At 39.8% G+C, this 117,231-nt stretch overlaps 1 protein-coding gene across 5 annotated transcripts; it reads left to right on the top strand.

Annotated features, from left to right (window-relative positions):
• Positions 1 to 594: 594 nt before the first annotated feature.
• On the top strand, positions 595 to 115,602 carry MYO1B (myosin IB). 5 transcript variants are annotated; one of them, XM_054208472.1, is made up of 31 exons: positions 595 to 713; positions 17,291 to 17,431; positions 33,129 to 33,244; positions 53,238 to 53,332; positions 56,461 to 56,565; positions 59,532 to 59,578; positions 62,232 to 62,295; positions 71,262 to 71,360; positions 71,715 to 71,818; positions 72,697 to 72,844; positions 73,121 to 73,239; positions 74,016 to 74,102; positions 74,426 to 74,491; positions 85,690 to 85,794; positions 87,288 to 87,350; positions 88,178 to 88,378; positions 90,448 to 90,674; positions 90,857 to 91,057; positions 92,306 to 92,399; positions 92,889 to 93,038; positions 95,221 to 95,289; positions 96,178 to 96,264; positions 96,554 to 96,640; positions 99,337 to 99,423; positions 102,584 to 102,658; positions 103,060 to 103,194; positions 104,101 to 104,207; positions 107,088 to 107,220; positions 108,785 to 108,937; positions 109,860 to 109,987; positions 112,590 to 115,602. In XM_054208472.1, the coding sequence occupies exons 2-31, from the start codon at positions 17,297 to 17,299 to the stop codon at positions 112,711 to 112,713; spliced, it is 3,411 nt and encodes a 1,136-aa protein (XP_054064447.1). In that variant the 5' UTR covers positions 595 to 713; positions 17,291 to 17,296; the 3' UTR covers positions 112,714 to 115,602. The 5 variants fall into 5 exon arrangements, with proteins under 5 accessions (XP_054064447.1, XP_054064446.1, XP_054064448.1 ...); XM_054208471.1 differs by having other exon boundaries at positions 602 to 736; XM_054208473.1 differs by lacking the exon at positions 96,554 to 96,640 and having other exon boundaries at positions 602 to 736.
• The last annotated feature ends 1,629 nt before the right edge of the window (positions 115,603 to 117,231 follow it).

Raw genomic sequence — 117,231 nt, 5'->3', positions numbered from 1 at the left:
ATAAGGTATGTATTGTCAAAGCTCGCCATAAATAGTTTTGGGTGCTTACATTTAAAATGCTGGTATGGTTTGAGGAGGTGCCGAAAACCTTATTGCAGAAATCCAGTCGGGGGATGTTGGGTTTCATGCTAAAATAGGTCAGTTTCTCTTGATTAGTTTTCAAAGGCTAAAGGTGAACTATATAGGAAAAAAATAAAATTAATTCTAGGGAATAACTGGAGAACTGCAGATGGTTTACAGGTCTGAGGCACACAAGTCACAGCAAACGGGACGGGTGAAACACACGCTCACACCCCCTTTGCATCACAGGGGGGAGCCCAGGTGAGGAGGACTCCGGCTCGGCGCACCTGCCCTTGCTCGGCCCCTGCGGGGGCTGATCCGGGGGGACCTGCCATTGCACAGGCTGGGAAAGGGGGGGCTGGATGCAGCTGGAGCCGGGCAGCGGCGGAGCTCCGGGGCGGGCCGGGCAGCCCCCTGCCCGAGGACCGGTGCCCACCGGGCGGCGCTGCGAGGCCGGGGCGGGCGGGCGCTGCCGGGGGCCGGCGGGCGGTGGCGCCTCCGCCCCTGGCGGGCGGGGAGGGGCCGGGGCCGGGGCTGGGGCTGAGCCCGCTCCGCTCCGCCGCGGCTTCGGCAGGGCAGCGTCCGCCGCCGGCTCCGGGCGGGAGGCGTCGGGGCTGCCGCGGGACGGCGGGCAGCGCCCTTCGGCGGCAGAGGTACGGCTCGCCCCCCGGCAGAGGTACGGCTTTCCCTACCCCGGCATCCCCGCTGCCCGCACGGGCCGGCCCCGGACCCCTTTGTTGTGCGGGACCGGGGGCTGCGGGGCATGGAGCTCTGCGCCCCGGCGGGGCTCCGGCACGGACAGCCTGGCGGGACGGGACCCGACCCGCCGCGGGGATGGGGTCGGGGCCGCTGCTGGAGAGGCTGGGGGTAGGGGGCGGCTCGGCGCCGGGTCCTTTGCGAGGAGGGGGCGGCGGTGCCGGGGGCCGAGCACGGGAACCCCGGGCGTCCTTTGCCGGGGCAAAACTGCGGCTTTGGGACGATTTACGGGGGTTGTGGCTTTCGTTAGCATCTAGTGGATGGTTGTGGGCTTTAGGCAGCTTAAATTTAGGCGTGAATGCTGGTGTGCACACACGCAGAGATGGTCCGGATCTTACCCTTTAAAATAAGAACGTGTGTGTGCTTTTTCTGGAAAGAGACCGTGGCATCTGTTTCTTCTTGTCTAAAATAATTACCGTGTGTGCGTGGCTTCGCTTAATTCAAAAGAGCGGGCTCGGGGAAGGGGAAGGGGAAGGACCGTGGGAAGAGTGTCGGTAACTGGGAGCAGGATGATGAATTCTGCCGTCGGGTAACTTTTGGAGATAGGCTTGAGGAAGGGCTTTCCAGGGCAGGGTCGTTGTCCCAAAGAGCTTGCTCGAGGGGACAGCTTGGTGTAGCCTCCCAACTAAGACTGACTGCGCCTACGGAGGCCGAGACAGTGGTGATTCTGTGTAGGACATCTGCTGCCGCTGTGTTTCGGGAAGGGCATCCCTTTGTTCCTCGCAGTCGCCAGATTTCCCCCCGCACAAAACAATGGTCATCCCAGCAGGGCCTGCAGGGAGAGGGGCTGGTGGGACGGTCACGAAGTGCATAGGTGCAGCGCTCGCTTGTCTTCCCCATGGTACCCATGTGCTTGTATGTCCATGCGCATGCATGCTATTTGCGTTTTCAAGTAATTTAAACCTTTGCAATTTCAGATGATGTCATTAGGTCAATTGCCATGTATTTAATCAGGACCACTGTTTTAAGGGACAAATGTAACAGTAACGAAATCAAAGCTAACTACTCTTAAAATGTATGTTGGAGAAACTATTTAAAATAGATCCAGATCAGGAATTACCAGTGGAAAATATAAAGGTCAGGTAAAATGGCTGACTTTGCAATATTTTTGTAGAATCATGAGTTTTCTGTATCCGTCTGTCCTATTGTTAATTGTGAATTAAGGCTGGCAACAAGCTGTCCATCCTTCCCTGGATGAATCATCACTTTGTCAAGCCCTGTGTCAAAAACAAGGCTTTCCCCAAAAGCGCACAGTGTTAGGGAACAGAAATAGTCTGACCCATCTGTTAAAGTAGAGTTCAGGGCTTGGCCGCTTTTAAACATATTAAAGGTAATGACGTTCTTCTCTTCATGTGTTTTTATTTCCAGTTGTCCCAGGCCCAGGTTTAAGAAAGTCTTTAATTTAGTGCTTAATGCAACATGCTGCCTCTGGCTTGATTCTGTGTGAAAGTCTAATAGCTGTAGTGGTCCCGTTATTTCCAGAGTAACATACAGTGGTCACCGCTCATGTCGGTGTTTACCATCATGTGGCGATTACTGGCGTATTAGGTTACCACAAGTTCCCTCTTGTCCTTAGGAAAGAAGATGTTTCAGAAAACACCTATGTGGTGTTCGGTGGCGTATTTGATGGACATCTTAAAAGCTTCTGGCTCCATATGGGTACCACAAACAGATTGAGTGCTCCGCAAGGCAAAGGTGAAAGAACTGATGAAAGCGTGTTAGATCACAGAAACTTGCCTTTTTTTCTTTCCTTTTTTTTCTAAGAGACCTTGTTAAATCACGTCTGTGGGGAGGAACTCCACGAGGAAACGATGCCAGGGGATGGTAGTTTAATTTAGCTATGTGTGTTAGCCCTTTCAAATGTTGTGCAAGACTTGATGTAATTCCCTTTAGAAGGGCAAGCGTACCTTGCAAGCCTACTAGTACTTCTAGTAGGGGGAAGGGAAAATAAAAGTCTGGCAAATCAGAGGAGGAAGTGGGAGAGAGAAATTGGAAACATAAGCAAAGCCATTAATTTTTCCCACTGTGCGCTCTTAAGAAACTGCTGGCAATATACTGAAGATACTCTGCCTCATGGAAGTGTCATGGACTTTCTTCACATGATCCTCTGAGATCATCCGGTTTCTCTGAGCTCTGTGGGAACAGAAATTCCTCGTGTTGGAGCCTGATCTCATCTTCCTTCAGCAGCAGTAATAGCAGTGGCTTGGGAATTGGAGAGGAAGGTGAAGAAAGCACAAGTGGGATGGTTTGGAGAACAGCTTAGTGCTCGTGCAGGCCAATCTGGACACTCAGCATTTCCTCCTTTTGCTTGCCCTGGGTGGTCAGAGCTGGGACAAACGCTAACGTACCCACCAAAGTTAAGTGCTCTGTCGGTGTGCTAAGCTTTTTTAGCGCAGCTCACGTGTCAGACCATCCTATAAATCTTACCTTATATTTCATTCATCCTTTTTGTTGTGCTAATGAAGAACAAACTGAAATGGAAAATGGTGACTTGAGTGATCGTATGCGTCAAGCTTAGGGAATTTCCTGAGCTTGATGAAAGGCAAAAATAAAGGCTTTTTTTTTTTTTTCCCCCCACTAATAGCTATGTATTTAGTCTTAAATTATCAGAGCCTTCTTGCTTTGAAATAAAAGGTACCTAAGTAGCTTCTCATGTTTGTTGGGGGACTACTGGCAAAAAATTTAGGAAGGCTGCAGTAGTGATGACCAGCCCTTGAGTCTGTAACCTGATCCACAGCTTTTTCTCTTCAACTGGGAAAGGAAGTAACAGCTCCTATTACACCCTTATGTAACCTCTCCATTTATATCCTCCAAAAAGGAAACCAGAGCTTGATTTCTGATGTATAAACTAACATCAAGGCATGCTTTGTCGTAAAGAAGCAGTAAAGAATAACATTAATTTTCTTTTGTTTTGTAGTTCCTAGAATGAAAACAAAACAAAAAAAAAAAAGAAAGGAAAAGTAAAGATTTTTGTTTTGTGCTGGTGGAAAAGGTTGCAACTCTTTATCATGTGCTGTGAAGTAGCTATTAAAGAGAATACTGGAACTGCAACAAGGATCTTTTTGTCAGTCTTTTGTGGTGGGTATGAGTATTAATCTCAAAATATTCACCCTTTACGATTGTGCTCCATTTTGTTTGTAGATGGTGAAAGCTTTGCTCTTTTGGATTTTATGACTCCAGATTTTGGTATCTGAACCCAGTGTGGAGACCAGGATCTCCTCTATTTTGCTGTTGGACTTAAGCTCTGTCTTGGGGGAGAGTAATGGGGAAGAGAAAGGTGGGGTTCTCAAAACCTTTCCATGTGCTTTCACATATCTAAAAACATACGAAAGATGAATAGTAGGTGTTTCTTCCTTTGAATAGGAGAAGTGCCTCTGCTCACTGAGCAAATAAAGGAGGTCTTTCTGTAGCTCTGCCTGGGCTTCCCAGCATCCATACTTCAGTAGTGACATTGACTCTTTTCCACTGTTCCTCACCATTTTTGCCTTTGGCGTCCTGCCAAGCTGTTTTTCCTCTAAGCAAGTGGCCTCTCCTTCTTTACTTACCTCTTATACCTGTCCTCCATCCTCCTGAAGCCACTGGCATATCGTGCTTGTTGCAGTCGTATCCTGTATCTGGGAGATGGGCAACTGTGAGATGTGTGACGTGATCCTCAGGGACCAGCCCAGCCTGTGACAGACTCTTCTTTCAGCAGAGCTGGAGTGTGTTTTTGTGGTATGCATGGCCATTTTCAGCAACTCCTGCCATTTTTGATCCTTTGCTCGGTGTTTGAAGAAACTTGTAAAACCCAGCAGTTTATCTCACCTTTTGCTTACCTTTGTTTAAGTAACTGTATAATCTTTGGTGTTGCCTGCAGACTCAAGGTTTTAGACTAATTTGTCATCCAGCTGCAGGGCTAGAACCATCCAAATTGTCTTTTTGCATGTGAAGAGCTAGTGGTATAGCTTTTGGAGAAAGCCATGCAGACACTTGATCTTCTTCTCTCCCAACTCCTTGTTGCTGGGAAATTTCCCATAAGGTATCAGCAAATAAAATTGTGTCCGTTTCTTGATTTTAATTCCGCTAGCAAAGTCACTGTGGTGATGAAAGTGTTTTCGATAGCAGAGACTGAACTTTCAAAATAAGGTTTTAGAGGTGAAGAAGACATATGAAGTCCCCTTCTCAGATGCAAACTGATTGGGGAATCATTCTGTCCAGGCAGTATAGCTGTAGTAGTGGACCCCAGAGGGAAGAGCAGCATCCTTTCTCTCCAGTGGAAAACATATACACACGCTTGTACACACACACTAATGCTCAAGCCTTTGGGATGAAAGCAATCAAGAGGTGGCCTCTAGCCTAAGCAGCCAGACTTAACATTTCAGCAAACAAGCTGAAGGCCCAAGATAAGGAATCCAAATATCCAGAGTTCCAAGGAGCGAGGGTGAGAAACACTTACTGTCACAAAGATTTTCTCCTTTGCAGGGGTGGGGAGTGGGTGTATCTTGGGCTTTAGGTAATTGCTTTGTCCCTGACTTTGTGCAGTGCTGCCTCTGAATTGCTTTGATGTGGGTGTACTAATTATGTTCGTAAACTTTGCCTTGTTCTCCCTCTCTTGTAGAGGCAGACGTCCTTATGAGGGTTTTATATTGGTAGAAGTCCTTACGCTGTTGGGCAAGGGGACCATGAAAAACAAAGATAGCAGGAAGAAAGAAAAGCTGTATACGAAGGAGGAAAAGGAGGACATGATTTTGAGGAATTGGTGCTGAGTAACAGAAGGGTTGGTGGGTACTGCACTATCAGAATTGCTTGCTGTAGATTTCTTTATTTTCTAAATACAGGCAACAAGGAGAGACTAACTTTTCCCTGCTGTCAGCAGAAAGCAGTTTTTAAAAGTTTGCAACCACAGCCTGGTCAGCATTGGTACAAGTTTCCTGGGCCCACAAATATGCTCTGTATGTGGGCTCTCTGGCTTTTCTCTGTCTGCTCCTTTTTCTGTAATTTTCCATAATGTTCATAGTTTTTGTGCTTTAAAGCGCTACTGGGGGTACTTTGAATTAGAAATAAGAATAATTTAAACGGCAGGACTTCCTACAATGGAAATAAAACCAGGTACAGACCAGCCACATCCTGAAATGTTTCTACCCTTTTATATGCATTTTCTTTGTGGAGTCTCTTCTTCCTTGTGTCTGCAAGAGCACACTTGTGTTCGGATATCTTTGTAAAGGCTTGACCTTAAGGTAACCATTTCTTGTGCACAGTAGAGCATATGTAATGTCCCGATACTGTGCTTTAAATTTTCCACTGACCTTTGAAAAACCTGCATCTCAGAAATGAAACAAGGAAACTACTGAATGTTGAGTTCTGTATCTTGGGAAATCACGATCAAAGGAAGTTGCACCTACTCTCTGTATTTTAACGCCTTTGTGTTAAAACAGTTTGTAGGACAGTTAATGGTGTTTATTTAGATTAAAGAGGTATCCTTAAAGTCCTTTATTGCCTAAAGACTCTTTGGATGGCACTGTAATGGGTTAGTTCTGCTTTTGAAGAGAGCGAAGTTGGTACTAATCCTCTCCATTGTTCCTCTGTGGAAGCAAATAAGCAGCTTAGCAGAGGTACTGGCGATGCTGACTGAGAGATGAAGAGGTGCCATTTTTTCTGGGACTCCAGGGACCAGTTAACCGTCGGTCAAGTAGCTTTGCTAGAGCTTCTTGCTTTAGGGCGGAGAAAAAAGCTTTTGCTAGTGGGGGATCTTGCTCAGATGTGAAAGACGGAATACCTGGGATGTCTAACTTGTGGCAGGAATACCACCTGCTCTCCCTTCTCATCAGGAGCGGCTTGGAGAGGTCAGAAGGAAGATGGTAGGGGTTGAGAGGCAGATCATTTTTGGGAGTAGTTAAACCTACAAGCTAAGCAAGTTAAACCTTACAGTTAAACCACTAAGTAACTGGTTACTTGGTGTCTGGAGACCCTTTCTAGTTTTCACCTGTGAGAGTAGGTCTGTGACTGATGGAGCGGTCGAGCTCAGTCGCACAGGGTAAGCTGGGGAAGTGCTGATTCCAGGTGAAGCTTTGGAGAAGGAAAGAGAGTAGTGAAGAGGGTGAAAACGAATCCCCCTCTCTTGGAAGAAATGCTTCTGATTGTGGAGAGGAAATATTGCTGCCACAACATACCAGGAATCCTCTGTACAGCCTTGGTTAACCCCACTCGGCAAAGATGGGCTCAAATAGCAGTTGGAGCAGAAAAGGGCTACTGGGATGGGGGGATGGAGAAGCTGCTGAGAGGAAAATAAGCAATCCTGGTTATTTATTCAGAATGAGGACCGTGAGAAGATCCTCTCTAAATGTTTTCCAGGAGGGAGAAAACACATTTAAATTTAAAACCAAAACAAAAAACCCTATAGCATTAGCCCAAGCAAAAAGTGGATGTTAGGCAACTGTGAATAAATTTAGTGTAGAAATTAGGCCCACTGTAGGAACTGTCACTCCTGAAAGATTAGAAGGCTGAAAAATCACGCTCTGGAGGAGTGCAGTGTAGGAGTCATGATTGTATGATACAGTGGTTTTGGCGCTGGTGTCGAACATGCAGAACAGATACAGCTACCATTGCCATTGTTCCATTCTCAGGCTGTCAGGGGTTTAAAAGGGCTCTGGAGATTACCTTCACTGATCAAAGAGTTCCACGCTGTGTTAAAACAAAGTTCACTCTGGGAGAAACCCTGGAAAACCCTTTTGGCAAACAAGGGTAGAGCTGGAGCTCCTTGTATCTTGTAAACGATTTCTGCCACAGGGGAAGCTTGCGTGTATCCCATGTGAATAGATCTTTCTGCTTCCCAAAACTGCCAGATGATGGTTCTTGCTGAGACAAAGTGGGGCAAAGCGCAGTACCTGTGGGTATCTGTGAGATCGGCTCTTTTCCTTGTGTTGGAGGGAAGTGCTTTCTATTGATATTTTAGGAAGGTGTCCCTCTCTAAATCTGCAAAGTGTTACATTTCATTTGGAAATGCCTTTTATCATGCCGGATGTTAATAAGAACACTGTTTGCTGGCTTCTGACTTCACGGACATCTGGACAAGGGTGATTGCTGTGTGTTGAAATGCAGCTTCTTGAACTTCTCCCGTGGTCTGAGAGATCTCTTATCAAGAGATACACAGGAATAGCTGGAGATACCTTGATTTAAAAATTGATGACTTTTAACCTGTGATTTCAAGTGTCCTACTGAAAATGACTGTTGAGCATGAAAATGACAAAACTGTGGATCTAGTTCAACACTTGAGACAAGCAAACATGTCTAACAGTACACATAATTTATCTAAGCCTCTTCTGCTGTTAAAAAGATGCTTTTTAGCATGTGTTTGGACAAATACTGGTTCCTCTTCCTCCATCACTTGCATCCAATTTATTTTTTTTTATTTTCTCCTCCCCGCTTTTCATTAAAAACAGCAGTGTTTTGCTGAAGAGAAACATGTGCAGAATAGACAGTGATGGCAAATTGTAGGGTGAAACCTTGCACCACTGTGTTACCTTGGCAGCTAGTCCTGGGAGAAATGGGACTAATCGAGTCTGACTTCCCGCAGGTTTTTCTCTTGTGACGGATTGACTTGCAAAGAAGCAATAATTTCCATTTGAAGCTTTTCTGCGGCTAGGGAATTTTGCGAGGCCGTTCTTCTGCAGTGGCTCTGTCGTACTTAATAAAGTGTTTGTTCTCCTTGCAGCTTGTGTCTCTGATGGGTCGCTTATGCTCAGATCTCCTCTCCTGCCTGCTTTTACAAACGCATGGAAAAATAGCTATTCTGTTGTCTTTTACTCCTCTGTCCTTTGAATGAAATTCAGTATTAGGCATGTATGAGAGGGTGGATACATAGACCAAGACACATACAGCTAGCATGATTTGTCTTATTTTTATAAAATACTAGACTAAAAACATGCCAAATATTATTTATAAATATTACAAGGAGCACATCAGGTGGGGTTTCCAGGGGGGGAAATTGCAACAGGCAAGAATAAGATCTCTGGGGTGGTGTTCAGGTGACTTCTTTTCCTCCTGTTTCAAATGGAAAAGGAAAGTGAATGGTGTGGAAATAACAGTGCTTTCAGCCATGCAAATTTTAGCTTTACCCAGACTTTTACCGTTTGGAAGAGAATATGAGTGGCTGGGACCTTGCTCTGTGGGTAACTCTGGGTACGATGGTGTCTCCCAGCCGCTCTAGGAGTTACACTCAGTGATTGTGGGTGGTTTGGTGGTGGGTAGATAGGGGCACCAACACCTCCTCTGGGGCCTGGATTTCCCGAAGCTCCTGATTAGCCTTGTGTTAGTCCTTGTCCAGTTTTAAGTGGTTCAGTGACTGCTGTGATGATTTTCTGTGGCTGCTTTTCCTTCTGCTGTTGGCAGCTGAGTGAAACTGCGGTGTTACCTGTTCTGTTCTTTCACATTCTGCATATCTTCAAGGCTTATCACCAACTGCCTAACAGGCAGTGCACCCAAGCATTTGAGGAGAAGATTAGTGTGTACTTTGGTATATCAACCCTGTACTATTAAGACATCTCTTAATACCCACCTTAGTGACGTGCTATAAATTGGTATTTACCCCAGTCGGCTCACCGCGAGCAGATCTTTTTTGCCTGTATCAGGGATGGTGTGGTTCAGATGCCGACTGGAGGAGAGCAAAGCTCGCTCTGCCTGTGCAGCTGCGTGCAAGGGAGAGTACAAACCCTATTCCAATAAAAGTACAAGTGAAAGGACTAGATTACAGTGGATTGCTGGATCGCTCCCAAAGGAGTGAAACCTCAGTTGAAAGAAACGTTCTGACTTTATGAGGGATGGTTATTTTTAAGTAGTATTTTATAAGGATGTGCTACCGGTGAATCTTTTGAACGCAGGTTTTGGTGTGCTAGCAAGCTACTGGTGTGTCACAGACAACAAAGAAAGAAGATCCCCCAAAACAAATAAGTGCTACCTTGGTTTTGGTTTTCATGCCCCTGTTCTGCAACAGCTATGCAAACATAACCTTTGGATTGGGCAGAATCCCAAAAAATTGGCAGAAACTTTAAGCGGCAGCTTGAAAGATAGAGATGATCAGTTTAAAAGGGCACCCCTGCTTAGTGGAGTTCAGACATCCAGTAGTAAAAGCTAAATTTTGTGGATTATTTTTTTAATAGAATGAAGGTATTTTCTTTCTGTTCATGTTCTGTACTGACAACTTTTAAAAAATCATGTTGTCTGAAGAACACTGTCAATCTGAAATCTAGTCTTTGGTTTAGGGGAAGAAGGCAGGACCTTTGCCAATTTTCAGGTTTGCAGTCACATTTTGCTCCTTATTTTGAAAAATATTCAAGAGAATCTTAGCAATGTATGTGCCAAAAAGAGACCTCCTTTATTCTTGAATATTTCATCCCCTTCTGTAGATGTGGACCTGGAATGATTATAAAACTCTGTGGTTAGGCAATGACTAAGAAAAGCCTAAATGTAAAAAACCGCCATGGATCCAGTTTCTGCTGAAGTCAGTGGGAATTTAACCAGAATTTTGGACTGCAAACAGTCTTGTTAGTGAAGACCTATTTCCAGATGCATTATGCATTGAAAATACCCTAGATGTTCTCCCTGTCAAACAGAACTAATCAAACAAACAAAAAAAAAAAAAAATAAAAGAAAAGATCAGGCTCCAGAGCAACCTTTTATGGAAAAGGCTACTCCACACCTATAATCTTTGAAACCTGTCAATATAATCCAAAACGTAAAGGAACTTTTGCAGGGTAAAAAACGGAGCATCAAACATCTTTTGATCATTTTAAGAGTGTGTTTTAGCAGGTGCTAAAGAAGGGTGCCTTACCAATTTTGGAGGACCAAATGTTTTTCCCAAAACCTAGCGTGACTGTATGACTTAGGAAATAGATCAACCCCTGAGTGCAATTACCGGTGGCAGTTACTGTGTTGTGGTTGCAAAATAATTATTAGAAGTAATTTGAAAACCTGTACTGCTGGGAGTATAAAGTCGAAATAGTAGAATAGATATACCCCATGGTCTCTTACAGCAGGTAATAGCCATGCTAATGTTATTCAAACTAGTATGCAAAAGTAACAGAAAGTAGCTTTAGAGAAATGCAAACACAGCCCCCCACTCCTTCCCCCAGGTACATTAACTAGTCTTTTATTAGCCTTCTGCATACATGGCTCAGGTTATTTTGGTTTTGTGGTGAGGTACTGTGCACCTTTTACATGGTACAAGTGTTGTGCGTGGCCTTGTGACAAAGGATGTGAACAGAGGTACAAAAGAGGCATCGCTCTCATTTGTGGGGGATTGATAGCAACTAATTACTGCTTAATGTAGATTGTGACCAAGCTGATGTAAAAATAAAAAAAAAACAAACCACCCCAAACCCTCAATTAAACAAAAAACCCCAACAATACCCCCCACAACAAACACCTCCAGCAGCAACAACCAAACCTCTCCCCTCCACACTTAGAAAGGACCCGAATCCTGTTAATGAAGAAAGTTTCAGCCACTGTTTGTGTCAGTAGGAGATGATGTCCCAGTGAACATTTTGTACATGTCCTAATGAAGTCTAATTATTATGCTGTCAGTTTTTCTAAACTGCAATTAAGCCTCCATTGTTAGACTACGAAAAGATGATATTGCTTCATGTGGTTACAGCTGTTTGTTCAGCAGTACTTTAAATGTCCTGTTTCTTTCTTGAGAATTGCCCAATCTTCAGCTAAATGCGCGGCGTTTGGTAGCAGGAGCCAGTGGAGCATTCATTCCTCCTATGGAATTCTGCTGGGCAAATCTTCGGTCATCTAAATTGCAGTCACTGGCATGCAACTCTGTCGTAATCCGATGTTGCTAAAGAGCCATTCCCATTTAGCTGATGCTGATTGCAAACATTGCTGGAGTCCTAATACAAATATACCCTGTAACGCTGCATTTTACTTTTGTAATTTACCTGAGCTGTTTGTTGTTAACTACTCAAGGAGTCTGGTACACATGCATAATGTTCAATGCCTACAGAAAATAAAGAGAAGTTGCACAGGGCTTTCAAATAGTAGCTTTTGCTTGGTAGGTAAGATGTGAGAAACGTTAGCTAATTCAAAAGCTCCAGATGATAAACTTTTTCAGTTTGGAAAATGCTGATTTGTTCAGTAGGACTGTGGGAGGAAAAGGAATTCAGAAGATATTCAGACATTGGTCAAGCCAAAAGGAAAGACGGAGAGTCAGAGGGAGCATTTTAGTTCTTTAAGAGTGCTTTTACTGCTGGTGTGACACCTATTAACATTCCTGCCTGCAATTGACCTGTCAGGCTTCTCAAGTCCATTTTCTTGCAGGAAGAAATTGTGGGCTGCAACATCGCGCTGTTTTCCTCGTGCTCTTTTCTTCAGCATGTTGATGGTTGACAGAGCAACATCTGTGAGCGGTCACAGCTGGGCAGGAGGGTGCAGGTGTGCCTAGCAGACAGCGGACAGGCAGCACATAGGAAACGCTGGCTGTGCTGCTCCCCTCTAGCATCCAGAGACTAAAAAAGTTAGGGCGTCTGGAGGGAAAGCGAAGATTTTTCTTTGGATGACATAAACGTTTTTTCATACACGCTGATGTCGGGAAATCTAGCCTTGAGTGAAAAGGGCACTATAACATTTCATCTGCGGAGTCTGCCTCAGTTTCCCTGGTGAACCAGCACAAGGTGTTTCCCATGAATTTACGCCTTCTGAGCATCAATAAGAGGCCAGTGATATGTAGGGTTTGTTGGGCAGCAGAACAGAATGAACTTAAATCCTGCCTCTTTCCAAACTGGTGCTTGTCATGAGTAGTACAGGTGGCTGTAGTCCCTTTTGGTTTCGTTTTTTTCAGGTAATGACACTGCTGTTTGCAGCAGTGGCCTGTCAGCGTCCCTGCTCTGTGTGGGCTGATTGCTCCCTGACAGAGGAAAAAATGGAATGAGTGGGCAAGCGTGATTACAGCCTGACGGGGGCTCAGGATCGGACCTGGAACATGAAATCAGTTTAAACTCCGATATTGAATTACTGGTGTGGCAGGTTGTCCCTGTTAACTCTTATAAAAGAAAAAGGTGGTTATTTTCTACATGAGTTGGTGGTATTGAAACCAAAGGCGCTTTTTTTTTTTTTTTTTTTTTTTTTTTTTAAATAGTCAGAGCTTGAAGCATATGCGAGTACATCTGTTGGGTCAGTTTTGATGGTAGGGAAGTTGTCCTTTTGCTACATTGCCACAAAAGAAGACAAACAAGCCCACCGCTGCAGGCAGTGATAATTCCAGTGCAGCAAACGTGTGCTAATGACTGCACATCTGTAGGAAGCTGCTGGCAACTGCTGCTGTCTTACTGTATGAGGGCGATGTGGAAAACCTTGGACAATTCCGTAACACGCTGTATGCCAATAATGGGGTATTACTTCATTTCCCCTTAGAGAATGTGCGAACTTAATTGTACAAGGCTTTGGGGGTTTTGCCTATTCTCTGTATCATCTTCTATTTATAGTTTTCATTAGCTATTGTTTCACATTGGCGGATGATAAGACTGCGGTGACTGCGGAATAGTGTGATTTTTAATTTGCCATCTTTGCGGCCAACAGGGACAAAAAGTTTTTAGATTCAGCCGGCCTAGCTGGATGGCAATCCCAGGCATTGCAAGTAGCAGATACAACAGTCTGTGTTTTAAAAGGCTACGTGTAATGTGGGAGCCTGCAGATAAGTGTTTTACAGATGTAGTGTGCCCAGCGCTTCTCCTCCCGAGCATGTTGTCCAACATAAAAGAGGTTGAGCTGTGAAGGATTACTCTGAATGTTCTTTCTTATTTTTCTGAGAATGGAAACATATTGGAAGTGTACTCACTCTGTTGAATTAAGGCCTAGATATGAGACCAAAGTGAGGAAGAACGGATTTGACAAATGACTAGAGAAAACGGAGGTGTTCTGAAATGCTGCCAATGTTTGCTTTAGGCATAAGAAAGGTAAATTTGGGATAAGGCTCAAGTGCTAAGGGGGCGTGGGGGAGACATCAGGGAATGTGTGAAGAAGAATCTGATTTGCAGACTGCAACCGTTAGAAGAATTTTGGGGTTTTTTTTCTGAGCTAATTCATTGCTGTATTAAAATTCTAATAATTTGCAGCTGTAATCTTTATACAATACTGTAGTTATTCTTAATGTCAACACAATCGTATTTTACAGTCACAAAAACAAATGTATTAGGTAAATTGAGAGAGTCCCACTTACATTTTTAGGTTGCTTTTTATTGAGTTTCCAGTTTGAAGTATAGCCTCACTTCAGTACCTCCATACATCATCTCCTGCCCAGCCATCTCCATTTGACAATAACTAGAAGTGTGCTTGTTTTAGAGGACACAACCCATTCTGGTTCTTTCCTCTAACCTAATTTCCTGTTTGCTGGTGCTCTCTCACCAGCGCAGCTGTGGTTTCAATCATTAGTGGTCTCTCAGCCACTGGGAGCGTGTTTTGGTCCTGTCCCTCTCATAGTTCTGGTTCTTGAAAATGGCTCTTGAGAAACGTTCATCTTTTTAAAGGTGCATGAGTACATATATAGGTAGAAGCCACTTCCTTTTATGTACCGTTCTCCAAATTGTGGTGAGCACGCTGTCACCAGCACTGATGGGAAAAGATTTCCAGTGGCAAGGTGGTTTTGAATATGTGGCAAATACAAATACTTGGACATGGATTCGGATGGAGTTTCTGAGCTTAGTGATGTATTGCTAAATATCTTGATGGAAGTTTAGTCTTGCAGTGTAGCAGGGGTTTGATTTATTTATTTATTTATTTTCCCTGTGTAGTGTGCTGATTTTTGAGTTGTTTTTTTTTTAAAGCTACTTTTATAATTGGTATTTGGTATTTCAAAAACACCGAATGTATTAATCTTCTATTTAATTCTACTAGTAGATTAAATTTCATCATTGTTTAAATTAAATCCAAATGTTTAATGTATGTTTAAACGTTGTTGGCTTTTCTTAACCATGTTTTCTTTCCCACTTGTTACATCAGATAGCCAACCAAATTATCCCACAAGCTTGCCGGATTTTTCTTTGTTGTTACCTAAACCAGGGCAGGGATTAGAATTGGATTCTACCGAAGTGGGGGACAAACAACACTGGTATGGCAGGCTATTCTTGAATCATACATCAGTGTATGAGGTAATCTTTAAGGAATACTTTGCAAAGGCTAAACTGTTGCAAATGATTTTGAGAATTCAGTGTTAAACAAGATGTCTAGGAATATTGACCAATTTTTTCGTCACCTATGTTTCTAATATTTTCTAGCTCTCAAGTTAATGGAAGTATTTTAACCTATAGTATGATGTTAAACTATTGTGGGGGGAAAAAACCAAGCTGAAAGTTAACCTTTAACCATAAAACCGAACTGTTCAAATATATTGATAAATAAACATTTGTATACAGCTTTCAGATCCAGCTTTTAGTAGTAGATATGGTGTCTTTGCGTACCTCTTCTGCAAAATGTGCCTCTGAGCTTGGGAATACATGAATGTTCTTGATGGGTTTGGCTGCTCTTGGTCTTGAAATTCCCGAGCAGTGATGCATGAAGTGTGGTAGGTGGTATGTAATTTCACAATGGTAGGGGAGGTATACGACTTAGAACTTAAAATTTAGGTTGAAATTGCCCATATTAGGATTTTTATGTTGGATTTTTTTTTTTTTTGGCTACAAACCCAATATTTAATAAGTTCCATACTTGAGAAAGGCTTTTTTTTCAGCCTTCAAAAATTATTTGAGTATTAACTGATGTATGAGAAGTAATTAGGTCATTGAAACAAGACTGGTAGTTTAAAGAATTTGTCTTAATGGGATACAGAAGTTGAAGTGATACCTCTGAAAAGATTTTGTGAATGCTTAAAATTTTTTTGATGATTCAGAGAGGTGAACTTTTAAGAATTAAAGTATCTTTCTCTAACAAAAATATTTTTCCAGTGTTTTTGTTTAAAATAAATGCTCTCTGTTTGTTTAGCAGAGTTGACAGCTTTGGTTGGTTACCATAGTTCAGCACTGGTTTTGCATTTCCACGTGAATGTCTAGTAATTCCCAGGCTTGGTTCAGGTTTTGGGGATCTTGTTGTATTACTTCTGTTCCTGCCTGTGGAGATGTGCTTCTCTTCGTTGAATTTGGAAAAACATCAGACATGGCTTATGTTGTGATCTAATATGCCTCAAATGTCACTCATGGCTCAAAAATCAAATAACGTGTAGTAACACAGTGGCTGTGCACAGAAGCAAGAGATAAAAGGCTTCGCTTGTTTTACATTAGTTATCTGATGGATAGCTACTACAGCAAGTTAACGGTGATTGTATAAGCTAATAGCTGTTCAAAGATGTTTTGAAAAAACGAGAAAAAATTAACTTAAAATATGCTGCAGAGATAGGGGGAGCAAGGACAGCTTGATAGCATTTCATAGCTGAGAGGTTACAGCTGACTGGCGGAGTTCGGCTGTTGTTTGGTGTAGCTGTAGCTGTGCAGTAGTTGATTCTTGGGTTGTGTTGTCAGCAAAGTTGTTCTCTCACCTCTGGTTCCCCGTTTGCTGGCTGCCACTGCCAATACGTTCATTTTTCAGTCTTGTGAAAACCGAAAGCAGTAACTGTGCACCTGGAGCTCTTGAGGAGCTTGGTTAATCTTGTGTGGTGTTTGGATTGTGAGGATAAAAGGCTGGGAGGATCAAATAGGTGTCATGTTTTGGCCTGACCTTGACTTTGTCTGAATTACTTTGTTTATCAGACTTGGTTACTTTGTTTGATCCTGGTCCCCTGTTTAAGCCTGGCTTCTGCCTTTTGCCACCCCAGTTACACAGATGCAGAGTCTCTGCTTGTCAGATGGATTGGTGCTGCCCTACAGAAATGGTCTCTTAAGCAATAAAATTAGAAATAAATTCAAATAAGTCTGGTTAGGAAATGAAGTAATTTGGTAGCCTCGTGTGACCAAGAGCAGTGCTGTAGTGGAATATAGTACAGGGTATATGAATTAAGATAAAATAGTGTGGGTTTTGTCTCTGCATGAGTTCACTTAGTTGGTTTCTATTTAGATATTGATGGGGTTGGAGAAATGCAAGTAAGGGTGAGAAAGAAATTCAGACAAATGTAAACCTTAATTTGATACGCTGGAGATGTTGATGACGCTTTTGATAAAACTTGGGTTTTCATTCACTTGAACACTGTGGTGAAGTCATCCAAAAAATCTGGATGTGGTGCCCACTGGAATCTTCATTCATGTTTCTTGGAGTTTCATATTTAATGTATAGTGGACCAGAAGGCATTGTTGACCGCTAGGACTTATTTTTTTTGGAATTATATGGACTACTTGTGTAGATAGAATGACTTTGAGAATGTTTCTTGGAAAAATATTTTAAAGCAGTGTCATTCAAGCGTGTTTAACTTGTATTCCTTAAGTAGTGTTACTGGATAATGCCTGTGAATAATTAGAATAACTCTGAGCTAACTTTGCTCTTTGTTTTATTTTTTTTTCCCTCATTTCTCTCTTTGCAGGAGAAAATGGCCAAAATGGAGGTCAAGACGTCGCTTTTAGACAACATGATAGGGGTGGGAGATATGGTTCTTTTAGAGCCACTCAATGAAGATTCGTTCATCAATAATCTGAAAAAGCGCTTTGATCACAATGAAGTATATGTGAGTATATGTTAACAAATAACATCCTATGGGGAGCTATGTTGTCATTCTTAAAATATGTGTTTATTTATACGGATACACACAGACTGAATGCCTGAACATAATCTATTGTATTAGGGATATTTTAAACCTTACTTGTGCTGTAGTCTTTCCTGTCCTGCATTGTTTGCATTTGATCTTTTCCATCTGGGATATTTTTCCTTTTTCTTTTTCCCTGTTGCACAATGTGGTGGACCTCTGATTTTTATAAAAAACAGTTCCAGAACTGATGATGACAATAACTTTGATACTCCTGTTGTCAGAGGACATTGCAGTTATAAATAATTCACTTCCAGGGAAGGCACTTCCAGGATGTTAGAGCAGGTTGACGCAGAAACAGTATATGCTTGGAATATGCTAGGGATAGCTTAAATGTTGCCTGGTATCTTTGATTTGCAAAAAAGTTATGTTTATTAGAATGCTTGGCTCTTAAGCTAGAAACAATGAGCTTGGATATATGTGGAAGTAATCAAAATCTTCAGGCATATTAATCTCGTGAGTGATGATCAATAGGAGAGATGTTGTGAACTGACAGTTGAAACACAGGCTTGGAATGAAGAGGCAAATAGTGATTCCAGTTAAGCCTTTCATTTCCTGCTTCATCTCTCTTTGTTCCATTTTTGTTAAAACGTGCACAGTATTGTATCTGTTGTACTGCAGAGGTTGTGTGAACTTAATGATTTGTAGAGAGTTTCCAAGACTGCTGGTGAAAGATAAGTTTTTTAAGAGTAAAGCTGAAATATGTAAGCCAAAGTTATAGCTGTGATCTGCAAGCAGTTGTGTCTGCAGTTTATTACAATCAAATAGATGTGTTCTGTACTTAATTATAACTTAGCCTCCCTCCCCCTTTTTTATTTTTAGTGTGACTATATTTCTCCTTCTTGCTAAGCATTTGAACCTTCATGGTTTCATTGTACTTCTTCCTCTCCATTCTCCAGTATGGAAATATCTGTGTTATTTTTGTTTGCTTCTTCTGTCCCTTAGTTATAGTCTGTGCTTTTATACCTCTGCTATTCATTGTCTGCCACATCTTTCTTCTGGAGTCATTTTCCTACTCAACTGTGCCTGTTCCCTTTTCTGTAGGCATTAGCTTGGTAATACAGAGTTGCAGCTATCTGCTATCGTATCACCTCCACCCACTTGCTCCTTATGTTTGGAGCAGAACGGACCAGAAAAATAAAGGAAGATGAGGAGTCTCAGTTTCCATTAAAACCTTTGTTGGAGAAGAAAACCAAAACGATCTGTGTTTGTAAAAACATTTCTTCCACAATGGTCAAAAAAATCTTCCTGATACCTTTGAGAGTTACATTTCCAAAAATCTGTGTCTTAAATTTTCCCTGTTCTTCGAAGATGTAGTCCATTCCCTCTTGATAACCCTTAGACATTGATACAGGCAGGAAGATATCAGACTCCTCTTTGCTGCTCTTTCATCCTGCTTCTGGCAAGTCCTCCATATTCAACAGCTGCAGTGGCTGCCTCTCGTGGGATTCAGAGTTTTGTTTTTCAGTCCGTGGCTTGTATAATTAACCTGTCTCACATCAGTTTTAAGGTTAACTTTATATTCCTTATACCTACAGTAAAAGTGGGTGATTCTGAATCATCTCATTCCACTTTAGCTCAAGAAAATGTGAAGGAGAAGAGAAGGAAAGGGAGCTATTTGCCTAGAGTTTTAAGATGACAATACTACCTTGCCCAATTTTGGGGTCATATTTGAAAGTTTTATTTAAAGCATTTTATTTAAAGCATTAAAGATAGAAACCTATTCTGTGAGGGTACCCTAGACTATGCAGCCTCTTAAGAAGGATTGCTAAAAGTCATGTGGGAGTGAATTTGATAAGATTTTTTTTTTAATGTAAACTACTGTGGATTGCAAAGTATTTAATTGCATGTTTCTACTTAACTTAGACTGGATAGCTTTTTCTTGAAAGAAATCAGTTTGAATGACAAGTGGGTAATCTGTTTTATTTTTATGTGCTATGACGTGCTAGCTGACAACCATGTTCAAATGCGCGGTTCTTCGAGACAGGGACAGGGAAGCATGTGTTTCCCCCAGTTTCTGATTCGGTTGGGCCTGGCACTGATGTGCAATGTAATTAGCTGTATTATTTGGCAGGTGATACAAGGTGTCGCTTTTCTCTAGCAATGTAAGATCCTTTGCCTTGCAGGTGGAAAAGCCTAATACTTAAACATGCTCTGTAGAGAAGTATGAACTGCTGCCAAAACCAAAGGAGGTTTTTTTTTTTTTTTGGTCCGTCCCCTCCACCCCCTAATCATTCCCTTGTAGTTTGTTGCACTATCATTTACCCTTTTTATCTCTGGATTTGTTTGATCGTGTGATTATTTTTTTAAGGTCTTAGAAGTACTGTTTGTGAGTCCACACCGTGAAGGCAAAATGTTCCAGATCTTTGCAAGTATTAAAACTTTCGCTGCATCAGTGATGGAAAGAGTAGATGTTTACATCTGTGCTACATGCTGCTAACAAGTATACAAGTTAGTTAGTTTGCGATGCTGCATGATTTTATTTACTAAATCACTCTGAGGAATAATTTCTCCTTTCCCTATCCGTTGAGTTCTGCTACCCTGCAAATTTCACGCTAATGTTGCCTATTTTAGAAAACTTTTAAAACAGTAACAGTTGGAACCGTGCTCATAGTAACAACCACGTTAATTTTCAAGTGCAGACTCTTTTCTCCCTTCTCCTTATTGCCACCCACTCTCTTCTCCCCAGACCTCACTCATGAAAACTACACTTTACATTTCTGTTTTTAGACTTAGATGAGCACAATGAAGCCTTTGTGTAATCTGGAAGTAATGTTTGTTTTACCATGTAAAATCTGTAGTTTGCATGCGATCCCTGGGGAGACCAAATTGGACTATTAAAGAGCTACTGTTGATGCCTAACAAAGACTGCAGATTTCTTCAGCTCTAACAAGCTTCACAAGTTGACCACTCAGGATCCTTTCAGGGGACAATAGAATCACAGAATCATAGAAATGCCTAGGTTGGAAGGGACCTTTCAGATCATCTAGTCCAAACATCAACCTAACTCTGACAAAAACCATTGCTAAACCATATCTCTAAGCACTGTGTCTACCTGTCTTTTAAATACCTCCAGGGATGGTGCCTCAACCACTTCCCTGGGCAGCCTGTTCCAGTGCTTGATAACCCTTTCAGTGTAAACATTTTTCCTAATATCCAGTCTGAACCTCCCCTGGTGCAACTTGAGGCCGTTTCCTCTCGTCCTATGTCCCGTTACTTGGGAGAAGAGACCGACACCCACCTCTCTACAACCTCCTTTCAGGTAGTTGTAGAGAGTGATAAGGTCTCCCCTCAGCCTCCTTTTCTCCAGGCTAAACAATCCCAGTTCCCTCAGCCGCTCCTCGTAAGACTTGTTCTTCAGATCCCTCATCAGCTTTGTTTCCCTTCTCTGGACCCGCTCCAGCACCTCAGTGTCTGTCTTGTAGTGAGGGGCCCAAAACTGGACACAGTACTTGAAGTGGGGCTCGCCAGTGCCGAGTACAGGGGGACGATCACTTCCCTAGTCCTGCTGGACACACTGTTCCTGAAACAGGCCAGGATGCTATTGGCCTTCTTGGCCACCTGGGCACACTGCTGGCTCGTATTCAGCCACCAGTTGACCAACACCCCCAGGTCCTTTTCTGCCAGGCAGCTCTCCAGCTGCTCTTCCCCAAGCCTGTAACGCTGCATGGGGTTGCTGTTGACCCAAGTGCAGGACCCGGCACTTGGCCTTGTTGAACCTCATACCAATGGCCTCAGCCCATCGATCCAGACTGTTCAGATCCCTCTGCAGAGCCTTCCTACCCTCAGGCAGGTCGACACTCCCACCCAACTTGGTGTCATCTGCAAACTGACTGAGGGTGCGCTCAATCCCCTCATCCAGATCATTGATAAAGATATTAAAGAGAACTGTCCCCAGTACTGAGCCCTGGGGGACAACACTTGTAATCAGCCACCAACTGGATTTAACTGCATTCACCACCACTCTCTGGACCTGGCCCTCCAGACAGTTTTTAACGCACCGTAGAGTACTCCCATCCAAGCCATGGGCAGCCAGTTTCTCCAGGAGGATGCTGTGTGAAACTGTATCAAAGGCTAAAGACTCTAAAGTCCAGGTAAACAACACCCACAGCCTTTCCCTCATCCACCAAGAGGGTCACCTTGTCATGGAAAGAGATCAGGTTTGTCACAGTTGTGGGGTTAAGTTCAGCCCTGATGTCAGTTCTCCATTGGAAGCACTACTAAAAGTTGTGTCCAAGTTTAAAAAACTAAGTCAAACTGAAGCCATGTGAACGGATTGAAATGTTTCTACAGCAGTAAACCAGGGCTTACTCAACATCAGCTTCTAAGCAGTTTTCTGTAGACTCACGGTTGTGTCTGTGCTACATATGTTAGTTTTAAAATGGAGTTGTAGTTATAACGTTCGAAAGGATTTGTTGTGAGGAATGAGAACTGTAACATTGATAGCTTTGAAAACGCTGTAAAATTGGCCAGATGTTGCATAATTGTGTTAGCCAGCCTGGATAGGTAAACCAACGAAGGGGGCTTATAAGAAAGATGGAGACAAACTTTTTAGTTGGGCCTGTTGAGATAGGACAAGGCGTAATGGTTTTAAGATAAAAGGGTAGATTTGGACTAGATATAAGGAAGAAATTATTTACGATGTGGGTGGTGAAACACTGGAACAGGCTGCCCAGAGGGGTGGTAGATGCCCCATTCCTGGAAATGTTCAAGGTCAGGTTGGATGGTGCTCTGAGCAACCTGATCTAGTTGAAGATGTCCCTGCTCATTGCAGTGGGGGTGGACTAGATGACCTTTAAAGGTGTCTTCCAACCCAAACTACTCTATAGTTCTATGAAATGCAAGAGTCAGATTGAGCCATCAGTGAGCAGTACCAAATCTCTCCCTGTAGCTAAAGATGACAAGATAAATGGGCTCATTCCACTGGAAGAGAATACAATTTTTGTCTTTTCTAGTGCCTTTCACAGTAGGTATGTTTGATGCTGAATGTTTGATGTTGGACATGGTAGCGCAGCTCCATTTACCCCTTTGAAATTCCAAATCTTCTTCATAAGAGCTCCCCTTTCAAGAGCATTCAGATCTGGATCCCCTGACTGTCCTCTTGTACCATCCTGGGCATGGGCGCTGTACAGCCCGTCAAGAAAATTAGCTAAGTTTCATATCATGGTGCAAACAGGGCAATAAGAGTACTCCTAACAGTTAGAGAACAGAGTACAGCTTGATTACCTGTTGTTCAATTTTATGTGTATTTGTTGGAAAGTCTAATGAACTTGGGTGTTAGGTTGCATACCAGAGCGCAAAGCTGGAGGCTGTGCCTATAAAAATAAGCATGAAGGCTGGTGGAGCTGGAGTTAGGCCAAATATTCTACTAAAGGCCATCAGATTCTGCAGTAATCTCATGCTGAGTGGCTTTGCGGGGGGAAGGGCTCATTGGGTAACACGCATGTGTTAATTGGAAATGGGAATCTTGGAGTTTAGTCATGTCTGGAAACATCTGGGGTACGTCTGACCAAGAAAAACCTCCTTAAAAAGCTGTACTTGTTTATTATATTATTTTTGCAACTCTTAAACTTTTTATTGATAAAATTTGCATCGCTTTTTTGCAAAAGTTTTTTCTGTATATATCAGTAACAAAAGCCTGTGAGACTTTAACTTTACAGAGTAAGCGTGGCTCATGGGCAATGCAGTTAGCAAGTAGCGAAACCACAATGTTGATTATTTGAAGGTTCCAGGGAGCAGTTTGTGTGGTTAAAATGTATGACCTAGAGACCGCATGAAAAACTTCAAATACATTCATAAAATTCAGTTTGTATGTGACTGGTGAATTTTGACTCATTCTGTTGAACTCCTTCCCTGAATTTTTTATTTTGATTTACTTTTTTTTTTTAAGTTGGTTGAAATATGCTCAGCCAATCCAGCTCAGCAATTATTTTTCCTTTGTGTTTTGGGATGCCGACAAATGGGCAGGGGAGCATCTGTCTATATGTGTATTTACAGTGATTGATGAACGGTAGAGATGTGGGATAAATTGTAGTGTACGTATTGGTCTGAGGCTTATTTTTGTACTGGGTTTGCCGCTTTGTGAAGCGTATGGAAGCAGCAGGGGAGGTGTGAGGAGTCTGGAGGGGAGTGGAGCTGCGTAGGCTCACGGGAGTCAGCCTTTAGAGGCCAGACACAGCTTTATTCTGCTGCCCTGCACATTTTTCCCTGCAGTTATGTTGTTTCTTGAAGTCTTCCCAAATTTGCAGAGGTCAACGTTTTGTTCCTTACAACAAAATGTTTGTTTGTTTTTTGTTCTTCCAACAAAACAGAATCTTTCTCTGATGTCAGTGTTTAATTTGTATTTTCTGTGCGTGGAGTTTGTGGGCTGCCTTGGGCAGGAACAACCTTATGGTACTGAACACATGTTGTTTTATCACTGCAATATTAAATATTTGGCATTCCAGTATAAGAACTTAGTGTTAGCTGTTTGAGGTAGCATCCTTGTGGCTGCCTTCTGGTGGCGTGGCTATTGCGGTGTGCTTGTTTCACAGCCTGAGCCGCTTCCTGTTGATCTCTATTGTTTTGATGTTTTAGGGGTAGCCTTTTTGTTTCTGACTTGACTATAATCTACGATGCCTGTCTATAGTATTGACTATAGAGTTATGTGAATGAGACCTATTGTCTTGGTCTGCATCGGACTAGTGTGACCATCCCTCTATATAACTCTGTTGTGATGACCAAAGTTTTGTGGTATTAGGATACGTGAATGCCGCTTGCTGGGAAAATCTTCATTGTAATATAATTGAGTGATTGTTGAAGTTCAATCTTATTCTCAACTTTATTACCTTCTGAAGTCAGCGTGATCATGGTTGTTTTTAGTATGTTGTTCTTGAGGCCCGATGGCGTCCTTTGTTGGGTTTTGAAGAGGCTTGTTATCCCCTGTGGTTTAGGGTACGTCCTAGCTGCGTGCACGCCTGCCGGCAACAGGTCTGTGCCCTTGCTGCTCCTGTAGCAACACACAGAAGAGTCTGTCCCCCTGCCAGACCCGGCTCTGCTCTCCTGTACCTCGACGTATTTACTTGTGTTTATTCAACGAGTCCAGCCTGGACTGCTCGTCCTCCTTTGGGAGTTTGAGGAGAAGCAGGTGTGGTGACTGTCATTTCTTAAAGGCAGGATGGTTTGAGAGCCGGAGCAGAGCAGCCATCCATCCGCCCATGATGGGAGCCCAGGGGACCTGAGTTTCCTCAGATCTCTTTCTCTTCCTCCCTCGGGAGATGCCTGCGTCGGTTTGAGCGATTTTCCCATCAGTGCCTCAACAGTTTCCCTCTTTGAGGGAAGCTACTGAGTTGTAGTAATAATATTGTTGCAGCTGCCACAGGCTAGGACCTTGAAGCCTGCTGCTTCTCCTTCAGATGTGAAGAAGGGCTTGTGTGCCCAAGGCACATCTTTTCCCGTGATAGCTTGTGGTCTAAGAAGGAAGTGCTCTGCCTCCCTGTAAATCTTGCTTTGCTTGTTACCTAGATAGAAATCCTGTTGGTCCTCTGGCCCTTTGCATCGGCTCACTCTGGTAAAACAAACTTTATAACTTGCCCGGAGTCAGGAGTAAAGATTTTTACAGCTAGCAGGTTAGTTGCTTTTTACCTTGAAGTGCTTTGTGGGAGGAGAGTTACTTATCTCAAGGCAGTGCTTTGTTTCCTTTCCATTTTGTACAGCTCCCATGATGCTGAGCATAGCCTTTGAGGTACTTGTTTCTAGGGCTGTATGCAATATCTGCATAAAGGAGTAAGAAAACATTAATAAGGATCACAGAAAATTATATGCCTGTTGTGGGCTGTGTGTAGGGGTCTTCTCCTTCCCTACACACTCTTTCTTTTTTTGCCTCTGATGTGACACTTTGAAAAAAGAGAGGAGGTGGTGTAAGAAATGCCTCCTGTAGGGCCCCAGGGACTGTTACAGTGTTGGCTCTGCCCCAGAATGCTGTATATTTCTTCACTAACGTGATGATGACATTTTGGGCATTTACTAGTGATTTCAGTGCACGTTATATGAAATAAAAGCACAAAAGGAAGGTTAATGAAATATTGGCAAATAACAGAAATAGAGGCAAAAGCGTCCAAGTACTGTAAAAACATGGTTTTCACCCTGAAGAACATAGGTTAGCCTCATCTGCAGCATGGCAGGAGGCATCCTCCCCCCTCCTCCTCGTTTGATTCATACAGAAATAATGAAACATTTTGGAATGAGTGCTCTCGCTAAGGTTTTCACCAGTGGTTTCTTGTCGCAGGCACTATCCAATCTCCAGCTACTGGTTGCTTACGAAAACAAGTCTTGATTTTTTCAAAAGTGAGCAAGCACTGATGTTCTGGGGTATTTAAATGCTCTCCTTAAAATTTCTCATATCTGGGTTGACTTCCTCATCACCTACTTCACAGGTTTTGTCTGTAATTGCATCCTGCGCAGGAATTCTCTTTGTTTGTATAAAAACATCCCAATGTAGTCAGAGAGGAGGAGATGATTTCTCTGGTTTGTTAATAATAACATTAGAGTCTGTCATAACGATCATGAGGTTAGCAGCAATATTCACTGAGCATTGGAGAGATTTCTATGCCCTCGAGAAACTCAGAAGAGAAACCTGATAGTCTGTACACATGCATCCCCTTTTGAGTACTGGCTTCGACTTGCCGCGTGGGTGTCTTTCTCTGGCTCCGCTCTTACTTCAGGGCTCTGATCTAAACCAGGTTGCAGTACGATGAAGGGCTTGATCCTGGGCAGTGCGGGTTACCCACAGCTCGTTCAGACTGCTGCTGTTTGCACAGTGACTCGCAGGATCAAGCCTATATTGAAGAATATTTTAGCAGTATTGTTATCCCTTTTGACATAGGTTGCCTGTGCCACGGTTGTTTGATTTAGGTTATAGATGTGTGCCTCTGCCTTTGTGTTACCTGTTTGAGCTTTGTTTCTTGAGTCATTATATCAACCATCAACCTATTTGGTACATGATTGTGATACATAGTAATGCTGTCTAATTTTGTTTCCCCTAGCAATAAGATGGTTTTGCTTGAACTGTGGATGCTGTTGCCTCAGTTTCTTCTTTTGCTTGATTTCCACCCCCCCCACCCCCCCAATTAGCCATCCTGTGCTCTTCTACATAGTTTTCTTAAGTCCTTACTGTCCTGTTCAGGTTTTACAAGGCTGCCTATCATGATTAATAACTGCATTAAGCACATATAATAGCTTACAGGATTGGGGTTTTTTCTATTACAACTTTGTCCACTATATTTCTGGGGCTAAAACGCTGTGTCCGAGAGGGTGGTGTTGAGCAAGAGAGTTTTAATCATCATGGAGAATAGTCTGTGTTTGTTCAGAAATCCAGTATTCTATTTCTTCGCTCATACAAACATAATTAGAAAGGACTCCATCCAAACTGCAGTGAAAAATAGTATCAAGGGGGAGAGGTTCCTCCATGTGTGTGTGTATATATATGTGTATGTGTATATACATATATATATATATGGAGAGACAGAGAAAGACTGCCTAGGAGAGTCTCGTTTATATTTTCAGTTTACTACAGACTATCTTTTGGTAAAGCAGGTTTTTAGCATTGGCTTCCCTTCCACTGAGGGAGGTGGAAACAGGCTTTCTTATCTGTAGCAACTCACTGATTATTGTGACCTCTTCAGAGCTGTTCAGGAACTTTGTAGAGATGGTATATTTACTGGGAAATATTAATGAGAGGAGTCGAAGCACAGAAGTTTCTTTTGCTAAGGATTAGTGCCCTGTGATGCTGTGCGAGTCCAGCCCTTAGTGGATATGGGAAAATACTCACAGATGCTCCTGTTGGCGGAAACTTTGTTAGTTCCTGTTCTTTCCACTTGATCGTTGCTCTTTGGGATCCTGGGGTTGTGTTGTGCCTGCGTGGCTGCCTGCAGATGGTACCCGGAGGCTCAGCTCATGCACCCAGCTCAGTGAGGCACGGGGAGTGTTAGCCCAGCATTGGCTCAATGCAAAGTGCAGCTGCATAGCTTGGATTGCAGGTAGAGTTTATTTTGTATGTGCTGTCATGAAACAGTGCAGGCAAACCCTGGAGTGTTACAGGATGAAATCCCAGTTTGTTTGTTCGTTTGTTTGTGTTTTTCAAGTACCCGGCCCATCCCTCTCCACCAAACAATACAAACACCTAGGTTGCTATATTCAGTAATAGAGTAAATCAGAGCCCCAGAAATAGTAATGGTCTAAGGTGGTTTTGCTTTTAGTCTCAATGCTACTCTTTTCCTTATTCTTTTCAAACGCAGCCTCTTGCAACTTTGTGAGCGTTTCCAACCTGGAAAAACACAATGGACCAGAAGCAGGGTGCATTTAGCTATTTTATTGTGGCCAACCACAATGAAAAACAAATTTGAGCACACAGCATGCTTGTTCAAATAATAGGTGATATTTTAATAAGGTTCTGATCTAGTTGCTAATGTTTATTAAAATGAGAAGCTTCATTGTGGAGTAACGTTGCAGTGTTAAATTTGCCAGGTTCTGTTTGAGTTTGAGACAGTTCAGAAAACTGAGAACATGTACGTACAGGCTTCCTTTGCGTCTGCCATCTCTTTGGCCTCAGCTATTCTGAGCATGCAGCGGCACACGTGCTTATGAGCTGGCATGATCCAGAACCACAGTAGTTCAGGCAAATACAAATGAAAATGGGTATTACATTAGAAGTGTACTTCTGCGTATGTCACATTAAAAAACACCACAAACACAAAACACAGCCCTCCCCCTTGCAAAAAACCCAGTGCTGCTCAGACCTTCGTTCTGGATTTGTTCCGATAAAATCTAGTCACGCTTCTCTTTGATCTTACTTTAATATCTCTCATTTCAATGTGTTGTTTTAGTGGTGTGATCTGACACTGTTCAAAGTCATAGGAACCCAGTACACTTGAGCATAATCAATACTAAAGAAATGTGCATTATGCATATCTGGAGTATTAAAATTGGTCAGAATAAATGGAAGAATCAGTATCCACACTAGCAATCTTATTTTACTAGAATTTCTTTGTTTTCTATTTCTGTGCTCGAGCGTTTAATAAATAAGTAAACAGAGGAACCTTATCGGGCCCTGGGAATTTAGTACACTTGCAGGGTACATTAGCAGTTGGGCCTTTTACAGCAGGAGTGACTTGTTGCAGCAGCAATTTTTCTGGACTGTTACAGGCTGCCATGGGTAAGGAGCAGTGGGTCTGTTTTTAAGAGCTGGCAAAAGTGATGTAGAGTACGCTTCCAGAAGGTTTGCAGTAAATCTGTGTAGGCGCTTAATGGTTTAAACTCTGCAGAAGGTTCCTTTGCCAGAGGATGCCGCAGATCGAGAAAAGCTTTTAAAGACACGAAGCAGGTTGTTACGTTAGCCCCAGCTCTGCAGCTCCTGTGCTGCAGCCTCAACTGCTGTCAATAATGTTTCCTGGCTTCTGCAGCTGCAATCTCCTCTCTTCTGGGCCCTTGGGGTATTGCAAGACTAACTTTGTGAGGAGGAAAAATAGCTTTATTAATATACTGAATCCCACGGTGTGAAATATTCTCCCTTAAGCTCTACTCGTGGTCTTCTAAAAGCTCCCCTTTTTGAGCTGGCCTGTACGGCCTCTTCCCTGTGTATGAGACTTCACCACAGTGCTTGTGTGTCCTGACTGCGGAGGTGTGTTGGGACCTTCTGCCAGGCTCTCTAAGGTTTTTGCAACCTCTCCGCTGAAAAGGTCCACAGGGATTTCAGGCAGCTTGCCAGTTTCTAGCATAGCTTTCCCCAGCCCTTGGCTGAGAAGAGGCTGCTGCCTGTGGTTTCTTCTGAGCAACGGGAGCCTCACATCATCTTGCTATTTCAGGCTTCTTCTTAAGCCAGTCTTAAAGCTTGGTTTAGGCACAGAAGGTCTTGCAGGGTGCATATAAGCTTGAAGTAGCACTAATATCTTGCCCCAAGTGATTATGTTGGCTTTCAGTCCTAAGGGGAGAAAATCAGGCATCTAAGTGTCTTGGTCATTGCATCTCCAGCACTGCTTAGAAGTGATGTGTAATAAATACTATCAGTTTTTCCGTTTGAATTGTGATTTAGAATTTTCTTCTTGCTTGGGGTGTTAAACAGGCATGAGTTGTATGCATTTTTTTGATGGAGAACGCAGAATGCGTTGTCACTTGGCCTGGTAGAAATTTGAATGTTCTCTTCCGCATATGAAATGTTAGCCCATTACAGTGTTGCCGTGATGCGTGACAGATGCACTGATAAACAAGTAAGTGCCCTTTTGGTCTGGGTTCTGGATGAACGCGCCAAGGAGGCAGAATTTGCCTTTGTGAGTTATTGCAATAAAGTAGAAATTTGGAGGAAGGAGTATTATCAAGAGTCTCTAGTTAGCAAAACTTGAGTAGACAACAGATCTTGTCCAAACTTGCAAAACAAGACCATGTCAAAGCAAGAAAGAAATCAGATCTCCTAACTGCATTCTGTGCATTCATTATCATGAGGCCATTCCTCTAGGGTTTCATTTTTTTTCCTTAAACACGGAAAATGAAGGATCTCTTCAGTCCCTGGGGTGTCACAGTATGGTCTCCCACTATTCTTGGGTGTTCCGCTTTCAGCTCTGGAATGTTTCTGTGCTTGTCGCTTGCTCAAGGATTTAAGCCATTTATTTTGTTTGTTTATAATAGAGTTCTGGTGGGAAGGCAGATGTTATGTGGGAAAGCTATTTTCCGGATCTGTTTATCCCTGTTACATGGAATCTCAGAAACCATCAGTAGCAAGTAGCTATTAGGCATCAGCTTTGAGATATTGGCATTTTTTAGAAGAGGAAATGTATTAGCTCTTATAAGCAGCTTTGCAGCAAGACCAACGATTTTTGGCATGCTTTGGCTCAGTGTTTAAAATGGACATGAGTATGTCTTTGTTTCTATATAATCATTTGACCTTTTGAAATATTGGTATTTTAGGAAATGGTCTGTATTCGTTCATGTCTGACAATAAACAGCTGACTTGAATTCCCAAAATACATCATCTAAGCAATACTTAGCTATGAAGAGATGCTTCTAAATACATCTCATTTGAATTCAAAATTAAAAATCAAAGTTTTCACTTTCACTCATCTTTGTTTACCTTGGCGTCTCAGGATACTTCAAGGAACTTAGCAATTAAATTGTATGCTGTCATGGTAGCAGAATAGCTGAAAAGGGCAAGTCTTCGAGTTTCAAAGAATTCCTGTTTCAAAATATAATCTTCAAGATCTGGCCTTCATCTTTCTTCTGCTGATACTTCCCGGCACTGATTTCACAACAGGCTGAGTTCACAAATTCTTAAGATTTAGCAGGAAACAAGTTAACGTATTAATGTTTTATCAGGAAGGAGTCCTAACTGGGGTATGCATGCACTTGTGAAGACTAGAAAGCTTCTTAGTCTTGGGCATCTGTTATTCTTGCCAAGAATCCGTAGGGTTGCAAATTGCCAAAGCCACATGTACTGAGAGAGCAAAGTAAACACTGTAGAAAGGCAATTTTTGCATTTTCTTCTTGTTCAGCCAAAGAGATTGGACATAGATGGAAAACACTTTCCTCCTTAGGAGGAGGATGACCACAAAACTAGAACATTTTTTTTATTATTATTTGAAGAAAATATATATAAGCACGTACTGCAGCATGTGTTTGAAAGAAGAAAAATCCTAATCATTTGGGGATTTTTTCAACAGTCTGTATCTGAATGCCTTTGGGGGCGCTTCCCTTCCAGGTTGCGGCGTGAGGCAGGTTGGAGTTGTCCCTCCTTCTAGTTGCAGCCTGGCTGCCAAGGTGCGCCAGGCACGTTCACGCTCACTACCCCTGCAACACTCTGCCTGGGCTCTTGGTGTGAAACCAGCCCGTTTCCTAGGGCATTCGGTCTGTTCTGGCTTCGATGCAGAGAGGGAAATGTTTTGCAGAAGGTTTCTGGCCAGTTCCAAAGGAGAGGAGAAAGTATGCGTTATTGAGAAATAGTAAGTCTTGAGCCCAATTAGTGAAGTATTGCATTTCATCGTAGCCGCAGTTGTACAGCAAGTTGTCAGCAGCGGCTACTTCTATTTCATCCTGTGGGTAGTAAACACTGCAAGGATAAACTACGAGTCTCTGGAAGCCTCATACTACTTGTTTTATCACTGCAGTCTATTTTCTTCAACTCTATTTTAAATGGGACAGAAAATGCCATGTGAGTTCATAGCTTGCCTATACATATACATGCTGTGGAAGATGGGAAATATTGCTCTCCTAGCTTTCTGCTTAGGACCAAATTTATTTAGTATTTAGCAGAAAATTGCTTTAGATGTGAAAGATGGGGAAGGGTTGCAGCACTTAGTATTGTTAATTTGTGACTGCAGCTCTGGAGGTAATTTGGTGTTCTGTTGAACCTGTTGGTGAGTAACTCGGGCTCCTTGTGCCTCTGTTCCCATTAAAAATGCATATTGTAGCACTCCTCTGTAAGAAAAATTGTGGGGATAAATCCAAATAGTGATTCAGAGGTGCTAAGGTGTTACGGGGAAGGAGCCATTGAAAATCATACATCTATGTAAAAAAACATTGTTTTTCTTCAGTAGTTACTAGCAAGTGTAATCCAAATAACAGGAACCTGTGGCTTTTGTGTACACCCTTCGTACCTCCCAGGGAGTCCCTGGTTATTGGAAGACCGTGTTTCACCAGGTGTTATTTATTTATTTCATGGTTGTGGAAAAGAGATACCAAACACTGGGGGTTTAATGAATCTTTGATCGGTATCTGCAGGCAGGGTGGGATGGGGTTGTGGCATTTCTTGCCACTCGGGTGTATTTGAGTGCAGCCCTTGCAACGGGGGGGAGGTGTACAGAGCTGCGGGGCATCCAGCAGTAGGCTTGATGAAGGCTGGTTAATTGTGTTATGTGCCGACATGGCAATCAGGGTGTACGGTGTCAGTCTTTATTCAGCTTGCTAGTGAACGGGACCTAACACAGTAAAACAACGTATTACTCCGTCTGCTTTCCAAGGGTAATGGCAAGTATTTTTAGAATCTGGAAATAAAAATTATGCTTCACGTCTGCTGAGGAAGCACAGCAGGACTTCGACTGACTTGAATCCTGACAGTAAATCACTCCATTGATAGAAACCTGTCAGAGGCTATTAGTCTTCAGGCTTATTCCCTGGGAAGCTCTTCTGTGCCCGAGGCTTTGAAGAGACGATGTGAAGCTCCCCCTCAGGTGAGGGAGCCCAGTCCTGCTCTGGCTTTGCCTTTACATGGTTTTCTACGAGTGCACAAGGGCTGTAGCAAAGCTCGTGTGACATTTGCCATGCAGATGGAGTCGGTTCTTTGTGAACATCTGTGTTCTTTTCCCTTTCCCTCCCCCAACTGAATTAGTCACAGAAATATTGTACGATTGGGCTTTCTTTGCAAAAACATTCATAAGAGGCTTTCGGTTATGTAGAAATAGAAACTTGGTACCCAACAGTGATTGTTGAGAGAGATCTAAAAGGTGTTTCAGAGTGTATGTACATATTTATCCATTGCTACAGTTAGGCTTTTTGTTTGTTTTTTGCATAAGTATTAAATGGGCGGATAATATATAAGCAGGAAAGGTACGTTAAAGAGAAAAATCCATGATATTTTTTTTTTATTTTCTTTCAACAGACATACATTGGCAGTGTGGTGATATCAATAAACCCTTACAGATCTTTACCCATTTATACTCCAGAGAAAGTGGAAGAATACAGAAACCGAAACTTTTATGAACTCAGTCCTCACATGTAAGTATCGTGAAGAAGTTTTAGTTTTCATTCTGTCCTGGAACAGATGGTACCAGCTGTGTCTGTCATCAAAAGTCTGTGTTGATTAAAGCAAAAAAAAACCCCAAATCACACCACCACTCCTCCAAAATGAATTTTTATTAATTCATCCTTATTTTAAAGAGAAGTCAAGATGAGTTACTCTTTCTGTTTCATGTATTTAGATCCTGGTATGTGAATTTCAGAACATTTTCCTGTGATTGTTAGCAGTAGCCTTTATTACTGCATTGGAAAGCAAGTAGTCTGTTTTCGAGGAAATCTGTTTCTTTCGAAGTCCAGATTGCCTTGTGAAAGCCTCTAGGTGTTAAAAATTTTTGGGTCATATAGTGTTAATTTTGATATCTGAAACTCTTAATTTCTCTTTACACAATTCAAAAAATGAAAAAAACCCACCATGATGAATGCAGAAACATATTGGATATGTCTGAATGGTAACTGTAGGAAAATAAACCTTGGTCTCCTCTGTGCTGGGTGAAAATGAGCCTGTTCTAAAAGGGCAGAGTACCACAAATATAGAATGCAAATTTTAAGGCTAAAATATATAGCATATATACAGACATATAATATTGCAAAATATGATTTGCATGTGATGTAAATTCCAAGTCTACATTTAGGAATAGAAGGCTGGGAAGTAGGTATAATCTCTTATTCTGACTTTGATTCACCTTCTGTAATTCCTCTACAAGGGTCCGTATTGCCAATAAGTCAAAGGCCTTGCCTTGTAGTTATAGAGAACTGACACAACGCCCATTATTTGGGCCTGGTCAGAATTATTGGGAGTAATGGAACGTGGTTAAGCCCTGTCCATAATAGGACAGGACTTTAGTCACAGGTGTAGGTGGTATGGCTGAAAATGAGGTATCTTGTCTTCCGGGTCTGTATGTTGTGGTAATCATTCTATCTTGGTAGACATCATAGTGGTGAGCTTAAAGACAGCTAGTCCTCTTCCCCGCATGATGCTGGGATAGCGGATGTTCCCAGTGTGTTGTGAGGTTGCCATCTGACTTTGCAGTCACATACTCAGGAGACTGACTTGAGTGATCAGTGATCAGATGAGTGTCTAAACATGGCCATAAATCTATGCATCTTCCTTCAGTGTTAGCTTTTAGGTTAAAAGGAAATTATGTATGGAAAGAGTTCTGGAATTTATTTTGTTCTGATTAATTTTTTGCCCTCATGCTTCATCTGTAACTACGCCAGATATGTTGGCTGAAATGCAAATAGCCAATTAATCAGATGAAATAAGCTTCCCATAGTTCTTGGCCCTCTTGGATCTGAACTCTGGCTATGTTCAGGTTTTCTTTCTTCACAGTTTTGTTTAGCAAGCACAATTGCTTGCTAAATTAGCACAGTTGCTTTCTAAAAGAACTTTCTGCTCTGCTAACTTTGTTCAGCTGTATAAAATTTACTGTCATATGATGGAAGATTTTAAAAATAAAATCTGGGAGTTACAGTTTGACATTCTGAAAGTCAGTACTATGTGCTTGGTTACATGTTGAATCAAGTACACAGTAATATATTGATCTCTGCATTTTTCCCATCTCTCTTGAGGGATGTTTTTCCAGAATAGAAACGGTCAACAGTCATTCTTGTGTGTATTATGAGGGTCTTTACTTGGTAGAAAAATGTTTCGTAAACATCATTCATCACTAATGACAATAATTTTATGGTCAGGCTGCCGTCTCAAAGCAAGAACTTCTGGAGTCCAAACACTAGAAATCCACTTTAAGAGCAGTAGTTTGAAGTGAGGAAATGTAGAATTTTAACTATGTCAGGAGATCTCGACTGTGTGATAGTAATAGATTTTCCTTGCAAGTTTGGATAGAATGCCAAGTCATTAAAAGTGTAAGGCTAATTTGTCTTGGACAGATACGTCTCTCCAGAAATTTGCTTTATTTGGTATTGCTTCTGTAGGAAAATTTTGTCTTCTGACAACATCTCTTTGAAACTACAGGACTATGAAATAATCTTTGTTATGTTGCTTTTTTGTTTGGTTGGTTTGGGTTTGGTTTTTGTTTGTTTCTTTTTTGTTTTGTTTTGTTTTTTTACAGATACAATGTTTTCTTTTCAAAGTGTAGAAATATAAAATGATCTTACTTTATGGTGACCTTGCGTCCCTTCCCACCTGTCTGTAGGTGCTTATGAGAACTGCAGAATCAAGGGAGACACTTGTCTCTGCTAAAGTTGGTAAACTTCTCACTGTCTTTAAAAGATGCTTTTAAAATATTGTAGGTGTCTAAAATAAGGGCTATGTAGGCTGTCTTACGCCATCTCTGACAAGCCTAAACAACTTTTCATCCCCTTTAATATAGAGTGCCTTGTGCTGTAGCCTAAGGATTGATGCCAGTCCACTTGCTCACTCTATGAACATAGAGCTGGTACTTGAATGCTGCCTCATAGACCATGAGGTGAGCTTCCAGGTTGACCATATGGTCCTGCTGCAGCCCAGCCTAGACTGATCACCAACGGGGTGCTTGCCTACCACGCTGGTCAGTACAGGCCAGGAACTGGGTTTGGGACAGAGCCGGCATCCTCCCAGTCTTGGAGCTTGCAGCTAATGCTAGGGTTGACTGATCTTGGGAGTAGGAGGCCATGGTTAAAAGCAGGGTTCAGGCATGTCTGAGGATGTTGCTACAATTCCACAGAGACCTTGCAATCTTCAAGCTTTTTTTTTTTTTTTTTTTTTTCCAGCTCAGGAACTTTAATGAAGAGATGCTGTGAGACCAAATTGCAATTTGTGGTATTCTGACGTGGGGTAAAAAAACCCCACATTGATTTGTGGAGATGTACATATTTTTCTTTGATGTGTAAATCTCCATTAAGCCATGGCCTTTTCAGAAGAATTGATTGTGGGTAAGCCCACCGTGCCATTTAAGTATGCTTTGGGAAAAGGCTTTTGGTTCCTATTGCATAATCCTGAGCAAAGCAAAACTCTTGACTGTTTATAAGGAAATTAATGCATATGACCTAGAAAGTATGTCTAGAAATAAAACGATATATAGTGTGTTTATTTCAGCATCTCCTTTGTACAAATAATCAATCTAATTTTGTTACTAGTGCTAGCTAGAAAAATGCAAAGAATTTATTGCAGAAAATTTCTAGCAGCAATTTGGTTTGAGATTCCTACAGAAACCAAGTCTGTGTGGCACCAAAACTCTTCTGTCAGAAACAAACATGCTGTTACCTGTTAACATGGTAGCTCATATTCTCCAAGGTCTGTCGTTTTGGAGAGAACCTTCAGGTTTGGGAATCACAGGTTTTAAGTGTCAGTGTCTCTGGAGCAGGCTGCCATGGGACACTCCCAGAGCTCTGGCTGCGTGTGGGAGCTCCTGGGAAACAAGGAATCTGACCATGTTTTGCTTATTTTCCGGTAGTTTCATATGACCTTCTGTCTATGCTTGAGGTGTGTGCAAGCATTTGTATGCGATGGATTGGTATAGGGGGGATGTGCTTGAGAATGCCAGCAGAGAGTCCCAGTAAAATAGCAGGCTTGGTGAGCAAATGAAAACAGAAGGAAAAAGGGAGAAAAGTATATAATGACATGAAGGGAATCCATACCTAGGGATTTTTTTCCATATATGGTCACTGAAGGAAACACAGACTCACGGGAGTGAAAATCTGTCCACATGTTTTCTTAGCCCTAGTCTGAAAGGCGAGGGAGTAAACGCCTAGTTATCTGCTCTACGTTTCATCAACCTTAAGAGCGTCTGCGAGAGTGACTGAGGCTTTCAGTGACGCTAGTTAATACTTAATTGCAGGCTTTGGGCATTGTTTTTTTTTTTTTAGTTATTTTTTTAAAATGTTCTTTGGAAACTACAGAGTAAGGCCACGGACACATTTTGAATGGGCAGCTAAACTGAATTTCTGGAAGAAAGTTTCTGGTCAGGTTATTTTGGATAGTGTTATACCTCATAAAATTTGATCAAAGAGATTTTTATTTTAATAGTCCATTCCTCTCTAAATATACCACTGTTGTTGTGGCACCATGTAATAAAGTGTTACTTTTCTAGGCCTTCTGAATGCTTATTTTCATAGTCTATGGCTATTTGCATAGCTGTAATAGGAAGTTTACCAAGCTTTTAAATTGTTTTTTGTTTTTGTTTTTTTTTTTTCAAAGTTTTGTTAATCTTGCTGGTTTTGTCTTTATCTGCAAGGCAGGATCAAACTTGCCTCTGACTTGACAGGGCGGAGTATGACATTTCAGTGTTCAGTTTGCTGCTTGATTTGTGCAGTCCTTACACTTCTGTTCTGCTCTTTTAGTTGATGTAATTACTATTTCAGTCGATGTAATTGCTGTTTTGCTTACCTTGTGGGTAACCTAGACACACGAGAGAACCAAGCTGCCTGTCTTGGTAATTTACATTGACTTCTACAAGGGACAAGGGCATCTGCTGGCATCTTCAAAGTGAACGCATTAGGAAATAAATAGCTTGTAGTATCACATATTTGTAACCATCATGCTGTATCACTTTCCTACCAGTAACAGATTTGCTTTAAGGGGGACTGCAGAGTGGGTGCTTTCTTGCTTTTCCTATCTTAACATCGGCTCCTGGCAGCTCTCTGTCTCTGGGAGGTAGCATGGCATGTGACTCTTTGCTCCCCTTCATGTTCTGAAAAGCCTTACCTGCTCGCTCTAGAAGAATCACAGATTATTTTAAGTTGAGGGACAAAATTGAAAGTGGCAACAGTATGCCTAACGGCAAGCTACAAGCAAATAGGAGTTCAGAGTCAACGTGCATTTTTTTTAAGCTATGCACTGAATTATTTACGGTGCATAATTGGGAGAGCAGGAAAATATCTGGAGAAGGCTTTTATCTATTGAATTCCACTTAGGCTGTTTTGCTGTTTATTCTGTTTACTTGTTAATAGCTCTTTTAAGTCAAGTATTTCTGAAAAGATAATAGTTTTGCCTTATAAGCTTTTGAATTCAGAGAGACTTAAACTCCTGCAGGCAACTCGTGAAAACCAGCTTGTCTTTATATGGGATATAAACACAAAGATACCAACCTTATGCCTATTAAAATACAAGAATGAGGAACTTATTAATGTTTCCAATTTCAATGATCATCATATTAATAATTATTGGGACATATTGGGATATTCTGTGAATATCTGCAATTACTCTGACAATAGATAAAATTTGCTGTTTCCTTCTCAAGTTTTGAGACAATGTAAACAGTGAATATAGAAGCTATATTTTTGCTTCTGGCTTTTTTTGCTGGTATTCCAGGATTGCATGTCTTCCGAAACACCAAGGTTACAGTAACTCTCTTTCCTCCTGGATTTAAAGCAAAAATTTTTGTCTAAAGGGCACGAGAAAGTCCCAGCTGTGAGTGGTAGTTTTTGCCTATATGTAAAACTCACCTTTTCCCCATAGGTAGTGGAGCTTTAAGATACAAAGTCGCTATCTTTATTTGTTGAAGAAGGAGATGGTGGGGTGAGAGCCTGTGCCACAGTTCAGTGTCCTTCATTGCCCCAGTTTATTTTAGCATTTCCTTTTCAGTTTGCCCTTTCCTCATCCTTTCCTTTTGTTTTGAGGGGGGGTTTGGGTGTTTTGGGTGTGTGTGGGGTTTTTTTGGTTGTTTGGGTTTTTTTGTTCTTTTTTTTTTTAATTTCCCCCCTATGGTTTTGTTCACCTTGCAGCAGTATCCCCTTTTTACAGACCTTTTGTCCTTTTTCCTAATAATTCCTGACTTCTCCAGAGACTCAGCCTTTGGACTTGTTCATGTGGCTCAGCAGAGTGCCTCTTTCAGGAGAGATTTATAGTCGAGGGAAGATGATCACTTCAGAGGTTAGTTGGCAAAATTAACCCCTGGGCAGAGAGGGAGCATCTATGGCTGACAGAAATCATAAATAGCAATTAGAGAGGACTGCCAGTATCTAATTGTTAAACCCATGCTAGGAATGAGTTGAAAGAAGAAAGGGAGGGAAAAAAACCTACAGAGAATATTGAAGTCTTATTTTGGAAGGGGTCAGGCTTATTACTTTCTTAACCTCTACAGTGAGGCAGTACTGGATGTGGTGTATCTGTGAATGTAAATTCCTCAAGTGCATAGATGAAAAGGGGATGAAGCATCACACTTGCTTCAAGAGTCAGAAGGACTTAATGCCTGAGAAGAGCTGCCTCTTTTGCAGGCTGCTGATGTACACCCATGGGATGCTCAGTTTCCTAAATTTTACACTTGGTAGGAGACCTCAGAAGCCCTTCTGGGGAAACAGAGTTTTGTGGAAGGTGGTTGTGATGTGGCCATATTGAAATGGTCCTCCGATTCTCTGAAGAGTGTTTTGGAAGTGATTTGAGAACTAGGGTTAGGGTGTAAAGCCAGGTTTCTCTTGCATGCGATAATAAATTTAGCTTTTTCCTGAAATTTGAGCAGGGCTATTTCAGTTGGTTTGGATAGCACATAATGCAGCCATGTCACCCCAGTGCCACAGAGGTGAATATAGTCTTATTGACAAGAACAGTAGTTGCTTGTTTCTGCCGGTATTAGATTGCATGAAAATTTGTAATATTGTGTAATAATACAGGAACTGATTTATAGCAGGACATGCCGTTGTAAGGAGGCTCAAAAAATGCACCCAACATCCAAGAAGGGGAAACAGCCTGCAAAAAGCTGTGTATAGATGAATGTTGGGCTTTATTTTAATTTTTTAAATGGTCTGGAGTGACATTTAGACTGGATTCCAAAGTTCAGTGGAATGAGCCTTTCCATTGGTCCTCTGAGTAGCGCTTCCTAAATTAAGAAATGAAAAGGCCCTTGAAATTCTTTTTGTATGGCACTGGTGCTGTCATTCTTCTGTCAGTGTCTAGGACACAGGATTTCCAACATGAAAGCGTACGATGCTGTGTGTGGCCGCAGAGCCGTAGCACGGGTGGGGTGGAGCTGCCAGAGCTGCCTGCACATGGACTCGCCCAGACATCAGACGGTCCGGCAGTGTGGAGTCCAGGTGGATTTTTGTGCTGTTGTGGCATTTAAACACTTCCTAGGCCAGGAAGGAGTATGTATAGATTATAGGGGATATAAAAAGCATCAAGACAAAACTGTCTCCCAAAATACCCCAAGAGGCAGAGAGGACTCTGCCTCTGGTCTCGCCCTCCATCTTCTCTGTGTCTCAGAACTCTCAGAAGCTACAGCAGCATATGCTGCTGTGACAAAATTATTCAAAAGCACCAGATCCACTGGCTCACGAACAATTTTGGTCTCCATAGCCATACCAGTTGGCAGTACTGTCAGTCACAGCTCCTGAAGCCCTGCTGCCAGAGGCTTCTCTCTCTGGCCAGGACCCACCTGGCTCCAGTAGAGCCTGCTCATTCATCAGTTGCTCGTTTGGAGAGCCATGTGTGGTCCTAGCCAACATTCACGTGTCCAGTGGGCTTTTCGAAGAAGCTTGCAAAAAAAAGCAATTGTGTACCTTTAAAGGATAGTGAGTTTGTAAGGGAAACACTTAACTCAAGATCTGTTCCAGATGCTTCTGTAACTCTATAATTGTCGTCATGGTGTACAAAGGAAAATAATCTTGGGGCATCCTTCATGAATTAACTGCTGGCTTAGAGCCTCAAGAAAATAACTTTGTTTTCAGAACTGTTTTCAAATATTTACTCATACCTCTGTACACAGCATACTTTCACATTTGACTTCAGTCATGTCAGGGATAGAGAGTCAAATGTTTTTAGTTGTCTGTGACAATCTCTTTCTCTTCTTTTTTTGCATGTGAGTGTATTTGTTATAGTTGTGTTTATTTGTAAGCCAAAAAAAAAAATTTGGGGTTTGGCTAGATTGTTAGAGCAAAAATAATTTTTAAAAAAGGTAAAAAAAAAAAAAAAAAAAGCCTTAATATATGTTGAATGGTTGGAGATGTGTGTTAATGCTTCAGGAGTCTAAACTAATGGTAACTTTTTTGCTGGATCGCATTTCTCTCGTTTTCCTGGAAGTCAAATGGTCTGGCTAGTATTCACATTATGACATTGATATTTTTAGGACATAAAATGCTGAGATTTTTTTAAAATTAATTCACATTGTTGCATAAAGCAGAATCTCTAATTCACACAAAAGGTGTGGGAATCCCTTCAGTATGACTGAATGTTGTGAATGAAGTGGGCACTTAATAAAGGAAAGGACCTGCAGTAATTTTTCGGTTTTGTAATGCAGCTCTCCACATTTGTCAGTACGTAACCGCTCTTTGTCTGTTCTCAACATTTCAAATAGTTCTCCTTCTAGCTCTTCATTTGTACGCCTAGGCCAGAACTAAGACTAGCCTTTTTTGTGCTGCTTAACAAAATGAAGTTCTTCCGATTAGAAAATTGACTGATGCTATGGTAGGACTTGGAAATAAAGGAAGCATTTTTGAACACTTCATGCGGCTTTAAATGTAACTTGAGGTTTAAAAAAGGATTCGATATTTTCATTTTTCTTTTCATTAGAATTTTGAGACTTTTTGCACGCTGAAAAGAATGAGAACTACTTAAACGGAGTTACTGCTACGGTTCAATTCTTAAATGCAGACTGAAGTGAGGGCAGGTAGAGACCCTGTCAGAAATGAGAGAAATTGCATTGTGTGCATTGTGTGTACATGGACCAGAATTTTCATTATGCCTTTCCTGAATTGGCAGCATGGTACTCTCTTAAGATCTGGGATTTCAAATTGCAATTAAGAACAGCTGTCGTCCTTTCATTGGAAGTGTCTCATTGTGTTTAATGGTTGCCTTTTTTTTTTTTTTTCCTTTTAAGCAATTTATAACATGCCAGAAAATGCCCATCTGCTATGCTAGGAGCCTTTGTCATGAGTTTAGATACAGTGTAAACAAGGCTAATGTTTAAAGCCTTAAAGAAACTTCAGTAAAATTCCAGCTTTTGTACCACCTTTAGAGGCAGAATGTTTTCCATTCTATCACTTTTTATTGGCAACAGGCTCCAGTTTCTTCAACTCTGGTACATTATGGTTAATATAATTTGGGTTATTAAAGATAAACTTTTTCATGTTATAAATCAGGAAATACACAGTCTTAATATTTACTGTCTAGCACACAGAATAATCTACTTTTGAATAGATAAGAGAGCTGGGACTGGGGTTTAACAAACAAAGGTCTGAACTACAAAGACAGCTTAATTGTGGTCATTTCAGTAAATTAGTTCAAATTTGCACTTTTCTTATATACACAGTTTTCTTTTATATACTACAAAAATGATTTTTAATTGCTAAACCTTTTGGAATTCAAATTGTAACTGGTCATAATTGCTCCAAGGTGATTCTTAGAGAGGATGTACCCATAGGACAAAAAAGATGCGTGCAGTTGACATCCTCCTTGAGCATCAGCAGACCAACCAAGGACGCGGCTGTTGAAACATGCCCCTGGAAATAGTCTCCATGGGCTGGACTGAAGCCTGGTGTTGAGCAATTTGAAGAAGGCTTTTAATTTCTTGCTGTGACCAGTCATCCCACACACAAATTTGAGCAAATGCCATTTTATAGACTGAACAGACTTGTTAGCTTGGTGTTGTACCTGAGCTAACAAGCTCTCAGAAGCTCAGATAAGCTTTAGTGCCTGCTTTGTCCAGGGATTAATGAGTGGTGCTTTTTTTGAAAGAGAGCTGGGAGGTAAAAAAGAAGTTGCGTAGGCTTTTCAACTTCCTGACGAACTCCTTTGTTTGTTAAGAGTACTTAAGAGTTACGTGCAAAATTAAAAAATTCAGTAACTCCTCCAAGTAAAGTAGCACCATACCTATGTAATTACACGGTGTTGGTGTTGCCCATCAGGCGTTTTCTGGATCACTGAATTACTTTTATTTGTGATTTTGTCACTGTTGTCTCTGGTAAACTTGAGGGCAGGTGTGTGCTAGCTTTTGCGTTATAGAGCCTGAATTTCAAAGCTAATAAATAGCAGCTTACTCCGGCTTGCAAATAGCTATGAGGATGTGATTAATACTCCGATTTCTCCAATACTGTGGTGTGAATTTGGCGGAGTGCTCAGCATTTTTTTGTGTTGCCTTCCAGTGCAGTCTATTGCACTAACAGATGGCTGACGTTTCTTTACCCATCTCACCAGGCAGAGCTATGAGGTCACTCCGGGACGCATCTTTTTATGTGAGCCACTCTGTCTCTTAGGTGCGTGCAGCATCCTGGAGCTCAGTTGTGCTACAGTATGCTGTTGTCCTGGGAGGTGGGACCTTTGAAAGCATGTCCCTTTCTATGAAGCGAGTATGTGAAGCTGGGCACCTCACTTCACTGTTCATCCTCCCCTGAGTACTGGAACACATTTAATTACTTTAGAATAAAGGAATAAGTTTATTTTTCATTCTTCAGTTTGCAGAGTAGAGTGAGCTTCTCTACGACAGGATTGTTACTGTTGCGCTAAAATTATTTCCAGTGAGAGAAGTCCCTGCATGAGCACACGTAGCAATGCATGCTTATTGTGGAAGCCAAACCTTGACTTGCAGTATCTCTGCCCTTACAGCATCAGGAGGAAATTCTGACTTCAGGGTGATGCTTCTTAAAGCTGCAAATAAAATTGGTGTTTTCTTTTTGCGAAGCAGGAGAACGTTTGTTGAGGCGGTAACATGGAACACTGCCTGTTTGCTAAACATTTTTCCATGTGAAATCGTAAGAGCAGCACGCCCCTCTCCTCTGCCTCAGGAAAACCCCGCAAGCCGTACAGCCCTATTGTGGTTTCATTTGCGAGATCAAGAAGTCGCTGGCATTTTTACATGGAGCGTCTCTGCTCTGCTGCTGGATTTGGACGAGCTCAAACTATGAGGCCCAAAGATACATCCTATTTGAAGAAAAAAATTAAAAAAGAAAAGGAAAAAAGTGACTAACAGTAAATTCTCATCTGTACAGGAAAAGCCAGGTTATAATGATCATTATTCCTCTAATAGGATTATTGTCTTCTAAGTATTTCACCTGTATTCTGGGCCTGTTTTTTTCTGAAATAGCTATGGATAATTGTAAGGACCTGTGTTTAGCCGTGATCAGTGTTTTAAAAATGAGGAATAATTGTTTCTCGGTATTTTATTTTGATGTAATAAGTATTATGCTTAGCCACCTAAGTCAAGATGAATTACCTTTTTATTGGAGGAGTTTACTTTTAGTGTGCTGTTCACACAGTGCAGCAGCCTACTCAAAGCATGGCTTGTTCTGCAGAAAAAGATTTCTTTTATTTAAAATTTGGTCGAAGCTGACATGAACTGAACACATGTGCTTGACCAGCAAACTTCCCTAATTTTCAGACACATGGTGTATTAGGTACAGAAACTAATTCAATTTTCTGTAAAATATTGAGAGTCCAGATATTTCAGCGCAGAAAGGGAATGATTGTTTTCCCTTGCTCCCCCTTTTCCTCCCTGTCCCACCAGTCCTTCATTTCCAAATACGTGCAAGAGTTCAGAGGTGCAATTCAAATCTGCTAGTATGTAGATGAAATAGTAAACTGGAATTTTAAAAAAATGGTGTGTCCTTTAAACTGTGACAGAAGCCAAGCAAGGAGAATCAGTTTACATCTCTGTTTTCCTTACTGTCCCGTTCAGCTGTCTGACCCCTTGCTACTCCATTTGAACTGGGGAACGCGTTTGTTAATGGGCTAAATCCTAATTTTTACAAGCCCGACCTCAGAAAAGCTTCAGAAAGTCCATGGAGAACTGTTGAGTCTCTCGCCACCGGCACGCCTGGCGTGCCATGAAACTGCTGCCCTTGCAGGTGGCTGCAGGCTCGTTTGGTGCAGTCAGGATGTGGCAGGTCAAGGAAGAGTATGGAGCTTCTGACTCACGATATGGCTACCAAAAAGGTTCAGCGTATACTTCTGCAGTAAAACCACCGAGTGTAAGGAGTTGGCTGGCTTAGGCAGTCGTTAAATCAAGCATGCAAGTGCTGATTTATCTTAGGAAATAAACTACATCTAATTAAATATGGTTTTAATAAAACAATGGAAAACACTTCCTGTACTTCCCTTCAAAGATATCATAGCCCAGTAAAATTATTGTAAACAGAAATGCCTTTTCCCCCAAAAAACTTAAAATCCTTGCAGTGCATGGTAGAGCAGGCTCATTTGCTGTAGGTCAGCAGAGGCCCAGCTGTGTCATCCTGTGTGATCGTGTAGGAGCTGGTTGGCTGCCTTGGTGACACAGCCCGGCGTGTGGGGTGGGAGACTGTTTGGGTTACAAACTCAGCTGGTTAGTGCTGTGCCTTGGAAAGGGGAGTTATTCCTTCATGCTAGACCCATGGCCTGAGTACGGATGAGGAGCTGATGGTTACGTGGCATCCAGCTGGCTGATTTAATTTCAAGGAATGGCACTAGTCACGGGGGAATCCAAGCCAAGCTGCTCTTCTGAAAAGCTTGGAGATACTTGCTTCCCTCCCCCCGGCCTTGGCTTATCATAGAATCACAGAATCATAGGGTTGGAAGGGACCTCTGGAGATCATCTAGTCCAACCCCCTGCCAGAGCAGGGTCACCTAGAGCAGGTTGCACAGGAACGCGTCCAGGCGGGTTTGGAATGTCTCCAGAGATGGAGACTCTGCCACCTCTCTGGGCAGCCTGTGCCAGTGCTCTGCCACCCTCAAAGTAAAGAAGTTCCTCCTCATGTTTAGGTGGAACTTCCTATGTTCACGTTTGTGCCCGTTACCTCTTGTCCTGTCCCTGGGCACCACTGAAAAGAGCCTGGCCCCATCCTCCTGACATGCACCCTTTAAGTATTTATAAGTGTTGATAAGGTCCCCCCTCAGCTGTCTTTTTTCCAGACTGAAGAGACCCAAATCCCTCAGCCTTTCTTCATGTATTTATTATGTATATATTCACTTCAACTGATAACAGGAACCTGCTCCAAGTAAGAGTTCACTATTTCAATTCCCTCCTTTAGGCGAACTAAGTCACAAGTTATACCTGTTGTTTGGCTGCAGCTGAAGGTGTTTATATTGTGTACAGCCGGCACCGGTCCACATTAATTCAATTTGGTATGCCCTAGTGGGTTTTCCATGGTTAACGTGTTACCAGGGCAGGAGACTGACCTGTCGACTTGGTTACCTGCAGCACCAAAGCTCTGCCCGCTGCTCCTCTCTGCCACCATATTACATTACTTTAGAGGACCCAACCTTGGACTCATGCCCTGGTCACTCTCCTGACCATCTGCTGCGCATGTTTCACTGCTAGCTTACACTACTGAGCTGTTGAATGTGATGTGGACACACTGGGGTTGATAGTGTTTCCTAAAATTTAGAGGAAGTCTATTTTGCAGTCTGGATTAGAAAGTGGCACCATCATCCTCAGCTTCAGAGATCCTGGTTTTCCACCAGTTGAAGGGAAGTAATGCAACAGCTGGGTCATAGGCTCCTGGTAAAAGGCGTTTCTTGTTTTCCATCATACTGAAGTGCATCTCTAAAGAGATGCCTTAGATGTTGTTGAAACAGAAGATCATAGGCTGCAGTTTTGGCTTTTGTGTACAGTGCTGGGGAAAGACCACTATTGGTTTTCAAATTATTACATTTTTTTGGACTGTCAGTCAGTAAAAAGGAAGTGATCAAAACTGATAAAGCCTCCCAGTTGCTTGGAGGGGAAATGTGTGCCACCCTGTAAGAGAGAAAAGGGTCGGGGACAGACTGGGCTGTAGTGAACTGTGAGGTTGTGCAGGCACAGTATTTGGGGAAGAAGCTTTGGTTGGACCTCTCTGTAGGGAGGTTTTTGAGGCAAAGTCATAAAATTGTTTTGGTTGGAAGAGACCTTTAAGATCATCAAGTCCAACCATTAACCTGGCACTGCCAAGTCCACCACTAAACCATGTCCCTCAGCACCACGTCTACATGCCTTTTAAGTACCTCCAGGGATGGTGACTCAACCACTTCCCTCGGCAGCCTCCTCCAATGCTTGACAACCCTTTCAGTGAATAAATTTTTCCTAATATCCAATCTAAACCTCCCCTGGTGCAACTTGAGGCCATCTGAAATCTGTTTCATCCTGAGAAGGACAAAATTATCAGAAAGAACATTTTCTTCTTTTTGTCCAGACCTCAGAATAGTGGCCTGAATCATTTTTTCTGCTAAACCTGCAGTATGTGTACGAGCATCGGAGGGTATATTATATTCCCAGTCTACTGGAACAGAAAATAAGTCTCTCTGGCTTAATACTAGCCTGTGTTTTAAAGTGTTTTACTCTTGAAAATCAAGAGTGGCTTTGTCTGTCCTCTTACCCCCTCCCTTCCCCTCTCTCCCTTCCATAAATTACAGCTGCTTCTTACAAATCAGATTGGGGTGATTTACACAGCTTTGGGCTTTATTCTGCATCTAATAACATCACAGTTGCTAATGTGAATTAACAAAGTGGGGAAGCATATGCAGGAGGTACCCTTCTGCTGTGTATAATAGCCACATAGTATTGTTGATAAATCAAGTTTCTGTGCTCACCAGGAAAATAAAATTGGAGAATATGAATAGGAGAAAAGGCTTTCCGTCTGTCTTAGCACACCTCTTTATCCTGGTGTTTAAACTTGTTTTATTTTTTTCCTGATTGGCATTTTTCAAAGAGCAGCTGCTTGCCTGTGAAGGTCTATCGTAGCCGAAGCTCCATCAATTTAGCTGTTACTTTATTCACTCCAGTGGCAGGCTAATCAACCTTTTCTTTTCAAGTGTGTCAAAGTGCTGAACATGAGACAGTTTGTAATTATGGAAAATGGGAGTACATTTTTTATCCTTAGGGCAATTAGATTAAATGATTCTGCACTATGAGCTAATACTATAAATAATATCTTACGGTTGTTTTTCCTGAATGGTGAATTTTCCACTGAGCTTCAATGGGCGGGGGGAACATATATAGCAAATAGTGATGATTTACAACGTAAAACCTCGAAGCGCTTTATAAAATGTGTTTCCACTGTTCCTAGCTCAAGTTATTAGGAATTTTTATACCCAAACAAACTGTCATTCTGATGTTTTCCCACTGCATGCTGTGAAAGGAGGAAATAATTTGTTTGCTGTTACCTTGTTACTGAGCACTTCTGCGCATTCACAAGGAGAAGGAACTTAAATGATGCTCTTAATTAAACCAGGAAAAAAAATAATATAAATTACATTTTATGTAAAATTTACATTAACAATGTATGTACAATTTACATCTTACTGTTCTTTTTAGTCTAGCATGGTATATAATCTTTGATAAGCATTGACTTCCAGTATCCTGCCAGTGTGTTTAGACACAGTTGAGCAGAAGTAAAGGGGTACCAGGGCCCCGCTTCATAAGGAATTGGAACGGTTAAGAAGAGAGGTTTTCTTAATTTCCTTTGGAAGTAGAAAATGAGTTGTCAGTTGCAAGCCAAGATCAAGCAAAAGATGTTTTAGAATGGGGACCAAGACTCAGTCAGTCTCAGTGACTGTGAAGCCAGTGAAGATGGGATGAAGGGAATTGACTCTATCAGTGCATGAGAAAAGCAATTGGAGGGAGTTTAAGATCATGCTAACTAATTACTGTTAATTGAGAATGCTAAGGGAAACGAGAGGACGAATTAAAATGATGGTGGAAAGAAGTACCGATAGCGGCAAATACCGGTCCTCGTGATTTTGTCTTAAAGGAAAAAGATGGTAGAAGAGGCGCTCCCGCGAACTGAATTTTTGACAATAAGAGCAAGGTTTTTACCCCTGGTGAAATTGTGGGTGCAATTTTGAGCATTGAAATGATGCGCTACCAGTTGATGCTGGTTTCGGGGTGAGTGGGAGGGAACGTTCCTCCTGTCTCTCCTTGACCCCAGTGTTTTGTTAGAGCATGGAGATGCTGTTGTGCTGCTGAACACTGCCAGAGCCCTTTGGAAATCCCCCTTGGAGGCATATTTGCTGTTTCCCTTTGTTAGAATTTTTGGGTGAGGGCTTTGTGACAGGTCTGGCCATCTGGAGCTATGCTGCTGAAAAAGCCGTGCTATAAAAAAGCAGAGCCTTCTTACTGAGCTAGGTGTGGGTGGCGTTTCAATTTCAAATTGCTTCTATAGTTAAATCTTAGCTAAAAGAGAACTCCAGTAAATATTTCTGTGTTTGTTGTGGAGAATGTCGTATTCTTTCATGAAAACCTAAAAATCAAAGGAGAGCTTATTACAAGGTATGGTAAATGACACTGCTGACAGACTCACCAGCTAATTCAAAACATATGGTTTATAACTGCTTTTTAAACTACAAACTATTCTAAAATTTTACTTGGGCTCTGTAATTGTGAGGTGGCTCAAAGAGTGGTATGTGGTTTAAACCTATAGTTGCAAATGTTGACTTTACAGGGCTGTGTCTCTTAAAGTTGCTAAAAGGAAAAGAATAGAAGGAGTCTTTGTGATCTACAGATCATCAAAATGTGCTAAACTAAAATGACCTTAAAAGAAATTATTTTATATGTTTGTAACAAAGGAGGAATAGCATGAAATTATATTTTTGGATCAAACAGAGTTTGAACCAAAAGACTTGAGTTTGTTTGGATTTGTTTTGTTTTGTTGTGTTGTGGTTTTTTTTAATTATTGCAAAGATAGAAGGCAATAATAGATAGGAAGAGCTGTGAGGTGTAATGGTGTGCCATGAAAGTCGACATGACGAATAGATCTATGTCTGTCTTTTAGATAAAGATCTTTGTTCAGGCTCTGACATAAATGTGTCTAATGCTGTTTGTGCAATGCCAGAAAGACAAAGAAATCTTAGTTATTTAAATAGTCTCTTGGTTATGCCTCCTCTGATCGAATTGTTGGAGCAGTGGTTGAAACGTCAGAGGTAGATTTTAGAATACTTCTACTAGGTGACTTTTGATAAGTAAATATGCAGAACTTCTTCTGAAATGAGTTGACTAATTTTTTCTTTTGTCTGCAGTAGATAGTATTTGCTATACTTGTGAAGTATTAGGCTTTGCTGGATTGTGTGGATTGGGGAAAAAGATAATGTATGTCAAGTGTCTCTGACTGGATCGGAATAAACCAGAACTGGATTAAATCCTACTTTCTTCTCCAACTTCAGAGGTCTCATTGCAGTATCAGACTTTCAGTTTCTCTGTGAAGGGGGAAAAAAAAAGTGTGATTTGGTGTTTTTAACTATGCAGTGCAGTCAGAGTTAATAAATACATCAAGCAGTAAAATGTATTTTGACAGGGGCTGTTGTGAAACTGAAATTCAGGGTATTAGAAAAGATGAATGGTTACTAAGCTGATTAACTCGTAATTCAGTATATCAACAGAGAGAATACTTTCCCTGTACTTGATGCTGACTTCATTTTCTGGCGTGAAACTACTGCCAAGAAAGTTGTTTCAACAGTGAAATACTAGTTGATGGTTGAGATTGTTTGAAGGACAGCAGGCACAGAATGAGCCGTCCAGTTTGTTAGTTTGAAAAGCATCTCAGAGTCTTATCTTCCTGATGAAAGACAGTTTCCTGAATCAAACCCATGGAAACCACGGCATTAGCATTAACGTTCTCTCACACGGCCCATGAATGGTCAGTGCAGTTTTATTTCCTTTCTCTTCATCCTAGTGCTTTTTTTTTTTTTTTCCTTGCAAAAAGGAATGTAATGTGTGCTGGAATAAGCTTTTCTGAGTGCCGCATGTTGTACTCTTCAATTTACAAGTATATCTGCAGCAGTGTTCAACAAATATTATTCATTTCCTAAATATGTCCTGTAAGAGAGTCTGTTAAAGTGTTATTGCTACTGTAGTTTGGATTCCGGACAGCAAAGTGGATGCCAGAAATTGTGTCATGGTCTCTCAGCAGCAGAAGAATATTTTTTTTTTTTATGCTAGTGCTCCAGCATGTTGGCCACATCACAAATTGACTTTGTTGTAATGCTAAAAACATTACAGCCTGCTACTTTCTCGTAAACACATTTTCACCTCCAGTTGAACTACTGAGTTCAAATGCTTCAATCACCATAGCAGTATTAAGTTTTGAGAGATCAGTCTTAATTTGGGTTCAATGGCATATGTATCAAAAGGAGTTAATGGCTTCTGATCATGGTTGTTAAGTGGATCGCCCAACCATCTGTGCAGAGAGAAGAATTGCAATTTAGTGCCTTAGACAATGTAAGTTGGTGAGAAAAGCAGAGAGATGGAGCCCTGGGTTGGTCATGCAACTAGACAGGCAGATGTGCTGCAGGAGAGAAGGGGACAGGAGAGGGACACAAAGTGGGGGGAATCAATGACATGAGCGTCATTGGCAGGAACTAGAGAGGGAGGGGAAAGTGTGATTATTTAGTAGCAAAGGAGCCGTAAAGTATTTAATTTCCAACTTTTTTAGAATACGACTCGCTTGGTATGTTGGTCTCTTGCAGGGTGGCTGAACTTCTAACACGATGCAAGCATACAAATAAACAAAACCCAAATAAGTAAATATGAGATGAATCTAACACTGATGAGGGATGAGGAAGTATAAACAGTGTTGCATGTGATGGTAAATCAGGGAGAACAGGACATGCTCTCCATCAACTTTTTTATGGAGAGAAGCCAGGAAGAACTGCTTGAGCCAAGGGACAGTGTTAGGAACAAGTATGAACTAATTTGAATATATGTAGGTTTAATATTTGAAGCTTTCAAGCTGCAGCAATAGGAGCCTCTAGAAGAGGCTCTGTGTGGCTCTCATTACTTGCATTGTGTTGTCCATGCTACCCCTAACCACTATCATGACAAAGAGCTTCCTTATCTAACAGGGGCTGTGGTGGCCTGTGAAAGCACTGTAGGGCTACGTTAGTCAAAACAAATACTTGATCTGTTTGTAGTTATCAGCTGAACGCAAAGCTCCGTAACTGTTGTAGAATAAAGAATCAAGTTTCCAAAAGGTGCACTGAACCTGCAACGATTATGTATTTTATGTTGACCTAAGAGTTCCTTTCTATTTTTCCTATGTTGTTTACTGTAAATAATAAGCAATATCTACTTTTAAGTACATAAAAACACTGAATATTTTACTAGGTGCAGTAATTTAAAAATGCTCTTGTTCTGTTGTATGGATGTTTATTTCATGTAAAGAAGTGCTGTGTTTGGCTGTCAGATTTTTTCTTTAAGTTGTGTAATGCAAGTGTGCCTTTTTATTTGGATTTTGCTTTTACGTCCTTTTTCAGATACTACTTGCTTAAGTTTTTCCAAGTGGTTTTAATGCTCATTTTCCAGAGTCCTTTTTTCCATGAACTGAAAAATGTAGTTGAACCAAAATCAGTATTACTCTGTCTCAAAATTACTACTAAAGAAAACTAAATATAAGTAACACATCTGCATTTCTCCAAAATATGTGTTGCTGCATAGCGACAGAGCACATCCGGACTCACATTGCAGCCCAGCAATTTCAGGGTCATGATGTTCTGAGCTCCATGGAAAGACATTTTTGCTATAGGAAAGCATTTGATTCCTACTATATTCTTTAATTTCACAACATGACATCACCCTTACTGAGTTAGGAGCACACTTATTGGGAAACACTTCTGCATATTTATTCAAAAGTCCAGCAATACCTGAATGCTTAAAATGCTTAATATTTTATAACGTCATGAGATTTCTTCATATTTTTCAGAGTAGAAATTGCAGCTTACGGTATTCTTAGTGCTCAGAATTCTGTTGTTTTCTTTTTCTTAAATGTCTTCAGACAGAACACGTCCTGTTGATGCATTGACATTTTGTTCAATGAAGAATATGATGTTTTGTTCAATGAAGAAAGCAACCTATGTTTCCCTTAATTTTTGTCCATTTGTTTTGAGCTTGCTATCTTTAGGAAAACTTGGAGGTTATGCTTGTTTGTTCCTGGAGAAACTCTAAATACGCCACTGAGAAAAAGTATCTATTTTGCTTCCGTGGGTCTTTATATTCTGAAAAATGAATGCTTCACAACTTACAGAACATTAGCACTTGGGATCTTTGTGGGGTTTTTTTTTGGTTTGGTGTTTTGTTTTGGTTTTCCCTGCCTGCATATGAAGGACAGGTTGTAGTTATTGTTGGTATCTTTTTATCTAATTCTCAATCGACTCTTTCTTACTTTGCAGCTTTGCTCTGTCAGATGAAGCATACAGATCTTTAAGGGACCAGGACAAAGACCAATGCATCCTTATTACAGGAGAGAGTGGAGCTGGAAAAACAGGTAATAAGCAGTTTTGATCTTATTCAAAAATATTTAGAGTTATTCAGTCTTGCAAAGAGATGCTAGAGTCTGTAAGAGTTGAGAGATATCGCTATCTTTCTGTGTCTAGCAATTGCAGAAAATGCTGTCACACTTGTTGCTGTAGGTATGAACTTCCATAAAGTAGTATTTTTTTCAGATTGTCACCATGATGCAGTCGTATCGCGTGTTAATACAGTATCCTCATCAGTATGCAAAGTCATACTAAAGTAACGCTGGTTTGTGGTAGAGTATTGCAAGGACTGGAAAACTTTTAGGCTCTCCCTGTGGGAAACGTGAAGAGGGAGAAAACTGACTGCTCTTGGTCTTCTAGTCTGGGAGGCAACCCTTTGATGCTTTTGCACGTCTTTTAATAAATTTAAACTGGATTATGCTATTTATCCAAGAAAAATAAATAATAGTAGCTGATTACTTTGGAATTTTCATCAGTCTTTTGCATGCTGTGCTCAGCTGCAATTCTAAGATTGGCTTGTGTACCAGAACACTGTGTTTCTCAGGCGAAGCTGAAATTGCCTTGAAAATGGCTGCTAAGTTTTAAACTGGAATGGTAGAAATCAAGTGAGGATTGTACAACTGCAGAACATTTTAGCTAGACCTTAAAAAATAAAGAAGCCTGTTATTTCAGAAAATAACCAATTTAAAACTGAGGTGACTTGCAGAAGAGGCGGTGGGTAGGAATGCATACATCTGTTTCTATGTAGTTAAGAGATTTTTCCTTTGAATCTGAGAAAATGTGCAGCTTTGTATGCTTATATTGAGCAAGACTTAAAGTGGGTAACAAGAAGTTGCTTTCAAAACCTGTTGTGAAAATGTAAAGTGTAGGCTTCACCTTTGTTTTCCTTTGTCTGATTAGTGGCATCCATTTGAGAGGTCTTGGAATCTTGGAATATAATGCTTTTTTTCAGTTCTATGATGTGAAAATGCACGAGTGTTCAGTAAAAGTGTATATTAAAACAATCAAGTTCTTATTAATATGATTGTTAGAGATTATGTCCAGGAGTTCAGACTTTAGAGAGGAGTTCTGTACTGGTATTGTTTAATCTCTTGATTTCCTTCAAGAACTGTGAGTTATCAAGCACCTCATACAACCAAGGTCCACCTTTCATTCATTTATTTATTCAGTTGAAAGGTGTAGCAGTGGTTGAGTTTCTGAACTTCTCTATTTGTAGAGAATATTCTAGTAGATTTATATTTGTATAGAGATTTTGACTGTTCTGTAATTTTCGTAGCCATATGGAACATAATAGGAATTATTCCTTCTTTATAAAGGTACGTACAGAATAATACAGGTTTTGAAATTCAAGTGAATAATCGACTTGGAATCTGTGCTATTCTCTCTTTAACATTTGGTGTAACTACTGTTGCTGAAATGGGGCTATTAGCCAAGAAGTCAGGTTTTCACTGCAAAAAAAAAAAAGGCGGGGGGGGGGGGGGATGGGGAGGAAGTTCCTGGAGTGGAGGAAACAAACTTGTTAGTACAGGTCCTAGGTAACTCTGTTTTAGATTTTTGGTAGCCAGAATATTTGGCTGGAAGAATTGAAACTAAACTGTCATCAGTTGTTGGGGTTTTTTTCTTTATTTACAATTTTGTTTTTCTTTCACTGCCTGTTTATATTGCTAATTGATAGTAACATTGTGCAAGAAAACACGCTACGTTACCAGAATGAGTGGTGTGTTTAAATCTTTTTAGATACTAAGGTGATGATTCCTTTCCCAGTGTCTTTATTGGACCAAACAGAGTTCCTAACAAAAGAAAGGGCCTTTATTTTCTCTCAGTGATGTTCAAAGCCTATCTTGAAGTCATTGTGTGGTGTCTTACTGCATATTATTTTATAATAGCTTATTTGCTGCTTCAGTGCTTTCTTCTCTCAGCGACTGAGTAGCTCTACTTAAAGATGTTGGCTGTTTTAAGAAATATTTCAACTCAAATAATTTGGTAATTCCAAGCTCTGAAGGGAAGGGATTCTTAAAAATGAAAGCTGGGTTTGAGGCACAATTAAAGGAGATTGGAGGCCTTATGGACACACCTGTAGTTCTTGCTCCTTGCTTGCTTCCTGGGGTGCAGGTTTGCTCAGTTTTCTCTACAGTATGGGGATAGTAATTTAATACTAGCAAACAAATTTGATTAAATAGGAAAGAATCAAAATTCAGGGTATAATTTCTTGTTTGTCAGTTCTTTTCCTGAAATGAAACCCTTAAATTTGTGACAGATCTCTGAAGAACAAGCAACGGGGTTTTTATGACTACTGTCTTGAGCTGATAGGGATTCCAGCTGTTAGTGATTACATTGTATATCAGCTGATATTGCCTCAAATTTCACTATCTTGCATCATACCGAACATCACAGGCTCTGTTTATAAACAGAATCCTTTTTTTCAGCTGCTCTTCGTCCTGACCAGCCAAACCATAAGGGTTGAATGGATTATTAAATATTTGTTTCTCTCTGTATATGGGTGATTGACACTCATATGAACCCAGCTTTGAGAGTTCAAAAATTGTTCCAGACTTTAAGTTTGTACCTTCAAATTAGTTTCCTTATTTAAATGAATGCTTCACTTTCTCTATTTGTTATACTTTGAAACAGACTGCATAATGTTATGGGATGTTGCAGTTATTCATTTACTTGTACTTTAGAGTTGTAATTACGTATGTATAGTGTTGTATGTTTACACTTGTGTTATTGTGTATCTGCTGATATAAAGCAATTGAATTTTGCATCTTGAAGCTGCTTGGGCTTGGTTTTTTTTAGGTTAGATTAAAACATTTCCAACGTGTCAGCTAGGGATAATGTTCTTTCCTTACTGAATACCTCTCTTACTGAGGCTAAACGCAAAACTGGCAGGTAACGTCACTGGTGGCTTCTTCAGCTTGGGAAGGCTCTAGGTATTTAAGTCAAGAGGGCTGCTGATGTAATGGCACGAGTATCAGAGCAGGATATGCTCCTTCCTCATTTCCAGATGGTACAACAGTGTAGAAGACAACTGAAATGAAACGTGCTTACAGTTCCTGTCTGGCATGGTGAAAACGTGATGGAGATCGAGCCTATTTGCCAATACTTATCACTGTTTTATTTTGCTCTCCCCTGACAGAGGCAAGCAAACTTGTCATGTCGTATGTAGCTGCTGTGTGTGGAAAAGGGGCAGAGGTTAATCAAGTCAAAGAACAACTTTTGCAGTCAAATCCAGTTCTTGAAGGTAAGAATCTCATTCATAGAGCATTTATGAGCATATTACCTCCGTGTGTATCAGCATCCCTGCTGAGCTGGTTTGGAAAACTGTATCTGCTGTTGTTTCATTGTTAATTGGTGTCCGAAGCTGTAGGAGATGCTTTCTGTGAAGACAGCTACAAGATTTTATTCGGTTACAGAGAGGTTTTCTTGAGAAGAAAACTGTTTCCCTCATGAAGGGAGAGCTTAGGAAGTTAGGTCATATTTCCCAGACTCCTTCTGCTGCTCTCTGAGGGCATACCCTTTCTTAACCCTGCCTTCATGATGCTTGGCTGTATCAAAAGCCTTAACTTCAGTCCCTCTGATTCATTTCCTTCCAAATTATATTATTATAGTCTCTAGTAAACAAACAAGCTCTGTAAAGCATTATTTTTCTTTTAGAAAAAAAAGGGTGAAGAAATGTGTCTTAGAAAAAACTAAGCCAATCCATATGCATGCCTGTTGTTCCCTGAGACTTATTGTTCCCTACATCTGGTGACTCTCTTGGCCCGTCTTCCTGACAACTGCCTTTCCTGCTCTCCCATGAAAGACTTCTTTTTTTTTTTTTTTTTTTTTTTAATTAGTCATTTTAATTTAAAGACATTGGCTGCCAGAAACAGGATCTTCATTTTTCCTGGAGATAGGATATATGATCCCCAAAGCTTGCAGTTTTGTCCCATTGTCTAATAATTGCCTTCAGAAGTGCCTTGGTTAGCGTTGACTTATTTAGGTCTATTGTGTTGATTCCTGGCTCAGTCTTTCCCACAGTTCTTTTAAGCTATTGTGGTGCTGAGACAAATCCTCACGGCTCTTGTACAATAATTTTGCATTTGGCCAGATGATATGCAGGGTTTGTAAGACTGTTGAGTGTCAACATCTTATTTATTGCCTAGCTATCTTATACATATAAGCGGTAATTTGGAGTCTATAGGGAGCAAGCGTTCTACAAGTGAGAACGGGGCGTTGTGGGGGGGAATAAAAAAAAGGAAAGGGAATGAAAAAGTGGGCTGACAGCAGTGGTGAACTGGATGGGTAAAATGTGGTCATTGACTGTACAAAAAACCCCCAGAATTGTAAGCAAAGACTTGTAAAGAAAGGATGAAATGTTAAAATTTAAGAATAACAAAAAGGTTGGATAGGCCTTTCTTTGATCAGATATGTTCCACTGAAAGCTGAGTGGGGGGATTGCAATCTTCCATTGTTTGGGATTCACAGAGAAGAGCTGTGTTGCTTTTATCACCGTCCTGGAAGGCAGATTTCAGGTGTAAACTGTATGCAAAGTACGGAGCTTTTTCTTGCCAAAGCTGGATTGTTCCCCAGGGACTGACAAACGTATTGAATTTCTTGTTGGTTTCTGAATCTTTCTTTTAATGCAAGAGAAATAGACTAAGCTTGCAGAAGAGTGCCTTATCGTTTTAAGGTATTATTTGTTCTACTCGGTGTGCTGGTAACTGCCTAATTAGCTTGCTGGAAGGTGGGACACTGGATTATTCCATGAGACTGCTGCTCAAGCCTGGCTGCGCATATACGTTTTAGATGGAAATTAAACATTTGTGGTTAGATTTATTTTTCTTTGGTTATGTAGCTCTGTTTCAGTTGAGCTGCAGTGCAAGAAAATGACATAAATGTTACATATGCATAGTTTATCTTGTGGGATTTTTTTTTTTAACTACAGTTGCTACTGTAAATTAATTTTTTGAAACAATGAACTTAAAGGAAAACTGCGGAATGTGTCTCATGCTTTATAATGAAACGTTTGTGCTTGGTTCTGTGCAGTTATAAATGACTCTACTGTTCAGCACTGTGTTTAAGAAAATGCAGCTCAGAGATTTCGTTGTTGAAAAGATGATTTATTGCAGGGCATAAAGATTTTTAAAACAATTCTTTCACTTATCCTTGGCCTTCAGGAGCAACAAACTTTTCCTTTTGGCTTCAGTTCTTTGATCAAGAATAAGTCTACTCATGCAAGTTTGTTGAAGCCTAAAAGCATGTATTTATTTCTGTCCAAAAAACATTGACTTGACTTGGTCTTTGAAAGTATATATGCTATATAAATAAATACTGGGATAAATAAACTCTCTTGTTAGAGCAGGAGTGATATACTTAATAATGTAGGGACACTCCTGCTGGACTCCATGTACTTTGACAGTGTGTGATGTTTAGAGCTTGAATTGTCCTCCAGTCTGAGTTCTTGTCCTGCCTGTGTTCTAAGCGGGCGGCTGCCCATCTGAATGTAGCCCTGGGAGGTCCTTTCTTGGAGAGTTTTCATTCTCAGAAAACTTTAGCTAAAGAAATTAAAACCAAACTACTCAAAAAGCGAGTTTAGGTCAAGCTGAAGAAAGCGTGCTAAACTTCCGTTGTAAATCAGGCTTATTTCAGCTGATTAATATTCAGCTTAAGCTAGTGTATATGTGTGGGAATAGTGTAAATAAATCTGTTCCAGAGCATTGATTAAACTGTCCTGTGCAAAGAATTTTTAAGTTTCATTCTGTAATTTCCGCAGTTCTGGCCTCCATCTTTTACCATCTTCAGTTCTGGGAACTAAGACTCATTTCTTTCTCTGAATTGAAGAGAAAGAAGTATTTCCTATATATAAAGTTATTTGGGTAATAAAATTTTAAATTTGATGATTCAACACCCCAGGATATGCGCTCAATCCAGGTGCAGTTTTGTCTTGGAACCATTTCCCTTTGTGTGTTTTTCTTTCACTTTTTCAAACAAAGGAAGTGTTGAGATGAAACTTCTTTGGACTTCCATAGGTGTTTTCTCATTTGTGATCATGTCTGTCACACTCTGTCTGTCCCCGGCGACTGATACCCATACAATGAACAGGGTAATTGCTTCTCAGCGGTCTAAGATTCCTTTAAATACATAAAAGTCGTAGATATTTTAGCATTTAAATATTTTTCTTTTCCGATAAGTTTGGTTGTCATATTTGTTTTTCTCTTTCTCCAGCTTTTGGAAATGCCAAAACTGTGAGGAATGACAACTCCTCTAGATTTGTAAGTATTTTCTTTAAGACTGAATTTTAATTCCGTTTAGGGCAATTATGTTGTTGGTTACATTGTTGGCTATTTCTCTTTTACATTGTATCAGCCATTAAGGCATCTGTAAGGAGGGAATGAATGACTTGGAGAGAAAACTTTCCGGTAGTTGTCTGACGACTGTGGTGTTTGGAGAAGGCAACCACCTTCAGCAGCAATCAGTGCTTCATTTTGTACATTTGAGCACGTTCTCCTTCCCCAATGTGTTAGTAGTGCATTATTAGCAGTCACCCCTCTTTTTAAAAGATGTTTCACCTCCTTGTCAGAAACCTTGTTGGTTTCTGATGTGGGCATAGAGTTCTATTGAGACTCAAAATAGAAGCTAAAAAAAAAAAAAAAAAAAAGAACAGGAAAAAAATTCGGATGTGACATTCTGTGACTGGATGAAAACATAATTACAGCGCAGCTGGGTTCGTTAATTATCTGGCACTGGTGGCTTTAATGTCAGCGACCGTGTGCCTAGCAACTCGTCTGCTTAGCAAGTGGATCTTTCTGCGTGATCTCGTTTTCTATCCATATGTATAGGTTTTTTTGTTAAAATTGCTACTTCAGGTTCTCATTTTCTTTCTATGATGTTTCAACCTGTGTTTACAAGTTTAGTTTTAATATAAACATTTTTAACATTTACTTATTTGCCTATGTTCTTTATAATCAACTGGTTAAATTCAGGCTTTTTTAGCATGAAACTGAATGTGAAATTATAGGAATTAACAATTGACCGAAAAAAAAAAAGTTGAAGCTGGAGTTGGGAGATTCAGAAGTGTGAGTACTCATCATAGTTTCTTCTGCTAAAATCCGAAGACTAAATGCAACTTTGTGATTTGCTCACTTGTGTGCAGAAGAGTAATATTGTGAGATGTGTAAAGTAGACAAATTAATGCACTGGGAAAATGGTGCATTGCGAGTAAAAGCAAATGGATGAAAGCCTGCGATATTGTGACACTGGAGAGGGGCTTTTTTTCCACACGGGAGACTTCTCTCCCCTTCCCTTCTGATTCTTGAGTATTGATGGTATTGTTCTCCATGGCTATGAATGCTCCTTCTGCAGCTGTCAAGCCCCTGCTTGTGAACTGAACGAAGGGTCTTCATCACAAGGTCAGGGCCAAAATTTGAGGCACTGTAGAAAATATTTTTGGATAGAAAGGGTAGAAAAAATGCTACTGTCAGAGATGATGTACTGCAGAAAGGAGGAGGAGACAGCGAAGAAGAGAAGAGGTGCCATTTGCAAACAGAAGTCTTTCCAGGACAAAGTGTAACCAAATACTATTTTGCTGTTCAAGTCCTTGCTTATAAACACAAAGCTAAAAATAATTTTGGAAACATCCAGCTGGCCCAGTCCTTGGGAAATTAAAATTTAATTATCTGATTCAATTCTTTATCTCAGAAACTTGAATCAGCTCAGAATTAACTTCAAACAAGAAAGTACAAGTACTGTCCTGTCTAGCCAGCCTCAGCTGGCAGCAAGGAAAAGAATAGATTTTAAACAGAGTCAAGCCAATCTTGACAAATAGCCAGTAAATTAGAAAACATCTTTGAGGGAGTCAATGTAAAGTGCGTGTTTTTTGTGTTCTGTAATTAAAATCAAAAGACAAGGCAACAAAAGACAAGGAAACAAAACTCTTCCTAAATGCAGTGAATAAGGAAGTACAAACACAAGGCTTCTCTTTTCAATAGGTTGTTTTTGTCCTCTGTTAAGTAAGCACCAGAGGCTGGTGAGATCATTTCTCTGCATGGTTTGCGGAATTTGTTTGAATTACTACCAGCAGTTTTTATCTTTCTAAACTTCCTTGCCAATGTGAGCTGCAGTGCTTTTGCCTTTTCTACACAGTGTGGGTCTATCCATTTTGTCACTGTTAAACATAGCTCTTACTACATTAAACGCTTGTCATATAAATTAAAATGATGCAAAGACCAGAGCGATCTTCTGCGATGTGGAAAAGTCAAACAGAAGTCAAGGAAACACACTGCGGCAGTACAGCTGAAAATGAAATCGCCTTTGTGGTGACAGTCTGTTAATTGTTGCCTCTGGTCTCCTGAGTTACGAGGGAAAGAGTTCAGTGGGAAAAATCCATCACTTTTACAAGGCAGGCACATGCTTAGGGACAGACACCCCACGATTACTAACAGTAATCATTGCCAGCCAGTCCTTAAAGCCAAACTGAGCGGCTATCCTTCAACTGCCTTGATTCACACTCCCGGAAGATTTTACACTGAGAAAATAAGTTTGTGTGGAAAATAACTTTTTCCTGCATTCTTATGTTAATAAGCGTGATAATACCTACACGGCCACAAGTATTGCTTGGTGTTCTTGGTCTTGTGGTGAAAGTTTGTATGATGTGCTTTTTCTTCATATAGCCTTAGAAACTGAGCAAAGTACTGGGTTGCATTACAAACCCGATTAAAGCTCTTCTCATGAAGATCTCTGACTGTGATAATGCAGTTGTCTTAAAGCTTTGAATCATTTTCTGTTTTTCAAAATCTGACGGAGTGTAGAGGAGGTTGCCAGATTGCTCTTTTAGCCTGTAAAAACAGCCAACTAATTTATTTAAAAATATCTTGAGCAGTTTTGCTTACACAGAAATGAAAGTCTTAAAATATGCTTCTTTCACAGGGAAAATACATGGATATTGAGTTTGATTTCAAGGGTGACCCACTTGGAGGAGTTATAAGCAACTGTGAGTATTACTCTTGGTGTCAGCATATTAACACCTTAAAATGTTTGGTTCAATAGGAAGATGGTTAAATTATTGAAAAGATCAGCTGTGTTTGTCTAATCAAATCTCTCTCCATTATGTGATAAATTCTGCTTTTTAATTTTCTGCTGAGTAGCGTACCTTAAAGTACGTGAAAGCAGACTTGGAGAAGTAAGCATGAATAAAATGTCCTGTATTGTTTAAAAGGTACTGAGTAATGTGCCTCGTTATTGTCTCTGAAGCTGGTAGCCAGATGGATAAGGGTATCTGAGGCTCTTTCAATACTTGAATCCCCCAGATCAGTCCTGTTACTTGATTTGATGGGTTACGTATTTAGGGTAGATGGTGTCTGAGATACGCTGTTTTGTAATTTGTAAGAGTGATACAAGATATGCTGGAGATCACCATGAGATGAGTACGTTTATTTGGAATCAAAGCGTGCCATACTAATTTTAACATACCTCACGGTGTAGGAAAAGACTTATTATGAGAGAGGATGAACAGCTTTCGAGTTTAGGGAGACAGGGGTGGCCTCGGAGGTTGTAACTGGACGTATGTTGTTGTGCTATGAAACATAGAGCGATTCAGAAATTCTAACCATCACTCTGTGGGGAAGAGAGAGGCTGGGAACTGAATGCCAGCCCAGGATGCTTTGACTTGCTTTCCTTTCGAGAGTTTAAATGCAGCTTTTAAAAGAAATTGCTCTTCTGTGCTATATAAAGCTCTGTTTGTTTGCTTTTCTTATTTTTGAAAAGGGATGGAGGAGGGCAGCGAGTGACTAGGTGTCACTGATCTCGCCTTGACCTCTTTTCGCACTCAGCCAAATTCATCGCTGTTTCTAAAGACTGACTTTTGACTCCATTGGCATTTTACTGGTTGTGAAATAATGAGAATCCATCCAAGGTGAACCGAACTCTCCATATATAACATAAGCATTTTAAAACATTGTGAAGAATTTTATGCGTAAATATAGGCTTTGGTTTTTTTCATAGGGCAAACGTTTTTTCTGGACCAGGTCACCTTTTGGAACCGTGCCTGCAAGAGCATGATTTTTGTGACAGAGTAGATCTTGACACTCAAAGCAGTCACTATTTAAGTGTTTATGGCTATCTATTAAATTTGACATTGGGTAGTCAATGAAATTAGAGGCCAAACATACTCAGTGTATTCGTCAATAATTAAATGAGAACAAAGAGATTCTAGCAGGCTAGCTGTGTTGTTTGTTTCTTTTTATTTCACATTCAAAATAGATACTTAAAACGAACCCTGCTTTGTAGAGCGGACACTCAACAGTTTGTCTTTGAAAGTGCTCTGCTGAGTCATCTAATTAAAATATTGTGTCATACCAAAAGGCGATCCAAATAGTTAGTCTATAGTTTATCTGCCTTATAAATCTTTGCATGTTGTAATTATAACATTTCATGTAATTATAATGATGTGATGACATATGTAATCAAGGGCGGCCATATTTTTAGATCTTCCTAAAAGATGCCTATTTTAGGCATGCTCCCTGTCTTCTCACATTTAATAAATATGTAATAGGAAGAAGATGAATTTAAATTTGAAAATGAAGATCTTATCTGTAAGCCCTGTTGTGGAAAAGATGTTACTTGTTGAACTATGAAACACCCCATACTTGACACAGGGTACGTCACAAGTAAATACTGAGTTCCCGTAGCTGAGTGTTAATGTATCTCATCTTTGATTTAAAGTTTGCAACATTTGATAGTCCATCCATCTCTCTTTAAACAGAGTTTGAATTCTGTACAGTTTTGAAGCAAGTTTGTTTTCCTGCCTTAGATCTTTTCCACACGTCTGCAGCATTGCATTGCAACAGAAATATTTCTGTTGTGAGGTATCACCACTCTGGGAATATCAGGGCCTGAAATTCTTTTATGCCACTTACCTTTTACTCTGGTTTTAGTCAAATTTAGGATTTGTCTTCTTAATTCATTAAGTAGGAAATCAAATAGTGCTGAAGTTTCTGATCCTTAAAAAGAAAAGTATGGTTAGTTTATTCATAAATATTCTTTGCTTTCTGACCATCTGTTGGTTTGGTGTTAACAGGATGTGAAGATGATATAATAGTATTTTGATTGAACTTTAATAGTTGTATCTGATGAGCTTGATTTCCAAACACCAATGAAGTTCGTGGGCTTTTTGGATCACAGCCTATGTCACTAAGCTGTATTTCCTACTATGAGTGGCTGTAAGCAGCCACGTTGAACATCTAGCTTATTTTGGTGGCAAAAAGGGTAATGAAAACAAGTGACGGATTTTATCAGACTGGTAAAGATAAGCAGCGACCCATTAGCTTTAAACGTCTTGTTTTGAAATGGTCTGGTCTGTCCTACTCTAAAATGCTATGAAGCTCTGTGAAAGGCTAATCAATCTGCCTGTCACCCTTCGTGTAGCGGCTGATGCTATGGTGACCTTCTCTCGGGCCATTCTCTGGTGTCTTTCAATGAGCTCTTACTTCTTAATGACAGGGGTTAACCTGCAAGTGAACCTTTCACAGGATGGAGCTAGAGGGTGAAATTATCATGGCAGTGCATACTGCATGTCTCTCCTGTCCAGTTTGCAGTGAATGGTATGTTCCATTCAGTGCAGTGAATGGTTCATTGCAGTGAACCGGTATGTTCCCAAATTGAAGACAATTTTACGTTTGGACAGTGTAAAATACATAATAGACTCGTTATATTACATAGCTGCTCGCAGCTTCTCAGTGCACTGATTTGTAAGGTATTTGACATATTGCTATATCATGATGTACAGTCATAAAAAGAAACTGAGAGTGGAAAATTTGAGATGAATGTGATTTATACGATCTTTAAGTATATTACTTGAGTCAGGAATTTCTTCCTGTTAGACTACAAAAGAAAAATGATCTCAGGTAGCATGTGTTGTACTTGTTTGGTCCTACGTCAGCAGCAAGTGAGACGTGGGGGCGAGCAGAAGGGTGAATAAGGGCTGAGAAGAGGAGGTATGTGGTAAGCCTGAGTCGTTTGAATCCTCCCTTTTTGTTAGTTTTCTGTGAAGGTCCCAGCCCGTTTTCCTAATGTGTGGGAGATGCTGCAATCTGTGTAAGGTGAGGTGCACAGCCCCAGTGCAAGCTAACAACCAGCCCATCCATTCACAAGCGGACCTGATTGACCTGTGTGGGGTTAGGAAGCCCAAATTACTCTTGTGAGCTCTCCTGAACACTAAATCCTTGCTGTATTCTCGCCTGTGACTGTAGATATCCCATCACTGTTTTGTAACAAACCCTGCTCACAGTTATGCCGTGGCTCTAAAATGCATTTACAGACAGGTAAATTGCATTTACATTTTCTCTCACTGAATTGAGTATGAGGTGTATCTGCTCTTCCTGTCCTCCCGTGGGGTGTTTACAGCTGCTGCTGTTGCAGTGAACACTCTTGCCAGCGCTTACACGCTTTTTCCAGAGCACTTGTCAAGAAAGACAGTTGGAATATTGGGTAATTAACTTTTTTCACCTGGGTATAATACTGTGGAAATAAATTACAGAAACCATCAGTACTATTGTTAGTTTTCCGTTTATTGTAACTACCATGGTAGTGGGGATGGAAGCAGGAGAAAAGCAGAAAAGAAACGGCTATTCTTCTGTAGTTATCGAATAATATGTATTTCATGTAAAAATGGGTGTGTTCGTTTTAAAAAGGGATAGGTGCTAATTGCAATAACTTGTACAGCTCTAAAATAATGACTCTTGATGCACAGATGCTGCATCTGTTTTGTATTCCAGGTGACGTTTGCGTGCGCACTTGCTTCGTTAGTTTTGTGACCGGTTTTGTGTACACTAAATTTTATGGTTGAAATGGTTTTGCATAATACAGTCCAAAATGTTTCATCATTGCAGTTGTTTAGGCCTTTTCAAAAGTAGAGATCTTACAGTAGTTTTCCCAGAATATTTAATGTCTTAAATATTCTGTCTCTTTAATATTTAATAAGTCTTAAATTTTCACGTTTCCCCTGGGATTTCCTGCTGAAAGATACCTAGCTTTTTAGCATTAGGGGATCTTTACTAATCTGCCTGAGCCCTTCAGTGATTTAATGATTAACGAGAAGACAACAGTGGTGCAGGTGAAGTACAGTGTATGTAATGCCTGCTTTTGAAAAGCCGTTTTTAACTGGCACAGTGTACTTAGAGTGCAAATAACAAGGGATTAAAAAAGGGCCTCGTTTTGCCATTTTTTCCAACAATAACATGAAAGAAATCTATGATGTTTATTGAAAGCAACAACTTTTTTTAAATTACCGAAGTGATAGTGATAAGTTTACAACTCGTTCTTCTTTACAACTTGTTTGTTCGTTTTAAAAGACAAAAGTAATTACCCACTCACTGAGAAATCATCAACCCGGCTGTTGATTTTAGTTATGTGATTGCTGTTAGCGATCTCCTTTGCTCAGGGAAATATTACACAGATTTTACAATTAGACATTATGGAAAGAGATACTCATTCTTGTTGATTTATTTTTAATCTTAACTGTTGCGACATCTCCCTTGGTGTTCTAGTTAGCACAGTTGCCACCATTTAGGCAATTGCCTTGCCTAAATTAGGAAGTGTTAAAAAAAACCCCAACCAAACAATATGAAACATTTTGATTAGCACAATTTTAAACATCATTTATTACTTGAGTAATGAGGATTTAACACTCTTAAAATGTGCAACCATTGTATTTTCACTGCACATACTGCCCACATAGTAGTTTTTGTTTGATACAATTATGAGTCATTTCATTCAAGAGAACATTAATATAAACTTGGTGGGAATAATGTGAAAAAGTTCCTGAGAAATGACTACTGTATTTTCTTTTTCACTGGTGCCTTTTTTGTTTTATGACAGCTGAACGATCAAGGTAGGAAAACAGAAAACATAATTTAACATCACGTGGGTGTAGAGATAAGCTTCCGTGACTAGAAAATGTTCTGTAACTTGGGCTGAATAGCTAAAAAGGTCCTTGGTCATGGCCTGCTGAAAAGAATATGACTAAACCAAACTTTTCCTAGGTTTTTCAGAATGTACCCAGGTAGTGTCATTTTTTGTTTGCAGTGTTTACTTATTCCTTTCTTGAATGTTCATTCAATTTCTACTACATTTTGAGAAATACAAAGTTCCTAAATTTTTCTGGATTGAATCAAGTTCATGGGTCAAGTAACCAAAAGGAAATCCTGTAAATTTGTACATTAGAGTTGACAGGAGTGTTCAGCATCATTTTTCCTTTTTTTTTTTTTTTTTTCTCCATATTGAGTGGTTTAGCAGGATGGATGCTTACACAGATCTCTTGCATTTAAACCAGTGTTATCTAGGAACGGCAATTAGTCAGAACCTGTGGAATGTAGCTGGATTTTGAGTGATCTGAATTGATGAATATTCAAACAATATGATTTAAGAAGTGTTTCCAGGTTGGACCTTTCCAAAGCAATTTGATTTTTACAGTTGCTTTGATACACACAACATGTTAAGTGCTTCAGTTCAAGCAGGAGCATTGTTAGATAATGCAGGAAGAATACCCAGTCCTTAAGTACACCATGTGTAGTTCTGTATGTTCTCACTAGATAATGCTGTGTAGCCCCTATACATAATTTATATAGACTATATAAAAAAATGTAACATGCATAGAGTTTTGGGGTTTTTGCTTGTGTGGGTTTTCATATAGATAGGCACCACCTGTCCACACATGGCACTGTAAACAGAATTACCAAGTGGGTGCGTGCAGAAACCTGATGTGCATCTTTGTGTCTTCTCTTTTGACTGTTCAATCCGCAGAATTTGTAATCATGCGAGAGTTAACACAAAAGTTACTGGTTGTGCAGTAGTTGCTTTAAGGAAAATATATTTGGTTGATTTATTAAAATGCTAATTAGGGCAAACAAAGGGAAGGTTTTCTTAAGAGTAGGACAGATGGTCTGGATCTTTTCTACCCGTCTGATTTCAGTCTGCATGTGGGCATAAAAGAAAAAAAGCAGAGAATGAATACAGCTTTAAAAAGAATTGGTAACAGCTGCTTTAAGGTAAATGCCTGATTTTCTGTCGGTAGCTGCTTTCTGGAGCCTTTTTCCTCAATTACGAAGGCTGACAGAATATGGAATATTGGGACTTTGGAAAGCCAACTTAATTAGTTAACCTCCTTTCTTCTAAAAAGGTATAAATAAGATAAACTGCAGTGAAAAATCGAAGTTAGTTATCCGTCTAACATAGCTCATTTGACATATGCTTGAGAAACTGTTAAATCTGCTGAAGGCATGCATGTAATTAGAAGAAGGTTTACATGTAATATTTTGCCAGGTTATGTAGATGAGCTTTTGTGGCAGCGTTTGAGTAAATTTATATATAGAATATTTTTAAACCCAAATAAGCCAAACCGCTTCACAAACTGCATTGCTTCGATATCCTTTGAAAACACAGCCATTTCCTGAAGTGTGTGTACCCACTGCGGGAGCTGAAGTTGTTTATTTCTTTGAGATGAAATTTGGCTGTGATTCGTTCCAACACTTCACTGGAGAACCTTCACAGCCAGCGTGACTCCGAACCGCCTGGCGCTCACCTTGCCTTTCTCAGCCCAAGTGTTAACACTCGGATGGTGGACCAGCCTCTCCCTTGGAGTTACGAATGTAAAATTAGAGAGGATCAAGTTATTTAGGTACAGGATGACTCCGAGTTTGGACCTCAAGGAGGGGAGCCCCAACCTTAGGTGAACTGAGAAGGTAGAGAGGGTGCATGCCAGGCTGCTGGTGAGACCTGCACCCTCTGACGTAGCGTCAAACGGCAGATGTTAGTCATCTGAAAAGAAAAAAAAGAGACAATAAAAAGGAAAAAACAAAAGTGGGAATCTGTAATCCTGATGTAAAGATGAGCTGCTGACAATATGGGACAGCCACTTGTTTGCGTATATCTGTACTTTGTCATCCGGCCTGCGCAAAACTGCCTGGTGCTGACGCAGGGCCACCACGGGAGGAAAGAGACTGTGGGGGTTATGGAGTTAAAAAAACCACAATTGTCTGTTCAAACAAGGATGAAGTTCTGACCTGGTCACACAACCCATTCAGTGGTGAAGAGTTATTCGTCTTCATAGGGCCTTCACCCTGTCAGATGCTCTGGTCATTGGGAGCATTGTGCACTGTCGCCTGCTGCACTCGCTACAGTTCTTCTCTCGGGCAACTGCGTGTTTATGGAATAAGATAGTTCAGGTGGTGTGTAAAATATTTGAAACTTGTCCTATGGCAACCAGAAGATTAATAATACTGTCTGAATTTTGTCATTGTTGCCATTGGCCTATTCCACGAGAAAGGGGTGTAAGCTTAGGTAATTACAGTGGGTAACACAGGCGCAACACGCTGCCTGGAGCTAGGCAAAATCTGAACACACTCTGTTGCACTCCTCCTTGCTCCTCGGTTCAGCCAGCAAACCCCAGGGCAGATGCTCCCTCTGGGGTGAGCCCTGGCATGCCGGAAAGCTGGTGGAGCCCGGGGGCTGCAGCCCGGAGCAGAGACACCCTCTCCTCGGCTGGTCCTCCGTGGTGGGGCTAGAGGGGGGGTCTGCAGCGCAAAGGTGGCTGCACGAAGCACCGCCTCCAACTGACCGGATTGCTAAGGCTAAACAGGCTTGGTTTCAGCAGAAATGGAAATTTGAGGAAAGGTATAGTAGGGTACGCATCGGGTATTACAGTAGTCAGGCAGGGGGAGTGTTTAGCAACCCCACATGTCCTTCAATGGATTGGTGTTCTGTGTGTTTTGCCTTTGTAAAACCTGATCTCAACTTTGTGGCAGCTCTTCTGAAGAGTGACATCCAAGCTGTGGTAATTTCCCCTTTGGGGCTTTCTTCTTGCATGGGCAGAGCTTAGAGAGATCTTAACCCCAGTCAGAGCGAGCTGTGGTGGGTACGTAGTGGTCGGTGCGTGCGGGAGCTCCTTTGCTGCGTACTTGGAACGAGGCACTAAATGTCTCTGTCTTCGTGTCGCTGAAGACACGACTGTATACTGGGAACTGTTGGTTTGCTATCTGGAAAAATGGTGTGGAGCCCTTGTGTGCCACTGAGATAAGAAGGAATAACATGTTTTTTGTACAAAGGCAGCGAGCGACACCGATACCTGTCCAATAAGAGGTTCTCTTATTGGATCCCTCTCTCCTCTCCTGATGTGCTGGGGGCCCCAGCGTTTCAGAGGAGCACAGGCGGGACAACCATTTTATCGTCACCTCCATAGTAAACATGATGTAGAGTCTGAAACATTGCGACGTGTTACAAGTCAGTTCGCTTCTGCTGTCTGCCCGGATTCCCACCCTCATTGTTAAGGCTTAGAGATGTTCCCATCACTAATGGTGGTGGACAAAGCAACCTTCTTGTTAAACTACTCAATCGGTGCAGTGATGCTTTTCAAAGCACTGCTTTTCCATTTCACTTTAAATGTCTTATGGTGGAGCTTCTGTCGGTCCATTGGGAATTATTTCATAGTCTGATGCACCTGAGGATCACAAAGTGCTATGTGATTATTCAGTTTAAATTCTTCCTTTATTTGGCTTCCCCCTTTCATTTACCCATTATTCATGTGCCTAGCCTTTTAACATTTCAGTTCTTTTCAAACCTTCGCCCACGCAATCATTCTTACCAAATCTTCATTTTGTGGTTGTACTGTATATTGGATGACGGCTTTTGAGCACGTTGCCTCCCTGACCTGAGTTTTCTTTGCAGCTCACAAACTGCAGCTTTCAGAAGTGTACTGGGCTTATAGCTTGCTCAAATAACTTATTTGAGAAATATGTACTAATTCAATACATGGTGAAATGGTTTGTGCCTGCCATTTATCATCTTCTAATTTGATGATGGTGATATGAAGCAATGAAATAAAAAAACGATGGGGGATTACATTGATATTAGTGTTTTGCACCAACAACCTTTCACTGACCTGGGAGATTTTGTTTGTTTGTTTAGATCTGCTAGAGAAGTCTCGTGTTGTTAAGCAGCCAAGAGGTGAAAGAAACTTTCACATTTTCTATCAGATACTGTCCGGTGCCTCGGAAGACTTCCTCTGTGAGTGTTGCCCTCGTGCCATTTTCAGTTATGAATCTTCTTTACATTTAATGCGCTGTTCCACCCACATCATCTTTTGTGGGAAATGTGATATTGATTCATTTTTGAAATTATTGGTGGCGGCAATAATAAAGTATATGGTTTGGTATTATCCAAATATCTGAGTCAGAATTGGCTTTGCAATGTATTATAAACAAAGGAGAAAGCCTATTCTTATTCAGAAGGCTTGTAATTAAAATATTCTTAAAGAAAACTTAATCCTGCTAATAACAGTTCTTGACAATACTGGTTCTGGGATAAAAGAGCTACTAACAAGTATGCTGTTACTAACTGTATTTTTATTTGATTTATTAGGCAAACTCAAACTGGAGCGAGACTTCAGCAGATACAACTACCTAGGTCTTGATTCTGCCAAAGTGAATGGAGTGGATGATGCTGCAAACTTCAGGACAGTTAGGGTAAGAAGTAGCAGGGGCTTGGGTGCAAACCGCAAAAGGGCTCAACAGTAACGCAGAGATCTTATGCCCTTGGTCTGGCATGAGCAGAGGGCCATCTTTTCCAAGTAATTTTCAGAGTGCTCCACGCTGTTCGTGCTAGGGTATAGCATGTTTACGCGGGGAAGCTTGGCTTCAACTGGAAAATAAAAAGAACCAAATATCTGGAGTATTCTAGTGGGAATACAAAAAAAAAAAAAGGGGAGGGGGGGAAAAACCCCCAAGTCCAGAAGTCCAGGCTCCTTGATCAGATCATGGAAAAGGTTATATTGTGTAGTTGCTTGTAATGACAGTGCCTGAGCTTCGTGAACCAGGTGATGCTGAGCAACGTGAAAGAGAAACAGGGCTTGGGACGTTCTCAACTTGATTTGCCGTGATGTTTTTGCTTGATTGTACTCGAGGAAGTACAGGAAGAATACGGGACCCCGTTACCCAGTGTATACAAATTTAGATTCAAAAAGTTACTTGCTTTTAGAACAACAGAGTGGACTGAGAAGACAGCAGTTCCTGTTTGTTTGACTGTGAAAAATTGCATTGGGTTATAAACTAAATTTAGTGGTTAAAAAATAGTACTGCATTTTAAAAACTCATAAACTGAATGAATCCTGGAAGCAGACTGGACTGACGTGCCAGCTTAACTACCAGATCTTCTTTAACCTGCCTTTTATATTAAGAATCTTACTTACCTAAGCATAGTAATTATATCATGTTCTTTTTGTAGCAAAAAGTGTTTATAAAACATTTCTAATTTATGCTAATACAGATAAATGGTGAATTTTGCAAGCATGAGCTGTTTAAATGTAGATTCTTTTATCTCATAATTTTACCTGTCCCCTTTACAGAATGCAATGCAGATTGTTGGTTTTATGGATCATGAAACACAGTCTGTTTTTGAAGTGGTGGCAGCCGTTCTGAAATTGGGAAATATTGAATTTAAGCCTGAATCTCGTGTGAACGGCTTAGATGAAAGTAAAATCAAAGATAAAAATGGTAAGATGAGGTTAATGACATGAGGAAAAAACATATAAATAAATAACTAAATAGAAAGTGCTTTCAAAACTAATAACTGTTTCCTTATGCGGTGCATATTTTTAACAACTTTGTTTGGCAGGGTAGCCGGGGGAGAGTGTGGATGGGGGGACACTTCTGTTGAAGAAAACCTGTTTTGGGAAAGTACTGAACTACTTAAAAGCTAAGAGTTTGGACAAAGAAAAAGCAATGGTACAAAAGGATTCATTATATTTACACTGTTCTTTTTCATGCTAGAACTCAAGGAAATCTGCGAGTTGACGGGTATAGACCAGTCTGTATTGGAAAGAGCTTTCAGCTTCCGGACGGTTGAAGCCAAGCAAGAGAAAGTTTCAACAACACTAAATGTGGCTCAGGTAAAAGGAGGTTCTGATTTTAAAGGAAAGGAACGTTTTAAATGGCTGTTTATTCTACAAGACAAAACCATAACTGCCCAAATAGAAACTGCAGTAGGCTGTACTGAATAAAGTATATCATTAACATAAGTGTGTTTTTTCTTCAGCTGTTTCTAAGTGTTCAAATATACTGGATGTTTTGCTTTTAGGTGTGAATTACCTCAAAAGGATAGGAAAATCTTGCAGAAAATGATAAAATGGACCAGTTCTGCACAAAACGCATGTTGAAAGTATTGTGGCAGACGGTTCTCATTTAGAGCAACTGGTGTAATTTCATGTGAGTCGTATGCCCCAGGCTGCTGCAAAACTGCTGCTGCCAGCTTATGTTTCTGTAACGCTGCAGAGCCAGTGGGATTGCCACCTGTGTCTCATCAGCTCAGGCTAGCAGGAATGTCATTTCCCTAACCACAGCTGCTCAAGTCCCTCTAGGACTACGGAATCCCCTGAGGATTAGGATGGGGGATGTGAGTCTTTAGAGGATAAATAGATGAGCAGGAAGGGAGTCGGAGCGCCCTGATTGTGGCTGCTGTTCCAGCTCGCCTGCAGCCTGGAAGGCAGAGGGATGCACCGGCAAGCAGCCAATGCTGCCCCAGCATGCTGGCACCCCTGGTCTGGCAGAGGCACTGCTGCCTGAGCCGTTCTCGCTCTCTTCATAGCACCTTTAAGATATGGCAGTCACGTAAAAAGTTTGGGATTAGCCCGGCATTTATAACATTTTTCTTCTTTCTTCTGTTTAGGCTTATTACGCCCGTGATGCTTTGGCAAAGAATTTGTACAGTCGACTGTTTTCTTGGCTTGTTACCAGAATCAATGAGAGCATTAAGGTATTGTTGTTTTGTGCCTGGAAAAGAAAAATCAATAGGAATCCTTTAAATTAAAGTGGACAGTAAAACCTTATTTGCCAATTTTGTTTTTCATGGTTGTACAGTGTTAGAAACGGTACAGGTGAATAACTGTATCACAGCTCAACAAATTGCTGTCTGCTCTGTTTTTCAGCTTATGAAAATAGCCATGTGAAGTGTATTTTGGGAAACCATACTTAACATTTTAGTTTACAGAATTTGACACCCTACTTACGAGAGGGTTTTCTTGATTCCCAAGTATGAAATGTACACATGACTGACTCAAGGTTTAATTTTTTTTAAAGGCACAAACAAAAGTGAGAAAGAAGGTAATGGGGGTGCTGGACATCTACGGCTTTGAAATTTTTGAGGTAAGACCTTTATAATAGTAAGTATCGAACGTGAGAGCTGTTATTAAAACTCAATAGAGTAGTTTATAAATGTGTAATCAGAACACGTAATTTGAATCAAGTGTGTCATTTCTGACAAAGACATGCTAGAAAAGTAAGCCAAAAAGAGGTGTCTTAGCATGTCTGGCAAATGAGACAAAAATTTATGAAAGCCCAACTTGTGTTTTTACACCATAGGTAAATAAATATTTATGATGGGTAAACTAAATATATTTTGTTGTGACATACGTTCTGAGCATAAGAGAAATTCTGGCAATGTCTGTTCTGCCCTGAGGCATTTTGTGGATGCCTTTGAACGAGCTTTCTATCTTTTAAAAAACACAACAAAAACTATACATTTTTTTCCTGTCAAAATTAAATAAGGAATTATATTCCATTTCATCTTGGTTCACTTAAATAAATATTCTGTACCGATTCCTAGCTAACGATGTGTGGCTTACTGCTGTTTGCTTATGATAGTATTTTTAGACTGGTGGTATACTGAAACAAAAACAATACAAGAGGAATTTTTAATTGGGTTAGAGAACACCAGGGAGAGGGATTTTTCATAAATCTTACTCTGACAGTTTATTTTAAGAGATTTATAGATCTCGGCTGGAAACTGTATCTAATGTTTAAACTTGAAACTCGACGGGGGAGAAAAATCAGTAGAAACCTTGCAATCCTTACTCACTTCCCCACATCCTTCTTGAAAATCTAGGGAACATGTTTAAACTGTGTAGGTGATGGGAATAATCCAGACAAGAGTAATTACATATGGGAGGGTGGTGTAAGTTTTATTTCAGAGGCATAACATCAAAGTATGTGCAAATCAAAACACCCCTGTGAAGAGCAAAAACAGAGCTGATGCTTGCTTCAAGGGTTTACTAAGCTAGGTTGTATTGTTTGCATTAAACATAAGAGCATATTTATGACAATATATTGCAAGCGGCCAGGTGGCTGAACGCAGATCTCGGCGCCAGATCTCTCTCTGGAGCTGGTCCCTGGCGTACCTTTAGAAAGCTGGACACTAGAATGGTACTGCTGGCATCTTCGGGCAGGATTCTTGTTTTCACTAGCTCTTTCTTTTATGTTTGCTTAAGGATAAACATGTAGGGTGAGGTGGAAGACGGAAGCTCATGCTAGGACACAAGCCAACTGAGTAATCGTGTTTGTGGGATGGTGTTGCAGAAACCAGGTTGTTTCGTGCCTGTAATTTCATTTTTGGTAGGACTTCCACATCTTAGCAGGTCATAAAAGCAGTTGAGTGTAGGAGTTGTAGTTTCCCAGAAGAAAAATGTAAAAACGAGGCTCTTTTCACTTAGCTTGCATACTGAATTACAATGTAGCTTTCCTGATTTATACAAACTCAAAAGCTTTAAAAAAATACAGGCAGTTATTGTTCAGGCCTTTAAGTGTTGAGTATTGGTTCCAATGGAAGAGGTGTGAAACGTTTGCCTTGTGACTCAAGAGGATCAAATTCACCAGTACGTTCACACAAGACTGGACTGTTCCTCTCATGAGTTAAAACCTGTGGCGAGAGCACCAGCCAAGCAGCTTGGTTCAGCATCACAGAAATAAATGGAATTATTTCTGAACAGTCAAAATGGGATTCAGGTAGCGTGCCAGAAACATACATGGCTTGTATTATACCGTATTTTAATTTTAAGACATTTGAAAAAGAAATGTATTGGTTTAGGTTTCTAGAGGTAACTAGTACAGTTACTGGTATTGGGACTGCATGGCGGTATTGTAATTCAAAGGGTGAATGGTAGAAAAAAAAATCCATTAGAAAATCCTGAATCAGCTGTGTTTGCAGTACTGCCCACTTAGCCATCCCTGTGTTTCCAGACAGGTTAATTTTATAATCAGAAACTGCTGACTTATTCTTAGTTGGATCAAAAGCAAACATATTCTTTCAAGGCAAAAAAAATTAATAAATTATTTTCTATACAGCTCTACTTGGAACAAAAGATGGTGTTATGTCACGGTCCTTGAATGAAATAATTCTGTAATGAACACTATGTAGACAAAATGTAACTGGTCTTGTCGTCACTTGAATGAATGCCATGTAGTAAGGTCAATCAAGAGGACGCCTGCCAAATATTTTTGTGTTAAGTTTTGTAACAAATGATTGCATCTCACAAAATTATTAAGGATCTTGAGAAAATGCTTAAAAAAGAAATTATTGTTAAGAATTTAAGTAACCACTTCACAGAAAGTATGTTGTTTAAAATTAATTATATTAAACCAATCAATAAATGAATGAAATGTTAACACAATACAGTAACTCAAGGAAAAGTCAATAATGTAATAAGATTTATAGCATTAAAAATATAGTGGAATTTGGACTGTGTGGTACATTTGTAAACACGGTGGCTAAACGTTCAAAATATTAGCTGAGTTGTAGCTCATGGCAGTAACTATATCCATCTAATTATAAATTACTTAAAACCACTGACTAAAAATGCGCAGTTCCCTTTTGAACCTAATTCTTAAGTCAGATTTTGATTTTCATGTCTGTTCTTGAAGGTTAGAACTAACATGATCTCTACAAAGAATGTTTTTTGGCAAAAACATATTTGAAATACTTCCTTATCTGTGAACTTGTGTGTTTTAAACTTGTAAGCTATTTGATATGCTGAAGGTAAATGGCCTACTTTAATCATGTTTTTTACTCAGGAAGCAGATAACTTTATCATCAGCACATGTTCCTTGACCTAAAGTGTCCTTGTACCTTGGAGACAGAACATATCAAAAACCATAGAAGGTGTAGTAGGAGTTTTTTAAATACATGCTAAATATTTACACGTGAAGCTCAATACCATTGAAATAAGTATCAAGATATTTGTTTCCTGAAGGGAGTTTTGGTGTTTGGTTTTGGGTTTTGTTTTTCCTTTACCCCTCAGGATCGCTGAAAGAATAAACTAATGATATTCCAGTGTACCTTTTTTGTCCTGAGGTTCTCACTTAAAAGTTATTGGAATACATTATGGACTGGCCTGATTCCACTGCAAAAACATCCGTTTGCTACAGATTTTTGAGGTTTTTGTTTTGTTTCATACTATTTCTTGGGTCTTACTCCTGTTTAGGGTGATTCCTTAGATCATCCGACAATTCCTCCTACAAGAAGAGAAAAGAAATCCAGATTTACCATTCTGAAAGATCTTACACTTCACCTTCTGATGACAATAGCAATCTTGTTCTATTATATGCAAATTAAGGCTTATATGAGATTTTTTTCATCTATTTTTGAAAGATGACTTTATTCACTGTCCACTGTAATTTCTACAATTTTCTATAATTTAAGATGAAGTCAATTTACAAAGTAACTGGAGGTTGAAATTCAAAAAAGGGAAGATACTGTAGTATTGATAACGCTGGGATAATCTTTGGCATTTGGTTTCCGCTAGTATTATCATCAAAGACAAACCATTTTTCAGACAAACCCAAAAGCTATCCAAGAAAGCAGATTTAAGGACTTGACTGTCCAAAAATTCAGATTAGGGAATTTAAATCTATTGATAATCCTCAGCCTCTGTGGGCTTGGCAAATGTCAAGGGCAAGCTTGGCTTAAACAATCCACAAAATAGGTGCTGTAAAGCTGTGTTTATTTTTGAGTCCTGTCACGCCCTTCGTGGTAAGCGGTATGCTGGGACTGAATGTTTTGAAAGTGAAATGCTGAAATTCTGGGTGTCTGTGTGAATTGCCTATCGACAAGGATTTAGGGACTAGGATTAGTGTGAAAATGCAGGCTACAGGACCGGGTTGGTTGTGTAATGCTGCTGGAGCGCGAGCAATGGATTGAAGCCTGACACTAATTGCTCCAAGTATGTTTATCTACATTTTTGAGCGGCTGTGTGCATAGTCAGTCTGCAGTCTAGTCTGTGATTTGAGATGGGGCAGGGATGATGGTTGGTGGCACTGGGAATTTCAGAACCAATTCGATTGCAGACTTGGTGGAGTAGGTTTAGGGCTGGTCCCATGTTATTCCGTGTTTGATTCTGTGTTTTTGGGCAGACGTGGTTTTTGCATCTCTGCAAAATGTCAGGGTTGGGTTGTGGGAGGGGTAGGGTTTATGAAAAAGAAACAAAGGCTGTAGGAGGCAGATGACTGAGACCCGGCAGGTTTCAATGGAGATGAGCAGAAGACTCATTCTGTTTGGTTTGGACAGTTAATTTTCTGTTGTGTACGTTTCCTGTGTAGATGAGGGCTAGGGTATGTAAAACTGAACGTCTTGGAGCAAGTGTGAATATTTCATTCTGCCTAGCCTTCAGAGATAAAAATGTCTGTGCTAGTTGGCTTAAAGGCTTTATTCTGAATTTTCAGCTGCCACTATGTAACTGGTCCACATGACGAAGCTAATGATTTGGAGTGTGGTTTTATGAAAATTAAGGCTGCCAAACAAGGCTTATTCTTGAAATTTGCCAGGCCTTGAGAAGACAGTTTAAGAGTGAATGCTTTCTGCTCAGTCCCTTGGCAGAGTAGTTTGTTCCACATTTTTCCTTTTGTTCCAGGTACACAAGAACATGGCAGCATCCATCACATTCTGCATAAACCCCAGTAAATAAAAATACCACCAACAAAAGAGTCAAATAAGCCACCCAGCAGCAGGTCCATGTCTCACAATCTGTGATGCACTTTGATAGTTCTTATATTCGTTTACAGCAATTAACTTGTTTCTTGTGTGTAGAAATCCCTTGTGGTGATGGAAAGAAGCTTGGTCATATTGCATGTACTACATAAACTCTGGGGACCCTTTCTTCATGTCTTGACTTTGGCTCTAACTCAGCCATGGATATCTGTTGTCTTGGTAGTTGCCTTAATCTCCAGACCGTAATTTCCAGCCATTTCTTCTAAGTGCCATACCTTGCAACAGATTTCCTTTTCGAAATTGTTTAACCCTTTTTCCGATGCCCATCAGCGTATCTGATTGCAAAAGGCAAAGCCCAGTCTAGTGTGAAAGAGGAATTTTTAATCTATAATTGATCAACTACATCTACTGGCAGGTGTTATGAAAGAGGGAAGCTTTACAGAGAGGGACCCTTGGTTGGACTCCTAGGTGCTGTGGAGATTTTAAAATACAGTTAAAGCAATAATTTCCTGAAGTGCTGGAGTGCTCAGAAACAGAGGGTCATCCCAGGAAGTTAATCACCGTTTAATTAATCACGTTATAATGTAAGTATTTAGAGAGGCTTGTTTGGCAAAACACAGGTTTATGAAGTAAATCCCATCGGCCGGCTGTTTTCAACAGAGGAAATATTTGAAATGCTGGAGCAAATATACATGATTTCTTTGCTTCGGTTTGTGAGAATAACATTTTGCCCAACAGCAGCTATTATGCCTTAGTAGAGGAATGGATGAGATTATATCGTAGGTTCTTGTCTATTTGGAATTTCTGTTGTTCCAGGACCGTAATTTATCAGGTTGAGTTGGTTGAAGTGATTGTACCTGGGTTTCCCCATGGATCTTGCATGCATTGTGTGCACTGAATTCACTGTAGTTTCTTGCCCTTTTAACTCCAAATTTGGTTTAGACCTGCGTTTCCAGACACCACAACTGAGAGCGAAATGGATTTGAGAGTGCCTGGTTCTCTACCAGTGCCAGTAGCATCGATAAGGGCTGAATATGACAAGGATGAATATGGCAAATATGGAAAGTGGATAATCCCTGATTGCTTCCATTAGATACATGGAAACATAGTCAATTACATGTGGAATATTTATAGTTAAGTGATAGTCCTCTCTGGTTCTTTGCCTACAGACGTACTTACACAAAAGCACAGAGCTTATTCTAGTTTAAAGGAGGTATTTTTCAATTAAGTTTGATTACTTGAATGTTTGTATATGTAAACAGAAAAGTAAGGGATAAATATAGATAACATATCTTCACTAACTTTGCAGAAAATTTAAAAAAATATTATAACTGGGTCATGTGTAACTCATTGCTTTCTAAGATAAAAAATTGTGTCTTTTTTCATTTTCTTTAAATGGACTTTCCCCATTTTGCTGATTTCCTTTTTCTAGCGTTTATATTTCTTAGTTTCATCTCATAAATTCGTATGCTTCTGTGGTCATGCATAAAAATCCCTATCCCCAGACACCACAGTAGGTTATAAATTAAATTTGCTGGTTGGTTTCACCATTTGTCTCAGTGAAGCGAGTATGTTGGTCTTTTATCATCGTTACTTTTGCCACCTGGCTTTTTCTCTAGGAGCCTCAGTAGTAGTCTAGGGGCCTGGTGGAACTACCTGGGATCACCCATCTATGTTAGGAGACTTCTGATGCCCAGAGCTGCATTGATGCTGAAAAAACTTAATTTCTGGGGCTGCGTGTGTATGTGTCAGAGCAAAAGTATCGGTCTCTATATGTCGCCCCCACCACCCTCCCTCCCCCAATATTGATCAAAAAGTTCATTTTAATGGCATTAGTTCCGTTGATTTCAACAGTTGGTTTCATGACTTCATGGCTTTTCCTTTCAATACTTCTCATGTGTTTTTTAGGTGTATGTGTTCATATAAGGTATTTGAAAAGGTGTTGCTGAGGACCTTTTTGTCAGTGTGGTTTAGACTGAGCAATATGTAGATTTTTGAATTGGCTCTCAACAGGAACTGGTGTGATGAAAGATTAAGAAGGAAGAGGAAATATTGAGAAACACCTTTTATAGGTGGGATACTGATGATATAGTCTGTAGATTTGGATCAACAACATACACTTGATTTGGGGAACATGGTGAAGTGGAAAGGACACAAGAAAACGGAACACTTAAACTAGGACTTTATTAGGCAGGTGGAAGATAAAAATTTATTCCTACCTTTTAGTATGGAAAAGTACCCAGTTTTCAGTTTCAAGTAAGTATCTTAGCTGGCTCAGTGTCTCTGGAAATGACTGGAATTTGGGTCCGAATTTGGGTCCTCAAAAGTGAATTGGAATTCTTTGTGGGGAGAGAAGGTTAGCAGGTAGCTGGTTTTCATAGGAAAATGCCCTGGTTCAGATACTTTGTGTTCATAAATCTAATGCAGGAAGCGGCACTCAGCATCAGCACGTGGACACATTTCTGCCTGAGACCATCAGGCAGATCCCTGTTATTTGTTTCAGTGGCCAGTCCAGCCTAAACCACAACAGACCACTAAGAGACTTTGAGCCTAATTTTTTAATTTTTTTTTTTTAACAAAAATATTTTTATTTTGTCTGTTTGCTATTGGTATTTTACTGGTATAACAATATGTAAAGTCTGGAACATCCATATATGTTTTTTCAGATGATTCTATGATACACATGACTGGAATATTCCAATGAAGAAATTAGGTAAAATACTAAGGAACGAAAAATATTTTCCTTAGACTTTCAAGCACCGATATGTAATTAATGTAATAGCAGGGGTTCAAAGCAAGAAAGTTTTATCTTTTCATGGTTGACTCTAACAACCTGAGTGAGATACAACATCGTGATCTGCTTGTGTAGAGAAGTACTATATTTTTGCATGGAGCAGAATTTTTTAGAGTTAAAAAACTTGCTATTCATGAAATGCCACCCTGATGCCCAGTAGTTTGAAGGCTGATAAAGACTAAAGCTGTATGAGCAAGACACCATTATTTGTGAAATGAAAAACACGGTGAAGTAAGCTTTAATTTTTGTTAGTGAATTTTTCTACTTGTCTATATTTATTGTTGCACCTGATAAAAGGTTGGGAGGATAAGCTGAGGGTGGTTGGCTGATCTGTATCTATATATTTGACATGACTAAGCCTATCTCAGGTGACATTCTGACATTTCCCAGCACCTTTAATTTAATTTGAGAGACGGAGTGGCTTTTTCTTCCCCAAAGGTTATATTTTGTATTCCACAGTGATTTCAAAGGGACAGTTTGAAACGCTGCTATAAAAATGCAGGGATTGAAGTGCTGCTCTCAACCTTAGACTAACAGAATTACAGCCTGGAAGAGAAGCTTACACTTTGAGAAGTACTGGTCTTAAATATTTATTTTTTTCCTTAAAATTTCCTAAGAATATTTGAGTTTACTAACTCTTCCTGAAATCTGGGGTCTGATAGTGCTGCTTCTGTGTTTGTCAAAACCCTTTCTGGCACTTAATGCCAGCGTAAGGAGGAAGTACAGTCTCTCGATGGCTGGATTCTCCCAGCCTCCTCCTCCTGAATTAATGCTGTGCTGTCACTGCTATTATCCAGGCTCTGTTGTCTTCTAAAAAACAATGTCAGAAAGTCCTTTAGATCACTCCTAGTTCTAATGTACTAATTCCTAGGAGCCTTCATTAAAATATTCGGGGACAATTGATTTACATGATTCGTGAAGCCCTCACATAATAAAAAAACTATAGATATGCAGTGATGAAGAAAAAATTCCCAGAATCTCTGTTGCTTTATTCAGGTGTGTCCAGGGATAAGCACTAATAATCTTCTGCATACAGTGTTTCTTAAAACCTGCAGGAAATGCCTCTTTCTAAAACGTATTTAATTTACCGACTGTCTTCTGGTCTGTTCAGAGTTAAGTGTGTTGAGAATTTCAGTAATTCCAAACATTTTGCCTCATTTTCTTTGCTGTAATTAACTGTTAGCCTTTTGCTCTCTATCGTACATAAAGACCAAAATCGCTACTGCTCTTCAATGACTTTTTTCCTGGAATAGCAATTTTCAGTGGCTTGGCAATGTCAAATAGAATTTCATAGCTTAGTGAGTGATTTGTGAAGAACTCTGTGGATTTTGGTTTGCTTTTCTTTGGCAAACCATAAATAACACCGATACACAAATCAGGAAAGCGTCTAGCAATTAGTTTAATATATTGTTAATGACATTTTAGTTAGGTGGTTTAGCTGGATTTGCAGTCCAGTTTCCGTCCTCTTTTGAAGATGAAGACTGTGTATAATATGTGAGCAAAAAGTCCTGCATTCCTTGTAATCGGAATAACAAGGTCTTTTGGAGAAACAGTCTTTCTGCTTTAGGTGGCATGTGCCTGGCAGCAGGATGCAGAGCGTGTTTTATCCTTCCTCTTTGCTGGTCAGTCGGGGTCTTTTTACTTCAAACTCTGTATATCTAAAGTGATGGCCTTATCCGAATGTGTCAAATAAACTTTTACCCATTCTTCCTCCAGTACTCTCTCTTCCATTCCCCTTTCCCCTCTCCTTTTAATGAGATTCGTCTACTGAAGGTTATATATATGGCTTTTTGAGACAGAAGATACACGGTGATTTAGAGACATGACAATGCAAGAATGCTGTTCTGTGTTAAACTCTGAAGTGCCGCAGTCCCTTGGTTTATTTGTTAATCTTTGGATATCTAAAGATACACTCATCTACAAAAAAATAATGCATAACATTTATGTAGTACTTCACATTTGCACTGACGTATAATATGAGTCTGATAAAAAGACTGATCTATTTGGTCTGCCAAATAAATGCTAATAGATGTTTTATATTCTGTGTTGTTATGGAAGTAGTACAAGTACTGACTGCAGTTTATGTAATTTCTTTTTGCAACAGAATGCAGTAAGTATGACTTGTTTGCAGTGCTGACTTTGATGCATGCCAAATTTTAACTTTCTCTTCTAGAGCTATGCAAGTTTCGCAATCTCTGATTGATAATTGCAGTTGGTGTGAGGGGCAGTTTGATGTGGCTGAGAAAGTTTGGTGATCAGCTATGATTTTGCGTTACCTAAAACTAAAATGATAAAAGTAATCTGTGCTACCTCAATATTTTCTAATCTGCTTGTGTGTTCTTAATCTCGTTTTAGCAACCAGATCCGTAATTTAAACATTTAAATGATTGCAGTTGCCCTTAGTCATAAAAATGCTATCACCATAACCTGAGTTTCACAGGTATTGTATAGTAGACTTATTTGGTAGTGTAAAAAGGCATAGTGCTTTATTCTGCAAATTTTCAGGCTTCCTAAATAACCAAAGTGTTCTTGACGATTAGTGATTAAGGAAGGAAAGGGGGGAAAAAAAAATATAAACAGGGCAGGGGGGAGGGAACCCCACAACCCCAAAGCTGAGAAAAGACAACCAACAGTGGATATCCAAACTTACTCTTGATTGCAGTTATTTCTGCAGATACATGTATAAAATTCTTACAATATTAACGACCTTTTCAAGCACTGGAAAAAAAACAAACAGTGAAGCTGCTCTTCCCTTTCTCTTTGAAAGGGGCATTTTAACCTCAGAATGGGCACCTGGCCACCAAACTGCACTCATTTAAGATGATGTAGATGAAGTGGTGATCCACAGCTTTTATGCTGCAGTCCTGGCCCTGGTGAGGTCAGCAGCAAAGCTTCAGCTGGCTGGAGTGCGAGGGCTTTACCTGTGGTGTGTAGGGGCTTGCTGCAGCCGTCGTTTCCGATGCTGACGTGTGTCCCTCTGGAAGCGTGCGGCTGTAGCATCCTAGCCCCGCTCCGGCAGAAGTCCTGTCGTGCAGCTGGGATGGAGCAAGCTGCCGTGGTGGCTGAGCAGCCTTCCCACTGCCTGCCCACCCGCCCGTCCTTCCAGGTTCTGCTCTGGTCCCTTCTGCAAAGGGTCACACGCATGCTTGCTCCCTAACCCGGTTTTATATGAATTAGCTTTTTAAAGGATTTTTGGTTGATAATTTTTTTTTTTTAATTCCCATCCTTTCATGGGGCAATAACATGAGCAGTTTGGCAGGGAGGAGGTGGGTTGGCCTCTGGAGACAATAATCTCTTAACCCAGGCTCAGCTGCAACCAGAATAGCAGTTTGGGCCTCAGTCTGTAGTGAAATAGGAGACTTTATTTGCTACTGAGCGATCCCGGTTGGAAAAGAGCTAATGCTACCATCATAATTTTATTTATCAGCACCTACAGGAGACTACATTTTACGCATGGGGACAGATTAGTGCAGGCAAAACGTTTGTTGCTTATTTCCTGACACCACAGGCCTCCTTATGACCCCTGCCAAGGAAGCGATACAGAGGCATCACGAATATAAACCTACAGAGTTTTTGTCCCTCCCCATAGAGAAAGCCTCAGGGAAGGATTTGGTCTGAAATTTCCAAACTAATCTCATTCTCAATAAAATATTACTCAAACCATCGCATCACAAAGCTGGAAGGAGTAGTTAATAAAGCAGCTTGTTGACTTGCAGCTGCTGCAGTAACTTACTCCAGCTGAGTTCCAGGGTGTTTACACAACGGCAAATGCAAACATGTTTTATCTGACAGGACAACAGTTTTGAGCAATTCATTATCAACTACTGTAATGAGAAGTTGCAGCAGATCTTCATTGAACTTACCCTCAAAGAAGAGCAGGAGGAATACATCCGAGAGGTAATACTTCATGGAGCTTTCCTTATCCTCTCTTCTTCCCGTTGTCCTGTCCCTGTAATGAAGATACGCAGGCATGCATGCTGGAACCTCTTTTCAGGGAAGAGTCACTTTTTGACCACAGGCCTGGCATGGAGCATGTTTGTGTAGGACTGTGTGGTAGTTATTAAGCGAAAAAAGTTGGTTTTGTTACACATGATGAGTTCTCCAGGTATAAACCAAACCCAACTCTCATTCATTGGCAACAACGACTGGCAGTTCTGAGCAAGGGCTAATTATTAGAAGATGAATATTGCTTTCTGGTATTAGTGCCATTACCCTACAGCCTGTGTTTTGGATTATGCAGGAGCATCTGGGATACACCCCAGCAGCGGCCACAGCTAATCCTATTTCAAAAGGGAATTGGGCGGGTGAAACAAGAGCATGCAAGATGAAAGAAGCTACAAATAGATTTTGGTTCTAGTTTTCTTCCAGAGAAGTATTGAAGGGAGCTGTGTGAACTTTATGGGTAAATTTAAGATGTGCTTTGGAGCCTAGACGCTGGTGTTTGATGGTATTTTGTGAGTGAATGTCAAGTTACAGTTTTAACAAGTTTTAGCGGTAGTCCCCGTGATACACAGAGCTCAGACAAAATACCAGCTCACAGCTGTAGGAAACGGCATACACTGCCCATGCTCAAATTGGATGATACTATTTTGCTGGGTAAACATTTTTAAAAATTGAATGAAGTTCTGACCTTATAATCCCGAAGAGAATATGAAGTTTGGGCATGTATTTTTAATTTTTGCCTTCAGTTGTGAAACTCTTGAAACATCATTACTGCAATTTGGTTCTTGAATGATATTTCAAATGCTCTGAAAAAAATAAACTGTAAGAAGTACCACAGAATGCAAATTAAGAATTAAATTAATATTTTTCTTTTTCCAGTCCTTTGCCCTACCAGCGTTACCTCCTGATGCACTGGCATCTCATCCTGGAAATTTTATCACTGATGTTTGAAAAAAAATTAGGATATTAGGAATATCTGAACAACAGCCAGACTCCAGATTTTTCAGATAGCTCATCTAAATTTAGCCCTCTTTCTTCCTCCCGTTAAAAAGAAGCCAACTAAGAGCTTAGAAATTTTGATCTGGGATGCTTGCAGTGAAATGGGCCGATTTCCTTATAACCAGTGGGAGCGCGGGCAGAGCGGTGCTGGGGCGGGCGGGGGGCGGAGGGGGCTGGCGGGGCGCCAGGGGAGTGCATGGGAAGCTGACACGGGTGGGGGAAAGGAATGGCGAGCGGGTTTGGCAGCCGCTCAAGGACAGTCGTTGTGCACAGATGATGTTAGTAGTAGATGATTGCATTTCTATCTTAATAAATAAAATGTTAGGAAGCGTATAGAATTAAATTTGAAAGTTGTATCTTCGTTAATGAATAAAATTTTAAGTTGCCTAGAGGAAAAGCTCCTTTGATTGTCTTCCTGTTCAAACATTTATTTATTTTTTTTTTAATAGGGGATTGAATGGACTCATATTGAGTATTTCAACAATGCTATAATTTGTGACCTAATAGAAAATGTAAGTTATGTTCCAGAATCTCTCTGAATAATTTTTTTTTAATACATGGATTGAATTTAGCTGTAAAGTCTCTGTACATCCTCTGCACTTTGATTTTATAAAACAAGCCACTCATTGCATTAGTCATCTTATTTTGTATGGTAAAAGTTTATTTTGCTACAAATTTTTTTTTTATATAAGCCTATATGTTACTTTGTTAGAAATGTTCAGCAGCACCTTATGCATAAAAAAAAAAAAACAAACAAAAAAACCCAAAACAAACAAACAAAAAAACCCCCACCAAAACCCAAGCACCAAACAACCCTTAAATGCTTACATTCGGTGCTGTTTTCAATAGCAGATACCCCATGCTGCATTCTAAGTGGCATTTTTTTATATGGAAACTAGAAAACTCAATAACTTGTTACTGAGTGCTTTAGGTACAGAAAGTACTTGTATCTAATAAGAGAATTTCCTATGGACTTAGCACAGCAAGAAAGATAAAAACCTTAATAGTTAGAGAAGAACAGTTTTTAACCATTAACATAAAATATATGCTGGTTTTACCCATAAACTGGCTACTTTCAGTTAAGTGGCAGTTTCTATAGTCTGAGTAAATGACACAAAATTCCAACATGAACTTCAAGATTCAGATCCCAGAAGCAGTCTTTCAAAAATGCAGATACTAAAAGTCTGTTGAAAATGGGGACGAGGAAAAGAGACAAACTTTGAAACGGTTTGAAGAACGTTTTTCTGGGTAGCAGAAGTGAGACAGGAGAGAGCCATCTCCTTTTTATGCCTTGATGGAAACGTGATGGAACACTAAACCTCTTGCCTTGAAACTTCAGAACCAAACTGGAATCCTGGCCATGCTAGATGAAGAATGCCTGAGACCAGGAACTGTTACTGATGACACCTTTTTAGAAAAACTGAACCAAGTCTGTGCCACCCACCAGCATTTTGAGAGCAGGATGAGCAAGTGCTCCCGGTTCCTCAACGACACCTCCTTGCCTCACAGCTGCTTCAGGATTCAGCATTACGCTGGCAAGGTACCTGGTGAAGCGGGGGGTATGTGGTGTCTGGAGGGTGTTGTACCTGTGCAAAGCCTAGGTTTGGTCCAGTGGGGAGGCTCTTCATCCATTAAATTATGTTACAGTAATGGAGGAGAACTCTTTGAGTCAACAGTTGATCAAAAAAATCGAGACCCGTTTTAATCTTTTCCATCTTAAGCCGAAGATCCGTCATTTGGGCTGGAAGCTTTTCAGAGATCACGCTGCTTTGGTTGAAATCAAGGGCAGTACTCCTTTCTGCAAAGGAGAAAGTTGTCCCATGTGCTTTGGTCGTGAGCTGCTTGTGCCGCTAGGTCTCCGCAAGTAAAAATGTTGTTCAGAATGACAAAAATTCACACACATCTGAAGACAAGATGTTTTGGAAAACGTATTCGTTGTTACCGAACTAGCTGAAGTCCTTAGTCATGTTGATGAGAAAGTGGAGTTTTTGTACGTTTGAAGGAACTGAGTTTATTTTGACAGCTTGTGTGTTTAAACAGATGGAAGAGAAAGCTATACAGAGGGCTCGCAAATGTATTTGCTTTTTACAACATAAGTAGTATGAATAAATACAAGTCTGATAGCTTTTCATGTATAATTCAGTATGACTTTTTATTAATGAAAGTCAAAATAATTAAATTTGTAAAAAGAAGAAAACTTATTTTAAAAAAAAAAAGCATAGGGGTTGAAACCATACCTCTTGTTTGAATCTGCTGAACTGTTAGTTTCACAGAGTAATGAATGTTTGGAAAACGTTTCATTTTGCTAGGACTGTTTAATACTTCCCTATTTTTTAACATTTTCTCAATCTTAGAATTTTGAGTAACTCGATAATTTGCTCATTCACAATAGTGCTGCAAAAGTCATACCTTCTGGCTTTGAGGCAGCCATTATGCATAATTGCATATCATTTATCAGGGATAAATATTTAGAAACATCTTACCTTCCAAGTGAATTGAAAATACTTTGTATTTTTGCAGTGCTTTGAGAAGGACTGCAAACAGACTGTGTCTTAGCAGACAGCGAGGGTCTTCGATTGTTACTGACATTCACTTACCCCGTGGAGCAGTCAGTTAATTCCTCCTATTTTGGGAGGAATGTTGTTTTTCCATCCTCAGCTGAGAACATTTTGATCTAGTCACTGGACAACAAAAGTTTGATTCTCCGTTTATGAAATATAAGCAAGTTCATACGACCAGTTTTTTTCAGTAGTAGCATTTAGCACACCTGTCAGAAACAGAAACACGTACTGCAAAGAAAAATGCCACCTGAGTACCCAGGGACTTGCTGTTGTGTAAAATATGGCTATGTCAGTATTAGCTTTATTCAGTATTCTGTGTACATAGTACGTATCTACACAGAACTGAGAAATCATGAAGCTGAAGAATCCGTATTACCAGCCAGACAACTTGTCAAAATTAATCAAACTAAATTCCCTACCCTCAAAAAATTAAAGAAAGCCACTAGCAACCTGAGATTCCAAGTTCCCCTGGATGCCTCCTGGGTCTCCGGCTGCAGGTCAGAGCTTTGCATTCATGCTTGTTGTCATTGGCCTCTTCTCCTGGTAAAAGTCCTTTAAAATAACAATTCCCTGAGGACGGTACAGATAGGTGCTGGCTGCTACGATATCAAAAGGTGGTATTTCATATCTTTTTTTTGGTTAGGCAAATAACGTACTTTGAAAAGAAAAGGTATTTTTGGTGTTGTGATTCAAAAGAAAGGGACAAAACCTTTTGTCAGCCAAAAAAGGGTTCTTTTGTAGTATTGGCAAGTGGTGGTGTATCAGAATTATCACAGAAGAAGGGTTTTTTAAATTTTGGAAACCAGAACTGATCAGCACAAGGATCTGTTAGCGGTGTGAGAAAATCCATCTTTCTCAGGAAAAGTGTCTTCACAGAAATTTTACCTGACAAAAAGTCTCCCAAATGTCAAATTTAAAAGGAAAGCTGAAATGTCTTTAGCTTGTTTTGGATAGTGAGAAAGGAGAAAATTATTTCTTGGTTCAATTTTGAATTGGCCTATGTTATCGTTCAAAACATGTTCTGATGAGGCTCTTCTGTATTGTTCAGGTTATGTACCAGGTGGAAGGATTTGTTGACAAAAATAATGATCTTCTGTACCGTGACCTCTCCCAGGCCATGTGGAAGGCCAGTCACTCTCTTATCAAAGCGTTGTTCCCAGAAGGTAACCCTGCTAAGATCAATCTAAAGAGACCACCGACAGCAGGTTCGCAGTTCAAGGCTTCGGTTGCCACCCTGATGAAAAATCTTCAGACAAAAAATCCAAACTACATTAGGTAAATTACCCTGTGACAAAGCTTTGGTAAATTTATGTTTGGCGAAATTAAAAAAAAAAATTAAAAAAAAAATCTTGATATCCAAGGATTAAACTATTGACAACTATGATATAAGCTCACATTAATAGCTGTTGACACGTACAGTGCTGCAAACAAGTGTCCCTGTTCGTTTCCCTCTCCAGGTGCATCAAACCCAATGACAAAAAGGCTGCACACATTTTCAATGATGCCCTGGTGTGCCACCAGATCCGCTACCTCGGTCTTCTGGAGAACGTCCGGGTCAGAAGGGCAGGGTATGCATTCAGGCAGGCGTACGAGCCTTGCCTGGAAAGGTACAAAATGCTGTGTAAGCAGACATGGCCCCACTGGAGAGGGCCAGCCAGGTAGGAAAACATCAGTGTTCTTCCCTGTCCTGTTCCAATGATGGAAATTACTATCTTCCACGTGTTCTGATTTTTTAAAATGTTTTTAAAAAAATTTAATGAACTTTCAAGTATTTTAAAAGCAAATTAAAAACTAAGCCAGCGTGGCCCAAGTGTTTACTTGTATGTTGTTCCTCAGCAGCTTGTTGGATGAGTTCATTTGCTGGAAACGTATACTTTTTAGTAGGCTGAAAATTACAGTTCCTTAGCAAAGGAGGTGATTTTAGTGATGAACTAATCTACTAACGGAAAAGATTTTGTATGTGAGCAAGGAGAGCACATTGTTTTTAGAATATATTGCAGCCTTTACTGATTTGAGCCTGAAAAAAAGGGGGGGGGGAAGAGCGACTGACTGACTGGAGTGGAATAAAAACGACAAGGAAGTCTGGAATGATCAAGACACTTATCTTTAATAACCAACTCTCAAAGCGTAGGAACACCCATTTCTTTGAAGACAGTCATGCAATCTGCCTCTGTCTTTTCAAGAAAAACACTACATAATGATTTGTGATTTACCTCTTGCAAATCAATTATGTTAAATAGGTAATCTTAAATTGCATATTATTCACAGGTATTTTTGCCAATGAAGTCTTGGGTAGGCAAATGAGCTTCTCTTAGTTCTTTTACATGTGGCCACCAATGGCATGATTTAAATTTCTTTCATAACAGATTAATATCTTTAGCTACAACTTAAACCTTAAGGTTATCAAGATAAGGGTGGAAGTGCAGTATTGATAACAATAGCTTTGTAACAATCCTCACAAAGTTCTGTGAAATGCTCTCTTTTTTTGTTGGCATTTATAAAATGCAGTTGGTGGAGTGTGGAACATTAGCATTTGTCAAACTTGTCGGTCTTTGTTTCACATTTTGACGTTAGAGTCAGAGCCCTTCCTTTTTTCTTTCCCCCTTTTTTTTTTTTTTAAGTAAAATAGTTGTAGATGGAGGAGGAAAAGAGGCCATTGCTGATGATATAAAAAAAATTGCTCTTTTTTCGTCAAATTATTCTGAATCTTTACAGTGATTATTCTTGCCTTTAGCTAAATAACCAGTGAGTAAATGAGTTAGGTTTTCAATCGTCTTATGTCAAGCACTATTTAAGATTTTAAAATACACTTTCATATACTTTCCGTAAATTAATCTGTGAATATGTAAAGTAAGAAGTCTTAGAGCTGGGGGTCATGTTTGCTAAGCTCATTTACTTCTTATTAGGGATGGAGTAGAGGTACTGTTTAATGAATTGGAAATCCCTGAAGAAGAATTTTCATTTGGTAGATCAAAGATATTCATCCGCAACCCAAGAACGGTAAGTGAAAAATGTCTTCCCCTGCAAAATCAAGCCATCTTTCATGAGGATAGCCTGTTACAAACTGCATAATTCACTAGCTGCTTACTACAGGATAGCCTGTTATGAACTGCATAATTCACTAGCTGCTTACTACAGATTTTTCTGGATACGGTGCTTTGATATATTGCTGTGGAATATAGCATTTAAAAAGGCACTTTTTAATATTAGGCCCATTAAAATTGGTGTGAATCAAGACTCTACAATAGCTGTCAGCCTGAATTTAATGTAACTTTCATGTACTGACTTGTGGCAACGTATCTGCCACAAACCCTGTTGATGTATCTGCCTACAGCTCTGAAGATGAATAAACCAAAAGGTGTCTGAAGGGGGACTTGAACAAAGGAGAGATTTCTCTTACAATAGCTGTGCTTATGGGTTTTTTGGTCTTTTCTCCCCTACCCTTTTTCTTCCAATGTCAAACCAAACCCTCAAAAACCCAATATCCAGCTCTTCAAACTAGAAGATCTGAGAAAGCAGCGGTTGGAGGACTTGGCTACTCTAATTGAGAAGATTTACAGAGGTTGGAAGTGCCGCACACGCTTCTTGTTAATGAAAAAAAGCCAGATAGTGATTGCTTCCTGGTACAGGAGATATGCAGTAAGATAATATCCTTACTAAATGGGGGGTTCTTTTTATTGTTTAATATGGTTTTTTTGTATAACCTTGACATATTTCACATAACCCTCATATGATATTCTTCCTTGATATGTATGGAGAATTGTTGAAATAATTCAATTCTATGCTAGTATTTAAGTACTAAAAATGTGAATAAAAGAAAATTTAGTTTCTAGTGACTACTATGAAGTATTTACTTTGTGCTTAAATAATTAAAAAGCTCACCAGAGCCCTTTAGCTCTGGGAGAGCAGGATTTTGTGGCCCAGCTGGGAAGAGACTTTTTCATTCACCTAAAATGCTGTGCTCCTCGCACTTAGAGTGCTCTCAAAACATATGGTTAATGTGTGAAAAATGTTCGGTAATACACATGTGCAACTCTGTGGAATTCAGTCATTCCTAAGGCTTTTTTGTTTTTTGCCTTATTTGGAACCTTTGCATTTGAGGCTCAAGAATGCTGCTTGGGAGGATCCCAGGGATTTATTTTAATTATAGCTCATAAGACTCGTAGTTCAGTAGTTGTTATTGATACAGTTCTAAACCAGTTCCAGATCTGTTTGTAGACTGGGCGTTCTATGTCATGAACCGAACAGTACTCTTATATGACTCTCTCATGTCTTTTCATCGGTTAGTAAATAACATATATGATAAGAGATTCATTGTTTTTAAGTTTTAAAACAATCCTTAAACATTTCAGCTGCATTTTGTTATTGTGTTCACATCAGGAAGTTTGATAAAATATATGATATGGAAAGAAAGCATTTCTTAAGCTGGAAGTTGCAGAATTGACAATTGCTTTTCAGTTGACAAGCAATTCTGTTTATTGTCTTGAAAGCCAGCAGTGTTTGGTTTCGTTAACTTGGATAATTAGAGAGAAGTATGGATAATTTGGAAAAAGTATCAATAAATGCTTTTTCACTGGAAAAACTTTTCTCTCTTAGCTTCTGTGATTGAATGCACCGTTTCTAGAAACACCATCGTTACAGAATTGCATTGTGCCCATATGGCTTCGTTATGATTTCATACAGTCCTAATGAATTAAAAATGGACTTACTACAGCTAGACTGGCACAACTTTTAATATAAAGAAATGAAAACGAATATTTGACCAAATTCACGTCATTGTGGATTGCTTAACTGTAGACTGGTGAAACATGGCAGCAAATGTCTTTGAATGCAGGATGAAGTCATAACAAGACCCTCAGAATTACTTGTGGGTAGCAATAGAGATATTTCCTCAGCCTCTTCATGTAGATGGAGGGCACCATTCTCCTAACCCAGCATGACTGTTAGGCACTGTGATTTAAAAGCTTTCATAAGGAATGTGTATCCCTTCCATGAACAAAGCTTTTTGACAACAACTTGTGCCGGAGGCTTGGCTAAAGGATCTGCAGATACTCCTCTGTCTGTCCTTTCACAAGGCATGGCAGACATCAGTCGTGGCACGAATGTGACCTTGATGTGGCCTAGAGGGGATTCTCTCTAGCTCATTCACAGAGACGTTCACTGTAATTGAGCGGGCTGAGTGTGAAGTCTAAAAGTCATGTTGCAGATTCTATCAACTGTTGTTCATTTAGTTTTATACTAGCCACTGGTCTACTGGAGAATTGAGCTTTTTAGAAGAAAAAAGTTCAGCTGTCCAGGAAGTTTATTGTTCAAACTGGGATACTTGGATAATACTCCAATATGTCATTCAAGAATCCATGGTCTTTTTTTCCTGTTCCTAAGTTATCGTCAGCATTTGGTATTATAAAGGGACTGTGGGTAATAGGAACAGCACAAGTCTTATGAAAAGGTGGTAAAAAGCTTAGCCAACAAACCTGAGCATTTGTGATGGTTTGTATGCTACTCTGTTGGTGGGAAAGACAAATAAAGCTGTTACTGTTAGTATTTAATCCGTGTCACTTTTGTGCTGCTGACCGTGAACTTAGTGTTTCTGTAAACAGAGTGACATTGTCCACGCAGCATTGTTGACGTGCTTTGTTTCCCCTCGAGTTGAACACAGAATCTACGCTCTGATCTGCTTGGTCAAAATTTGTTCACTTTTTACATTTAGTGCTTGTTTCCGTAATCATATTTGCAAATGTTAGTAACAAAAGTTTTATTATACAATATTTTACAGTTGCAATATTCTGTTCTAAGCATCACATACTTATTTCCAATACAGCAACAAAAGAAGTATCAGAAGATAAAGAGTTCGGCTATTGTGGTCCAGTCTTACATCAGAGGATGGAAGGTGAGTTTCCTGTTACTGCGGTTCTATCTGCACGGAGAGGTAAGGAGCAGGCCACAGAACATGTTTCAAGTGTGCTGAGCCTCCCAACTTTCATGCCTTCTGTCCATTGAGCTGTGGCTGTGCCGTAGCCGGTGTTAAATACTCGTGTTTGCTATAGACGAGGTAAGTTTGTGGTATCTGCTGGTAGCCTGGGCTCTGAATCCCTGCAAACGGTGCAAGTGGAAGGCTGGGACCCCACTACACTACTGGGTTGTCCTTGGGGTGTCTTCTGCCCCTAATAAATACTTTGTGCTTATTATTTTTTTTAAACGAGTTTAAAATATACTTTCAGTCTAACTTTTGATGTGCTGTCTTTTCCCATAAGCGTTATTTGAAGAACACTGGGTAAAAGCATCATCTCATCTCGAGTTAAGAGTTTTCTGTTTGCCTTTGGAGAACACGCTCTTTTGCAGTAACACTGCCATGGATAAGAGCCTGCTGTGACAGCAGCCTTCAGTGTGACCTAAAGCCAGGCAATTTACTTGTGATTTATTCTTTATTGCAGTCTAAGTGGATAAGACACATACTGTGTGGAAGAAAAGTATTGTTGCCATTGTACAGGCAGACATATAGATATCTCAGGTGACGTCGCAAATCTGGGAGAAAACTAAAAGATGAACTAAAATCCCCTGAACTGCCAGTCCCATGATCTCACTTGTGCACAGAATCCTCCCTGGAACACTAAATGTTAGGCTGTGTAGCGTTTATGAATGTATTTGCTTGGGGATTTGGAGGCATTGTGTTTTGGTTTTGCCTAGATTTACAGATTGTAGTGCCTTAGTTTAACAAAAAAAATTAAAACACTATAGCTATTTATTTGAATCAAATAGTGTTTTCAATTGCTTACAGGCTCGGAAACTTCTTCGGGAACTTAAGCATCAGAAGCGTTGCAATGAGGCTGCCACAATAATTGCCGCTTATTGGCATGGTACCCAGGTAAGAAAATAGCAACATATGGTGCACATAATTCTCTCTAAGTAGAACGAAGAAGGCTCTTCAGGATAAAGTTATCTGGGAATATTTTCAGTGGCTTAAATTGCTGATTTTTATGTTTCTCTTTGCTGCTAACATATTTTAGCTGGTGCGATCTGGGAAGCTGGGACACGCTTTAATATTTGCTGTTTGTAGTGAATGGTTTCTTTCTTTCTTTCCTGCACCACTGGGAACTTGCAGTAACCTTTTCTTTCCTAAGCTTTTCTATATCCCGTTTTCAAATGCATCACAGGCGCGAAGGGAACTGAGACGGCTGAAGGAGGAGGCTAGAAATAAACATGCTATTGCTGTTATTTGGGCTTACTGGCTTGGATATAAGGTACTTCATGCACATATCACATGCCCCCCTTCATTACCCAACAACATCAACATTTAATCAGTAGTAAATAGAGAGAATTAATGACTAATACAATCGACCTTAAAATAATAGAGCATGATCATTGATTCCTTCCATTTCCATTCATGCCACACTTAATAAACTTGACAACATTCTGTATGTCAGATTTTTGTAGAGTAGGAAATTCTTTGCATGGCAGCCAAGTAGTGAATTGCACTAACAAGCCATTAGACTAGATTAAAACTGACTAGACTACAGTATTCTCAAATTAGGAAATGCATTTAACTACATGTGAATATGCAAAGCATGGTTTGTGGGGGGAGAGAAGGTTGGGGGTTTTTTGGTGTGTTTTTTTTCCCCCCTAACAAGTGCTTTCAGTGATACTGTATTAGTGACCCAGCTGAGATTTTCACCAGGCTGTCTATTCTGTACCCTGGACAGTCTTCATTTTCAAGTTCAAACCAACACTATTAAGTTTTACTAAATTTTGGGTTTAATTGGTTTAATTGATTCTCTGGCTGTGATTTGAACCAGTTAAGAAAATTTCAGTAAGTACAAGTAAAGCATGGGTTTATGACCTGATCTTTTAGCAGAAAATGATGTTAGTTTGCAATTCTAAACTTACAGCCCTAGAAAAATCCCAGGAATTTCAGCATCAGCTGTTTGTTTTCAGAAGCAAAGTCCCACTGAAAGATTCTTGCTAATCCCCAGCCTGCAGTTGTGGGTTATGTGAACATTTGAAATGCTCTTCACTACAGGACAAAAATGTATTGGTTTCAATTAATAAATTCGTAACTTAGTTGAAAACTACATTCAGTAAATACATTAAGTTTAAAGCATCTTCCAGTTATCATTTAGGTTGGAGGGGGGTGGGGGGTATTGTCAGAACACCTTGCCAACGAGATGGGGAAATGTGCTCAAATTACATCTGGAGTATGATGCTGAGTTTGACCTTTGCTATTTTGATATAAATCTATCAGATTTCTAATGAAATGGCAGCCCTGGGAATCTAAAAAAACATGTACAGTATTTCCCTCATACTTGAGAGATTTTGCATCTTTTCTGTTCTAGCTTGATATTTAGGTAGCTGTGTAATTTGCCAGACACACTGTTTCCTCTATGTTTAAGTGCAATACATTGATAACTTTATTTTTAACCAGAGTTCCTTTCACCCCCAAATTGCTCAGTATTAAAGAAGTGATATTTACTTTCCTAGGTTTAGGTTGTTCTTTAGAATTAAAAAGGACACAATCCAGAAGGCAATGCAATAATGTTAACTGTGTTAGAGCTCCTCATTTAAATATTTAGTAGACTTGAATAATTTTTAAAATGTTTTAGTAGTTATTTGTCTCAATTGGCTCACAGGAATTTCTTGACAAATTGACTCCCTATTCCTTAAATATAAATAATCTAAATATAATAATATATATAACTCTAAAGGTAATAATCTAAATTGAATTAAGATTAGAAAAAGAATTACAGTATCTGATAAAAGATAGAACTCGTCATTGATGTGATGTGTTATCTTTTCCCGGGGGAATATTTAAAACAAAAGTTTCTGGAAGTTATCTTCAGAGATCCCTTGTTTTACTAAAAAAAAAAAAAAAATAGCTATAGACCTCAAGTACTCAGTTTCCTTCCTTTTCACAAGACAGGCAAATACTTAGCTTTGCAGGGTCCTTGTTTTTACAGCGCTGTATAGTAGGAGCTGTTGTGCCCAGCAGATGAGTGAAAACATACTCTTTATGAGCGCCTACATCTAACGCAAATTAACCTTTCTAGCTGCATCAGAAAAGCGTGACTGGCACAGGCTGGAACTGCCGTTGCACAAGTCTGTTTGACAACATACGACTTGACAACTGCAGACATATCGCTATATCCTACGATACTGGAACTCTTTGTTTTACTTCACTTTTATCATCAGATAACTGGTATCTCTGAAAATGTGAGATTCTCTTAAGTTCCCCACACATGCCTTTGTGTTTAGAATACTTTGCAAATTGCTTTCCTAAAATGGGAATGGTTGATGAAATGTAGGTAGGTGCCTACCTCTTTGTACGTAAGGAAGGCACTAGGTTTGGAGGGTTTACCCCTTCATTCCAGACAGACAGACATAATTTAACAGACTGGAGATTTTTTTTTTAAAGTACATAAAGACCAAAATAAAAAATAATCTCCAGAATAAAAGCCCTCAATACAGTGCCGGTAATTCATCATGACATACATAGTTTCAGAGTTGATTCTGTTCTGCCCAGGCACTTGTCAGCGGAAGAAGTGACTAGATAGTGAGATTTTAGTAAGTCTTGATTTTCGTACGCATCATTTTGCTCATGCAATCACAAGCAAAGTTCTCCATTAGAATCAAGTTACAAGACTTACTTAACACTGATTGTGAGGTGTGCACGGAAGAGAAGATGGAAACACAGACAGCGAATAATGGGGCTGACAAAATTCTTATCTGTACACACCACTTAAGCAGCGGAGAAGGCTTTTTGGACCTCCGGTGTGGCTTCACACCAATTCACCAAGACGTGCTGGGTTTTAAAGGTTAAACGCTGGTCTTTCATCTTTCTGTACCTTGATTGTAAGTTGGCTGTTCTGTTTGGGAGAAGCCTTTTCCGGGTGGTTGTGCTATCTGCATCGGGCTGTCTCTTTTGTTCACTATCTAAACCTTTTAGGCTCGAAGGGAATTGAAACGCTTGAAGGAGGAGGCTAGGCGTAAGCATGCTGTTGCAGTCATTTGGGCTTACTGGCTTGGACTGAAGGTACTTTCTCAAACACTCCCGTCTGTCAACATGAACTCAATAAAGCGTGGCATCTTACTAACACTTAATAATGAAGCAGTTGTGTGGGCTCGCTAGTAGGGATTATTTTTACACAGAATTACATTGCTTAATTTTGTCAGGGACTTTCATGATTCATAAGCTGAAAATGCCTCATTTACAGCAATATTTAGGCACCGGGTGTTTTGGGTCATATCAGGGATTTCAGTTTTCAAGTGAAAGACAAGCATCAGGTTAAAGGGACCCTATTTATGGTTGTTGACTTAAAAACCTGACCTACGTTGGCAAAGATCCTATCCAGAAAGATTACAAGCGTGTATTTTCTTCTTGTGACCTCTGCTTGTTTGAATGGGAAGTAGGGAGGAGCTGCTCGACTCTCACTGCTGCTCAGGTTAAACCCCTGACCCCAGTGTCGAGGGCATGGTGTAAAGTTAATAATAATGTCCTGTCGCTTCTATCAAGCCTTTTTAGGGCATACCATTGCATGCAGTTACCTATGGCTTGTGGCAGCCAGGAATTCCCAGAAAAATCGGGATGTACAAGAGCCTTTTGGTTTTCGTCCCTTGCTTTCAAGGACTGGTTGGCAGAAGAAAACACATTTGTAATCTGGAAAAATGTAGTTCTGCTCTGTAAATTGACCATGAAAATGGCATCTTGAGATATTTCAGGTCTGTTCTCAAATGATTTACATAACACAGTTTTCAAACACAGTTTTACAGATGCAATCCCGAAGAACTGCGGAAATCTAAATCAGGTTTGTTTGTCTGGGTGTCACTTTTGGTAATAGGGATATTTGTAGCCTACAGAAGTATGAAAGGCAACAATTTACTAGATAATGCAAAGTCCAGCTCTCATGTCCTCATTCTAACAATGATGAAATGGGAAAAATAGTTACAAAACATACAGTTATATATATGTATATTATGTATATATAAAAAAATCCATTATAATACACGCGTGGAAACCAGAGCTGGAAATACAAAGGAGCCATTTTAAGAAGTCGTTCTGCAGATCAGAATCACACTTGCAGTCCTGCTGCCAAATGGGTCTGGTTTTATGATTTTAAAACAAGAATATGTCCCTCCTGAGAACTCAGAGGCTGTTTTATATCAAACAGCGGCATTTAAATGAAAACTGATGAATCCAAAATCTTTAAGGCACATTACAACAGGAATATGTTTCTGCCTGTCTGTGGTGTGGTTTTTCAGTGTATTTTTTAAATAGTGTAAGCAGCAATTTTGCCTCACCTGAAACACGCAGATTTTTCTGAATAAGAACATAGTCTGCAGTTCCAAAACACCACTGTTACCACAGGCAATTCTCATTTGTCTGATGGCAAAGTATTTTTACCCGTGACATACCGAGGTGAAGATTTAAAGTTGATACAAGTGATCCAGATTAAACAATTAATTCTTGAGTCTTTTTTTTTTTTTTTTGATTGTATGATAAGTAGATTTTAATAGCATTTGTGGTACTTTCCAGATTTAGGCTTTTCTGGAATGGCTTGCATTTCTCAGTGCTTGCTTTGCAGCTTCCCTGCAGCGCCAATAGGATGTGTGGGCGTGTATTAGTCCCTTTGTTCCAAATTAATTTGCACACCTTGCAGCTCACAAAGAATAATATAAAGCAACATCATTAAAGAGAGTCTATGAGAAAACATGGTGAGATTTGGGATGATTGTGGTTGGAGTGGCTTTGAGTGTGTTAATTTCCATCCCTGAATAATAAATAAAGGATGTACACTAATTATAGAGCGCTAAACCTTACAGAAAATCAGTGAATAAGAATTTTTCTTACAAAGCGAGGAAGAAAAAATTACGTGCTGTATTTGCATAGAATGAAGACGGCTGAATGCTGTCAGTTTTGTTGATGCATCTTAATGTGTAATTAAGCAAAACCCACTTATCTGTGGGGTTTTTTAAATCCCGGAACGGTGACAGATTCTTGTTTTCAAAATGCTGGCTTATCTTAAAATGCATGACGCTCAGTACGGGGCAGAAGGCGAGCCACGGTAAGCCAAGCGAACTTTTTCTTGTAAGCTGACATGGGTTTTTCCTCTATGGGTTTCCCTTTATTTTCTGGTTATAGTGAACTCAGCAACACGTAGTGAGTTAGCTAAAACCACTAAATTTGCTCTGGGGTAAATTATGCAAAGCCACGATGTTTTCCCTGGTTTTTGCTCAAAACTTTTAACAGGTGTGTTGCGGGCTGTGCCAAAGTTTGGAGGAAGAAAAAAAATTATAGAGGATGTTTCAGCTAACTTGATGTGAGCACGGGCTTCACGTAAAACCACAAACCAGTTGTGCTCTCTCAGATTGCGTTTTCTGTGGGGGGAAAGTTTAGATACTGCGCTAATTAGCAGTGTAGAAATACCAAGGGTAAAAAAAGTACTCTGACACTTGCATTTACAAGCATGTGTAAAACATTAGTATCACCTGCAAAAGTGGTTCTCAGCGATCATTTTTTTGATTCATTTTCTTTAAAATAAATTTTAGGAGCAAATATCAAGCGTACTGACATTAAGCAACCTTTGTGTTGATTCTCTGCTCTTATAAAGCACCAAAAACCTTATTTTCCTTTTGGAATGAAAACTGCTTGTAGGAAAAGACTTGTATGAAAAGAGTTTTTTCATGCATAAGTTTGCTTTGGAAAAAAAAAAAATCCTTTTTTTTTTAATAGCAAAATCTGTGTATTAAGAATCTTGAAGGAGAAAAATCAGAATCAGTTTATCAGTTAACTATGTAATTACCATCAGTTCAGTGTCACTTCAGACAAGATAAAATATGTATCATTGATTACACCTCACTTTTTTCAATCCAACTTTATGCAAAAGCCTATGAAAATAGATTCATGCTGTGAATTCCACAATATTTGACTAGCTTGCCTTTTCAGAGGAAGGTATTTCAAATTCTCTGTTGAATTTGCAAATGACTGTACTCGGGTCATCCGAGGTAACTTTCTGACCTCTCGGTCCACGGTTTGGTTCGTATATTTTTGTACCCGGTTAGTGTTCCTATTTCAGGGAACACTTTGCATGTTTGTATGCTTTTTTAGTATTTTCTGCCATAGAGCTTTATAAAAAAGTACCTATGCAAACAAATCCATTCTTTGTATTCACTTTGAGGGTTTGTTTAACTTTTCAGGTCCGTAGAGAGTACAGGAAATTCTTCAGAGCCAATGCTGGAAGAAAAATTTATGAATTTACCCTTCAGAGACTTGTATGTATATATCTGTACAAAGCACATGTACATTTTCTGTGTTTTAAATGTTTGTTTTCTAGCAAAAGTAACAGTTGTATTATGGCCTTCGTCATCTTTGTAAGAAAATGTCCAAGCTAAACATATGGAAAATGGACAACTTAAATATTCTGATGTTGTAAAGAAAGGATAGTGATAGTGTTTTGACGGTGTGGGAGTAGTACTAACTAAGCATTTGCCACACTTGTATAATATCTAAATCTGCATTTCTCAATGTACCTGCCTTTTTAAATCCATATTCAGGTTTATGAAAGCTGACAGTTGCTGTGCTTTTAATCACAGAGCATCTGCTTTTCCTTGCTTATTTCAGTAACTCTGGTATTTGAACATTAATAAAACATCTTGCTTCAATTTTATCACAGATGCAAAAATACTTCCTGGAAATGAAGAATAAGATGCCTTCTTTATCACCAATAGATAAAAACTGGCCAGCGAGACCTTACCTTTTCTTGGATTCAACTCACAAGGAACTAAAGAGGATTTTCCATTTGTGGAGGGTAGGACACAATCTGGTCCAGTCTGTACAGAACTTCATCACACAGTTTTCAGTAGTTTAGTGTTGTTCATAAGGAGCCTATTTTGGGGATATATTTCTTCCTGTTCCAGACAGGATGTTTTATTTCTTTGGAAGAAGTGTGTCTTTTGATCATTGTCTTTGGCCTGCAAGGGGTATAACTATCCTGCCTACTCCCTTCAGGGGCAAGGGAGAGAGGATTGCTTCCTGCCATCAGCTTTTAACTTAATAGTAAAGCAATATGCCTGTTGCCTCTTAATTGGTAGCTTATAATACTTGCATCCATGGCCAGGACTGGGACTAGCTCTTGGACCAACATTGGAAGTATCGGGTGGAATTTTTTACTTATGAACTGTGGTTAGCTGAAATTTGTTTTGGATCTTTGGGTGGAGAGAACAGCGAGAATCTGTGTAAGTGCTGATGAGACGTTTTACTGATCTTGTGGGCTACGGTTTCTGTGAATTGTCAAGGAGCAGTTTTTCTTCCACAAAATTCATCCTCTCAGCTGGGTTTTGTTCTCTCCGTCTCTTTACATAAACTTCTGCAATTGTGCAGTTATGTATGTTGCTGTGAACCTTTTTAGCACAGTCTCCCAGTGACTGGTATCTGATAGATTAAGCTCACGTTCCAAGTGCAGCATGCTTAAATGGTATGTTTTAGAGATTGTTCTTGGTGTAATTCAGAAGTATCTAGAATGAGCGAGGAGAAAACCACCTCTGCTGTTTGTTACTGTGCTACAGTGGCACGTAGGATGGAGCTGAGTCACTTCAGAAGTATACAAAGAATGTGCATCTTGAGCAATAAGCAAACATTAGTCTGTGGTACTGCTGCTTCAAATCAGATCTGGAAGGATAATTTTCTAGTTTGTTTAATATATCATGTTTTGTAGTGTAAGAAGTACAGAGACCAGTTCACAGATCAGCAGAAGCTTATATATGAAGAAAAACTGGAAGCAAGTGAACTTTTCAAGGACAAGAAGGCTTTATATCCAGCCAGGTAATGACTTACTCTGTTGCTTTTAGTGTACAATAAATTCAGTATCCTTACATAGATTTAGGAAAATAAGCAAGATTTTGCATTTTATCTGAAGCAGGAAAGTGCATTTTCCTTGTTTGACAATGTCCCTCCATCGTGTTACTTTACAAACCAGGAAATTGACCTCAGTGTGCTTCTAACTTCGATGTTGTTGCAGTCCTCTAATCCTGCGATACTGAGCACTTCTGTCCTGAAGCCATGGCGTTTTGTTGTTCTAACCCCCCGTGACCTGTTCACGTCGTAAAAGTTTGCAGAACCACTTCTAGAAGGGAGTAACCCTCACCCTTTTCCCTAGTTTCCATCACGCTGGTTCCTGCAACATATAAATGTGGAACTGAAAGGCTGTGAGGGACAACGTCACTCCCAGATGAGGTGTGCTCTCCTATTTCCAAACTTAGTACATTCAGCATGATGCTCTAATGCGAAGACTTGGTCATTCAAGAGCTAGATACCGTTGGTATATATCTTTTGGAAAGGATACTTTGGAAAAAAAAAAAAAAAGGGGCTTAGAAGTTCATTTCCATTTTGGAACTGTTGTGATGGTGTTTTATAATTGGAGACTTTTTAAAAGTGAAATCTCTGCAAATAAGTTTCTTGGTTTCTCAGATGATTGAGCTCTTAAAAAACGATAAATTCTTGTCATTGCTATCTGCAGTACTAACATTACTTAAAGTGCAGTAGTATCTGATTTTACTTAAGGAATGCTTTTCTTTTTTTTTTTTTGCATGAAATAAAACTGAAAAAATAGAGAGCTGACGTCCTTCAAATAAGTTCAATTGAACTTTTTAAGTGAAAATGAGCTTAGAAATTGTGTTTTTCTTGAAACCAAAGGTCTTGTCCATCTCAGGAGAGATTTTTCTTAGAAGCCATAGTTTGAGTGGAGCAGGAACAAGGCACTGTAAAACGAGAAACGAGGTTCAGTAGAGGGAGGAACGGGAATCTGCAAGAGTTGATGAGGGCAGTTCCATGCATGGACAAGCTCTGCTTGGTTGTTTGTGTGTTTTATTGGGTTTGTTTTGTGTCATTTTTTGTTGACACGTTTCCTTTTTTTTCCTGTAATGGACTCAGTATCTTTCTCTTTCTTCCATTCAGTAGATATCTTATTTAACAACTTTATATGTTGGCTTGTGTTTTGTTCCTTATTTGCTTTGGGATGCCTTTTTATACTGCTGGGAAAAGAGAAAGATGCTGCCTTTGGACTTTTCTAGGAGCAAGCAGGTTTTTTTGCTTTGAGTCAGTATACATCTGATCAGCATTGAGCTCCTTGGGAAGGAAGGAATTTTATTTATATCCCTGGTTTGGTACTTCTTACACCAAGACTGAACAATGAAATATTATATAGCAAAATATATATTTGAGTTACTTTTATCCAAGACATTCTTATGTGGTATGTGTCATAAAGGGCAACAGTTGATTCATTTCAGTTTTAGCTTGTAAGTCGTCGTTGTTTGATTAGGGACAAAGTCCGCAGGGAATCTGCTATTCTGGTGACTACGGTTTCATAAAGCTAATTAATAAAAACAAAAAAACCCAAAGATCCAACATGGTAGAAAGTTAGAATGCTTTCCTGACCCTGCACTCATTTAAGAACATTTCCATCTCTTTTTGTCTTGTATTCAGAGCTGATTAGCTCCTGTTGGTTTTTTTTCTTGGCCTAAGGGTGGAGGAAATTATTGCATAAAATTTCTGATTAGTTAGTACGATAATGATTCATAGGAGGTGGCTAATTTTCTGTATGTAATGTAATTATTTAAGAACAGAGATGGACTTCTTGTGAATATTAAAATACCAGTTCCCTTCCTTTTCTCTCCCATCTCCCTGTGTGACAGAGATGCAATTACAAAGGTAGTGCTATTCCACATAATATATTGGTTCCTCTTGGGCTCTAGTCTTGGCAAAGCTTTGCATTTAGTACTTTGACTGCAGTTTAATCAAAGTGATTAGTTAAAGCGACTTCCAAACAAAGCAAGCAGCAACTGTATTCAGCAGTTCTTAACTGATAGCGAAGCTCTTACTGTATAACCCTGAGGTGGACAAAGACGGGGTGATTTGCAAGCGCACCGAGTCTTGAGGAAGAGCTGGTACACATTCACAAACAACAGCAGATCTTGAAGGCAAGTTCTTGTCTGTCAATCTGAAATATTGTGGAGGGGCAGAGGCGTTGGTGCTACTGAAGTTTTATTTCGTCTGTTTTCACAGGGACTGTTACTGGGCGATTTTAAGTCAAAATTGATTGTATACGTAAGGATGTACTTATGTCTGATACTCATAGCAATTTGGCCCATTTAATTGGAAAATGTTTCCAGAGCAAAGAAAAAAAAATAAAATCCTATTACTGCCTTTGGTGATAAATTTCTTTATTCACCATCACTGTGCTGTTAATGTGTACAAGATTCTGTGTCTAATACACATACAGTTTCTTACCTCTCCTCCTTTCTTCTTTGCCTTCGGATAATGTGCTGGGAGATATACCCACACTACTCTGTAGCAATTCCCAAGTTATTTTCAGCTGGCGTAGTATGCCTGCACGGCACAGATCGATGCCAACACCACCCCACTGAGTGACTGGTGGTACCGACCTGAAGAGTCTAGGGGCAGAGCTCGGGACGGCTGCAGTTTTCAGCTTCTCAGACAATGGAGGACAATTCCACTGCATGACTTTCCCTGGCAGACAGTGTATCAAAGCTTAAGGAATCTTCTGGCAGTGTAGAGTCAGTGAAAATGGTATTTGGTGCATCTCCCCGCTCCACGAAGCCCGAGGCAGAATGTGGCGGTTTCAGGTTTACTACTTCTCTGCGATTCACATTTAACTCGTGTTTCTCTTGTCTTTTTGTTGGGCAGTGTTGGGCAACCGTTCCAAGGGGCTTACTTGGAAATCAGCAAGAACCCCAAGTATAAAAAACTTAAAGATGCTGTGGATGAAAAGATCATTATTGCAGAAGTTGTGAATAAGATCAATAGAGCCAATGGGAAGGTAATAAAATGGCATTGCTTTATGCAGAAGGGCAGCTCATTTTTGTTAAAAATTAACTGAGAGGGAGACTTTGTTTCTGTCACCTAATAGTCTGAGGATTTAAAAAAATGCCTTTTTTTTTTTTTAAGGGCAAGACTGGAAATGTTTGATTTATGTAAACTGGTGATTTTAAGCACCTGTTTTAAATTTACATAAAGATTATTAAAATCTTGTTTGGGTTTGTAGTTTCCAGTGACTTTTCCAAACAAAAATGGCATTTCATCAACTGGTAACAGGCTGTATTGATTCATAACTAAAGGTAGTCTCTGTACCAAACTCATATCGTCTATTTGCCAATTGAATAAAATAAATACTTAGAGAATATTGTTCCTGTTCAAGTATTTAGAAAACTTAACCTTTCAAGGTTCACACTGTCATTCAAACTCCTGATTATCATATTTTATTATGTTTTTAAATTGTTAGTGGCATGCTCTGCTAGCTTTGCCTGTCTTCTGATTGATATCAAAAGCTTTTTGGAATGAAGAGACAAGTTTCTTGTATCGTTTGAATAAAGCTGTTAAATATACTGGGTACTTTTTAAATCTGCCAACACAGAACTTGTTTTGCATTTAAATTATACTTATTAAAACAGGAAGTAATATCCTCCCTTAGTAAATGTAATTGTTTTCACCATATCTGTCTAAATATTAGAAGTAGTAGATCTCAACTTGTCAGATGTAGATGTCATGTATGCATTTGTAGGAGCGAAATTAGGTTGCCTGTTTTTGATGCCAAGTTAATTTTCTGGTTTAGAAGAAACTAATTAAATGAAGACAATATCTTTCCTGTACTTGCATAGTCTTCAGCTCTCAAGATTAAAAAAAAAAATAAATTAATAATGAGCTATGGTTCTGTGTGCTTAAGACAGCTACTTCTTAATTATAATAGTTAAGATTTTGTTATTTAAAATTTTACAGGAGAAAAAGCTGTATGCAGATTAAGTTCTCATTTCTTGTTCTTATTATTTTCTAAGGTGAATTTAAGAACACGCACTCATGCTTTAAAAATATTTGTCATTTGAAAATATGAATGTGTATCCTCCTAAAGAATAATTCCAATAGATAAAGGGAGGAGAACATAGCATTGAAAATCCCTACGTGATTTGTGTTGTTGTGCAACACGGTTTTGGTGACTAACAGTAAATAGTGAACCGTAGTCCTGAATTAGCTCTCACTGAAAAGGTACGTTGGTTTTCCTGAGGACTGACAGTGCATGAGAAATGAGGTTATCCTCATTTGCATAGTTTCTGAATTTTACAACTGTAAGCTAGTAATTAAAGGAACTGCTTATATCGAAGAATATGTGCCAAAATGAGCTAAGCTTCTCAATCTATAATTAGACTCATAAATGGATTTGACCTGATTTCAGCTGATCTGCAGCTTTTACTGAACATCAAATGTTCGTGTTTTACTAATGTGGGCCAGGCTTATTAACTCTATGAACTGCGTGTAGTCTTCGCAGGTGCTCAATAAAGACCAGTTCTCTCTTTGCATAGATAATGGTTTGCGGTTTTGTATTTTCACAGGCTACATCCAGGATTTTCTTATTAACCAAAAATAATGTTCTTCTTGCGGATCAAAAATCTGGGAATATCAAGTCAGAGGTTCCACTGGGAGACGTTACCAAAGTATCCATGAGTTCCCAAAATGATGGCTTCTTTGCAGTGCACCTCAAGGAGGTTGGTTACAACTTTATAATACAATAATAGGACTGTTTTACATGCAATGAAATAAAAATTGTCTATTAATTATTTTGTAGTGTTAAATCGTAGTGGTTAGCCTGTAGGTTTAGAAGTTTATTGAACTTTGCCATATCTGCAAAAACTTTGATTTAAAACTACTGAAGCCAAATGAGGACAGGTATTACATTATGAACGATCATTTACTTGTGAAAATCAGAGTTCACATTTCACTGCAGTCTCTTCAGGATTGGAGTTTTCAAGTTGTAATATGGACCTTTAATCTGGTTCAGATACCTTGTGGCAGTGTTCTCCTTTTTAGCTGCTCATATAATTAATTTTTCCTGACACACTGGCAGAATGTTTCTCTCTTTATGGGATGCCAAGAAATCTACGTTATGGCACAGCTAATTTGGTTACTCAGTTCTAAAGAACTTAGTTCAGTGCTGTATTTGCTTTGCTGCACTGTCAGCATTGCTCTGCTAAAATCGTTACGCTGGCATTTCTTTTCTAGCTTGAATGGATTTGAAAAACTTCATATATAGTGTCTTTTCATACTGACCTAATACTGGCGTTGGTAATTGGGTTCTGTTCCTTTCTGAAAATATGGTGAGCTTGCTGTCATGTAGCCAGAAGAAGGATACAGAAACACTACAGTTTTGTAGGACAAATGAAAGGGACCCTCCTTTAGGGTCAGAGAAGGTTTTTAACTTTCTGAACAGGTTTGCGGTTTATTTGAGAGCTAATTGCATTTTGATCCTCTACACTGCACTGCATCCCTATTTAATTTACAAGACAAAAGATGGTTGTTTCATTGCGCTGGGAAGAGAATATTCCTTGTAAAACCTCCTGCTTGGCTGGCATTTAATATTTTTCATATTCTAGGTTTTGGTAGGCCTCACTACCTTCCTTTCTGTTCCAGGGCTCAGGAGCAGCTGGTAAAGGAGATTTCCTGCTCAGCAGCGATCACCTCATTGAAATGGCCACTAAACTTTACCGCACTACTCTCAGCCAAACCAAACAGAAGCTCAACATTGAGATATCTGATGAGTATGTTTCTTGTTTGCCTTCAATACAACATGCTAAAAAGTCAAGTATCTGATGTTAGAAAAACAAAACACACTGTGTAATTAATACTTCTTTTCTCTTGACAGAATATTTGTAAATAAGGATCCAATTTTCAATGTGTACTCATTCCTAGTATTCATTTTGGCTCTTATTTTCTTGGAAATCACTAGAGAGAATGTACTTTTCTTAAAGCAGTTTCAAATAGGGCTATGAAGCCGCTGTAGAAATAATTAAGAGATGCTACATTTGAGAGAATCATTTTGTGTGTGACTGAAAAGTTCACATATTCTTACGAGATGTTTATCAATTGGTCAGAGTGGACACCAGGTGCCAAGTTCCAGTGAAAACAACCAAAAGAGAATGAAAAGCTCCTCCCAAAACATACATAATGATGGTGCTCGTATTGTAGGTCTATAAAGCTCTACCTTCTTTTTCTCGAAGGTGAAAAATGTATTCTTAAAATTCCTGCCGATGGTGTTTGAACCACCTGTTGTTGTTTTGGGATTTTTGGTTGTTAAAAAGCTTTGTTCGGTAAAAAGTTTGCATCTCAAACTACAACTTCTTTCTGCTTGGTGCAGTTACATCTTTTGGCCTTAAGTTCAGAGTGCACTTGCAGTGTTTGTAGCTAAGGAATAAAAATGTTTGTGTGTGTGTGTGTGAACTCCTAAAGGCTGCTGGGTAAGAGTCCCTCACTCAGTCCATCATTGTTACGTGCTTGGTTTTTTGTGTGAAGTAGTGTTGATTTGGTGGGTTTATTCATTCTGAATAAGGAAGAAAATTTGGAACACTTTAACAAGAGTGAAATGAAATTTCTGTAGGCAAAAACTGAACCTTTTATCTGGCTGCACAGCACTGCTTGTATTCTAGTCGTGCTGGTGAGTACAGTTTGTATCTGTTCAGATTGGAGGGTTTATTTAAAAGCTAATTTTGCTCTTTCCTTGAAAACTACATCTGCCATTTTCCTTTGTTCTGTTACGAGATGTGATTTAATTTCCTCAAGGGTGTGTGTTTTTAGCCTCTAAAAGAGTGTAAAAGATTCTAGTTTAATGATGGCTACAAAGGAATGAACTACTAAAACAAAGTTTAAACACTAGTCTGGACTGCCCGCCTTGGTCTGGAAAACATTCTGCTTTCTGGGAGTCTTGCATTTTGGGATGTGGTTTTGTTTCTTGTCTTGCAGATTAAAAACATACAAGTGTGTATTGCTATTGCATTAACCCAGACTAAATAATTCTAAGTTGTTTTCTTCTTTTTTAGCGGTTCCATCTCTGTTGATGGTGAAGCAGTACTCTCTTCTCCCTGCTAGAGTTGAGATACAAGCACAGCTAGGAATTGAGGAGAAAACGTGGCCTTACTTTGATTAGTGTACAGTACTTTTGGGGAAGAGAGTTTATATAAGTAAAAACACTGTTGATCCAGGGGTATGTCTAGTAAGAGACACACCGTTTATATATATATTTGTGTGTATATATATATATACATATAAAAAATAATGGAACAACAGGCCCAGGAAAATGCAGCTTTGGTGACAAGAGACGATGGCTATAAGACCTACTTGTGTTTTGCGGATGCTTGCATGGCTGGAGGCGCCGAACAAGTTAATCGTTGAGCGTCTGGGCTATGCAGCAGGAAAGCAGGACTAAAGGGCAGCTCGGCGCAGGAGAGGCCACTTCCTCCCCTGAGCTCTGCCGTCAGCTTGATTTGTGGTTTCCGGCTGGAGAACAAATTCTTTGAAGTTTTTGGCCTCTGCTGGAGGACTTTTTAAGGATGCTAAAAGGGAAAATCTGCTGTATTACAAAGGACTTTTTAGGTCAGCAACCGCTGCATGTGAGCCAAAAGGCAGCGCTGCCCTGTTTACTGCTTTTAATCTTGCTATCCAGATCAGTGAGAAGTTTGAGGCTCCACAGGAGCGTGTTGGATTTTTTTCTTTTTTTTTTTTTTTTTTTTAAAGCAATTCTCCACATTGAATGAAATTTCTCTTCCCGTAAAAAGCGAAGAGTCAAATCCAGATTAATTTATCGTGGACTGTAGGAAATATCTGAATTTGGAGACCACTGGGAAGGAAGTGAATTTTCCCAGTTGCTGAGCAGGGGCCTGTAAAGGCTAACTAAGGATTAGAAATACAAGAGCTGCTCATATTTCTACCAGATATATCGTATCTAATACACTAAATTAAGCATAAACCAGAAGAAGGGCACTCCTGATGTCGCTGTAGAAGTATTTAGCTTCCTTCCATGAAAAGTCCCTTTGGATGGTGGTAAAGCAAATGGAAATAGGCTTTGCTGCTTTTCTGGTACATTAGAAATTCTGTTTTAAATTGCCTTCTTGCTAAAGGAATAGCAAACTAACTATTGTAAAAGGTCCAGAGTTACAGGCAAAAGGCAGTAATTAGGTGATACTACCTCAAGGAGACTCAAGCCATACCATAACCTATTGCTTTTTTTAATCCCCCAACTCTTATTACTAATACAGGCCAGAAAATGACATCTTTTGGAGCGATGCTCAGAACCAACAGGAGAGGACTTTCGCTCCCCGTGTGGTTTTCTCCACCTTTAACTAAAACATATCTTATTCCCTGTCCTAGGTTTCTGGTCCAGTTCCGACAAGACAAAGTCTGCGTGAAGTTCATACAAGGCAGCCAGAAAAACGGCAACATCCCAACTTGCAAGCGAAAAAACAATCGGCTTCTTGAAGTGGCTGTCCCTTAACTGCGGCTGGTGACTCTACCTTTCACGGACTTGTTTCTTTGTAATAGTGCAATTTTAGTTGTTTGGTTTTGCTATTTTGATCCCTTTCTGGAGCTGTTGATGGCTAATAGCTTTAGAAACCCTTGGCAAACCATTTGATCGATCAACTTTTTAATCTTTTTGTTCATGCCAGAGTTTTAACCCTCGAAATGCAAATTTTTACCCAGTGAGGCATTTTTACCAGCTGGCACGTGTCTGTCATACACGACTCATTCTCTTTGTTTAGCGGTCATATTTTAGTGCAGCATACCAGAAAACCCACGTATTAATGATAAACTACTCATATTCCTTAGTCTAGAAGTCTGCTTAACAGGAACTACACACGGCCTTGATGCTTGGTGGCCACTTGTGCCCAGTGTCTTTTCATACGGCCTGTTCTGGTGTCCTGATGGGCTCCTTGCTTGCCACCACTGGGGAGACCAGCAGAACAGAGACTCCTATAGTTAACACTAGGACCTACGTAACTCAGTCTTTTAGTCGATACAGCACAGGAACATCTAATTCTGCAAAACAGAAGGAATATATGATTATACAAGCAGCTATGCGCATAATTTTATAGTAAAAAATGCAGAAATGTTGAAGCAGGATTTTTAATTAGGTCAGATGTTTTTAATGACTTTATACAGTAGAAATCAGTAAAACTAAACCAGCTTGTTTCTTTCACAAAAGCTACACAGTTCAAGGCATATTTTCTGTTCTGCTTTTTTTCTTTTAAATTATCAGTTAAGAGTAGAGCCTGAAGAATGCAGTAGTATTCATAACACAAGTAAATGCTAGATATTTAAACAGTTAGTTATCAAGCGAAAGGTTCGAGCCTTTCTTTTAGATATTGGCATGTACAATGTGCAATAAAACATACATGACCTTTTGTGAAAAATTATTTATGATACATTTTTGTGTGCAAGAGAGAGGATTGGTGCAGCCTGCATAGACAATGTAGGGGTTAAAATAGATTTGTGTTGTTAATTTGCAGTTTTTTAGAGTGTACACTACAGTTGTCAATTTGGGAAGAATACTTAGAATTAAAAAAATCCTTAATTTGGGGGTCTGTATATAAATTGGTATTACGGTAATAAAACTGTTCTAATTCTGTGCTGTTTGGTACTCCTATGTTATAACCATATTTTTGTACTCCAAACTATTTTATATAACTTGTGTGCCTGATGTAAATGCGTGCACAGAAAATACAATCAAGAGCTGCATTATAAACTTTCAGTGTAACTGATTGCACTTAGTCTTTTATAAGCCAGAAGCATTAGTTGAAATCCTGAAGAGGAGAGATGCCTTTTTAGATAGAAGTAACTACTCAAGTGAAGGGTTTGTTGGATGTGACTGTTGGATTTGTTCATGCAAGGACAGTTGGGAAAGCATTGTGTTTTTGCAGTCTGATATAGGACAGATTAAGACCCTGGGTATCTGATGTGCAGTGCTGGAAGTCCAAGCATAAATAAAGGAAAGATAAAGAAAAGTTCAGAGTCTCATTACTCTCCTGGTGGTAAAGTGACGTAGAGCTCATGGCTGCGAAGGCTTCTCTGCGGAGCTCAACGTTAATGTCGGCTCTCCGTGTTAAACCTCCGTTCACTGCAATAGATGTTCTACTGCAATAGATGTTCTACTGCTAACGGTGGCCTCTTATCGGTCTGTAAAAAACAGCTGGTTTGGGTTATGCCACATTTTGCTTTGGGATTGAAGTAAATGATTTTGCTGTCATTGGGATGCAAAGCAATTGTTTTAACTGGGTGCTTAATGTTGCTGTTAAACGTCCATGCGCGTGACCTTGAAAGGTGGGAGTAATCAAAAGATGTGTTTTCCAAACTGCGACCAAGCGTTGCCTCTGCCTTGCGATCTTCATTTGAACCCTTCTTTTAATAATTGAGTTAGGTTAATAGTTTAGTAAAATTTAAAGCATTTTACATGTATTGTAATTAGAGATGCTTACAAAGGAAATCTTAGCATCAATTTGTAATGCAAAATTGGGATACTTCAAAGGAATTATGCCACTGCCTTAAGAAGACAGCACGTAATAACATGGTATTTAAAACTCCTACATCCTGTATTAGAATTGCTGCTTGGTAAAGATTGGAGGGTTTGTAAAACTGTTCAGTATCTTGAAAGCCTTTACAGTAAGAACTACAAGGGGCAAGTTTTTAAAATGGATACCAAAGTAAGGAAAACAAACATTTGAAGTCTGATGTAACCCTGTACTTGCTTGCAGGTAGGAAATGGGAGAGGTTAGATTAAGTGCATCTGGATATTTGGCCCAAGAAGTTAGGATATTACAGGATAATGTGAAGATATTTGATCCATCCTGGGCAGAACCAGTATACGTCCCTTTTATTTTTTTTGATCTTTGCAGCAAGTCATGATAGCCATACCTCCACAAGACTTGGAAGATGGGCAAATTCCTCACTTTGGTTTCTGTTGTTCCATTTCTTTTTCTGGCCCTTACAATTTTCACCTTGCATAATAGCTGGGACTTTGTGATAGCCACCGTTTGACCAGTCTTAATGTACAGAGCAAGTTTTGCTAAACGTGAATTATTTAGATATGGTAGATGAGTCATGGTATCTTGATGTTTAGATTTAAGTATCTAGGATGTTGAAAATAAAAATGCAAGGTCAGCTAGGTTTTTAGTTTTGTTTTTTTTTCTTTTCCTCTGTTTCCTTTTATAACCTTCTATCAAATGGAATTACAAAGAGAAGACTATTCCTCCTATGGTGCTAACCGTATGCCTCCTTTTACTTGTAAATTATAATTTGTTGTCTGAAAGCTGGGCAAGGATCATTAAAAAAAATGAGATTTGTTGCATGATACTTTTCAGAATCAAATAAAATTCTGTTCCTAGACCTATACTTTCTCTATATCTGTATCTTCCTTACTGCCATCAAATCTAAAAAGTGCAGGTGATGGAATTTTAGGTTAAATACACACAACACTGGTGTGCGACTTCGAGAGAGAAGAAATTTTTATCTCGGATGTGATTCCTTAAAAGGCAGCATGTCTTCCTCAGTAATTCACAGTAACCTTTTTCAGTGCAAGTCCTTTCCTCAACATAGTTTTCTCTGAAAATTCTGCGGACTCATCTTTCCTAACATTAGGATTTGGGCCAATCTTTAAGAACAGTATTAATAGCCAGGCTGAGCTGATTTTTAAAAAATTACTTTGAGCCCCAAACATATCATATTCCACATGTTTTGTTTTGTGATCTTTTTCTCTCTTTTTATCCTTAACAATTTCATCCTGATTTATGTATATTTTTGTTCGTCGTACAAATTATGGAAGAAAAACTAAAACGTAAAATCGGAAAAAAACATCTTCAGTTTCAATCCAGGTTTGTTTTCATTGCTAAAATCAGCCCTTTTTCTAAACAGTTCTGGGAGAAAAAAATATTGAAGGATTAATTCAGAATTTTGACCTGAAATGAGATTATTTTCCCCAGTTGGTTTAAATTTCGCTGTTAATTCTTAAGCTTTTAAATCCTTAGTCTTGAAGAGCAACAGATTTTCCATGTTCTACATGGATACGGAAAATGGTTATTTGAAAAGATTGCACTGCAGTGTGATGGCAATGGGCAGGAGGGAGATGCACGAGTCTACGCTTCTTTGGACATTAGAACTTCCCAACAAACACGTGTTTCAAAGACAGAACTGCAAGTGTTTTACGGGGATGCTGCCAACTTACAACAATACAGACAAGTGGGAATTTTAAGTAATCTCTAGCATCGCTAACAGATGAGTTCTGGCTTTCCTCCTGTCTAGCTTCCATCCTTGTTGGAGTATTTTGTAGCTTACACAGACATTTGACTATGAGTCAGGGGCAATTCTTTACCAATGTTTGTAAAACCCCTCAGAGTGATTAAATTTGTCTGGATACTGCTTGTAATCATGTACTTTAAAATAATTACGTGTTATGTCACTGTGCCATGACCTTCCTGCTAAACGTTAACTAAACGTTGTTGGCACATGGCACAATCTTGGAGCCGTTCCAGCAGGGTATTTGCTAATTTGCGCTACAGACCTGTCTGTCTGAAATTGTGTGACCTGTGAAGTAGTTTCAGGAGACTTGATTCAGGCAGTGGCATCCTCCCTCGGAGGGAACAGCCTGTGCATGTCGGTACCAGTTACAGTGAGACTTTCCATTTTACGACTAGCTGGCGTGCTTCCTCCTAGAGGTGTAGGCGAAGGGAGGTTTAGCGTATGAAAAAAAAAAACAAAAACCAAAAACCCAAAAAAACTTCATTGCCAGAGTTTGTTGGCAGAGCAGCACTTGCTTCTGCTGAAACATCGTATGTACGAGCGGTGGCTGCTTTAAGCACACGCTATATACACACTGCACGGAAAAGCCACGTTCTTTCTTGCGGGATAACACTGACAGCAGGACTTGCTCATTCAGCAGCGCTCAATGGCTCTTTCTTCTGCACTTTTGACATGACTATAGAGAGGATGGGGGATTGTGGTGAATTTACAGTTGCTGTTAATT

The sequence above is a fragment of the Rissa tridactyla genome, chromosome 7 (assembly GCF_028500815.1).
Source record: "Rissa tridactyla isolate bRisTri1 chromosome 7, bRisTri1.patW.cur.20221130, whole genome shotgun sequence".
NCBI lineage: Eukaryota > Metazoa > Chordata > Aves > Charadriiformes > Laridae > Rissa > Rissa tridactyla.
The sequence above is the reverse complement of the archived record's forward strand: the minus strand, read 5'-3'. Positions and strand labels throughout refer to the sequence as shown.

What these genes read in the sequence shown, in the direction of transcription:
- MYO1B (XM_054208472.1), top strand. Translation starts at nt 17,297, where the DNA reads ATGGCCAAAATGGAGGTCAAGACGTCGCTTTTAGACAACATGATAGGG. An exon ending in TGGAGGAGTTATAAGCAACT is followed by an intron (nt 62,296 to 71,261) that starts GTGAGTATTACT and finishes TTGTTTGTTTAG; the next exon opens with ATCTGCTAGAGAAGTCTCGT. An exon ending in TCAATAGAGCCAATGGGAAG is followed by an intron (nt 107,221 to 108,784) that starts GTAATAAAATGG and finishes GTATTTTCACAG; the next exon opens with GCTACATCCAGGATTTTCTT.